Source organism: Schistocerca piceifrons, chromosome 7, assembly GCF_021461385.2.
Source record: "Schistocerca piceifrons isolate TAMUIC-IGC-003096 chromosome 7, iqSchPice1.1, whole genome shotgun sequence".
Taxonomy (NCBI): domain Eukaryota; kingdom Metazoa; phylum Arthropoda; class Insecta; order Orthoptera; family Acrididae; genus Schistocerca; species Schistocerca piceifrons.
Genome location: NC_060144.1, coordinates 465,272,293 through 465,416,471, shown reverse-complemented (window position 1 = coordinate 465,416,471; position 144,179 = coordinate 465,272,293). Strand labels below are relative to the sequence as shown.

At 39.7% G+C, this 144,179-nt stretch overlaps 1 protein-coding gene across 3 annotated transcripts; it reads right to left on the bottom strand.

Moving 5' to 3' along the window:
* Positions 1-54,978: 54,978 nt before the first annotated feature.
* Positions 54,979-132,630, bottom strand: LOC124805186 (TBC domain-containing protein kinase-like protein). Of its 3 annotated transcripts, none has more exons than XM_047265677.1 (15): positions 132,408-132,630; positions 132,110-132,313; positions 117,586-117,832; positions 111,715-111,940; positions 99,451-99,728; positions 97,446-97,595; positions 90,946-91,063; positions 90,694-90,855; positions 90,294-90,471; positions 89,798-90,004; positions 89,556-89,717; positions 89,243-89,364; positions 81,304-81,449; positions 60,304-60,463; positions 54,979-56,452 (listed from the first exon to the last, which is right to left on the bottom strand). In XM_047265677.1, exons 1-15 carry the CDS (start codon positions 132,412-132,414, stop codon positions 56,345-56,347), a joined length of 2,475 nt encoding a protein of 824 aa, XP_047121633.1. In that variant the 5' UTR covers positions 132,415-132,630; the 3' UTR covers positions 54,979-56,344. The 3 variants fall into 3 exon arrangements, with proteins under 3 accessions (XP_047121633.1, XP_047121635.1, XP_047121634.1); XM_047265678.1 differs by having other exon boundaries at positions 54,980-56,452; positions 132,110-132,310; XM_047265679.1 differs by lacking the exon at positions 89,798-90,004.
* Positions 132,631-144,179: the final 11,549 nt, after the last annotated feature.

Here is a 144,179-nt window from a genome sequence, read left to right as displayed (position 1 = left end):
GCCGGAATCGGCATTTAGCGGTGCAAACACCGCCAAGCATATCTCTCGTGCTACGGTGTCTCAGAATGTCGACATATTTGCCTGTTTACTTGTCGGCACTGCAAGCCACTCATTTCTGCTTCAAAATTCGTTGAGTGCAGACATGTACACCAATGAGGAGAAGTTGGATATACTAGTTTCATATGGTGGATGAGAAAAAAATGTAGTAAAAACAGAACAGCGGTATAGAGCTCTCTATCAGGATCGCCAATGTCCGACGCGCCAGACAACTGCACAAATTATCAAGACGCAGGTGCGGACAGGCTGCTTGAACATCAAAAATAGGACGAGATTGAAGACTGTAACTGACAGAGAAGCTGTTCTGGCTATGACGCTAATGAATCCGCTTGTCGGCCGCTGTGGCCGAGCGGTTCTAGGCCCTTCAGTCCGGAATCGCGCTGCTGCTACGGTCAAAGGGTTCGAATCCTGCCTAGGGCATGGATGTGTGTGATGTCCTTAGGTTAGTTAGGTTTAAGTAGCTCTAAGTCTAGGGTACTGATAACCTCAAATTTCAAGTCCCGTAGTGCTTGGAGCCAGTTTTTTGAATCCGCTCAATGGTATGACTCATAGCGAGCGCGTTCGAACGACCATTGTGTACAGTCCAATTATTTATTTCTTTTGTAGTGTATATGCCGCGCAGTATGCCGTTTCAAAGCAATGACCCAATGAAAGTCTATCACAAACACACCAAAATGCCGAAGCCTACAGTAACCGCCGAGGAAAGCGTGTGAGAATTTGGAATCGATGGTTTATATGCTCCCTATAAGTTAACAGCGTTTTGTAAATTCTGCAATATCAGAGTTTCATGAGATTCTATAGTGAAACATGTGCGGACCGAAAAACATAAGGGCAACCAGTTGAAGTAGACCAGTTTGTCAATAAAGCGGCAGTCTACAATTAGCAGCAGCTTTGAAGCTGCAAAAAAGAAGAGCGATTGTGAATATCTGGCCCAAAACACTGCAGAAACATTTTTGAAGGCCAACATTACACTCCACAAACAGGATACATCATTGATAAATAATTTTTTTCACATTGTTTAAAACATATGTGCCCGCATCTCGTGGTCGTGCGGTAGCGTTCTCGCTTCCCACGCCCGGGTTCCCGGGTTCGATTCCCGGCGGGGTCAGGGATTTTCTCTGCCTCGTGATGGCTGGGTGTTGTGTGCTGTCCTTAGGTTAGTTAGGTTTAAGTAGTTCTAAGTTCTAGGGGACTGATGACCGTAGATGTTAAGTCCCATAGTGCTCAGAGCCATTTGAACCATTTTTTTAAAACATATGTATCACTTCACACCATTCTGGCCAAGAGCAGCAACAGTACACAAATATTAAAAAATGAAATAATAGTATCTGTTGCACACACTTTATTGATGACGCGGTTCATGCTTCTAGCGCATCTTCAGATCATTCTTGAGCAGCGGAGACCGGCTTCTGTGGTCTCCACAGCTCAAGAACGATATGAAGAAGCGCGAAACATGCCATCAATGAAATATGTGCAACATGCTGTTATTTTCATTTTTACCTTTGGTATTTGTTTTTAAATAATTATTTGTGTCAAAATTTTTTGTTAAAATAATTTTTCTCTACACTTGTCTCATATTTGGCCCACCCTATCGTAATTTTTCCTCCTATCTATGTAATTATGTAGTTATGTAGTTCTCAATTCGTTCGAGCAATCAATCATTCATAATAGGAAACACAGTCAGAACTCAATCACTCAAAATGATTCAGAAATTTTACTTGTTAGAATGAAATCAGGCGATGATTCTTCTTCTCTGCAGGCTCATGCTTTGCGGCAGTCTGCTAATCTGCACAAATAAAATGCCTCGTATTTATGGGAGCGTTGCATAATCAGTCGGGAAACCTCAGATCAAGCGGATATTTGGCTTTGATGAAGTTTAACCTTCCGAAGAAGTAATGGAGCTCTTGGATTATTAAATGAAGGTTCGTATCCAGTCTTTCGGAAGTTCCCTTCTGATTAACAACTACGCAATATATCGATGAATATCACTAATTCTCAAATGTCAAATAATGTAAATTGTTACATACCTTTTGTATGAAGGAGCAATATATATATATATATATATATATATATATATATATATATATATACTTTGCAGAAGCTCTCCTGCAAGGTTCGTAGGATAGCTTCTGCAAAGTTTGGAAGGTAGGAGACGAGGTACTGGCAGAAGTAAAGCTGTGAGGACGGGGTGTGAGTCGTGCTTCGGTAGGTCAGTTGGTAGAGCTTCTGCAAAGTTTGGAAGGTAGGAGACGAGGTACTGGCAGAAGTAAAGCTGTGAGAACGGGGTGTGAGTCGTGCTTGGGTAGCGCAGGTGGTACAGCACTTGCCCGCGAAAGGCAAAGGTCCCGAGTTCGAGTCTCGGTCCGGCACACAGTTTTGATCTGCCAGGAAGTTTCGTATCAGCACACACTCCGCTGCAGAGTGAAAATCTCATTCTGTATCAGAATAATTCATCGAATATAAAGAGATATTACACTATCTTGGTAATAGTTCTATTTTCAACATAGCATTGAAAAATGGTTAAATATGACAAAAATAGATAACTGATAATAGAAAAAGCTTGCCAAAAAATAACACCGAAAACTGCAAAAAATAACACCGATTTTGGCCATAAAATAACATCGATTTTTTCCTGTCCCTAGGTATGAGTTATATTGCCAAGGAATGTGGAATCAGCCAGACGAGTATCATTCGCATTCTGCATCGACAAAATTTCCATCCCCATCACTACATCAGGCACTCGACGACCGTTATTTCGAACGCCGTACAGCATTTTGTCGGTTTGCCCTTCAGAAAATGAGAGATGACCCTACGTTTTTCCAACGTGTTTTCTTTATCGATTAAGCAACATTTACTAACCACGCTAATCTAATTTTGCATAACACGCACTACTAGGCAGCCGAAAATCCACACTAGCTCCGTCACGTGCAACACTCACAGCCGTAGGAGCGTAAACGTATGGTGAGGCATCATAGGAAATTACATTGTGGGACCTTACTTCGTCTCAGGCGTACACTTATACACACAGTTTCTGACGAACATCCTGCTGATTCTTCTAAAACAGGTACCATTGGATATTCGACGATGTATGTGGCTGCAACACAACGTTCCCGTCCCGTGTTGCAACACATACTGAATGAGAGCTTTCTTGGACACTGGATAGGAAAAAATTCTGTTGTCAAATGGCCTGTGAGGTCCCCCGATTTGACTCCTCTTGATTTCCTCGGGGAGATTTCAAAGATGCAGTCTATGACGAAGACCCAACTATGCCAGACGAAATGTGTCGTCAGTTCGCCAACGCATGCTCTACCATAAAATCCACTGTAATTACATTTGTTCATCGTTCTTACGAAAGGTGCTTTCAAATGTGCCTTTCAGTCCATGATCAACAACTTCGACACATGCTTAAGTAAGGTATAAGGCAATTTTTTTGGGAAAATATAATTTATATTACGTGATTTGGGTGGTTACCAAATCTTTGTTAGAAAACTGTTTATTTCATTTAAGTCTGTACGAAGTTGCATCGCTGTGTCAAATAGGTCTACAGCGTGTATTGCACGTAGTTGGCAACACTGTCAACACCCGCTTCACTTTCAGCATGAAACGACGTTTCTTTAAGAACAATATTTGTTTTGCGGTGTACGGGCGGTAACCAAAATATTTTAGTAACATTTTTAGTGCAACAAATTTACCCCATATGACGAAATTTAGAATTTTTTGGAAATTTGTCGTAAGTTCCTATGGCACGAAACTGCTAAGGTCATCGATTCCTTGCCTGACACAATACTTAATCTAACTTAAACTAACTTACGCTAAGGACAACACACACACATACACACACACACACACACACACACACACACACACACACACACACACACCCATGCCCGAGGAAGGTCTCGAACCTCCGACGGGGGCAGCCGCGCGAACCGTGGCAAGGCGCCTGAGACCACGAGGCTACCCCGCGCGGTCTGTAATTTAGAGCAGAGTAGGTACAGACAGTTGTCCGACTGCATGTGTTTTACCTCTAAGAAGCACAAAGCAACGTACAAGAAAAAATAAGTTAAATCTTCCTTCTAACATTTAGATGTTTAATACAGTAGTTGCTTTTTGTAGCTATAAGACCTCTTTATTTTTGAAGAATGAACAGTTGATTTCTCTGTTTCAGCTCATGTAAATCTGGGAGGATATACAAATGTGAAATAGTTTTCCAAAGCCCTTAGTGATACGCTAGATTCTAGCTTACATCTTAATTTCATATAAAACACCGCTGGCACCGGACAAGATACTTGAACTAAAATGTCTTGCCAGTACGGGAATCTACATAATGGATGTACGGGTATAGGTTGTACACATGGTTGACTACATATGAAAGTTTGAGTCTGGTCGTGAGTTGTGCTCGGATAGCCTAAAGTTATGGTAACCGCTCGTGATAAGTGGGAGATCCAGGTTCAAGTCCCAGTCCTGCACAAATTTTCATTGTCATCATTTCATCATACAGCTGACGGTTGTCCATATTCGCAGCCGTAAATTCATTTCATGTATTTAACGCATCATGATTATAAGTGTTCTGCACTTCAATTGTGTGACTTGTGACTCCGTTGACGCATATTTGTTACTTGTTCGCAATTTATGTCTTTCGTCAATTCATTTGTCATTAATAAAAAGGACATTGGCATCCCAGTTGACCCTGAATCTTTATTTAGTACCTCATCTATTTATTGCTTATTTAACCTGACCAGATTGTGGCGTTAAGGCCCTCTCTTACATCTGACCAGGAACACGACATATCAAAGATTTCATAAAAAAGGTCGCACTAGTAATAGTCGTAATAATATTAACAAATGATAATAGTAATAATACTACTAGTTGACAGTATCAATAATAGCAATGGTAATGGTAATAATAATAATAATAATAATAGGGAATGGCATAAGGAATTATATAAATTATTTTTGTACATTGTAGTCTATGATTAGAGTTATCAGGAGTGAAAAGAATATGGACGAAGGAGCAGATTGAAATGACAGCTAGGAAACAATAAGATACAAATAGAGAACTGTGCTGACAAGAGGGGGTGGGAGGGAGAGTGAGTGGTGGTTACAGGGAATCTGTGAGACTAAGCTGCAAATCTGAGTATGGGATAAATGGCTATTGTGATAGAAGGTGGGCCATTAGCTATCTTTTGAATCTTGGAAGGGATTTAGTTTCTCTGATATTTTGTGGAAAATCGTTCCAGATTCGGGTTCTTGATACGGAGAATGATTTAGAGAATATGGCAGTGTTACGTGCTGGTACAGGGAGGATTCTACTGTGTTGAAAACGGATGTCTCTGCTGCGCTGTACATACAGCAGTGTAAAAGTTGACGATAAATGAGAGGAAGAGCAGGGATTGAGAAGGCGATAGAGCAAGCATAGGTTATGATAGTCTCTACGCTTATTGGCACGTAGTCGTGATAATTGTGTGTAGGAAGGAGTAATATGGTCGAAAAAGCGAAGTTCACGAATGTATCGTGCATAAGCATTCATCGCCAGATCCAGACTGCGCGAGCTTTCGTACGAAAGTCCTTGGAGAAGAGCATTACCATAGTTGAGTACAGGGAGTATAAGTGACCATACAAGCTTCTATTTAAGCTCGAAAGGAGACACTTTTTTGTGTTTCTGTAGTGAGTGGCACCTTCTTACAGACTGCAATTATGTGTTCAGTCCAGTTTCGGTGATGGTCCAGAATTATTCCGAAGTTCTTTGCAGAAGAATGTAACCTCCCCCTCACTTATAGACCTTACAAGGGGAGGCCGCCAATTGTGAAATTCAGATTCGATTCATACTGTGCATAATAAAAGCTCATGGCCAGAGGTGTAATGTGGCAAAGCACCAAGATGCACTTCTCAGCCGTTGTCGAGAAAATCGACAGTTAAAAGAAACCGTTGTGATGAAATACTCTCTACGATTAATGATTTTCTATAGCGTCATAGCGCAGCGGTAAGCGCTGGGGTTCGTAATCCGAAGGTCGCCAGATCGAATCTCGCGCCATGCAATATTTTTTTATTATTAGTTTTTTGCAATTCAAGTATCGCTCTCCAATTGTACCGCCTCCATTTTTCCGTTTGTTTAACAGGGTGTACCAAAGCTGTCCCGTCCGCACTGATTTTCGACGATGTTATAAGTTGCGCTAGGGACCGCATCTACCTTCTTTCGAAGTTAGCAGGCAACTACGCTGTTATGGGGCGGCTCGTTTCGGCCCATTCAACATCTGTCCTTCAAGTGTAACGAGCGAGTAACGGAGTTTATATTTCATACCTGCCACAGCAAGTTTGTGTTCGTGGGGTCTCTATTCTAATTCGAACGTTTGACTTACGCTATACGTATTCGTTTCTATGTCTTCCATTAACTATACATGGTTAACATTATGAAGACAATTAATAACATTTGTGAAATACAACTTTGTTTGCGGAAAACATAATGATGTTCGAAGTCGCCAGTTTTTCCATGACAAACGACTTTCAACAACTTATTATATGCATAATTGTTGCATCTGATTGCTAGGAATTTTATATATATATATATATATATATATATATATATATGAATTACAAAAAACAAATACTAAAAAAAAAGTTGCATGGAGCGAGATTCGATCCGGCGACCTGCGGATTACGAACCCGAGCGCTTACCGCTGCACCACCACGTACTAGAAAATTATTAATCGTAGAGAGTATTTCACCGCAACGGTTTATTTTAACTGTCGATTTTCTCGAGAACGGCTGAGAAGTGCATCTTGGTGCTTTGCCACATTACACCTCTGGCCATGAGCTTTTATTATGCGCAGTATGAATCGGATCTGAATTTCACAATTGGCGGCCTCCCCTTGTTAGTGAAAAATTAAACTGCGTGTACCTAATGGAAATTTGGGAAAAGCAATCGTCACCGAAGTTAATCTGTCGGTAAAGAGGGAGGAAAGCGTTACATCTAAATGAAAGGAAAAATGCAAATGAAATTGGTGGAAATTAATTTTGAAAAAAAGGGTAAAATTAATAAAGAAAGTAAATGTGCAGTCGTTACATTAACAATTAATTGGCGTTAATTTGATATTTGAGATTTGGGGAAAATTACGGCCGCCAGTCCTATGGACAACTACTATAATAACTGAAAAAGAAAGGTTATTGCACATATAATTAGCACTAAAAGAGTGGCAACTGATGGTTGACACATGTTGTGTGAAAACTGAGTGTTTGTCAGAAGTAATAAATTTCGCTACACTCTAACTTAATTTAGCAAAAGAATTAATAAAACCGGAAAATTTAAAGTTAATTTAGTGACTGAAATTAATAGTGAACTTTGTTTCTGAAGCACTACGAAATTCAATAAAATAAGGTTAGTCTTGGGCTACCTCAACAATCATTTCAAAAGCTACTTGAATCTACGCAATTTAGAAACCAGAGATTTAACTTTGAACTTGAATTAAATGATTCTGAACAGTTAACAGTAGTGAAATTTAGTACGTACCAAGCTGAGCTGCAGTCACAGGTAAGCTAAAATATGGTAACAAAACTCGCACTCTTAATTTGTGCTTGTGTAATCTAAATATTGTAGCCAGCTATGAATACTTTAACTGAACTTTGAAATTAAAGCTGTGAAAAGGAATGATATTACTTTAATGCTGGCATATGAATTTCAACGACACTCGGGTTCATTCCAGAAAAGGAAGGGACTCTACTTGGTAATGCAATTGGGCAATGAGCAACAAAGGTCCATGCTACGCTGCTGTAATTTAGTGAGAAAAATTTAACAGTTTGAAAAGCTGAGGTCTGCCATACAGTTCTAAAACTTTACGTGCTTCCAGTCTTCCATGTTGGTTGATTGAAGGTTTGCAGTCGTCGATCGAGGAGGTGGCGACAGTCACTCATTGTCGGCCGTCGCTGTTGCAGAAGCTGGATGTTGGCGCGCCTTCTTCTCGACACGGTCACCGGGCGAAACGGGCTCTTGATGTGCACAAGCTAATGCTTCCCGTCCGCCACACCGTGTCAGAAACTACACTCCTGGAAATGGAAAAAAGAACACATTGACACCGGTGTGTCAGACCCACCATACTTGCTTCGGACACTGCGAGAGGGCTGTACAAGCAATGATCACACGCACGGCACAGCGGACACACCAGGAACCGCGGTGTTGGCCGTCGAATGGCGCTAGCTGCGCAGCATTTGTGCACCGCCGCCGTCAGTGTCAGCCAGTTTGCCGTGGCATACGGAGCTCCATCGCAGTCTGTAACACTGGTAGCGTGCCGCGACAGCGTGGACGTGAACCGTATGTGCAGTTGACGGACTTTGAGCGAGGGCGTATAGTGGGCATGCGCGAGGCCGGGTGGACGTACCGCCGAATTGCTCAACACGTGGGGCGTGAGGTCTCCACAGTACATCGATGTTGTCGCCAGTGGTCGGCGGAAGGTGCACGTGCCCGTCGACCTGGGACCGGACCGCAGCGACGCACGGATGCACGCCAAGACCGTAGGATCCTACGCAGTGCCGTAGGGGACTGCACCGCCACTTCCCAGCAAATTAGGGACACTGTTGCTCCTGGGGTATCGTCGAGGACCATTCGCAACCGTCTCCATGAAGCTGGGCTACGGTCCCGCACACTGTTAGGCCGTCTTCCGCTCACGCCCCAACATTGTGCAGCCCGCCTCCAGTGGTGTCGCGACAGGCGTGAATGGAGGGGCGAGTGGAGACGTGTCATCTTCAGCGATGAGAGTCGCTTCTGCCTTGGTGCCAATGATGGTCGTATGTGTGTTTGGCGCCATGCAGGTGAGCGCCACAATCAGGACTGCATACGACCGAGGCACACAGGGCCAACACCCGGCATCATGGTGTGGGGAGCGATCTCCTACACTGGCCGTACACCACTGGTGATCGTCGAGGGGACACTGAATAGTGCACGGTACATCAAAACCGTCATCGAACCCATCGTTCTACCATTCCTAGACCGGCAAAGGAACTTGCTTTTCCAACAGGACAATGCACGTCCGCATGTATCCCGTGCCACCCAACGTGCTCTAGAAGGTGTAAGTCAACTACCCTGGCCAGCAAGATCTCCGGATCTGTCCCCCACTGAGCATGTTTGGGACTGGATGAAGCGTCGTCTCACGCGGTCTGCACGTCCAGCACGAACGCTGGTCCAGCTGAGGCGCCAGGTGGAAATGGCATGGCAAGCCGTTCCACAGGACTACATCCAGCATCTCTACGATCGTCTCCATGGGAGAATAGCAGCCTGCATTGCTGCGAAAGGTGGATATACACTGTACTAGTGCCGACATTGTGCATGCTCTGTTGCCTGTGTCTATGTGCCTGTGGTTCTGTCAGTGTGATCATGTGATGTATTTGACCCCAGGAATGTGTCAATAAAGTTTCCCCTTCCTGGGACAATGAGTTCACGGTGTTCTTATTTCAATTTCCAGGAGTGTATCATAGCAAGTCGAGCGCAATTACAAGCTGCCACACCCCGAAAGCGCGGCAACTCACACACCTGCTCAACTGCACTACTCCAGCCAGACCCCGCTCTGCCCGCGCTCTACGCGGCCCAGTTCACACCACCAAAGATCCTAAACACTTTGGTCTCCACACGACCTATCGATGTATTCGTTCGATAGCATAGTTTTCCCTAGGCAAGATCCAGCGTAAAAATACAAATAATATTTACAAAACAAACCAATTATACATCGACATAAATGCATATATATATATATATATATATATATATATATATATATATATATATATATATATATATATATACAAGTAGTAAAACAATTACAATATATAAAGATACAGAAGTTTCATATCTTGAGGTAACAAAACAAGGGAAAAAAATTATAGTACAATAGATGGAAATAGGAGGACATGCATTTCTGGCGTTACACATGCCCCACATTGTCTGAGGATGTTCGTGTAACCTAAACAGACTCAGAAAATGTTCCAAAAAGGTAAAAAAGCAACGGAAATGCATATGCTCAAAATATCAAGAATATTTAGCATTGGACTAATTAACCATAAACCAATTTTTAGACCATAGTAATTGGGAGGAGACACTCCTAACCTTATTCCACTCTGTCATCTTACACAAAAGAAAACAGGTTGACAACATATTAAAATTCATAGAAAACATAGAAAATGGTTTAGCTATTCTAAAATCATCAAAATTCCTAACAATATCAAGAAATGGTATGCTATTTACAAAATTAATCAGAGTGCATGGTCATAAAAACAGGTAGATCAAAATACACAAATTTATAATTAATTACATAGAATAAACATTTTGATATAACCTTCTCATAATTAATATTCTCGCTATGAGAGTCCACTTAACGCTAAACAAGAAAATAATATACAGTAGATCGAAAAAAAAACATACATATTGACAACAGGATTCTTTCACATAAGCTGTCCGGGAAGAAAAACAACTCCACATTCCGTACCCGCAAGTATAAAGAATGCCGACAGCGGCACAAGAGACGACAGCGGCACAAGAGACGACAGCGGCTCCGCCTCGGCAGTATTGTTGCGCCCGCCTGTGCAGCACGCTTGATCTCACTCGCCCTTGTAACGGCATTTCCAGAACGTCTGTTTCACTGAATTCTTTCGGAAAAACTCACTCCCGAGTAATCTCAAGGAGTCCATTAACACTATCACAGTGGGTAACTCAACACTGTCCATAATCACACGCATGTACTAACCTGAAACTTAAAACAGCGTCTAAGTACTTCGGCAATGACTAGTAAATCACATATTTATGAAATCTTACAGCTAGTTACAAAATCATATTTACATTCCTTAATCTACTGTGACTCAGCTGAAAACTTAAACTAGCAGCTTGGATTTTTCAATTGATTAATAGTCAATTACTCTTAAATCATTTAGTCAAAATTAATTACATATTAATTACAACTTCTTTAATGTCCTCTTGGTCAGGCAAAAGCTTGGCAATCTAGCAAATTGTTAAATATTACACTCTATATTTACATACTATACAAATTACCCATTCTGTGGTATTAATCAATCCTAGGTTGGTACAATTTCAAGTCTACAATGTTCCGTATACGTAATAGTTTTCCAGAGCTTGGATACTCCAAGCAATAAGCATTTGTGTGAAGTATACCAATGACTTTATTTAGAGATTTCGTTGTCTATCTCGCTCGATTTCTCATGAGCTTTTACAAGTACTACGTCTCCGATTGCAAAATTAGCAAAACGCGCTTTAGCGTCATGACGACGTATGCGAGCATCGGCTTTTAGCTTCATTACTTCTCGCAAACGATCTTTTTTCACACCAATACTAATGTCAATCCGTGGAGGGAATTTGATTATCTCTTCCATTAGTCCCGGTTTGTCTGAAAACACACTCTTATTCCTCATTATTACTTCATACGGGCCTCGTCTTTGTTCGTGTGTTACGTTTGACACACCGTCAACAATACTTTCCAATTCACTTTCTACACTATTGTCAATGCCGAGATTCCTCACGTTACAGTAGTTCAAATTCATACCTACGTCAATGGCATCCGGCCAGTTAACAATGTGTATAGGCTGGTATTGCCTATGCACACCGTCTCCTGCCTCTTCAAAACTAACTACTATTGTTTTATCTTGCGACGTACATGTCAAAGTTTTGCTTTCGCAATTAATCACTGCACGGTATTTTAATAGCCAATCTAACCCGATAATTACTTCCGTAGTTAAGTCTGGCGCAACGACAAACTCTTGTTCAAATCGTGCCCCACGTATCTCGAAGTGGACAAAAATCTGTTTTGTGACCTGTTTACTGGCCTTCCCAGTAGCACCGATAATTTTCACTCCTGTTACTGGCATAACTACGATGCCAGGTCTGTCTTTCAGTAACTGAAATATTTTTCCAGATACAGCACTCAATTCTGCACCGGTGTCAATCAACACGTTTAGTTCTAGGCCGTGCATATTAACAGACACTACTATCTGTTTACACTTACCCTCGACTGTTTCTTTATTTTCCCACAATAAATCCTCGTCTATATCCAGGTCATTCCAAAAAAAACCTTCCGGCTTTGATCGTAAATCCGGCTTATCTGGCGGCTTTTTCAGCCTCTGTTCACATACAGTTTTAATTTCAACACGTTTGTCCTGAGGCTTAGTCTGTAGCTTCGCCTCCAATACCGAAACCTTTTCCTGTAGCTTGTCAACTAGTGAGTGTTACTTTGCTATCAATTCACTAATTGTCACCTTCGTTGATTCCTCTTTGGTCAGATTGATCTCATCTGCCAATCTACCTGGAGGAATGTGCCCAGTAGTATCTGCAATTACTACCTCTGGATCTGCGCAACCCACACTGCTATCGTCCGACCGTATAACGTCAGCTCTAACCTCATACACGCTGCAATCTACGAGCTTTTCTACCAATCGTGTCCGGCTATCACTAAAATTTTCGTAATCTTTCTCCTTAATACTCTTGCAATGTTTAAACTGGAGGTTTGCGTCGGATGGGTCGGCTACTTCTACCACTATAACTTTCGGTAAGGTCTGCCGGTTAGGGCCAGAACTTTCCGTTACTACTTCAACATCCAACTCCTGCGGGACGAAACACGACGAATCTTGCTCGTACACCCCATTAACATCAACTATTTCTGGTAAAGTCTGCCGGTTAGGGCCAGAACTTTCTATCGCTTCACAAATACTATCTTCCTGCGGGACGAGACGCGGCAAATCCTGCCCGCGCTCCCCATAAACACTTCTCCCGTACAGGCCCCTATAATCTCTTAGTTCGTCGTATAAGCGACCGAACTGCCTTAACCAGACCTCATCCCTCTCTGCATCCCTTTGCTCGATGACGGACGTGTTATCCGACATCTGATCTTCTCTCAACAATTGCGAATCATTCTTAAGCTCAATCTCCAGTTCCGCTGTGGGCGTTACAGCTGCCACTTTACGTTCGATTTCCGGAACTCTACTTAAATTGTTCTCACTGACAGTGAATGTATTTTCTACTGCCGTGTCTACAGCTAATCTACTACTTGTTGGCGCACTCCTTTCTCTTAACACTGGCACACTCTCCCGCCGTTGATTATTCCATACGGAATTTTCATAACGACGACACCTGGGTTTTCTCCTGTTATTGGGCCGCCAAAATTTCTCCACGCCCGGTCGGCCCCTCACCGGCGCGGCTAATGGTTCCCAGGTCTCGTCCCAGCAGATCTGTTCCCCAGATGCTGCTGAGGCGGTTTATCACACCCTCTGGCGTTATTACTAATCTGTGAAGCCCGTATCACGTTAGTATGATACTGGTTTCCGTCATTCCTGTTATTATTTGCATTGTACCGATTGTTATTACGGTACGAACCATTATTGGTATTGCTGCCATGGTTGCGGTATGTATTATTCCCATGGTTATCGTTTTTGTGGTTGTTGTGGTACCCGTTGTTGTTACCACGGCCTCTACAATTGTCGCGATTATTGCGCCAATTGTCCTCGTCCTCAACTCTTTCCAGGAAATCATTGATTGTCCTGTAATTGCTTCCTACATAGCGTTTTGTATCATCTGGAAGCTTCTTGTAGAGTTCCCAGACTATTTCGGGTTCCGTGCGGCGATCACGCAAATATCCCAACTTGCGGATCCAGCCCTCACAAAACTCCTTCATCGAGCCGCGCGAATTCGCATCGAAAGGCCTCGATACGACAAATTCACGCCAGACACTTTGTTGTTTTTGCTCTGACCAGTATTCAGCCAGAAACAAATTTTTAAACTCGTCAAAAGTCAGGTTCGTGATGTTGAGGTTTAAGCCCCAACGCTTGGCATCACCAGCCAACACGTCAATAACCGCATTAATTTCTCTCTCATTAATCCATGATCTGGGTAAAACTCTTTCACGATTTTTAATGAAATCCGTCGCGTGTATACCGCCTTTTTTCAAGTGGTCGAACCGCTCCTCTTTCGTCAACAATTCCGAACTATGTGCACAGATTGGCACATAGCTCTGTTTTTCGTCAAGTTTCTTTTCTAATTCCGAAACTCTCGTAATTACTTGGCAAGTGGTTGTGGCAAGCGTTTCCACTTCCCTCTTTTTCTCTTCGCAGGTATTAGTCTGCTTCCTCACTTTGGTATCCACTTCGGATACTAAAGCCTTTAAAGTTTCCACCTTCTGTTGATCCTCTTTTTTCACTAATTGAATTTGTTCCGTCACCTTATTCTCGATGATCGGAGCAACTGCTTCTCCTACACTTTTCTCGATTCTGCTAATTTCGGAATCAAAACGAGTATTTATGCTCGCAATTTCCGCCTGAACGCCTATCATTTCCTGTTGAAGATTACCGATTTCGGTATTAATTACAACAATATCTTCTTTGGTTTTATCAACTTTTGCGTTAACAACTCCAACATTGTTGTTAACAACATTAATAGCTTTGTTCCGATTGTCAAGCTTCCGTTCAATTTTTTCAGACTGAGCTTCTTGCTTGGCAGACTGAGCTTCTTGCTTGGCAGCCTGAGCTTTTAATTTCTGCCGATTGAGTTTCTATCTTGCTAGACTGAGCCTTGATTTCGTTAATCAAAACATTCAATAAATCAGCTAAATTCCCGGAAACCAGCGGTTTTACTTCCGTAGCGGGTTCCTCTTTAATTGTCCCTCCGTATTCGACATCAAGGGGTTCAGATTTGATTATCACTTCCGATTCGGAAACATTTTCTAAAGTTTTGAATTCCATTTCTGCTCTTTGTTGCGTTTCGGCGATCGCGTCTTTCATGCTAGCCCTACCCCTGAACAATGTGTACCGCGGTGCACGTTTCCCACTGTTCGAACGATTGTTCCGTATCCAAGTCTACCAAATTTAGGTAATTGTTGCCTTCACTCATTTTAATAATTTTCAATAAAAATGCCAAATCTCAAATATAATTAGGATTACTTCCACTACTTATTCTCGCTGACGTAACGGCCTGTTCATAACCAGTACTTTGTTACGAGATTTGCACAATACAAAATTCGTGTCCAGAACAACCTCAAATACGAAGATTGTCCTGTCACCAGATCGCTACGTGTAACCTCCCCCTCACTTATCGACCTTAATGACAGTGAAAAATTAAACCGCGTGTACCTAATGGAAATTTGGGAAAAGCAATCGTCACCGAAGTTAATCTGTCGGTAAAGAGGGAGGAAAGCGTTACATCTAAATGAAAGGAAAAATTCAAATGAAATTGGTGAAAATTAATTTGAAAAAAGGGTAAAATTAATAAAGAAAGTAAATATGCGGTCGTTTCGTTAACAATTAACTGGCGTTAATTTGATATTTGAGATTTGTGGAAAATTACGGTCGCCAGTCCTATGGACAACTACTATAATAACTGAAATAGAAAGGTTATTGCACATATAATTAGCACTAAAAGCGTGGCAACTGAAGGTTGTCACATGTTGTGTGAAAACTGAATGTTTATCAGAAGTAATAAATTTCGCTACACTCTAACTTAATTTAGCAAAAGAATTAATAAAACCGGAAAATTTAAAGTTAATTTAGTGACTGAAATTAATAGTGAACTTTGTTTCTGAAGCACTACGAAATTCAATAAAATAAGGTTAGTCTTGGGCTACCTCAACAATCATTTCAAAAGCTACTTGAATCTACGCAATTTAGAAACCAGAGATTTAACTTTGAACTTGAATTAAATGATTCTGAACAGTTAACAGTAGTAAAATTTAGTACGTACCAAGCTGAGCTGCAGTCACAGGTAAGCTAAAATATGGTAACAAAACTCGCACTCTTAATTTGTGCTTGTGTAATCTAAATATTGTAGCCAGCTATGAATACTTTAACTGAACTTTGAAATTAAAGCTGTGAAATGGAATGATATTACTTTAATGCTGGCATATGAATTTCAACGACACTCGGGTTCATTCCAGAAAAGGAAGGGACTCTACTTGGTAATGCAATTGGGACAATGAGCAACAAAGGTCCATGCTACGTTGCTGTAATTTAGTGAGAAAAATTTAACAGTTTGAAAAGCTGAGGTCTGCCATACAGTTCTAAAACTTTACGTGCTTCCAGTCTTCCGTGTTGGTTGATTGAAGGTTTGCAGTCGTCGATCGAGGAGGTGGCGACAGTCACTCATTGTCGGCCGTCGCTGTTGCAGAAGCTGGATGTTGGCGCGCCTTCTTCTCGACACGGTCACCAGGCGAAACGGGCTCTTGATGTGCACAAGCTAATGCTTCCCGTCCGCCACACCGTGTCAGAAACTATCATAGCAAGTCGAGCGCAATTACATGCTGCCAAACCCCGAAAGCGCGGCAGCTCGCGGGAGCGTCACACAACACACCTGCTCCACCGCACTACTCCAGCCAGACCCCGCTCTGCCCGCCCTCCACGCGGCCGAGCTCACACTACCAAAGATCCTAAACACTTTGGTTCTCCACACGACCTATCGATGTATTCGTTCGATAGCATAGTTTTCCCTAGGCAAGACCCAGCGTAAAAATACAAATAATATTTACAAAACAAACCAATTATACATCGACATAAATGCATATAAATAAATATATAAATATATATATATATATATATATATATATATATATAGTAAAACAATTACAATATATAAAGGCACAGAAATGTCATATCTTGAGGTAACAAAACAGGGAAAAAAATTATAGTACAATAGATGGAAATAGGAGGATATGCATTTCCGGCGTTACAAGAAGAAAAGATTATTTGTGTGCCGTTTAGTAATAATGAAAGAAGATAATCTCTATATTGACGGGTAATGAAACTTTTATGAGCGACTAAGATTGCTTGCGTTTTAGATGGCAAGTTTCAAACATAATTGCTGAGCCCAGTCTCACAAATCAAGTAAACCAGCATTTATATGCTGGATGGTCATGCACAAGTTTATTGGGTTTGCACTTAGATGTAGCCGGAGATAATCAGAGTGTAAGTAACATTTGCAGTGAGAGAGAACAGTTGAGACGTCATTAACACATAGCGAGAACAGTAGCGAGCCAAATACTGATACGTAATGGACGCCCGATACTACATTTATCCATTGTGACCCTTTTGTTCCAATCATTACACACTGATGACGCGATATAAGGTATAAGTGGAACCATTCTACAGCACTTGATGAAAAGTTTAGGCTTTTGAGTTTAGCTAGGAAAATATCAAAGTCCACAATGTCGAATACTTTGCTGATGTCTGAAAAGCACCTAATAGTCGCCTGCTGTTTCTTCAAGGCTTGTTTTAAATTGTCAGTCACATTTATAAGAGCAGCCGTCGTGCTGCGACTTTGCCAGAAACTAGACTGGTATTCATTTAAAAGGCTATGTGATGATAAATAATTAGTGAGCTGTCCATGAACTGTATATTCTATATCCTTGGATAGTGCTGGTAGGATGCAAATGGGTCTGTAGTCTGAGGGTTCTTTGGCAGATTCCCTCTTTGGTAAAGATTTTATGAGTCTCTGCTTCCAGTTTTATGGGAAGGTGCAGGAGGTTAAAGAATTGTTAAAGATGTCCGTTATTATGGACAGCAGTGGATCGACGAGCAAACTGATCATTTACACTTTAATATTATCGTGTCCTACAGCAGCAGAACGAATTCACGCAGTTGACTTCCTGACCATGTTAGGGCTTACAGTCTGCAGAGAAAATTTTCCGTACCCACTAACCACTGATACACTAAGGGAATCAATAGTTTGTGAGCGTTAGCCAGTTAGCTAGAGAATTTCTTACAGTCTCCCTTCAAGAATAACAGATCTGTGAGCTATGTGCCACTTCTATTCTGGGATAAGGACATCTTCAGAAGACGCCAGCTGGGTGGACAATTTCAGAATATCAGTGTTCTGCCTTGATGTGGCAGAGTACATGTTGGTCCCACATACGTTCCGCATTCCCATTACAAATGGGAACAACCAGGCGACATCTGCGGTAACTAGAAAGAGGGATTTCGCAGAGCACGTTTTACACTGGGCACAGATTCATGTTTCATTCAGTTACATGTTTCTACAAGCTTCGGTCGTATTTATCGTCGTAAAGGTTTGATAAAATAATAAACCAGTATCCACAGGTCTGGCACAGCGTCTTCCTATGTGACTAGAGCTGTGGTGCGTTCGAGAAGGAAAAATGAATGCGAGATAAGATATATTTGCCACAAAATGATCGTGTGCTTGTAAGGAAAGCAACTTACAAATAAAACACAGCCAAGTTTTAGAGTACAAACCTCAGTTCAGAACCTTCTTCAGCGTCCACAGGGTCAAAGTACAGATGTTTTGAACACATCATGAATGCAACATCGTATAGTGTCAGTGCCTGTACAATCATTCGGGATGGCGTGAGCTATTCGTTTCCTACCCAACGCAACAAGTCGTTCACTTTACAGTGTCTCAAAATTCCACAAATGAGAGGAAGAATGTTAAAAACATACCTTCAAAGTATGCTACACGGGAGTAGTTGGTTCAATTCCCAAGGTCCCTGATTTTCTTTTTCACAGAATAGTCACACAAAACGTTAGAAGCTCGTTCCATTTCCTTATGTAATCTCCTAGTAAGTGTACACATGGACGCCATGCCATGGCAGCTGCGAACTTGTCTTTAGGAGCCCTTTTTGACCGCCGGAAATCGCTGATGCAATAGCAGCACGAATCGAGAATGTTCGACAACGGATTGTGTCTTCCATCATTGAAAAGAGACAAACATGGCTAGAAGGCATGTCGGGTGATTAAGGAGCACGAGAACCCACTTTAGAGTTGTTATCACGAAGATACTCCTGCATCTCATTCTCCCGATGCGGACCTTAATTGCCTTGGTGAAAGAGAACACGTGCAACATTTTCCAGCAATGCGTTTTCTCGCAGAATGGGAAGGAGCATATTCTTCAAAACATCGCGGTGCTCGCACTTGTCACGGTAGTGCCCTCTGGCGATCTTCCAAAACAATTGTCTCCACTCGCGTGACCGTGTTGTCTGACCATCTGGTGCGAGCCCGACATTGTTTTGGTTCGTTGCCACTTGACGTTCGGTATTCTTCGAACTTTTACACATACGACCACAAATTCTTCACATTCATGACACAATCATCACACGCCTCACTCACCTGACGATGACTTTCAATGGCGGTAAAACCAGGCAGTTGAGAAAAAGAATTATTCACTGTTCTGGTGTTGAAAACATTTCTCACTCTGGCCACAGTTGCTAAAGTTCCGTGTGCTACGCAGTGCTGCTATCTGCGTCACTCACACGTGAAGAGAGCTCGCGAAATTTAATCCAAACAAAATTATCATGGAAAGGCCTCGTACGTATTTTACTATCTGATATCCTTCTTGGTGCTGCAGTTTCGAAGGGCACCAATGTAACTGTGTCTTTCTCAAGCCAATACCTTAAAACTTATTTAATGATTAATTGTAAAAGACAATCGTCACTGAACGTTATACGCAATGAACAATGGTCTCATGCTGTATACAGATGGCCGGAGATTACATTACGGAAGCTATGTACAACAAAAAGTTAGATCCAATCACTATGGAGGAGTTCTAAGAGGTTTTGAATCGTATGAAGAACTGGAAACCGATCGGAACAAATGTAATAGAAGCTTATCGCTAGGTAAAAGACTTTTACAGTTAATAGATGAATGATGGTGAACTGCAAGATCCAGGACCCTTGGTGTACAACCGAGCGAGGTGGCGCAGTGGTTAGCACACTGGACTCGCATTCGGGAGGACGACGGTTCAATCCCGCGTCCGGCCATCCTGATTTAGGTTTCCCGTGATTTCCCTAGATCACTCCAGGCAAATGCCAGGATGGTTCCTTTGAAAGGGCACAGCCGACTTCCTTTCCCATCCTTCCCTAATTCGAGCTTGTGCTCCGTCACTAATGACCTCGTTGTCGACGGGACGTAGAACACCAATATCCTCCTCCTCCTCCTCCTCCTCCTTGGTGTACAGCAGAGGTAATCTTTCTGTTCAACAACGGGAAAAGCAGTGATTGTAAAGTCTATCGCGGAATCAGCCTTCTAAACACTGACTACAAACTATGCTCAAAGACAGTCTACAACCATACGGAAAATATCGTAGAAGCTGTTATTTCTGAAGAACAAATTCGATTTAGATCAGGTCGCTCGTGCACTGTTAATGTGTTTGTAATTAAGAACATTATCGAAAGATACAAAGAATTTAATCTAGGAACCTACATGGCATTTATCGACCTTGTGAAGGATTTCGATTGTGTGATCCGTGACAGGCTTTGGAATATTATGTCTGAATGTGTATACCTTTACCACCTAATAGATGTAGTGAAAAAAAATGGAAATTTGTGGTAAGATCTTATGGGACCAAACTACTGAGGACGGGGGGGGGGAGAGCCGCGTGGCAAGACGTCGCAGGCCGCGCGCCGCGCAGCTACCCCGCGCGGTGAAGTATAAAAATACAAGCATTGTAATAAACATAGATAGGAAACAGAAGTTATAATTATTAACGAAGATGTAAAACAAGGTTGTGGACTGTCCCTTACTGTTTTTAGTTCAAATGGTTCAAATGGCTCTGAGCACTATGGGACTTAACATCTGAGATCATCAGTTCAAAAATGTGTGAAATCTTACGGAACTTAACTGCTAAGGTCATCAGTCCCTAAGCTTACACACTACTTAACCTAAATTATCCTAAGGACGAACAAACACACACACCCATGCCCGAGGGAGGACACGAACCTCCGCCGGGACAAGCCGCACAGTCCATGACAGCAGCGGCCCAGACCGCTCGGCTAATCCCGCGCGGCTGAGGTCATCAGTCCCCGCTGTTTTTAGTATTTACATTAACGTCATTCTTCGTAAATGGAAATGGAAAGTAAATAGAGGAATTAAAACGACCTCTAAATACCAATATACCAACTGGACGAAATATGCAGCAAAATTTCTAGTAAAAACAAGAAAATAATGGCGTTCCGAGGAAAATATCCAGTCGGATCAAAAACTAGTTTATATAATTCACTCTTAGAATAAATATGTCGAATCTCGCCGGCCGGGGTGGCCGAGCGGTTCTAGGCGCTACAGTCTGGAACCGCGCGACCGCTACGGTTGTAGGTTCGAATCCTACCTCGGGCATGGATGTGTGTGATGTCCTTAGGTTAGTTAGGTTTAAGTAGTTCTAAGCTCTAGGGGACTGGTGACCTCAGAAGTTAAGTCCTATAGTGCTCAGAGCCATTTGAACCATTTGTCGAATCTCTTGCTTAGGTTGTGAAAAACTATGGTTTTCACTCTGATACTGAAAATGAAATTCACAATTTTCAAGCTATCTGCAGTACCATCAGCAGAACAGAAAGAATCCACCATGAAATTCTAAAGAGCTATGGCGGCTCCTGTCCAATTGTACAGAAGCGAAAGCTGGGTTACCACAAAAAATAAATAAGTGAATAAATAAATTTAAAACCAAATTATACCACAGAAATGAGATTTCTGAGGAAGTTGAAGGGGTTCACAAGAAGAGACATGGTTAGTAATGAAAATATAAGAATAGAATATTCTTAACACGAATAAAAAGTATGACGTCTTTTTCATACTTTTGACAAAATTACTTGCAATTTGTTTGTTTTTGCTGATGACATAGGTTCACGACAAGCTTTTTTCGGCATTTGTGTTATTATCTATGTAGTAGTACTCCGAGATTTTCTCTGAATTGTTCAAATGTGTGTAAATTCCAATGGGACTAAACTGCTGAGGTCATCGGTCCCTAGACTTACACACTACTTCAGCTAACTTATGCTAAGAACAACGCACACACCCATGCCCGAGGGAGGAATCGAACCTCCGGCGGGGTGTGCCGCGCATTCAGTGACATGGCGCCTCTAACCGCGCGTTACTTTTTGACAGTTGTAAAATGATGAATTATGCCAATCATTTTTTATATTTACAAGTTAATTGTTCTTAGGTAGTCAGAGTTGTTTTCCGTGCGAGATATTGTATATTATGTAGGTTTGCGGTCTTTAATGTTGTCGATTGCTTTGTTTTGTTTTATTTATTTTTGTTTTGTTTATCTCATTTCTTTTTCTATTATATCAGTAACGATTTCTAAATAATTTTTGTGTTTGAGGTCTGTCTGTTCGCTTTGAATGTCATTCGGATATCAGTTTTTGTGTCCACTGATTTCCAGTTTTTCAAAAGTGTTATTGGTTTGGTGTTTTGGTATCCTAAGCAGAATTTTCATGGGTTTTCGATTATGTTCAGCCTATGATTTTTATTTTTTAAGTGTAGGTAAAAACTTGAGTTGTTGCCTTCACAACCTATCGTGTATTCTTTAAATCTGATACTAAAACTTCGTCGTATTTGTCCGCTGTAAAAACTGTTGCAGTCGCGGCGGAAATTTTACTTATACCTGAATTAGAAAAGATAGGAACGTCACTTTTTCCTGTTCATAACTTTGTTTGTAAATTATTGGTAGTGCGAAATGCTAGTTGCATTTTCGTATTCCTTAATAAGTTTATACCAGCTACATGTAATTAAGTTGTAAACACAAAGCACGAACGATCTGTCATTTTACAACTGTCAACGAATAACACGCAATTTCATTATTATTCTTGTATATAAAGTAAATGCATGACCTATGTTTAAAACTAGTACACAAAAGAACTTACGTACCAAGGTGGTTTATGAAAGCCACTCTGTGTAGGAGTAAGTATAATACAAGATAAAATCTCATAGTACTATTACACTGGCTCTGGAACTACCTATCATTCTGCAATGGTCAAAAAATAATACGAAATTTCGGTATTGTTCTTGTACAGAAAGTAAATACGTGACCTATGTTAACAACATACTACATAAAAGAACTTATCTTCCAAGATGATTTATGGGCATCACTCCATCTAGACACATGTTTAAATTCTCAAAAATGGTTCAAATGGCTCTGAGCACTATGGGACTTAACTTCTGAGGTCATCAGTCCCCTAGAAGTTAGAACTAGTTAAACCTAGCTAACCTAAGGACATCACACATATCCCTGCCCGAGGCAGGATCCGAAACTGCGACCGTAGCGGTCGCGCGGTTCCAGACTGTAGCGCCTAGAACCGATCGGCCACCTCGGATGGCTTTAAATTGTCATATTACTGTTACATAGACGTATATTAAAATGATGTGTAAAGGTAATGTCAACAAGAACGCTTGATATCAGGACACATACCGAAAGAAGCTTGTTGTGAACTTTACGTAATCAACAAGAAATAAACAATTTGCAGCTCTCTCTCTCTCTTTCCAAGCATTTATCCTGACTTGCGGGGTCTGCTGGCGTGTTAATTTTAACGGGTGGCTGGATGCCCTTCCTATCACCAACCTATACCCCCCCCCCAGGACGGAATGTGTGTACCCAACTGTCTGTATCTAGTGTAAACCATGGAATAGAGCGAACGTGTTCTGATGTCTGCGAGTTGTGTAAATGAGGCAGAACGAGGGTTCTAATAGTTCACATGGCTCTGAACGCTATGGGACTTACCACCTGAGGTCATCAGCCCTCTAGAACTTACAACTACTTAAAGCTAACTAACCTAAGAACATTACACACATCCATGCCCGGGGCAGGATTCGAACCCGCGACGTAGCATTCGCGCGGCTCCAGGCTGAAGCGCTTAGAACCGCTCGGCCACACCAGCCGGCTGAACGAGGGGCCAGCCCGGTATTCACCTAGTGGGATGTGGAAAACCACCTAGAAACCACATCCAGGCTGGCCGGCACACCGGCCCTCGCCGTTAGTCCGCCGGGCAAATTCGATCCGGGGCCGGCGCGCCTACCCGAGTCCAGGAAGCAGCGCGTTCGCGTCTCGGCTACCCTGGCGCGTAAACAATATGAAGATAATTTTGCCAAAATTATAGAGAAGATGTCATATTATGATCCTCCGCAAGCTGCGGGACCAGTAGAAAATGTGACTGAAAGAAAAGCATCAAATGTATCGTGAAGACTGGAGACAACACCCCATGAGAATTCAACATTGCCGGCCGGTGTGGCCGTGCGGTCTAGGCGCTTCAGTCTGGACCCGCGTGACCGCTCCGGTCGCAGGTTCGAATCCTGCCTCGGGCATGGATGTGTGTGATGTCCTTAGGTTAGTTAGCTTTAAGTAGTTCTAAGTTCTAGGGGACTGATGACCAAGGTTAAGTCCCATAGTGCTCAGAGCCATTTGAACCAATTCCACATTATAGAATTCACCAGAAGATGGTGAACTACAAGCCGAATGGGAGTTATTGGAGGAACTCGGAAAAGGAGGGAATGATATCGTTTGTGGGTTCAGAACAGGTACTAGCCTAATCCTCGAAGGAAAGACGGCGACGACCTTTCCTCTAGGGAGCCCGAAGTCCCGCGGCCGTGCGTCACAGTCTCGCGGCGTCTGCCGGCAGCCGCGACTGGGCGACTAATAATTCTGGAAGCGGAGTTGCGACACGGCCCGCGGCTGCGGCCCGCCTGTTGCCAACGGCACGCCGTGACAAAGCGGGCTACGGCCGTCAGTCGGCACAGCACAGCACGCACGCCTCCGTTGCATTGCTGCCGCCGAGCCGAGCCGAGCCGCGCCGCGCCGCTATTTTAGAAAACATAATTAGGACAAGCGGCCCTGTTGCTTCAGGCCGCATTGGAAAATATAGCCCGCTATTGGCTGCTAAATAAAGGAGCAATAGCTCACGCCGTTTGTCATGTCGCTAGCAGACGTGCGCATCTGCGTCACACGCTCACAGCTGTCCGGGGGAAAAAAAGAAGAGTGGGTACATTAATTTCTTTTTTGGCACTCGACTTTAGTGTAGTGGCCGACGTCGCATGTTTTACGCTCTGTTCTGGAACAGTGAATTAATACGTGACAAGATTCCAGTTCACAGTTTGGTACAAAAATCACATTTTACCGCCGTGAACACTGCTGTCTTTTTTGTGGTATCATCCTCACCTGTTATTTTTTCAGCAACTATGATATACACTTTTTCAAAATAAAATTCAGTCGTCAACTGCACACTTGGAATGATTCATTGGCTTAACCACTTGGGATGGATTATCTTCGAAAGTCTACAAAATTTAGAACACAGATTAATCTGTCGAAAGTGGTTAAGTTAATAAAATTTACGTCTATATCTACATCATAATCCGCAGGCCACCTAACGGTGTGTGGCGGAGGGTACTTTTAGTACCACTAACTGAGCCCCCAATCGAATGGGGCGTGGGAAATGATTGTCGGTAAGCCTCTGTATTAGCACAAACTTCTTGAATTTTTTCATCGTGGTCATTTCGCGAAATATATGTGATTAGATAAGATTAGATTAGATTTTCGTTCCATAGATCCGTGCTGAGGAGATTCTCGTGGATGTGGAGCATGTCATTTTTTTTCTTTTTTTTAAGCTGAGATAACAATACTACTAGTATGAATATATAAAATAAATCATTTGTTTCTATTCAAAAAATCGTCAATGGAGTAGAAGGAGTTGGCCACTAGTAAGTCTTTCAGGCTCCTTTTAAACTGATCTTTATTTGTAACTAAATTTTTTATGTTTGCTGGCAAATTATTGAAGATGGGTGTTCCTGAGTAGTGGACCCCGTTTTGAACTAAAGTAAGTGCTTTTAAGTCTTTGTGCAGATCATTTTTGTTCCTGGTATTGTATGTATGAACTGAGCTGTTTGTTGGAAAAAGAGATATGTTATTTAGAACAAATTTCATTAAGCAGTAAATATACTCAGAGGCAGTAGTTAATATACTCAGTTCTTTGAAGAGGTTTCTATAGGACGTACGTGAATTTTCTCCACAAATAATACGTATTACAAGCTTTTGGACTCTGAAAACTTTTGTTTGACTTGAAGAGTTACCCCAAAATATTATACCATATGACATTATGGAATGAAAGTAGGCAAAGTATGCAAGCTTTTTCATTTTTATGTCGCCTATGTCTGCTAACACTCGAATTGCAAATACAGATTTGTTAAGGCGCTTCTGCAGTTCTGTAGTGTGCTCCTCCCAATTGAATTTATTATCAAGTTGTAATCCCAGTAATTTAAGACTGTCATCCTCTTCTGTCTGCTCTTCTTCATACTTTATGCATATGCTGGGTGGAAACGTCTTACAGGTTCTGAATTGCATATAGTGAGTCTTTTCGAAGTGAGAGGAAGTAGTATGCTGTTTGACTCTTGTCGGAAAGTGCTCTCTCGAAATTTCAATAGTAAAGCTCTCCGTGTTGGACTACGCCTCTCGTGTAGCGTTTGCCACTGGTGTTTGTTCAGCAGCTCTATGACGCTCTCGCGCCGACTGAACGATCCCGTGACGAAACGCACCACTCTTCGTTGGATCTTCTCTATCTTTTTGTCAGTCGTACCTGGCAAGGATCCTAGTTAGGTGAACAATACTCAACAATCGGTCGAACCTTGTATGCCATTTCCTTTGTGGATGAGTTACGAGAGTCACTCCAAAAGAAATGCACACTATTTTTTTAAAAATCGATCTTTTATTCTAGATGTTTGAAAGTTTTACAGTGTGTAGATACATCCTTTAGGGATAATATTTTCATTTCTCCACATGATTTCCATCCCTCTCAACTGCCTTACGCCATCTTGGAACCAGCGCCCGTATACTCGCACGGTAAAATTCTGGACCAACCTGTTGGCGCCACTTTTTGGCAGCGTGCACAAGGGAGTCATCATCTTCCAACCTTGTTCCACTCCACTTATTGCCTCTTCGTTTCCCAAAGAGATGATAGCCACATGGAGCCAGGTCAGGACTGTAAGGCGGGTGTTTCAGTGTTGTCCATCCGAGTTTTGTGATCACTTCCATGGTTTTTTGACTGACATGTGGCCGTGCATTGTCCTGCAACAGCATAACATCCTGCTTTTGCCGATGTAGTCGAACACGACTCAGTTGAGTTTGAAGTTTCTTGAGTGTCGTCACATATGCATCAGAATTTGTGGTGGTTCCACTTGGCATGATGTCCACAAGCAAGAGTCCTTTGGAATCGAAAAACACCATAGCCATAACTTTTCCTGCAGAAGGTGTGGTTTTGAATTTTTTTTCTTGGGTGAATTTGCATGATGCCACTCCATTGATTGCCTCTTCATCTCCGGTGAAAAATGATGGAGCCATGTTTCATCACCTGTCACAATTCATCTCCACCATTCTCGTACTGTTCCAAAAGTTCGCTGCATACCATTTCTCTTGTTTCTTTGTGAGCCACTGTCAACATCCTTGGAACCACCTGGCACAAACCTTTTTTAACGCCAACACTTTCAGCGTTCTTCAAACCCTTCCTTCCCCTATCCCAACGTAGCGTGACAATTCGTTCACTGTGATGCGTCTGTCAGCTGTCACCAATTCGTTAACTCTCTGCACATTGTCTGCAGTGTGTGCAGCACGAGGCCTGCCGTTGCGAGGACAATTCTCAATATTGCCTTGCCCGCTTTAATCATGTAACCTGCTTGCCCACCGACTAACAGTACTGCGATCGACAGCAGCATCTCCATACACCTTTTTCAACCTCTTGTGGATGTTTCCCACTGTCTCGTTTTCACAGCGCAGGAATTCTGTGACAGCATGTTGCTTCTGACGAACGTCAAGTGTAGCAGCCATCTTGAAGACGTGCTGTGACGGCGCCACTCACGGGAACAGGTTGAACTAAGTTTGAAAACAAGAGGGAAGGATGGATCTACACACTGTAAAACTTCCACACATGTAGAATGAAAACTGTATTTTTACAAAAATAGTGTGCATATATTTTGGAGTGACACTGGTACGAGTACATTTCCTTAAGCTTCTTCCTGTGAATCTCAGCCTTGCCTCTGCTTCTGTGCTATTTGTTTTATGCAGTCATTCCACTAAAGGTCGTTCTATGTGTTTACTCCTAGGTATTCTACGGTAGATACTATTTTCAACATCTTTCATCAACAGTGTAAGTTGTGCAGTTGTGGGTTTCTTTTCATGTATGTGCCCAATATGTTACATTTATTTATGATCAGGCTCAGCTGCCGGACCCGCACCATTCACAATCCACTGCGGATCGTTCTGCAAATTGATACTGTCTCCTGTCTTTGCTACTTTCTTATAAACAACCGTATCATCTGTGAAGAGTCTTAAGAAGTTTCCGATTCAAATATTCCAGTTGCGCAACTGACGACTGAATTTTCCTTTGGGGAAAAAATATAGAAATATAGAAAAACATGTTTTACAATTTAATGTAGAGGGCGTGGATGTTCTGCCGTGGTGCGTCTCATTGGCATGATGCTTGGTCTCTTCTTACTTGACTCTTAGCCACGTAGGCTTTCGCTTCGTAAGCTGGTATTTTAGCTGTCAGCGAATTCAGCGTATGGCACAGTTCTTCATTGTGGTATTTTCAGTAAATAGCTGGGGTATGGAGCATGTCCCAACAGGTAATGTGTATCTCCGTTGGTTGGAAGGCAGTATGACAAGCTGTTTAATCCTTTAAGTTAGGGAGTAATTGGTAAGTTCTCCTTCTTGCCATTTTCCATCAGCACATGGCCTTATTTCGTATTCAGTGTGGCTCTTTGCGCCCAGTATCTCCTTTACCTTACCATATTCGCTCGTTTTGAGTCAATATTGTGCACCTCTCTTTCTTACGGTTAGTCCCAGAGATAGCAAGCCTATTATCACTTGCAGCTCCACAGTAGGTGTTGTTCTACTCGTGTCTACAGGTGCAGCAGTACATTTTTCTGTGCTCGCCAGCAGCAGTCATTGGCTGGCAAGAAGAAGACTTTCGGTAAGTATTTGATTTAATATGATTGCTAACAGCAAAACTCACCAATTGAACGTTATACTGGTGGATTGCGTGATTACTCATGTAATTCTCTTTTACAGATAAACTAATAATGTCGTGACAGCAAACTACCCTACTGGCCATTAAAATTTCTACACCAAGAAGAAATGCAGATGGTAAACAGGTGTTCATTGAAAAAATATATATTATACTAGAACTGACATGTGATTACATTTTCACGCAATTTGGGTGCATAGATAATGAGAAATCAGTACCCAGAACAACCACCTCTGGCCGTAATAACGGCCTTGACACGCCTGGGCATTGAGTCAAACAGAGCTTGGATGGCGTGTACAGGTACAGCTGCCCGTGCAGCTTCAACACGATACCACAGTTCATCAAGAGTAGTGACTGGCGTATTGTGACGAGCCAGTTGCTCGGCCACCATTGACCAGACGTTTTCAATTGGTGAGAGATCTGGAGAATGTGCTGGCCAGGGCAGCAGTCGAACATTTTCTGTATCCAGAAAGGCCCGTACTTTCCTCATGTCAGCACGTTGTAGGTGTCGCCCCTGGCGCCAACCTTTTGTGAATGCTCTGAAAAGTTAATCATTTGCATATCACAGTATCTTCTTCCTATCGGTTAAATTTCGCGTCTGTAGCACGTCATCTTCGTGGTGTAGCAATTTTAGTGGCCAGTAGTGTAATAATGTCATGAAATCCTGTGTTTATTCTTAGATCTTGTTATTGTTACAACATGCAATCTGGTGGTGGCCAGAGTGTTGGACTAGGACACCCAGATTTTCCCGCCTGGACCACAGCAGCAACCACTCTCCACAGCATGTCTTCCTGAACTAGTGTCGTTCAGCCGTGTAGCAGCACAGCCACAGCAGTAGCAACGAGCTCTTGACCCAATACTGGATGAGGACACTCAGGTGTTATGCAACATACCAGTGACTCAGCAGCAACAGCAATCACTCTCCACAGTATTTAGCAACGTTCTGTAGTTTGTCAACTGAGGTAATAAGTACACACGAAAATTGACCAGCATACAAGCAAGTCTTCTAGACACTCAAGACCAAGAAAAACATATAAACTATGTTCTGTCTGTATAAGCTTTTAATTATATACCTGTAAACTATGTGGAGATTCTTAACGCCAACTTGGCGTTGCATCAGAGTGAGAGATCCACCACTTTGCAGCTACATTACTGATAAATCCGAAATGATACCGCATTCAATCCATTAAGAATAACTCTCAGAAATAAATGAGAGAGATCCTGTAAGTCTGGTTGGCCCAGTGATCCGATCACAACTTATCCCAGCTGAAAAGTCCACGCCTAACCTGCATTTGTTACTGTAACTACCTGCGCCCGTGGATTTTCGTCCGTCCAAATATGAATGTCGTGTGAGTTTAAAATGCCATCTCGAGTGAACGTGTCGTCCTGAGTGAATAGTGTTACATGCGGGAATTGTGGCACGAGTAAACAACGCTGCATCAGCGACATTTGGCAAGCCGTACTCGAAGTGCGCAATCCTCTGCTATAATTACCGAGATTTTCTGCATATGTATGTAGCTATTGTTTGCAGACAACATTCCACACGTTTAGTGTGACATGTCTCCACAGCTTGCGTCACTTGACAAGTGCAGGGGGTGGGGAGTTCATCCTCGAAGCATTTCTAAACGACGTCCCCAAGTGCAGCTGTTAAAACCGAAAGGCTTTGTACACTGTTTTATATCACTGACTGCTAACAAAACTATGATTTCACGAAGTACGAGGTCTGTCCACAAAACTGCTGATCCTTGTCCACAATTTTTTTTCTTCGCTTATGTTCTACTTATTGCGCATAGTCTCCTTCGAAATACTCGCGTCCACAATCGATACACCGCTCCTGACGGCGTTTCCACTTCCGGAAGCAGTCTTGGTACATCTCTTGCTGGATCGCGAGAAGCGCCGTCTGCGAATTTTCTTTTATCTCGTCCATCGTTGCAAATCTTCGTTCTTTCAATGGATTTTCAACTCTGGAAATAAAATAAAAAGTCTGCATGGGCCAAGTCTGGATAGTACGCAGGATGTCGCAGCACAGTGGTTTCGATTTTTGTGTAACAGTCACGCACCAACATAGATGAATGTGCGGGTGCGTTATCGTCATGCAAGAGCCATGAATTGTCTCGCCACATTTCGGGCTGTTTCCTTCTCACATTTTCTCATGGCCCGGTAGTACCATCGCTCAACTGTCTGTCCCTGTGGCACGAACTCATGATGAACTAATCCTTCAAAGTAAAAGAAAACTATCAGCATAGCTTTGACATTTGACCTGACCTGACGAACTTGTTTTGGTCTTGGACAACCTTCCCCGACTCATTGAGAAGATTGAACCTTGTCATCTACATCATAACCGTTGATTCACGTCTCATCACCGTTTATGATTCTTTTAAGGAACATTTCACTCTCGATCGAGCGATCCAAAAGCTCTTCACAGTCTGCAGGCGAAGGTCTTCCTGGTCTTGAGCCGGCTGCTGTCACCGAGCGGCTGTAAGCGTTTCAGTCCGGAACCGCGCTGCTGCTACGGTCGCAGGTTCGAATCCTGCCTCAGGCATGGATGTGTGTGATGTCCTTAGAGATTAGATTAGATTAGATTAGTACTTGTTCCATAGATCACAAATACGACACTTCGTAATGATGTGGAACGTGTCAGATTAATAAAAGGTGTCCATACAAGATATTACATTACGCAAAATATTACATGACACTTTATATAATTTTTTTTTTTTGTGGGGCTGGGGGAATTGCCCACTTACTATATCCCAAAATTCATCTAATCAGTAGAAGGAGTTACCATTCAGAAATTCTTTTAATTCCCTTTTAAATGCTATAAGGCTGTCTGTCAGACTTTTGCTGCTATTAGGTAAGTGACTAAAGACTTTTGTGGCGGCATAATTTACACCCTTCTGAGCCAAAGTTAGATTTACCCTTGAGTAGTGAAGATCATCATTTCTCCTAGTGTTGTAGCCATGTACACTGCTATTACTTTTGAATTCGTTTGGATTGTTAATAACAAATTTCATAAATGAATACATATGTTGTGAGGCTACAGTGAAGATCTCTAGCTCTTTAAATAAGTGTCTGCAGGATGATCTTAGATGAGCTCCAGCAATTATTCTGATTACACGCCTTTGTGCAATGAACACTCTTTTACTCGATGATGAGTTACCCCAGAATATGATGCCATAGGAAAGTAGAGAATGAAAATAGGCGTGGTACGCTAATTTACTGAGATGTATATCGGCAAAATTTGCAATGTCCGTAATAGCATAACTAGCTGAACTCAGACGTTTCAGCAGATCCTAAGTTTGTTTTTTCCAGTTTGACCACCTAGAAATTTTGAATATTCTACCTTAGCTACCGATTTCTGATCAAAGTCTATATTTATTAATGGTGTCATTCCATTTACTGTGTGGAACTGTATATACTACGTTTTGTCAAAGTTTAATGAGAGCCCATTTGCAGAGTACCACTTAATGATTTTCTGAAAAACATCCTTTACAATTTCACCAGTTAATTCTTGTCTGTTGGGTGTGATAGCTATACTTGTATCATTGGCAAAAAGTACCAGCTTTGCATCTTCGTGAATGTAGAATGGCAAGTCATTAATATATATTAAGAACAGCAGAGGACCCAAGACCGAACCTTGTGGCACCCCATTCTTGATTGTTCCCCAGTTTGAGAAATCACCAGTTTTTTGCATATTATGTGAACTGTGTATTTCAACTTTCAGCACTCTTCCAGTTAGGTATGATTTAAACCATTTGAGCACTGTCCCATTCATACCACAGTACTTGAGCTTATCTAGAAGTATTCCATGATTTACACAATCAAAAGCCTTTGATAGATCACAAAAAATCCCAACGGGTGACTTCCGGTTACTCAGAGCATTTAATATTTCTTTAGTGAAAGTATACATAGCATTTTCTGTTGAAAATCCCTTCTAGAAACCAAAGTGACATTTTGTTATAACTTTATTTTTACAAAGGTGTGGAGCTAGTCTACAATACATTACTTTTTCAAGAATTTTGGATAAGGTAGTCAGAAGAGAGATTGGGCGGTAGTTGTTGACATCAGACGTATCCCCTTTTTTATGCAGTGGTTTAACAGTGGCATAGTTCAGTCTATCTGGGAAAATATCTGCTTCAGAGAGCTATTACATATGTCGCTAAGAGTCCCAATTATTTCTTGGGAACAAGCTTTTACACTACTGGCCATTAAAATTGCTACACCAAGAAGAAATGCAGATGATAAACGGGTATTCACTGGACAAATATATTATACTAGAACTGATAGTGATTACATTTTCGCGAAATTTGGGTGCATAGACCCTGAGAAATCAGTACCCAGAACAACCACCTCTGGCCATAATAACGGCCTTGATACGCCTGGGCATTGAGTCAAACAGAGCTTGGATGGCGTGTACAGGTACAGCTGCCCATGCAGCTACAACTTGATACCACCATTCATCAAGAGTAATGACTGGCGTATTGTGATGAACCAGTTGCTCGGCCACCACTGACTTGCCGTTTTCAGTTGGTGAGAGAATGTGCTGGCCAGGGCAGCAGTCGAACATTATCTGTATCCAGAAAGGCCCGTAAAGGACCTGCAACATGCAGTCGTGCATTGTCCTGCTGAAATGTAGGGTTTCGCAGGGATTGAATGAAGGGTAGATCCACGAGTCGTAACACATCTGAAATGTAACGTCCACTGTTCAAAGTTCCATCAATGCAAACAGGAGGTGACAGAGACATGTAGCTAATGGCACCCCATACCATACCGCCGGGTGATGCCAGTATCGTGATGACGGATACACGCTTCCAATGTGCGTTCACTACGATGTGCCAAACACGGATGCGACCATCATGATGCTGTAAACAGAACCTGGATTCATTCGAAAAAATGACGTTTTGCCATTCGTGCACACAGGTCCATCGTTGAGTACACCATCACAGGCGCTCCTGTCTGTGATGCAGCGTCAAGGGTAACCGCAGCCATGGTCTCCGAGCTGATAGTCCATGCTGCTGCAAGTGTTGTCGAACTGTTCGTGTAGATGTTTGTTGTCTTGCAAATGTCCCCATCTGTTGACTCAGGGATTGAGACGTGGCTGCATGATCTGATACAGCTGTGCGGACAAGATGCCTGTCATTTCAACTGCTAGTGATACGAGGCTGTTGGGATATAGCACGGCATTCCGTATTACCCTCCTGACCCCACCGATTCCATATTCTGCTAACAGTCATTGGATCTCGACCAACACAGGCAGCAATGTCGTGATACGATAAACCACAATCCCGATAAGCTACAATCCGACCTTTATCAAAGTCGGAAACATGATGGTACGCATTTCTCCTCCTTACACGAGGCATCATAACAACATTTCACCAGGCAACAATATTCCAAATTGTTTTGATTTTTTTATCAGATGTATTAATCTCAGACATGATGCACATGCTTCTGGACTTTTTAATAACATTTCTTAATGTAGCACAGTAGTTTTTATAATAGTCGGGTGTCTCTGGGTCATTACTCCTTCTTGTTGTTAGATACAGTTCCCTTATAAAGCCAAGGTTTTTTGCATGGTTTCTTATAATTAGATTTAATCACTTTCTTGGGGAAACAGTTTTCAAATTCTCTTACAAGTGTATCATGAAATAAATTATATTTTAAATTAGCATCAGGTTCCTTGTACACCTCATCCCAGTCTAACTGCTGAAGATTTTCTCTGAAATTTCTAATTGTTGAGTCATTAATTGAATGCACAACTTTGGAGGGTACTTTTGAATTACTGAATGGAGCTGCAACTAGCTGTGCATCATGATCAGAAAGGCCATTCTCAACAGGACAAGAATTTATATTTTTAAAACCTTTCTTGGTCTATAAAAGTGTGCTGCTGTCCTTTACTACCCAAATAGGAAAATTAATGACAGATGTCAAATTAAAAGATCCGAGCAAGACTTCCAGGTCATTCTTCCTATTACACTCTTTCAGTGAATCAACACCAAAGTCCCCACAAATAATAATTTGCTTTCCCCTATCTGACAGATGGCACAACAAGGCATCCAAGTTTTCCAGGAATAAATGAAAGTTTCCTGAAGGGGACCTATATACTGTTACAATTATAAAAGAGCACTCCCTCAGTTTAAATTGACAAGCACATGGTTCTATATGTTGCTCTAGACAAAACTTTTTTGCATCCAAGCGTTCTACACAGTGATAACTTTTGACATATATGGCAACTCCTCCTCTCCTCTTATTCTCTCTACTCGTATGTGCAGTTAGTTTATAATCACTTATATTTACCTTTTCCATATCAGACACAATGTGATGCTCAGACAGGCATAGTATATATCTATTACATTATAAGATTCAATGTCATCTAAACAAACCAGGAGCTCATCCACTTTATTCTTCAATGCCGGGATATTTTGGTGAAAAATGGTAACATTATTTTTTACTTTACTTTTGCGAGAATCTACTTTTTTCTTTAATCCACCAATATTTTGGTTAAATATGGTAACATTATAATTTGCTTTCCTGTTGTGAGAATTTTGTGAGTTTTGGACCTCTTTAGCACCTGCCTGCCTGAACTTCTCATTGAACACTGATATTAGTCTAAAAAAGAGGTACATCCATGAGTACTAATGGCCCCCCTTATGGATTTTGCTAACAACCCTGCCAGTTTACCCTTTCCTTTCCTATTGAGGTGTAGGCCATGTCTTGTGAAATCCCTCCTATCAACAGCGTCAACAGGAACCAATCCAATGTCTGACAGAGTGGCTGCCCTAGCGCAACTGATCCAACTCCATATTTACCCTCCTGACAGAACGGTTCAACTGGGGCTGATCATGCCACACAAAAGCAGGCACCAGCCCAACATTGGTATGGGTCATTGCTGAGGCTATTTTCATCAGGTCACACTCAATACTGTAGCCCTGATCCCTATCAATACTCTTTCCCACTCCACCCACTATCATCACATGATCCTGCTTTGTGAAACCCTTGCACAAGTAACCTATATCCTCTAACATCTGGCTAAGACATGCACTTAGCTTGAAAAAGTTTGTGAACTGGTACCTGTCACCTACTTTTTCCTACAAAATGTGGCCCACACCTCTTCCATGGCTGCTACCTAGTAACAGAACTTTCCTCTTACTTTCTACTTTTTTTGAAACAGTTGGTTTTCTAGTGAGATTCTGTTGCATCTTAACTACATCTGCTTCTACTAGAGCCTCTTCCTTACTTAACTGTGGTAGCAAGGCAAATCTATTGGTTGTGCCAATTGGGAAACTGTCGGACATGTCCTCTTTCTGTGGCCCCTGTTCCCAGCTACCACTTTCCACCGCTGTTTACCCTCCTCCCCCCTTAACGTCTTCAGTTCCTCCCTCGCTCTGTCCAAATCAGCCTGAAGGGCTCTAATTTTCTCCTCCTTTTCAGCTATAATCCTATCTCTTGAGCAAACCCTGCAAAAGGATGGAAGAGTCTCGTTTGCTTCCCCAATTCCCACACTGTCACAACAGCTGCACAAAACCCCTGAACTAACTTTCCTACTGCAGCTCACTACTAGGTTAGTTAGGTTTAAGTAGTTCTAAGTCTAGGGGACTGATGACCTCAAATGTTAAGTCCCATAGTGCTTAGAGCCATTTGAACCATTTTTCCTGATCTTGACTCATGACCCATGGTACGAACTTGGCGGCAACACGATGCATTCCAAGATGCTGTGTCAGGATTTTATAACATGACTCCACTCGGACAGTCAGTCTTCGATTGGCACGCACAGTTTCCTTGATATTCTTGACATGAGCATCGTCGGTTGACATCGGAGGGCGTCCTGAACGAGGGTCATCTTTAATTTCCGTCCGGCAATTTTTAAACTGGGTGAACCATTTGTAACACCGAGTATGGCTTAAGCACTCATCACCGTAGGCTTCTTGCATCGTTTGGTGTGTCTCTGTAACAGTTTTCTTGAGTTTCATGCAAAATTTAATGCAGACGCTCCCTTCTAGCTCTGCCGTCTTGAAATTTGAAAACTGTGCGACGCAACGTTCTACCCAATTTGAGATGCGACAATAAAGTAATGAGACTGATTTTCTGTGCAAGATGTGTCAACCCTGCAGGCTTGCGTAGGCACAATATCTTTGACCTTGGTCTATAAACTGCTTCTAGTCCAAGCAGTACATTGATGCAACTGCTCAGTCATTGAGTTGTGCTGTAATAAGTTAACACGTGTTTGTGTCTCTCATCAGGGAAATGGAACCACATAATATTGCACATTGGTATGCCATTTCTTTTTGTGTTAAATTGGGTGAAAACACAACGACAACTTACAGTAAGCTTCAGAAGGCTTTTGGAGAGGAGGTTATGTCAAGAGCTCAAGTTTTTTATTGGCATTAAATGTTTAGTGAAGGCAGAACGAATGTTGAAAATGAAGACCACAGTGGACGACCATCAACCTCATGGATGGATGTCAACTTGGCTAGGGTGCATGAACTCGTATGATCTGATCGAAGATTATCCATGAAAATGATTGCAGAAGAACTGAATAGCATTCGAGAAACGGTTCGTCTACTAATAACTGAAGATCTGGTATGAGAATGATTTGTGCAAAAATGGTCCCCAAAAATCTCACACCACAACAGTGAGGAACACGGAAAAATCTTCACAGATCTACATCTACATGGTTACTCTGCAATTCACATTTAAGTGGCAGAGGGTTCATTGAACGATTTTCAGACTACTTCTCTACCAGTCCACTCTCGAATGGCGCGTGGGAAAAAGGGAAACCTAAATCTTTCCGTTTGAGCTCTGATTTCTCACAGGAGGGTACAGGGCAGAAAAAAATATGGAAACAACAAAAACATGAACACATTGTCAAGTGTAAAATTAGGAAGTAAAAAATGATAACATTTATAACAGCTAACGGCTTCTACTATAAAAGTATAAATACAGTTTATGCATGATTTTCAAGCGAATCTTATTGCATTCTTTCTGCAAAATAATAACAAGTGCACGTAACGATGATGGACATGGATATGGATTACACACTGTTCTCTCCAAAGTGGCGCCAGAGGTCCAATAATATCGAGATCTGGTGACAATGGTGGCCAGGGAAGATGTGATAATCCACCATGGAGCTCACGGAATACCATGGTATGGCTGCTCAAATCATACCAAACTCCCCAACACGTTTCGCTCTTGGTACATTACCACAGCCAGAAGCCGGAAACATTGCAAAACAACACTCATCCGACCGAATCACATTCTTCCATTGCTCCATAGTCCACGTTTTGTGGCTTCAGCAGCACGTTTTCCTGTTACGGGTGTTTACATCAGTGACGAGTGGTTTTGGAATTACAGTTCGCCCCGCAATTTACCGCTTACGGAGCACCATTCTGATTTGGCACTGACTGTGTTCGCAAGTGCGATATTCAGTTGTGCAGTGACTTTTGCTGCTGTCATCTTATTGTTTTGGTCACAACCCTCTACAGTCACTGTCTGCCATGAACGCGCAACACTTTTTCGTCTGTGCTGTGACTTAGCAGATGATCATTTACTGCTTTCCTTGTATGCGGTGTTGATCTTCTATACGGTACCTCTTCCAACCCCACACACTTTGGCTACCTCAGTGACAGAGCACCCGAGCACAATTCGGGCATCAAGAATTTGGCAATGTACGAATTCACTTAGCTCCGACATAATGCTGTCACAAATATGCAGCACAGTGTTCTGACCACAAGTGACACTTGCAACATATCGAGGGCATTGTATGGGTGCCGTCCATGTGACAAATACAACAACACAACCTGCAGGCTTGGCTAGCATATGCATTTATATTCAAGCATGCATTTCTCATGGTGTTTTCATATTTTTGTCCATCCGCTGAGTACGGAATATGACTAGTTGGATGAATATCTAACCAACAGAGCCCAGTATGTTATATTGGACAACAGGTGTTCCACAGAAAAATGTGATCTGAGAGGAAGTGTAATAGAACTCTAATGTTGTCAATAGAGGTATTGTATTTTGAAATGTTCCCACACCAACACTTGTACAATACCTGTGGTAGCACAAACTAAAGAACAATGCAAGTGCATACACTAGTTATGTGGATTCTGACCAGTAATAAGACAACTGACTATCACAGGTTCAAAATGTCCACTGGCAACAGTCAAGCATGTTGCCAGACTGGTATGGAATGACTGCTGCACACATGCTAGCATTTCAGTGGAGATATCTGAGCAGGTTGCAGTAATGCGTTATTATATATGTTCAGGTGTAGTTGGTATGTCCTCATAGACAGCCTGTGTTCCTTATAGGAAAAAGTCTACAAGTGTCAGATCCATGGAATGGGTCAGCCGAGGTACAGGTCCTCTGCGTACAGTCCAACGATTCAGAAACAATTCGTAAAGATATGCTGCACAGCCATCACGCTGGTATCACATGTTCCACCTAGTCTGCAGGGGAACATCTAGCATCTGTGGAAGATGGTCAGTTAAGAGGCTACAATATTTGCGTACATCCAGATTTCGGTCTATGAAAAATGGGCCTATGAGCTGACAGTTCACAATCCCATACTTCGTGTTTACACTACACGGACGCTGGTGTTCCACATGCTGACACCAGTGAGGATTGTCACATACCAAAGGTGCATGTTTCGGCAGTTGACCTGACTATGATTGGTGAATGTAGCTTCATCACTGAATAATATATATAATACATCTGGAGTATCCTGTCTGAATTCCCATGTACAGAAGATAACGCAAGTCTCATAATCATTTCCATGTGGCTCTTGGTGGCAGAGATGTGTTAAGGATAGAACCTGTGTTGGTGGAGAATGCATAGGACACTCGTCTGACTCATGCCAGTTCCTTGTGCAATGGCATGGAAATTATCGTGCAGATCAACTGCGAGAGTAGCAAAACCATTAATTTCTTCCTCTTCTGTTGCCACTTGTTTCCTTCTGTCACATTTTCTAGGATTATACTCCCACTTCCATGTAACTGGTTGAAGAGGATGATATATAATTTCTGAGATAGTTATGTCTATTGGGCTATCTTGCTGCATACATTGTACAAGCACAAACTGCATTCTTCCTACACTCTCCATATGCCAGAGCATGTTGGCTTTTTCTGCACTGATATAGCCCATTGTCTTGTCATAACCTACTCCTTGGACTGTCACACACTAACTGACTAGCAAGTTGCAGTGCACTCAAGGAACACACAAGCACACTGTAAGCAGGCATAACAACAACATACCTAGCAACTATGGAGGTTGAATGGCAGAAACAAGTCTTGGTGTGTAAGTTTTTCCAAATGATATCTCGTAAACGGCTGAAACCAGAATCCTGCAACAAACACAACTGACATTCTAATTTACTATACTTTTAGCAATGTAGGAAAAGACAGATTGCTACTTACTGTAAAGAATACGCGTCAAGCTGCAGACAGGCACATTCACTTCAGTAGTATATGTTCAGTTAAATGTATCAGTACTAATTTGTTGCACTCTAGTGCTGCCACAGTTGTTCAGTGTAATTTTATACATCAAGTATAATAATCAAAGGGACAACCACAACGTAAAATCATGAATCTTCTAAATGTTATGAAACAGAAAGTATATGGTTGATCGTGCTCGGCATTCACTTACATTATTACTTTACTTTGTGCAGTTTTTTTGCTCTAGATGGGATAATGTGTTTTGTTTTTCACAAAGTTTTATGATCTCACTAACAGGAGGGGGGAGGGGTGGTGGGGGTGACACTGGCAGGAACACAGGAGAGGGGGGAAGGAAACATCGGGAATCAGATGAAAACATGTGTCTACTAGCACAAATTTTCAACTTGACCAATTACTCCAACTGAATAACAAGTCTCAAGTGTATCTTAAGTGTTAGTTGTCCACCACTGTAGCTGAATAGACAGCACACTGGCTTGTCATTCCGGGGGCCCAGGTTCAGTTCCCGGCTGAGTTGGAGATTTTCTTCACTCAGGGACGGGGTGTCTGTGTTGTCTTCATCATCATCATTTCATCCTCATTGATGCACAAGTCGCCTAAGTGGTGACACCTCAAAAGGCTTGCACTAGGCAGTTGGGTATACCCGCTTGGAGGCCCTTGCCACAGGACATTTCATTTCAGTGTTAGTTCACTTGCAGTCACTGTTTACAGCTTACGTTGAGGATCATAATCAAGAGCTGTATATCTGTGCCATTTTTTCTATATAGAACCTACTCTCTAGTCTCCTTCAGTAATCATCAACTATCGAAATCAATCAACAGACTGATACAATAGCTTGCACAGACTGGTGTAAAGTTTTTTATCTCTTTTTGTCAAATTAAATTGTAAATTTTTTATGTCTTACTGGAACTGAAAGGGGGAAAACTAAACAAGGAAAGATGGTACAGTTCTTGTACTAGATATGTGCAGTGTATGTTATGTATAGTTACAAGCCATCAATAGTAGCTCTGGAGCAGTTTAGAAGTTATTGAATGTCCAAGTCCCTTATATCCTCCAATTCTCTTACAATGGCACTGCGCCTACTTGCCATCATTGATTTCATCCAAATTTATGGTACATGCAGGATTTACCCAGAAGTGAAAGTGACAGAAGTAGGAGCTTCAGAGAGTCAAGCCTTCTGGAAAAATAGCATTTTGTCAGGGATCAATCTTTGGCAGGGGTCAGCCAAGATACGAGCCATTTATGTTAGTACAGTTTTCAGGCATCAATTGGTGCACTTAAAAGGCTGCAAAACTGTAATCCAGAGGTTGTCAGGTTGACTTCCTATGTGTAAACATTTTTATTTTCAATTTATATGTTACTTACCTGACCTGCAAAAAACTGAAATTAATGCTCAGTATGTTGCATTTATTAATATTTTCATAAAAGGCATGAAAAATAAAGGCAAAGGAAAGTTTGGAATTGTAAATGAATTTCTAAGGAGGAGTCATAAGGCAAACACAAGAACTTTGTATGTAAAATTTGATACTTTTATTATTGTACAGTTGATGATTTACACCAGTTGGGCTGACATTCATTGTAAGAACAGGGAAAGTAGTAATCTTCTTGCGATCTTACATTCATTATTAATGTCACATTTTTACAACTGTAAGATTACTTTAACGTTTCTATAGAAAAACAAACTTGGTTTCCATTCACAAAAGGTTCTCTCTCATTGCATGGTTTGGCAGCACACCACAAGTAATACATAATTTCACCAAATACTGGTGGGGATAGCTGGTGATGTATAATGGAATGTGTTTTGATTCAGTCTTCTCTCGATGGGATTCTATTTATCTCTCAATGAGGTATGAGCAGTTATGACTCCTTTCGATCAAATTCTTTACCCAATAATAAAAACAGACATCATAGGATTGCATCAGCTGGTGGGGGTTCTAGAAGCTCACATAGAAAACAACTGAATTAAAAGTTCTGTACACTTTAAATACAATCCTTTCTGGAACATTATTTGCACAGTCCTCGCGAATGCTGGAAGTATAGTACTTCCTTGGAAATTCATTTGCAATCCCAAATTTTCCTTTTCCACTGCTTTTCACTCTTTTATGAAATCATTCATAAGTACAATATACTGAACATTACTTCAGTGTATATGCTGTGTAAGTTAACATGATAAAAGAAGTTTCTGCATAGGGACTTGACAATATGACCTCAGATTACCATTCTGCCTCTTTCTGGCCTGGAACCTACACTAACCTAAAAATACAAAAATGCCTAGCCAACCTACTTCAGTCACTTTCATTTCTACACCCAAACCTACATACACACTTCATAAGGCATCGGTTGGTGCATGGCAGAGGGTAACCTGTAGCATTTCTAGTCATTTCCTTTCCTGTTCCACTTGCAAATAGAGCAAGGGGTAAATGACCATCTATACACATCTGTAGAAACCCTAATCTCCCTAGTCTTATCTTTGTAGTCTTTGTGCAAAATGTACATGAGTAACAGCAGAATCATTCTGCAATCAGCCTCAAATGCTGGTTCTCTAATTTTTTCTGAGTAGTTCTTGTAGAAGAGAACATTGCCTTCTTTCCAACGATTCCCATTTGAGTTATCAAAGTTTCTCCGTAATACTTCCACGATGTTCGAACCCACCAGCAACAAATCTAGTAATCTGCCTCTGAGTTGTTTTGATGTCTTCCTTTAACCCAAACTGATATGGATACCAAATACTTAAACAGTACTCAACAATGGGTTGCACTAGTGTCTTATATGTGGTCTCCTTTACATATGAACCATACTTTCTCAAAATTTTACCAATAAACCAAAAGTCAACCATTTGCCTTCCACACTACAATCCTTACATGCTCATTCTATTTAATATTGCTTTGCAATGTTACACCTAGATATTTAATCGGCATGGCTGTGTCAAGCAGCACATTATTAATGTTGTATTCTGACATTATGAATTTGTTTTTCCTACTCATCTGCATTGACTAACATTTTTCTACATTTAGTGCTACTGCCATTCATCTTATCAATTACAAATTCTGTCGAGATATCTTGTATTCTCCCTTAGTCACTCAACGACAACACCTTCCCGTACACTATGGCATCATCAGCAAACAGCCAAAGATTGCCACTTACCCTGTCCACCAAATCATTTATGTATATAGAAAATAACAGCTGTCCTTTTACACTTCCCTGAGGCATCCTGACAATAGCCTTCTTCTGATGAACACTTGCCGTCAAGGACAACATACTTTTTTCTATTACTTACTAATTTTTTAAGTCACTTACATATCCTATATGCTTGTACCTTTGTTAACAGTCAACAGTGTGGCACCATGTCATTTCTTGCCTAGTCCTGCATACACCATAAATTTGGATGAAATCATTGATGAATACTAGATGTGGTCCATTTGTTAATGACCTACAACCAACTCAGGAAATATAACTATCAGAAAGGACATTACAGAATATCCAAGATGCCTCCTAAAACTTCCATATTCAAGGAAAGAGGGTGTTAATTAGCTGAACGCTATGTCATGTTGGCATAGTGGGACATTATGCAGCAGTTATGGCAGCGAAGGAGACACATGTTAACCTTGGAGCAAATTGGCATTACACTAGATACTATTGCCTCACTGTTGGGCGGGAAGTTCATGTGTGTGTGGCGTAATAAGGTAATGAAAATGGAGCATCATCAGTTCCAGTTGATACAGTCACTGTGGAGAACCTTTTTTCAGTCACTGAGATGAAAGTATAAGTGATGTTAATCAGACTTCACAACTACATATACATACATTAAACATTCTGTGAGCTACTGAACTATGCACAATGCAGAGTACATTGCACTAATAAAAGCAATTCTTTATCCAATTCCATTTGTGTACTGAGTTAAGCCACATGTTAGATACACAATCTTGGCAGCAAGATAGCTCCATAATATTCCTTCACTAGAATGTTCCACAAGAACTACATTGTCTTTCTTCTTCTGAAGATGCAGTAAGTTCCCCGAACATTTGTGTTACACTTCACTACACTGTCGTGTTACAATGCTAGCAGCACATCAGAACTGTTCAGTATCTTTTCTTGTGTCTTTTTGGTAAGGTCTCCAAATGCTGGAACAACCTTCTAGAATTGGTCACACTTGTATCTTGTATGTGAGTTCATCATCATATACTCTGTGTTTTCTCAGTGCCCTTCCACCTAGTCTAACAGTCCCATTTGTCTTCCCTAACACTGATTTCACATAACCACCCTACACCTTATCATTTCATAGTATTAATCCTAAGTACTTATACAAGAAGACGGTGGACACATTAATCTTAATTGGGTATTGTTGCTTCTTTCTCTTTGTTTTAAGCAGTAGCTTGTATGTATCCATGTCTAAAGAGAGCTACCATTAATTAAAAAATGTGGTAACTTTGTAAAAGTCTTTTGGATTTCCTTATGTTTGCCTAACAATGACAAAAGCATCAACAACAAATAATATCACTGTGCTATCCATCCTATCTGATAAATCATTTACATGTACTGCGAACATTTGTCGGCCAATATAACATACTGGACTCTATTAGTCAAATATCTATCAAGGCAATCAGGTACCTGAATATATTCCATATGATCATTTCTTTAGTAGTTGATGATGTGCTATATATTTCGTAAATCTAGTAAGACATAATTCACCTTTTTCTATGCATCTGCTATTTGCAAAATGTGTTTGAATGAAGCAAGCTGTTTCACAGCCCAATGATACTTGCCCATCTTCTCCAGTGTGATAACACAGTCAAGTATGTTAGATGTAATGTGCTATTATAGGTGTAATACATTTTTGAAGGTAGTGGTTTATGTTCTGACAGGAGAATAATTCTACAACTTCCTAATAACTTATCTTGCCTCATGCTTAAGTGATTTATAAAAAGAGACTGTGGTCAGTTGATCAGTGTGTTGATTACATTTTAAATTTAACCTGTGTATACAGGGTGTCCCATTTATCTTGACCACCCTAAATAACTGTTTGTCCAGATGCAGATTACAAAATGTTTCAAGCAAATGTTCTTTAGCCAACAGGGGGACATCAATCAGCATGACTGCCATCATTGTAGCTTTGTTTTTTTACAAAGATATGAACAGCGGTATGACTTTTTTAAATGGCACCTTGCATTTTTTATTCAGTAATTAATTTCCTCTCCTAAAGATCTATTCAAAAATGAATAACAGTGTACCATTCACTGAAACACGATGTTATTAATTACATAACACAACATTGACGTTGACGTTCCCAGCGCTTAGTGCAGGTACTCGGGGTAACGGAACACATCCGCATGCTGACGTTGACAGAGGACAAATGTAAACATAAGTAGAATGCACACCCATCATTCCCTCAACCATTGTCAGATGAAGAGTTGTGTGAGTAGAGTGTACACCAATGAAGAGAAGGTAGAAATGCTACTTACCTGTGGGGAATGTAGTCAGCAGAACAGTAATTGCAATACTGTTTTCTTATGTATGGGTACATTTAGTAAAGTTGTTTAGTCCTTTTAAATACTGTTGTGTAGAGTAGACATACAGTGAAGGCTGTTCGTCCTACAAATTGCATCGACATAACGTTTCTTTTATTGTTGTTGTTGAAGGTAAGTGAAATGCTAAGCAGACGGCGGAACTGTACAGAGAGTGATATCCTGACAAGAACCCACCTTCCTGATGGATGTTTTCTCATCTTGTTGCGATGCTTTAGGAAACGGGAAGTTTCAACACACGACAATGCAACCATCATAGCACTCGCACATACAAAGCTGCCGAAGTAACTGATCTCACTTCCATTGCTATGAATCCACATGTGAGCACACGACAGCTTGAACACGAGATTGGCATTCCTAAAACCAGTGTACATCTTATTCCTACACTTCACCGGTTCCATCCTTACCATGTACACCTACATCAAGAATTGCATTGGAATGATTTCCAGAATCATGAACAGTTCTGTCAGTGGGCACAGCAGCAAATCCTCACCAACCCGAACTTCTTCTCCAATGTTCTATTTACCAATCGATGTTCCTTCTCAAACAGAGGACAGGTAAATACAAGGAACATGCATTATTGGTCCAGCGACAACCCACAATGGCTTAGACAGGTGGAACATCAGCCTCAGTGGAGAGTTAACGTCTGGTGTGGGATGCTTGGTACTACAATTATTGGCCCTTATTCCATCAATTGTAGTCTAAACAGCACAGCATATGCCAACTTCCTCAGACGAATTCTTCCTCCTCTTCTGGATGAAGTGCCGCTAACAACCAGGATGCTTATTTGGTACCAACATGATGGATGTCCAGCGCATAATGCCTTGCATGCATGTCGTTTTCTGAAACGAAGGTATCCTGCCAGATGGACTGGTCAAGGAGGAACAGTTACTTCGCCTGCTAGGTCTCCTGATTTAAATCCTCTGGAGTTTTTTCTTTGGGGATGCATTAAAGAGAGTGTCTCTCACAATATTCCAACAACTCCAGAGGACATACACGAACGTATCATACTTGGTTGTAATTCTCTTCAGAGGGCAACACTGGAAGCAGTAGATAATTCTTTCATTTAACAAGTGCACCAGTGTACTGATTGTGCAGGAGAGTCAAAACCAGTTTATTTATTTATTTTATTTTATTTTATTTTATTTTATTTTTTTTACTTGATTTTCTTTTTTTTTCTGACAACTCCAGCAAGTGGATGAGTTTGTGATCCCAGTCTCAATGTCAGTGCTGTGTTATGTAATTAAGAACATTGTTTTTCAGTGAATCGTACACTGTGATACATTTTTGAATAGGTCTTTATGAGATGAAGTGAATTACCTTATAAAAAATACAGAGTGCCATTTAAAAAGTCATACCGCTGTTCATTTCTTTGTAAAAAACAAAGCTTCAAGGAAAGAAATCTTGTTGACTGACGTCCCCCTGACGGCTAAAGAACATTTGCTTGAAACATTTTGTAATTTGCATCTGGACAAACAAGTTATTTAGGGTGGTCAAGATAAATGGGACACCCTGTATATTAAGAAACTACAAACAGGGTTTCATTTTTTGCTATTAACATCTGAAACTGACATCAGTTACAAATGACTTGACTTATTTGATTCACATTGAATTGTAATAGTTCTCCCTTGGCTGTGGTTGGTGAGAGGTAAAAAGTATATCTTTCAAATGTTACTGGCACAGCTTCTGTCATAAAGACTTACTTGAACTTCAGTGATGAAAGTAAGAAATGGATAAAAAAAAATGAGTTCCAGAAGTTTACATTTCCATAATTAACACATTTATTGCAGGTTGAGGCCTCACAGTGGCCAATTACAAAATCACAAAAATATCAAGAAAATAACGAAAAAGTAATTTTAAAAAAATCAGACCACAGACTCATCCTGACCACAGATACTGCTGGATGCGAATGTTATCATGTGACAGTGAAACAGAAAAAATAAAATTTGAGCTGGCCACTAAAATTGATAGCCACCATTGTAAAAACTACGATAAAGATCTAAAGCATTGCTCCTTTGTAGTTGTCATGACCATGTGAGATTATTTGTCTCAGTTTAGCCTGAGCCAATACATGACGCACAGTGATATATGAGGGGTCTAGTCTTGCGTCTTACAATGGGGTGATGTAGTGGAAGGAGGGACATTTAGGATTTGCTCTGATTTTTGTTTTATTCTTGTTAGGTTACATGGTTAAGTTGGAAGTGTCTAGAGAATTAGTGAATTTTAAGGTGTTGTGCTTCAACTCAACACCGTGGCAACAAGTGTATTAATTTTGAATAATAATATGAACAATGGATCAATTAAAGAAAAGTAACGTAAGCTCAAATGAGAAAGTTGTATTTGTAACCATTTATTTTCTGTATGGTCAAGTGACATCAGTAATTAAGATCAATAAGATGTGATTCAATTAAAAAGTTATATATACTTGGAAGTGAAATAATAAACATTGTTCCTACTTGTACAACACTTATGCTGTAGCATCTCCTAAGCAAAGATAATGCTCTGGAGCTACTGGCACATTAAAACTTATAATTTTCCAGAGTCAGATCAGGCATCATTCAAATTAAAACTATAATTTATACGCTGTTACTAAGAGAATTCAGTTGTTGTAATAAAGTTTTGATGATAGTGGTTAATATGAGAACACATAGCACTTGGCATAAATCAATAAAATAATTTAAAAAATCTGAGTGATGTATCCTAGTGGCATTGATTATCACTTGACAGTTACAGTATCAATAATTATGGAAGTTAAGTTTCAAACAAAACCACAATTTTAACCCACTGTGATCATATTGGTTCCTCATGGTTTATCAAGTACCACCTTTTAAAATTACCCCAAGTCTCTTGTTAAGACAAATTGAACATGCCTTATCCAGATATGAGTGTACCTTTTGAAGGAGATATCTCAGGGTCTTTTTGAACTTTTCTTCCTGTCTACATACCAATCATAGCTCATACCACCTTGTATTAGGTAGGGATACAATCACGAAAACAAGGTACTCTCTTTCGCAGGAATGGTTAAGTTTGGTTGCTTGAGAAGTATGTTTGAGCCATTAGTGTTCATTACACATTTGAACAGCCCTTTAATGTTTTTTGTGGTTATGTATGAAGGTCAAAAGTAAAAAGTAATCTAACTTGACTCATATAACTATTTAGGAGTCTTTTAATGTGTCACATCTGCTGCTTTTTCTGGAGGCAGAGCTCTGGGGGTTGTGAGGGCACTCTGTATAATCTGTTAGAACTATTAAACACAGACTATTGCTTGACAACTATTATCATTATAAAACTGAAACCATTACAATGCTATCTAACCAACCAACAGCCAATGTGAACATTCTGCATATTCAGGCACACAGGCAATTCAACGTTAAGTCAAATGTTATGGTATATTCAGAAATCATATTAGTGTTAGAGGCTTCTTGCAAAATGTATAAGGCTTCGCAGTAAACATCAAGGCTCACTAATGCTCTGAAATAATGAATGATATCTTGGCATCAAGAACACAGAGGTCTACTTCACAAATGAAGTTAAAAATATGCAAACTAGAATGTGTGTCCCCATGAAGGGTTCACTTAGCTAGCTGGCAACAGCTTCACTATATCAGTATTGGTACTTGTGGATCGTCAGCTGTTGTATGTCTGCTTTTTCAACAGCACAGGTTTTACTGAACACTAAGTACAAACAAAGCACAGAATATAATAGATCCCAATTCTACCTGAAGCAAAGAAAAACAAAGACCTATAGAGATGGATACCTCTTGGCAAGAAAATTACTGGGAGAGTTACCGAATAACTCAAATGTTAGTGCTGAAGAACATTTCAACTTCTTCTGGCTGGGTAGCACTCTAATATGAAACTCTCTCAATGCGCATGCACAAAAACGCGCGCGCGCACACACACACACTTCAGTGCACGCTACATGCAATCGAATGGAAAATGGAGACCATACATCATTAGAACAATAGCCACATCCATGTGCTAGGTAGATATCAATAGCCAGGGATAGCTAAATCCAAACCAATGTGCAGAAATAGTCAAGTATTGCAGGGCCATTTTACTTAAGTCCACCAGAGAACATGTAATACACATCATCAAGCTGAGACCAGTGAAGCCAAGATGCTTTGTGGTAGTTATTGAATCTGCCACTGTAACTTATCTATGTGAGCTGGCACAGGCAGATGTAAAACTCTGCTACACACCTAGCAACCTTACTAGATGTCCGCCTAATTATATCAAATGATCAATCAGTACATGTGGTACATTACAAGATCAGCCAATATAAATTTTCTAAATGACAACAATTTGCCGCAGCAGACTGATTTTATAAATTCCTTTATTTTTATACTGTGAGATTTCAAAATAGCAGCCAGATGACATCATCTTGCAATGATATTTCGACTGACAAGCAGGCCGCCATCTTCAGGCAAATTATTTTACATCACAATATTTATATCAAAAGTTGGTGTATATAACATTGTCATTCCATGAATCCTTTTCTCAACACACTTTTTAACAACAACGAATACTTTGAATGGATTGATGATGATGCCGGGGTAGTCCCTTCTCCCCTATAGTGGCAAAATTTCTGTGGAAGGCTTTGAGGAGAGGGAACTTAAACCACTGTAACTTCAACCATTAGTCTTGGGGCAATATGTAAAGGATACTTTTGTAGTGCAGCCCCAAAATAAAGAAGAGCTGTCATGATTTTTACATCCTCTAAATTCTATCCACAAGAATATCCAATTTATGAAGGAAATGGGTAAAGGTGGCTCTCTATTGTTCCTAGATCTCTTAGTCAGAAGATTGATGGACCATCATGGAATTCAGTCTACGATTAAGTCCACATATTCAAAACTATGTTCACAGTCATCTTCACTGCCACCATTGTTCTCAGTCCATGGGCATCCTTCAAATGCTGGTGCAGCAGGTATATGTCTGATAGAGACAGCCTTGCAAATAAGGTGGAATACCAACAACTTGTATTCAAAAACAATTGATATTCTTCAGGTAAGACTAGCACAGATTTCCTTAGGATTAAATGTGACCACTCAAGATAAAGAAGAAAAGTTGTTCAGGTTCAAGGTGTTCCTTCCAAGTGTGGCCAATATTTCACCTACATTTGGTGGAATCCTAGAGAAACATTATGTTAAATTAACCTTACACCTACCTACAAAGAACTGTTTTGTTCTCAGCTCAGCAAAGGACAATGTGCAACTGCAGATAGCTGAAGTCTACAGAACATTATGCGAAAGTGGAAACCTGTGAATTGGTCAGACCACACACACAGTACTTGAAAGGTGAATGGAACAAGATTGCCACTCTCATCTTTTGCAGCCCAGTAAGTCAGCTCGTAGCTACAATTTTATCTTCTTCAGATATTCTGTGGATTATTTTACCATGCAAATTAATCTGGGATTCAATTATTAGGGCATCAATTGAAACACATTTGATGGAAGATATTATAAACTGTGATGGCAGCTTTTAACTTGACAAAGTATGAGGACCTAGGGATTTCTTTAGCTATCAAAACAAAGACAATTTTATGCTTAATGCCATATCTACTAACTATTAACTTTATTACTTTGATGACTAAATTTTAAATCTCCCAATCCACCACATGACATGCTTGCAACATCACACTTATGTATGTGCCTGCACACCTCAGATTCTGGGATTTACTAGAAGGATAATATTATTTTCTCATTCAAAATACAATCACTAACATTATCACGGGACCTGAGGGTAGTGAAATGTACCGCCAGAATCAGTTGTAAATAAAATAAAAACTAACACATACAGCTGTCGGTATTATCATTTTCACATAACATAACAGCTGCTGTTCCAGTACCCATCCGAAGATGGATGTATATAAACTGAATAGAGGGTTGTCAGGCAGTCGTGGCCTATGCACATGTGGCACTGTGCAAATTTTGATGAGAGGGAATGATATACAGAATGTCCCAAAAGTAACAATTCATTTTCATTAAAGCATTAATGTAATAAATTCTTTTTTCACAGATTTTTGAGGTACTCTCTCTAGAAGAAATTTGGTGGTAAAATATTCAAGGAGGTGTGTGTGCTGTACATCAAACATATCAGAAAAGAGCCACCAATAAGGATCAATATCAGCCTTCTTGTCAACAAATACAGACACAGAGGAAATGTGCTTAACAAAGAAAGTCCTGGACACCAATCATCATCTGACAACACAGTCCAGAGCATTGAGGAGGCCACTGAAAGGAGCCCACACAATTCTACTTTTTAGATGAGCTATGAGTTGAAGAGTTCACAACCCACTGTCTGGCATACTGCATCCAGGTAATGCACCATCCTGAGGAGAAAGATTATGATACCAATATAGAAATGTGTGCTGACCTTTTGGAGGCCATGGAAAATGAAAACCTGTCACATAATCTCCAATCAGACAGACCACATTTTACACAAATGGTTTGTGAATTGTCACAAGTGCCAGATTGGGGCTGGAAAAACCTTCATGAGGTGCTAGAACTGGAGACAAACAACTCTAAACTGAGCACATGGCTAGGGATTACCAAGACTAAGATTTATCATCCAGTCTTTACTAGAGAATACAATAACATGTACCAGTTACCATGATATGCTTCAGCTTTCCCTGGAATGGCAAATGGGGTGGTGTATTCCGAATTCCATTGCGTACTGATTTTGCATTCACTGCTTCAGATTTCCTCAAGCTTGTGTTTCCAGGATGATGGATCAGTAGAATCATCATGTACATGGGCTCCAATGTCACCTGACCACAACCCTTAAGACTTCTTTGCATGTGCTTACATCAAGTCCCTTGCATAAAGGCACAGCCGGTTTGAGAACATTTCTCCACCCAAGCAACTTATCATTTTCTCCCCCATCTCCCTCCTCCCTCACACAATTTCACCTGTGACAGCTTTTACTACAATTGTGATACAACCTTCACACAAAACTTGCACTTGGGCACCTATGGCACTCCTCTCAGCTTGAAGCCCCAAGTGGCGGCTTGTGTCTTTTGGGCCTTATGTACAGCGTTAAAATCAGTGCCCTGCATTAGCTGTGTTACCGGACTGTGGAGGCAGTTTACAGCATCACTCCTGATCAAGTGCAGAATGTGTTCCACTGTGGAAAGGTGGTATGTGTGTTGACATGGACAGTGGCCACATTGATCTTTAATGATTTCTAATGCCTCACATGTGCCCCGACTGTATAGATATGTGTTCTCTATATCATGTGTTTCATGAAACTGAATTTTTAGTTTTGGGACACTATATGTATATTACCATTGGCTGTCATGATGATGGTCAGCCGTATAACAATTTTCATATGATTCACCTTGCAGACCAATAAACTCACATACAAGTGGAAATAACACTTTATCAACACATGATAATAGTTCCACAAAAATGACAATTTATGTAATTTGTTGATTACTTAGCATGATCTCATCAAAAAATTGCTGACTGACACAAAACATTACATGATAAATGTTGCATGCTACGGTCTTTTATACAATGGTATCTGTACCTGATGGCTGCTAGATGTTGAGTGACTGTGACTTTGTGCACAATTCTTATTTAAAGGAGTGCAGAGTTAAAATTCAAAGATGATATATTTTAGAGTAGCTCTTCCTGGCTGTGTGTTGCTCTGGCTTAGTGTGGTTAAATGGAAACGAGAGGGAAGGTACGTTCCTAATATGTATGGGGACTGTATACATGTTCTAATCTCCTTCTGCCCCCCTTTTCTGTCCTGTTCCTTCTCCCTCTTTCTCTTTGCCAATCACCTCCTCCCCCTCTCTCCATCTCCTCCTGTCCCATCTCTCTGTCCATCTCCTCCTTTCTGCTTTCTATGTCCATTTACTCCCACACCTCTACGTATCTCCTCCTCACCCTCTCTGACTATGAACCTTGTTTTGTTTATTGTTTATTATTGCACATTCAGATTTTCTAATAGTATTCTAATCACAAGCCATAAATTCACCTGTCCTGTTAGCTAATAACAAAGTAAATTTGTCATGTACTTTCTCATATTTTTGGTAACCCCTTTACATATTACACATTTATTTATACATCACATGTCTTTAAGAATAAACATGTCTATTCCAATGTAGCATTGTGCCAAAATTTTGGATCAATCAGTAAAAAACTTTCAGAGATTAATGACTTTGAACTAATGAACATTTACATTTTTATTTATATAGACGGATCATGAAAGACTGCTAAAGCATAGAATATAGACACACATTAGGCAAAGACATTATGATTCTATTTTATGAGGAGGATGGTTTTCCAAAAAACTGTCAAGAAAATTGAAATATTTCACAAACTAACATGTTTTTCTAGGAATGTTATACATTTTTGAGAACATAAAAATTAGGACTACAAGACAACAAGTGAACAATAAATTTTAAATATGTTTTCAAATAAAATATTTGTCAATAAACTATTTATACTGTTATTATCAGCAGCTTGTGAGTTATACACCACATAATGAGGTTTTGAAAAACATAGCTTGGTTCTGAATTTGGAGATTTCATTTCATATACTTCCAGTACAGGTATAACGTATGGTACAGAGCTGAGGTGAAAAATGTTACCATTTGTGTTAGGAGTGGGATTATAGTAAGTGGAGGTATTTAAACCTTCTGTTTTTGAACACTGAAATTAACCAACAGTGTTAAAAGGTCTCCACTTCCACCGTCAGCAATTACGAAATGGGTAGCTGAATTCAATTTTGGGTGTACTCGTCTTGACGGTCATTCATAAGAAGTATATCATGGACCAGCAACGACATGTACCATCAGGAAATTGTACAATACAGTACTGTATTAAAGACACATGAAATGGCTGTAGCAGTTGTTATAACACAATGGGTAGGGCACGTTTTGTGTGGAGACAGAACAGTGAGGAACCAGCTGCCTCAATTCTCATTCTGCTTTCCTGAACAAAAATTTTTGTATGCAAAGGTATTCACACTTTTTTATGCTGGAAGAGGCAGTGCCAGAGAGAGAGAGAGAGAGAGAGAGAGAGAGAGAGAGAAATGAAACATGCAAATGGGTTGAGGCCATACATAGGCTTGGGGAGTCTGGACCCTGCCAGACCGGTGAACTTTAGGTATAGGGGAGGATGAATTTTGAATCGAAATTTTAGGCTTATGGGAATAAGGGAAAGAAAGGCAAAAGAAGACAGTGTAAGCAAGAGAGGAGATAGGAGCAGTGAGATATACTGGAAATCAATGGCGGAAAAAGGGGAGAGAGACATAAAAAAGGGGAGAGAGAGGGTCCTGATTTTAAATTATCCTTAAAACTATAATCATAACAAGAATTTCCTTTTTTTAATGTTTTCTATCATTCCTTAGATGCTTCTATATTCTTGGGACCACCACCAACAAGATCACAGATCATAAGTAAAAATGAGTACTAGTTTAACTTCATGTAATTTTTGCTACAGTAAGTTGTTTCTAATGTAAAAGACAGAAAATTAAAAAAAAACTGTAATGTAATAACAAATTTGCAGTTATACACAGAAACAAATCATCATGTATTGCAGGCAACTCAAGACACTTTACAAATAAAAAGAGCAAAATGCATTTGGCACCATATGAACAGCCTTTCATTTAGTTACATAAAATGAACCAAATCCCAAGAATTTTTTATTGTTTACCATATTTTCAGCCTTCATCAAAACCACTATCACATTCCTCTTGAATCATAATACCTCATACATTTCTATACATATCATTTAAACATGGGGAAAACTGGTATGTTAGTACTGTAAGGAAAATGACATACAACAGAAAGAACTATTGTGATACACAAAGACAAATCTGTTTTCAAACCTATTTAATGATATATGTGTGTTAATAACAAGTAAATAATTTCAAGAGGAAATTAACAACTACTCTAATTTTTTCTTCAATATATCTGCCATAGTAAGCACAGCCATCAGTATATTTAAACCACTGACCCAGTTTTTAATCACTGAAGAATAATTAAACTATGTACAATAGATTTACGAGTATATCCCTGACTTGCATTTTTCAAACAGGGAATAAATAATTCATCAGCAGAAACATTTGCTGAAGCATATATGCAAATTTCCGCAGTTTATATAACATTTACACTTTGAATTTCCAAAAAAATATGACAGTTTTCTTTGCTTTCAAGACTCTTTACATACAAATCTTATTTCAACAACAACTGAAACTATTAATAAATATACAATTATAAACATATACTAGTTTTCACCTCAGTCATTAAGAATACTCTGCTTCTCTTAGAAGACTCTTTTATAGCTTACAAATGGAATGGAAAAATAAGGAATAACTGTGACCATCTCAAAAGACAAAGTATTTTGTTGTTCACAATAATCATGTATTAAATTGGTAATTTCAGTGAGAACCATATAATCCCTTGATTCACAACTGTTACACCATTGTGACCTTGAACATTACATTGCGTAGTTTTCTTCTGCACATATCAAGTATACCACGGGCCAGATTACTTTCTCCAATAATGTATCACATGAATTCAGCAACTATCGCACTTTGCAAGTGCCATGTTGTGGCGTCACATGGCTCCTGGAACCAGCAAAATGTTGGAAGAACGCAACACCTGTACTCCTCCGTGCAGGACGCAGACCCGTGGAAACCCACACTGAACCAACATGTGTCCAAACTGCAGAGAAAACCTTTATCAGTTACATTTGATGTAAATGGTACACAATGTAAAGAAACAATGAGTAAACTACAATTTAACTGCCTGATTTACAGTAGAAATATCTTTCAGGATTTCAAAGTAACAGCTACTGCCATTTAATTTTCAGCAGTGTTACTAGAAATGTCAATTAAAAAGGAATAAAATGATCAAGAACATAATTTTAAAATCACAAAAGGAAATGAAGTTCAGAGTTACACCATGAAAACTGAGTTACATCACCTTTATTATTCATTAATTATACACAACATTTAACACAGCAAATATCATACGCCATGTTTTTTATCACTAGTCAAAACTTCCCAAGTGCCTAGTACTGCATGATGTGTAAGCTGAAATGCGTGCAGATCACAACAACGAATCTTTTGGAACGGCACACGCAGTGTATAAAACCACTGGTACTTCAGTTACTTCTTTATGCTAGAGTTGCTGAAATCCATTTTAAATGTTTCATATTTTTTAAGCTTTCCAATCGATTTTCACTGATTTTATTGTCACCTGAAACAGCATTGTCAATGATACGCACTTTTCTTTTCTACATAATCATGATGACGTGCGCTGTGTTCATGTTTGATCAGTGTGAAGTCGCATAGTAGCTTGGCTTGTCCTTAACCAACCACTTTTTTCCAATTTATGATCCCACCAACCAGTTTTCACCATTGGCAGATGGTATTTCTGGCATAAGTTATAGTGTATAATTTGCACCACATCATGCCTTTGGTTTTAATTCATGTGTGTGATGTATTGCACAGCTAGTTTCACAAGCTTCCTTACAAAGTTTGCACTTGGGTCTACTACTGATTTCTCAATTCTGGCTTTTGTACCACTCATTTTGATGACTTGCTACTGACAGCCATATTTGGTTTTGTTTTGTATTCTTTTTATTGTCTGCTTTGTTTTGCCTGGATCTATAAAAATGGTACTGTCCACCAGCTGTCAATGTGAGTTTGCAGTACCAAATCTTCATTTATTACACTTGCAGAAACTCCAAGGTGTTGACTGCCATCAGATCAATTTCCTCACTTTCTGTCACATAGGCTACTAGTGCATGATTTTCTTCTCCCACTGTCTACCTAAAATGCAGAAGTCCTTTGCCACTTGATTTTTAGGGTAAATACAATCTGTACACATTACCCAGAGGATTTAATAAATAGGGCGAGACGACGGGCGAGGGGGGAGGGGGGGAGAGTTGGGGGGAGTGGGGGTGCGGGGAAGAGGGGGGTGCGAGGGGAGAGGGGGGGGGTGCGGGGGAGAGGGGGGGGGGGGGGTGCGGGGGAGAGGGGGGGGGGGTGCGGGGGAGAGGGGGGGGTGCGGGGGAGGGGGGGGTGAGGGAGAGGAGGGGGTGCGGGGGAGAGGGGGGGTGCGGGGGAGAGGGGGGGTGCGGGGGAGAGGGGGGGGGTGCGGGGGAGAGGGGGGGTGCGGGGGAGAGGGGGGGTGCGGGGGAGAGGGGGGGTGCAGGGGAGAGGGGGGGTGCAGGGGAGAGGGGGGTGCAGGGGAGAGGGGGGGTGCAGGGGAGAGGGGGGGTGCAGGGGAGAGGGGGGGTGCAGGGGAGAGGGGGGGTGCAGGGGAGAGGGTTCTTTTTTTTGTGGTTTTAGGGCGCACAACTTCGATGGTCATTAGCACCCAGACTACGTTAGGAATGCACCGCGAGGCACAAGTTTAAAACAGCAACTAAAAGGGAAAACACGATAAAAGACAGATTGACAGGCATAGGATTAAAAAAACGGCATAGTCAAATGTCCTTAGACAGGTTTGTCAAGTTGATAAAACGAAGAACGCGAGCAGCTGCGCCTGGGTCATCCGCTAAAATGGCATCTAGAGTACATGGCAGGCCAAGACCAAGACGCAGTGTATTAAAATCAGGACAGGATGTTAAAATGTGGCGGACCGTCAGCAATTGCCCACATGGGCAGAACGGCGCCGGCGCAGCCGTCGGCAGATGACGATGGCTGAACCGGCAGTGTCCAATTTGTAACTGGGCCAAAACGACCTCCTCCCGCCAAGAAGGGCGTGAGGAGGACGTCCAAGCCACAGGAAGAGGTTTCAAGGCCCGAAGCTCGTTGTCCGTAAGTGCAGCCCAATCGGCATGCCACAGCGATAAAATGCGCCGACAAATGACCCTGCTACAATCTGATGAAGGGACACAACAAGAAGCTGTCCGAGGCTGGAGGACTGCAGCCTTGGCCGCGGCATCTGCAGCTTCGTTCCCAGGGATACCGACATGGCCAGGAACCCATATAAAGCTAACCGGAGAACCGTCATCCACCAGCTGCTGAATAGAGCATTGGATCCGGTGCACGAAAGGGTGAACCAGATACGGATCACTGAGGCTCTGGATGGCGCTCAGGGAATCGGAGCAGATGACATAAGCAGAATGTTGGTGGCGGCAGATGTAAAGAACAGCCTGGTAGAGGGCAAAGAGCTCAGCTGTGAAGACTGAACAATGGCCATGGAGCCGGTATTTGAAACTTTGTGCCCCGACAATAAAACAACACTCGACCCCGTCATTGGTCTTAGAGCCATCTGTATAAATGAAGGTCATATTAATGAACTTCGAACGAAGTTTGACAAAACGGGAGGAGAGAGAGAGAGGGAGGGAGAGAGAGAGGGAGGGAGGGAGAGGGGGGGGTGCGGGGAGAGGGGGGGGTCGCGGGGAGAGGGGGGGTCGCGGGGAGAGGGGGGGGTCGAGGGAGAGGGGGGGTGTGGGGAGAGGGGGGGGTGTGGGGAGAGGGGGGGGGGTGCGGGGAGAGGGGGCGGGGTGCGGGGAGAGGGGGGAGGGTGCGGGGAGAGGGGGGGTGCGGGGAGAGGGGGGGTGCGGGGAGAGGGGGGTGCGGGGAGAGGGGGGGTGCGGGGAGAGGGGGGGGTGCGGGGAGAGGGGGGGTGCGGGGAGAGGCGGGTGTGCGGGGAGAGGGGGGGGTGCGGGGAGAGGGGGAGGTGTGGGGAGAGGGGGAGGTGTGGGGAGAGGGGGAGGTGTGGGGAGAGGGGGAGGTGTGGGGAGAGGGGGAGGTGTGGGGAGAGGGGGAGATGTGGGGAGAGGGGGAGGTGTGGGGAGAGTCACATTGCAAGATTTCTCACTCAGTGTTGATAAATTTACAATTCTCGTTCCCAACAGAAAGTTCTGCCTTTCAATACTGCACCACATTTTCTGTGAAATTCATTATTTGTCACTGATTATAATGGGTTCCAGGCATGTCATGATTGAAGTCGGGACCCTTTTCTGTAGTTGATCCTCATCAAACACTGATTAGCTTTCCATCTCTTTATGTTCTCCATACACAAACTTCAATCTGAAGCTGGTCTTACACAGAACAGTTACTTCATTAATTGACATTGTTGCCGCACTGATACGATATCATTTTCCTTTGAGTAATCATGAATTTTATAAGCATCTCTGGAACTTGAACATATTGTGTTATTGGCCTGTAAATCACTGTTCCTTTTTCCTTTTGCTCCATCGTCCTGTTCAGTATGCTTTCCCGTTGTTAGCCATTCACCAATTGTTCATGTCTACGGTATATCGTAGCGAAGTTCAGCCATTCCTGCATGCAGGCTGGTTACTGCTAAGGGATGCACAGTTCTTAACTATCTTTATTCTTTTTCTGATAATTTCAAGTGTGACTTTCAACCTGTCACATTTTATTTTTGAAAAATTTCATTTCAAAAATCTAATTTACTTTATTATTGGTATTATTATTATTATTATTTTATTATTATTATTATTATTATTAGTGGCAGTAGTAGTAGTAGTAGTAGTAGTAGTAGTAGTAGTAGTAATAGTTGCTCAGCAACTTATGTTCTATAGCAACTTATACCTGAGAAGCATTTGGTCCACGTGATCCAACCACTGTAATAACCTTGCCTTTGTGGCTATGAAGAATACTGTTCTCAGGCCCTGGAGGTAACTGATTTTCTGATAAATTTACAGTTGAAAATGGAATATTGATACTTGATGGAATTGCACCTCGGTTGTATCTAAATGCAAATTAAGGAGAGACAACAAAAATAACTGACTATAAGCCTAGAATTAAATTGTTACTGCGATGTAAAGCAAAGAAATTTTGTTTGCATTCTCGTTTCAGTTACTAAAAGTAAAACTGAATTACCTTCTAAGGTCTGGATTAAACAGTCCACAGGTGTACTGCCGATCCATAGTGTCCAACGGGCACAATACTACTGTGATCAGACGTGTCACCATCATGAGGTGCCATCATGCACTGAACTCCTGAGGGTGTTTGGCTGACTTACATCCCCTTCCACTGAAAGCCGTTCCCTCCATGGTCCACGCCCAAGTGTGTGCATCAGCAGTTGTGGAGATACTTGTGCCTCTGGTAGTGCTGATGTAGGTGTTCTGTCTGCCCTCATCATCAGGTTGTGTTTGCTGAGTGTCTTTTTAATTAGACACGCTGCTGGCTCCCAAGACTTGCTGAGATTATAGTTGCACTCCTGATCGATAAGATTATCCCTGGTACAAATTTTGACGGCTTCTTTAATGATACTGTCCCAATATTTGGAAGTCTGTAATAAAACCCTGGTACATTCTTAATCAATAGCATCATTCTCTGACACAGTGCTCCATGACCTCCAACTTGTTGGGGTGCTGCTGGTGTTCTTGGCATTGATCTTCTATGGTATGCATTGTTTGTCCAATATATGACTGTCATTGTTAGGGATGGCCACACTCTCAGTCTCCAATACAACCGCAACTTTTTGCTGTACACTTTGTTGAAAACATAAGGCACTGCCTGATAATGCAATAATACTCCACATTAATGCTACAGTCCACACTGCAGGCATCATCAGCAATTTTGTATAGCAGTGGGGTGGGAAATCCTCCCCCACCCACCCAATTCAGCAGACCTCAATTCATGTGGCTTTGACCTCATTACTCAACTGAAGAATCCAATGTATGGGAGATGCTTCGCAAACAGGGTGGATATCCTCATTGCATTTCAGTGACAAGTGGCACATATTGATGGCAGTGCCAACGGCATTCATCACCATCCTCTTCATTGGCAATGCTGATGGATGCACTGGAAGACTATTTTGAAGGACAGTAGTTGATGCTGCACTCATTTTGTTCCATTTGTACTCATGCACAACAAATTTAGAGAGTTCCAATGTGTGTGTTTCATTTCAAACTTTGCCATTACCTCCTGTAATGGAACCCTATTTTATGATGGCATTCAGATACACACAGCCTTACCGGTTCAATGCACATCCTGAAATTCCTGTGTTGTTGCATTATTGCAAGACATACCATAATTGTCATGACTCAAGGAATGACCCCCATATATGACCCACTGGCACAGAATCTGATATACCCTGGCCTTCCATGAACCAAGGTCAACTTTGACATTCCCAAATGATGCCAGTGTTTTATTTTTGGGAGGTGGGGGGGGGGAGGGGGGAAGACAGTTCTTATGTGGTGCTTTTTCAGTATGCACCTGATTTTTCGCAATAGTAAGCCAGTGTAAGGTATAAAAACTATGGTTACCTCCTCTTCTGTCATTTCCTCTGACTCCATAGGTTGTACTGTAGTGGTGGGGCAAAGACCATGTTTAATCTGGCATTCTGATGTTCAATAAAATTTTTCTGGGTTTGTGACTTCATTGTCAATATATATAAAACTACCGATATTTCAGTCCCTGTTGCAAGCGACCTTTTTCAGAATGAGAAAACTTTGCTTCTTATATATCTGCAGACATGGCTGTTATCTAATTCTGATAGGCTGTTTAGGATGAAGGGGAGGGATGTTAGAAGTCTTTTTTGGTGTTTTTATTTTTTATTTTTTTTTCATTGGTGGAAACCCGAGGTTTTGACTGGTGTTTGCATTACTGCTTGTAATTGCTGAAAACCGGCGAATGGAAAACCAGGCGGCATCTGTGACGCGGCGTTGTTTTCCTCGACATGGAAGTTTACAGAAAGCCTGATGGGCCGTAGTGTGTATGGGAAGCCAACCAGTACTGACAGGAACCTGCATGCCTCCTCACATCATCTCCCTATGCAGAAGAAATCCACCCTGCATACTTTAACCAAGAGGGCTCCTACGGTGGCAATGAATAAGGGCAATAGAGGAGAGCAAAAGAAACACAAAACATCACTGTTACCTTATGTTCTCAGTGTCACTGAACGGGTGGACAAAATTCTCTGCCGATCGGGCATCAACCGATTTTCTGAAGCAGCAACAGAATAAAAGATGTTCTTCACACAACAAAAGATAGAATTGACAAAATACATGCTGCTGGGGTTTACAAAATCAGATACGAATGTGCATTAGCATATGTAGGCGAGACAGGGTGACCAATCACCACATGGATATCTGAAAACAAAAGATATATCCTACTAAGACAGCACACCAAGTCAGCAGTGGCAGAACACCGGCATGAGTGCGGCAAACAGATTGATTTTGGTGAAGCTCGCATACTGGTGAAACAGCCTCTTACTTTCAGGAGAAAAATTAGAGAGGCGACAGAAATAGCCAAGCAACCGGCCCACATGAACAGAGAAGATGGCTACCAACTTCCGACATCTTGGCTGCAAGCAATAACAGCACTAAGGAACGATAGTTCATTTGAAGCAACACATACAGCCACACAGGAGACTGCAGTGGTCACAGATACGTAGATGCTAGAAAGCAGGAAAGCAACACCATGTCACAGCTGCCACTTGGTTTTCCATTCGCCGCTTTTCACCAATTACAAGCAGTAATGCAAACATCAATTCAAACGTCGGGTTTCCACCAATGAAATCAAATAATAAAAACACCAACAAAGACTTCTAACATCCCTCCGCTTCATCCTAAACAGCCTATCAGAATTAGATAACAGCCTTGTCTGCAGGTATAGCAGAAGCAAAGTTTTCTCATTCAGCAGTAAACAAAAACACCCTGAAGAAGGTCACTTGCAACATGGACCAAAACATTGATAGTTTTATATATATTGACAATGTGGTCACAAACTCGGAAAATTTTTTATTGAATGTGACAATGGCCGTGGAAGCCTACATTTACAGTTCTGATGTGTCACAGTTCCTGGGGCAGACATTCTACGTCTGAGATGGTCTGTGCCCCATGTACTAGTGTTTTTAGTACCCCATTCCTTTGTGCATGTTGGTGGCAACTATCTCTGTGCAAACACAGATCAGTGTGTGTTTTCTTCTGATACACACCTTAGCCCAGTGTGCCATCATCTCTTCTCTTGATCATAACTTCCAGGAATTGTAGTCTTCCTTCTCCTTCAGTCTCCATAGTGAATCTGAGGATGGGCTGCAGAGAGTTCAGATGTAAAAGGAAGTCAAGGAGTTTGTCCATTCTATTGGGCCAGCTGACAGCAGTGTCATCAACATAACACACAAAGCAGGTGGGTTTCCAGTTGGATAATGTCAGGGTCTCTTCCTCAAAGTGATCTACACACAGATTCGCAACCACTGCCAAGAGTCAACTGCCCATTGCAACTCCCTCCATTTTCTCCATTAAACAGAAAATACATGGATGTCAGGACATGCCTGAAAAGGTTGCAGGTCTTCTCATCAAATTTCTGATCGATAAATTCTAGTGATCCATGTTGAGACAACCTAGTAAATAACAAACCAACATCAAAACTTGCTCTGACATCGGAGTTCTTCAGCCTGAAGTTATTGAAGCATTTTACAAAACCCACAGAATTGTGGATATCATGTGGGAATTTACTCACATAGGGACTTAGTATCTCTATCTGCCAGCAAATATGTAGGACCTCTGACGTTGGCGACAATGGGATATAGTGACCTCCAATCTTTGTGAACCTTGGGGAGTCTGTGAAGCCTTGGCAATACTGGTCCTTGTGGTGCTAGTTTTTAATGACACCCTCTGGTAACTCTGATTTCTTGAGAAGCACCCGGGTCGTCTTCTCACCCTTCTTGGTGGGGTCACGTTGATCTTCCTGTAGGCATCATCATTTACAAGGCCCTACATCTTCTTGGTGTGGTCCTTATGGAAGAGAACAGCCTTTATGCTATTTACCGGCATGCTATCAGGCAAAATCAAGTGTACATTGAAAAAGCACCGCATAACAATGGCCTTTTGCCTCCCCAATAAAACACGTGAATTATTGGGATCTCAAAGATGACCTAGTTTGTGAAAGGCTAGGGTATATCAGATTCTGTGCATGTAGCAAAACATATACTGGGCAAACTGTGCACATCATTGAAAATCGATGCCAAGAACACCAGCAGCATGCTCGACCAATGTATTCCAACAAGCCGGCAGTCACAAAGCATTGTTTGTCCGAGAATCATGCTATGGATTATGAATGTACCACAATTTTAGTGTGGACTTTAAAATACTGAAACAGTATCAATACAGAAGCCACTGAAATTCTCACAATGGACAATCTTATAAATCAGGACTGTGGCTATAATCTCAGCAAGGCTTGGAAACCCACACTGAGTCTAATTAAGAAGATGCACAGCAAACACAATGATGGGGCGACCAGGGTAGACAGACCAGCTACATCAACACCAGCACACATGCCAACGTAAGCATCTTCACAACTGCCGACATGCATTCTCGAGCAATGACCACATAGGGAAAATCTTGTAATGGGAGAGGATATAAGTCAGCTGCATGCCCTCAGGAGTTCAGATCGCCAGCACACCTGATGATGCTGGCATTGCCAAAATACTGTGCCCATTGGACACTATGGACCAGCAGTACACCTGTACACTGTGCAACAATATGCCAGTTGAAATTCAAGAATCAATTCTTAAGACTTGTTCATAAATGAAATATTTGTTACAAAGAGCATAATATGCAATTTCATTATGCAATTCACATTTCTCATCAAAAATTAGAGATATGAGATCTTAAATGCTTATCTACATTAGTCCCTCAAATTATGTAGTATTTAGCTCTTTTAGTGTGATAATATTAAAGTTTATACTCTGAGTTTTGCACAACATACATAAAGAAAGAAAGGTAGACATAGATAAAAATGTGTGTTTGTGTGTGTGTGTGTGTGTGTGTGTGTGTGTGTGTGAGAGAGAGAGAGAGAGAGAGAGAGAGAGAGAGAGAGAGAGAGAGAGAGAAAATGAAGTGCTACACAATATGAGCCAATGATCATCGATAACTATGTGAACTAGTTGAGTAAAGAAGTTGAAACATATGAAGAGCCAGTGTTTGTTGTTTCATGGGATTCTTATTCTCACTCACTATTCCAGCTATGTTGCTCAGGTTGGCAAGTTCTTCGTCTCTTATTTTGTCTGATTATTACAATTCTGTCTGCAGAAGCATAGAATTTCATCTTTGCCCTGTTGTCCACCTTGTCCTCCATGTGTGTTTTATCCCTAATCTGGAACCAAAATAATCTGACGATGTTACCCTGAATCTCACCCTTGCCTTAGTATCAGCCAGTATACAAATTATAAGCTTTCTTGCAATGTCGTCTCAACCTGATTCATGCACTGTCTTTAAGTCTACAAAGCTTATTATGGTCTTCTTGCTTTTTGAAGATGGGTGTTGTACCAGTTGTCTTATCATTATGATCCATTCTATTTTCACCCTACTTTCCAGATGATGTTCCCCTCTTCAGCAGGAATTTTGACAACTTTGTAGCCCAAATCTAGAAGTGATATCCCTCTTCAGTTTTTTGCACCTCTCATCTATGTTTTTCCCGCATATTGATATTAAGACAGCATTCTTCCAATTTTGAGCAATTTCTTTATCCTTTATATCTGTTTAATAAGCTTTATTATTTTGTCCATCACCTTCCAATTTTATCATCTCAGCTGCTGTCCTGCCACCTTCGATCTCCTTGTTACTATAGCTTGTGGCAACTCATGGCTGCTTGCAAGGAATGATTCCATTTTATTAGTTTTTTTTATTTTCACACACTGTTATATTGATATTTTCTGATAAACAGTTTTGATCATGTCGAATGATCATAGTCAGATCAATGTATTGCACAGTAAGACCATGAACTGTCTCGAAGTTTTTAAAAGACTTCAGTCTTGTGTATTACTCTGCAGCATAGGAAACACTTGAACAGTTAAACATGGCACAAAATTTGTGTGTGATTTTTGACAGCACCAACTCTCCATGAAACTTCTGCCACAACTGGAGAAAGTATGTTCCTTGCAATAAGCAGGATATATATAAAAAAATAAAACCATGTAAACTGCTATCGTATGATGAATCTCTCAGTGTGAACTGGATAAATGCAATATTTTTCAATAATTCCCATTAACAATGGTTAGTTACTTGTTTTCATTTTCTATAATTAATAAACTTTTATCGTTACACAGTCATTATCTCACAATGGTTATTTTCAACAAAATATCAGTTATCGAGGTGCCCATACTTTAATATAGTATCCAAACTATGGTGAAACATGCCACTTTTCACATACGCAAATCATTCCCAGAGGTGAAAGAAGCAGAAAATGATAGGAAAATCCTAGCAGTGACTGAAGGTTGAATGTAGAAACCTTGGAGATGTAGTCTGATACCTAACCACTTAGCCACACTTGTCGCCACACCTGTCACAATAAAAGCCAAGAATTCAAAATTACATATGATGGAAACTAAACTCCCCCCCCACCCAAGACATTGTGGCTGGTAATGTCATCAGGCTGCCATCCAGTCCCTGCATGCCCCACTAGACAGCACTCTTAACCCCCCCCCCCCCCCCCCCCCCCGCCCTCCCCACTTATACCCTGCTATCCTTCTCTCTTCCCCAACCCACTCCAGATTGCTATTCACGTTTACATGAACTAATTTTTGAGCCTTTACAGTTTCCGTCTTATTTCTGGGCACTGGATCTGTGACAAGCAGACAGATAAAAAAAACTCTAATGTTTCACAGTAAGAGGGTGAGTTGTGTTGAAAAACAAATTCTTTTACTTACTGCAACACTAAGGGTAGCATTGTAATTTTATGGTCCTGGCAACTTCCATTTTGATTGCCTACACACCACATGCTAAATAATGGTACCATACTGACATTATAAGCAGAATAATTCATTTTTTGACACAACTCATGGTGATGCATTCAATTTTTCTTATGTATCATCTTCTCAGAGATCCAGACCTCAACATCACGCTACAGAAACAAAGATGTAATTTCCATGTGCCCCATCTGAAGCTGAACCTAGAAAGACTGGAAAACCAGTTCATGGGAATTAACAAATATTCAACACACATCCATGGGTTCTAGAACATCCATAACGGATAAGCTTCAGCCACGTTATATATAGGCTATATTAGGAATGAAATACATTGCATCAGAGGTGAAACAAATCAATTGCTATGAAATACAATGACTGCTCAAAATTAAATTAAACAAACAACATATCTAGTAAAATAAACCCTCACCTCCAGGTGAATGATGGGTATTGTTTACAGAAATTAAGCATAGAAAACTACACTAAATTTTGTATCTACAGTCACCCAAATTGAAACTACTGTGAACATAACCACTGTTGTAAAAGTGTCTTAAAACCATGGTAGAATAATGGTAAATAGGCTAATGATCACATTAAAAAAATCTACATCTATACCCTGCAAGCCAGTGTCTAGCAGAGGGTACTTTGCATATCACAGTCACGTCCTCCTTTTCTTGCTCCAGTCACATTTGGTTAGCGGGAAGAATGATGCTGATAAGGTTCCACGTGGGTTCAGATCTCTCTAATTCTATCTACTCGGTCTCTTCGCAAAGTATGTAGGAGGAAGCAATATACTGGTTGATCCATCTATGAATGTACATTCTTGGTGTTTTAACACTAGATTGGTTGGTTGGTTGGTTTGTGGGGAAGGAGACCAGACAGCGTGGTCATCGGTCTCATTGGATTAGGGACGGAAGTTGGCCGTGCCCTTTCAGAGGAACCATCCCGGCATTTGCCTGGAGTGATTTAGGGAAATCACGAAAAACCTAAAGCAGGATGGCCGGATGCGGGATTGAACCATCGTCCTCCCGAATGCATTTAACAGTGGAGCATACTGTGACGTAGAGTGCCTTTCTTGCAGCATCTGCCACTGGAGCTGACTGAGCATCTCTGTGATACTTTCACTCTCACTAAATGATCCTTTATCTAAACATACTACTCTTCTTTAGATATTCTCTATCAGTCTTATCTAACTCAGACTGAGGAACAATACTCAAGCATTGGCTGAAGGAGTGTTTTGCAGGCTACTTCCTTTGATAATGGACATTTCCTGAGGATTCTACATACAAAACTTTGTCTAGCATTTGCCTTAGCTGCGATTAATTTTATGTTGTTGTTACACTTTAAATTGCTCCTCGCACCTGCTCCTCCATATTTTATGGAAGTAACTACTTCCAGTGATTGTTCTGCAGTCATGTAATCATACAATGAAGGGGCTATCTATGTATTCGCAGTATGTTATATTTTCCTATATTGAGGGTTAACTGCCAGACTCTGCACCAAGCATCAATGCTCTGTAGTTCTTCCTGCTTTTCACTACTATTTTCTACAGTTGTGACTTCTCTGTATGCAACAGCACAATCCATGAAAAGCCTTATGGAATCTTCTCACGTGGTCCACTAGGTCATTTACATATAGTGTGTTTCTAAAAGAATGACCCAACTTTGGACAGTAATAATTACAAAACTTAGGGCATGTTGGTGAGGAAAAGTGTTGTTTGAATGGGTGTGGCCTGGAGTTTCAGAAAATCGCCATTGGATGTCAATCAATTTGTCTTCTCAGTTTACAGTCAGTCAGAAGAACGATGGCATCCACTCAACAAAAGGCATATTGTATGCTGCATTTTACGAAGAGTTAGTCAATGATTTTGATCCAGTGTGTTTGCCATCAGCATTCTGGCATTGATCTGCCTGCACACAAAAACATCCATCATTGGTATCACCAATTTGAAGAGAGAGGATGTTTGCACAAAGGTAAAAGTCAAGGACAACCTCACACTTCAGATGATATGCTGGAAAGAATTCGGCAAACATTTGAGCGAAGTCCACAGAAGTCTACTCATCACACAAGTAGAGTACTGGCAATGCCTCATACAACTGTCAGGCGAGTGTTAAGGCATCGTTTGATCTATAAACTATACAGGCTAAAATTAGTGTAAGCTCTTCGGGTTAGTGTTAATAAAAGGAAACAGGTTGACTTCAGCAATGCTCAGCTAGAGAACATTTAAGATGATACCATAGTTAATTTCCACTGATGAAGCAACATTTCATGTTAGTAGTAAAGTAAACTGACGTAATGTGGACTCTAGAACCCTCCTGACATAACTAAGAACGAAAGACACTCATCTAAAGATGGAAAAGCGTGCAATCCTTTTTTGAGGAAAACACAGCAACTAGAATGCAGGGGGAATTTAAAGCAGACTGAGGTGGCAGTGAGAATTTGGATCAAGGAGGGAGGCATGCCAGGGTAATCCATGCAGTTGAGTGAACTGCTATGCAAAGGTGGCTTAGGGATAATGCACCTGCCTAGTAAGCAGGAGACCGGGGGTTCAATCCCAGGACTTTGTACAAATTTTCACTTTCCACTTCAGACTACATATATAAAACTGTATCTTCAAATGCTGCAGAATTGGCTTTTATCCACAACTGCAGGAGAACTCCAATGACTTCATTTTCCAACAGGATGGAGCTCAACCACACTGGCACAACAACATACATCAGTTTTTCAATGACACACTGCCTCAATACTGGATAGGGCAGATGGGATCCTAAGACACTGCCCTGCATTCTTGGCCTCCAAGATCACCAGACATGATCTCCTGCAATTATTTATTTATTTATTTTGGTGCATATGTCAAGGAAGGAGTGTTTATCTCCCCTTTAGCCTCGTGACACAGAATAGGCGAAGAACAGAGTAACAGCTGCCATAACTTCTGTAAAAGCAGATACACTGCATAAAGTTTATGACAAATTTAGCTATAGTCTAGATGTTGTTCATGCTGCTGCTGGTGGACACACAAAGCATTTGTAATACCAAAGCTAAAACTTAAAGATTTTTTGAGTATTTAGCAATTTACCTCATGTTTGTAGTATGTTTTTATCAATAAATATTGAGTTTTGAAATCAAGTTACACTTTTCAAAACACCCTATCTATTGTGAAAAGTAGAAGTCCTATAACTGTTCCCTAGGGCACACCAGAAGTCATTTTTATGGCTAAAGACTTCAATCTGTTCAGAATAATACGCAGTATTCTGTTTTCCAGAAACTTTTCAACCCAATCCACAGTTCATCTGACATTTCATATGCTCATATTTTGTTCATTAAGTGGCAGTGCGGAATTGTATCAAACACCTTCTAGAGTCAAGGATCATGGCATCTACTTGCTTGCCTGTATTCTGGGTCTCATGGACAAACACAGAGAGCTGGGTTTCGCACGATTGTTGTTTCCAGAACGCATGGATATTCCTAGAGAGGAGATTTTTGGTCTCGAAAAATATCATAATGTGTGAACATAAAACATGTTCCAAAATCCTAAAAAAAACTTATATCAGAGATGTAGACCTACAGTTTTGTGCATCTGTTCAATGATCCTTCTTGAAAAGAGCGATGACCTGTGCTTTTTAAAATCATCAGGAATGTTTCATAACTTCAAAGACCTGTGGTACACTACTGTTAGCAGAAAGGCAGATTCTTTCCCATACTCTGTGAAGAATCGAAATGGTATCCCATCAGGTTCAGGGCATTCCTTCTGTTGAGCAATTCCAGCTGCTTTTCTATCCATTGGGCGCTTATTCTGAGACCTGTCATTTTGTTCTTTATGTGACAATTTAAAGGAGGAACTACAGTACAATTTTTCTCTGTGAAACATTTTTGGAAAAAGACGTTTAGCATTTTGGCCTTTCTGTATTATCCTCCGTTTCAATGCCATTACCGTCACAGAGTGTTTGGACAAATAGCTTCAATCTGTTTACCAATTTAATGTAAGACGACAATTTCTTTTTATTTTCTGCCAAGCCAGTAGATAGAATTTTACTTTTGAATTCATTGAACGCTTGATGTCTAGCCCTAATTACATTAACTTTGGGTTCATTTAGTTTTTGTTTGTCTGTGAGGCTTTGGCTACACTTAAATTTGCAATGGCACTCTCTTTGCTTTTGCAGCAGCTTTCCAACATGGTTGTCACACCACAGTGGGTCTTTTCCATCACTTGCAATTTTGCCAGACACATACCTCGATGAAGCATATTGTATGATATTCTTGAACTTTTGTCCATTGATGCTTAGCATTGCCAGTGCAAAAGACAAAATTTTTGTGTTGACCTATCAGGTAATCTGAAATTTGTCAACTGTTGATCTTCCTACCTTTCTTTGTACTCCTATTTACAGCTGTATTCAGTGATGCTATAATGGCCTTATGGTCACTAGAACAATATCACTCAACTCTTTGTCCCTACTACCTTTCCCCATCACTTGAGTCTCCCAGTCTATAGCTGACAATTTAAAATCTCCACCTAAATCTGCAACAACACAGGGAAATGTACACGAAATATTCTTCAAATTTCCACTCAGATGTTCCACCACTACTGCTGGTAAGGCAAGGGGGATCTATAAATGCACCAGATTATTTCACATTCTGTATTTTTGCTAATGTCACTTGATATTATCATACTTTTTATTGCGATAAACACACCTCCATCATTGGGATTTAACCTATCTTTGGGAGACACTCCTTTAGGAGTTTGGAATTTCATTGCTATTGAAATTTGGTTTCAAGCAGCTTTCTGGGAAGTGTTACCATTTATAAGTGAGACTAGTTCCTGGACCTCTCTATATATGTTTCTGCAGTGAAGTGCTACATATCAACATTTTTTCTCCAATCTCTTTTCGCGAATACTACCCCGTCTAGACTATGAACATGTCTTTTTGGGCCTTTGGAGGAATTTCTCTATCCTACAGAACCCCTACCCTGGTAGCTGCTTCCTGAGTGTAGTGCATGCCTGACCTATTAAGGGTAGTCCTACATTTCTTCACCCCATAGTGAAGGTCAGAAATCCACATTGTACATCATCACAGAACTGTCCAAGCCTCTAATTTAGGCCTTCCACTCGGGTCCACACCAGAGGACTACGATTGGTTCTGGGAATGATCTACAAAACAATAGCTCTGTTTCCACCCCGTAAGTGAGGATAGCTGTCTTCACTAGGTGTCATTCCTGCCAACATGAGCCGTGATTTGCAGCCAGGTGCACCAAGTAAGCTCAACAGCTGCCAGCAAAGCCTCCTCCATATCTCGGACAAGATGTCCTGCGAAGCAAACACAGTGGATACTGCTGTTCTTTTCCAACATGCACAGTATTTCTCTTAGAGTCTCCATCACATGCCTAACACTGGAACTCCTAATAACAGGCAATCCTACCCTCTGCACTTGCCTGCATTTCTCAGGAAGATTGACCACAGTCCCAACAGGCAAGGTATTCCATGCTGGCTTGTACATACTTTCAGCAGAGAGCAATACCTCATCCATGCAGCTGATATCAATTTTTGCCTTCTGCCTCGAGATTCGCAATTCCATCACCATCTGCAAATCATCAACAGACAAGTGTGACTATAGGCTCCAGAGGTGTTAATATCATTCACTTCAGATGCCCCAATGCCACTGCCACTCAGGGTAGTAGCATAAAGCTTGTCAACCACAGCCAACACAGCTTCCAGCTGTTTAAGGACTGTGGCCAATTCCCCCTTGCATTCACACACATCATTTGCAGTCCCTAACCATCTATGAGGGTGTGCTGAAAAGTAATGTGTCTGAATATTTTATGTGAAAACTATTAACATACTTTAAATAAAAACATCTTTACTCTTTACATCCACATATTTGCAGCCACCTGCCACTAAGGGCTCTGAATTGCAGTGTATGACATGGCACTGTGTAACCTAACTATGTTTGTGAGTGAGACGCCATTTCATATTCGAAGAGTTTATCCATACATGGAATACTATCTCCTTCAGCATGACAATGCCAGATTGCACACGAGTCCTGTGACATCTGCAGCAATCCAATGCCTTGGATTCACTGTTGTCGAGCATCCTCCATACAGTGCCAACTTTGCTCCATCTGATTTTCAACTGTTTCCAAAACATAAAGAATACCTTTGAGGACTTCAATTTGATGGTGGTGAAGTGGTGCAAGCAGAAGTGAGGTTGTGGCTCCATCAAAAAAGTCAAACATTCTTCAATGGCAATGTCAACGAACTTGTCTCTTACTGGAAGAAATGTTTTCATCACCTTGGTGACTGTGTTGGAGAAATAAATATGTAGACATGAAGAATAAAGATGTAGAAGCTTTAAAAGTTTTCACATACAAAATTCGGAAGCTTTGCTTTGCAGCACACCCTCTTATACCACGTATTTGTCCGTATCACAAGTAATATAACACTAACCCAAAAGTTGATGGTTGCATTCTATGTTCTGCTGCTCGCCTATCTAGTCAGTCAATGCTACCCAATGAAGAAGCCTCATACAGAGATATGCATCGAAAATTAGGAGGAAAAAAATAAAAAATAAATAAACTTAAAAGGGTAAACACTAGTCTACTAATTCACACAGTAAAATACACATGTGGAATTTACTTCTTCACAGAAGCATGTGAAAAACAAGAGACTAAATTAGATTACTATGTATTATACAAACTGCTACATCTACGGGCACATCCTCTCAGATCCACGACTGCTGTTACACTGACTGTTCAGGCACTGTATCCAATGGTCATATGATCCCAACTGACTTAGCCCCTGTGGATATCTGCTACCTATATTTTTAAAAAGGAAACAAGATTATTGTTTAAAATCCTATTGATGATGAGGGCAAAAGCAACTGAGTAAATCTTGAATTGGAGAATGATGGGGAAGTTAATCAACCACATACTTCCAAAGAAACCATTCCAGCAGCTGCCTTACATAATTTAGGGAAAAAAATAGAGAACATAAATCTCGATGGCCAGACAGTGATTCATCTCTAGTAAAGTACGAGTCCAGTGTTTTGTAGTGTGCCTTGCTCAATCTCTAGTATTTTAGAAAACAGGTCAATAGTTCACAGAATCATCTTATTTCTACCAAAGTTATCTCACTGATCTACATATACAGACTGAAGTGATAAGTGAAAATTTGCACCAAGGACAAGATTCACATTCAGGTCTCCCGCTCCCTATGCAGATGTGCTAACCACTACACCACCCTTGCACGTGGATCTGCGCATCTGGGTAGATGATCCTAGCACGCCTCCCTCCTCAATCCAAATTCCCCTTCACAGCTGAGCCCACTTGGTAATCCCACTAAACTCAAACAGCATTGCAGAAACTCCTCAATTGCATTGGAATAGCACCTCAGTATCAAATGAAACATGATTCAGTATAGTTGGAGAGCATCTGCAATGCTATTTGAACTTAGGAGGAATACTAAGTAGGCTGAAGCCTGAATAGGACTAAGAACTGAGGAAGGAGGCATGCTAGGGTAATCCGTGTTGTAGTGCAAAGCCACTGTGCTAGTGTGGTGTGGTGGTTAGCACATCTGCTTAGTGAACAGGAGACCCAGGTATCAATCCTGGTCTTGGTAAAAATTTTTTATTCGTTGCTTCAGTCTGCATATATGCATCATAGATGTTTGGGACTTGAAAAGGTCTATCAAACCATGTACTTTCATTTGATTTGTCTCACTGTCTGCTGAAATAGAGCAAGCTCAAGAACTCAAGCACCCTGGAGCGACATACAGAGATACTGAGAAAGTCATCACAGAAGAACTGCCCTAAGTGTTATTGTAGAGTCTCGAAGGACATGGAGACCCTAATCATGTTATTGACTCCAGGTCAAGGTGATATTTGCACAATAAAGGTGTTTGTCATAGGGACTTGACAAACTGATAACTCAACAGGACACACGGCTTGCAGATACTAGGAAAACTAAATGTCATTCAAGATAGTGCAGGATTGATTTTAGAGAAGAATTTTAATTGATGGGTATGCGCCACCTTTTTGCATAATAAAAGAGGTCATGTGAAGCATGCAGCAACTCCTGCTGTCACACCTTCACAAGAGATCTTATCGAGAAGCCGAAAAAATTCTGGTAATAACTAAACTCATGTAGCGGATCGAAAGCATCTAACTAGTCACTTATTGACCAATCAGGTGATGCAAAATCCACTTTTCTCACATAATATCTTATGAACCATGGAGATTCCATATACCCACATTTCTGAAAAGCATCTGACACGGTGCCCCTCTGCAGATTTCACGAGGGCCAAGGATACAAATTATGTCCCTAGCTATGCCAGGGATTTGATACGGCTGATCATATTCTCTGTACATGGAAATGGAACACTGTTTAAGGATAGTACACAGAAGGCAAATTGTCAATTTTAGTTAACTGAGAGAATTTTAGGAAAGTATAGCTTATCTCTTAAGGAGACTATATACAGAACACTAGCACAGCCCAGTCTTGAGTACTGCTTGCAGAAACTCATAGGTGTGCTGCTACATTTGTTACCAGTGTGTTATGGAGATGCTCCATAACCTCAAATAGGAATCTACGGAGAAAGATGGCCACCTTTTCGCGAAACACTATTGAGAAAATTTAGAGAACTGGCATTAGAAGCTGACTGCCGATGATTATACTGCCACCAATGTACATTTTGCATAAGTACCACCAAGATAAAAAAAATTATTTAGGCACATAGCCAGTCACTTTTGCCTCGCTTTATTTGTGAGTGGAACAGGAAAGGAGAGGAGTAGTAGTGATACAAGATACCCATTGCCATGCACCACATTGTGGCTTGTGGAGTATGTACATAGATGATGATGGAGAAGAATACATGCCAATTATTTTTGTGTCTTGCAGCGAATAAGTGGAGACAATGATTTTGTTGTAGATGTTGCAAAGGATGTTCAAGATGCTATTGAGGATGTTGAATGTGTTGTAAATTTTGGGGATAATGAAGATGTACAGATGCATTTATTTCTGAAGGACACATATTTGTCACCACGTGTGACAGTGCTGTTCCCTCAGAATGCCGTATGTATGACATCTGTACAATGTTTAGTTCTTGTGCAATAAATAATTAAAAGTGTTCCCGGACTTTATGTTAACCCTGTATTTGATCAGTGAAATATACATAGCATTTTCTGTTGAAAAGCCTTTCTGAAAGCCACATGCATATTATTAGTATTTCGTTTTTATAAATATGTGAAGCCACTCTTGAACACATTACTTTTTCAAGAATTTTTGGTAAAACTGTCAGAAGTGATACTGGGCAGTAGTTGTTAGCATCAGACCTACCTCCTGTTTATGCAATGGTATAAGAATAGCATATTTCAGTCCATCTGGGAAAATCCAGCTTATCTCTTGGGAACAAGCTTTTATTACCCTGCAGGAAATGCCACCAATTCCATGTGAGCTTATACTTTTGAGTGAATTTATTATTTTCCTAATTTCAGTTGGAGAGATGGGTTCAATTTCCATTTTATCAAATCATTTTCTAATGAAAAGCTGGATCCTATTTTATCTGTTACACTTAAAAAGTGATCATTTAAAAATATTTTCTACCTCTGACTTTCTGATAATAAACTTTACATTGAGTTTGATAGAAATACAGTCTTCCTGTGCTGTTGTTTGCTCTGTATCACTTTGAACATTATTGAAAACTGTTTTATCATCAGAGGTGCTAATCTCTGACATAATGCACCTACTTCTGGGCTTTTTAATAAGTTTTATTAATAGAGTGCAGTAGTTTTTATAATGATTGACTGTTTCTGGATCATTACTCCTCCAAGCAAAAAGATACATTTCCCTCTAGTAAGCTATGACTTTTTAGATGGTTTATTACAATTTTGTTTCACTGTTTTCTTAGGGAAACTATTTTCAAATACACTCACAAAGATATCATGCAACAGGTTAAATTTTACATTAACATCAGGTTCCCTGTACACCTCATCCCAGTCTAACTGTTGTGGGCGTTCCCTAAAATTTGCGGTTGTTAAGTCGTTACCTGAACGCACTATTTCGGAGGTCTATTTTGCATTACTGTATGTAGCTGTGCATTCTTAACAGGAAAAGTTTTTATTTGGTTAAATTTATCTTGGACTGTAACAACATTATCAATCAGCACATCGCTTCCCCACACTACCCAAGTACGATAAACAGTAAAGGACATCAAACTGAAAGAACCAAGTAATACTTCAAGGTCATTCCTTCTGTCAGACTCTTTCAAAAAATCTACATTGAAATCACCACAAACAATCTGCTTCCTGCTTTCTGACAGAGAGCACTACAAAGAATCCATTTTTTTCAAATAGTTGAAAATTTGCCAATGACGACCTATAGACAGCTTCATTATTTAGCTGAAGCTCACAGGAACATGCTTCTATATGTTGCTCTACACAAAACTTTTTAGTTTTTAAATTTTTCAAACTATGATAAATTTCAACATATATGGAAACTCCTCCTCTCTCTAAAGAGTGTCTATTTACATGTGGTGAAAACTTTTATCCTCCCATGTTTACGTTTTCTGTATCTGTGACTATATGATGTTGAAACAGGCATAGTACATCTTTCCACCCTCAATTTCTAAAGTTTCTAAATGAACAAGTAGTTCATCTACTCTGTTTTTTAAATCCTTTGATAGTCTTATGCAATATAACATTATTTTTCACTATATTTTTACAACAATCTTGTGATATTTAAGTATCTCTAGAACCTGCCTGCCTGAGGTTTTCATTAAGCTTAATTTCATATCGTTCACCTACCTATCGGAAGTTATGGTATGGCAGAAAAAGGTCAGTCCAATAATTCATGATGCTGTAATTGCAAACTATACTTCTGTTTTTCACACTGCAAAGCTGCTTGATGCAACTGATGAAGATTTTTGTAACACCAACATCAATTGTCCTTCAAGTTCATGTACCACAATGAAGGTGGAATTTCTCATTAAAAAGAAGGAATATTTTACTGTCGAGCACAGACTGCAACATCTATTTGTGACACTGATGTTATAATACCTGAATTGAGCTGCTGATGCACAACTATTACTTTGAATTTATGTACAACTCTATAAACAAGATACTGCTGACACAGCAGTCTTAGAGGCTAAATGGCACAATGATTTTCTGACTTATTTCCAAAGCTGTTCCAAAATAATCTAGTTTGTTCTAAGACAAAACAGAAATGCCACCAGCCAGTGTCCAGAAAAGGGGATGGAGCATATGAAACAAATGGAATGTACCTCACCAGTATGAGTTCCTATGCATTACTTGGCACACAGCACCTGAAACACCTACTCATTCTTTAGTTATTACTTGCAAATTCCCCACACTTAAGCAAGTATTTCATAACTGTTAAATGTAATCAATATCAATAAGCACTACATAAATGGTTCTAAGTTTGTGGCCTCAGAAGAATTGACGACAAAATTAATGGGATATGGATTAATTTGTTATTATCTGATAATGTTACGCAGATATGTAATTAAATGTCCATTCCTCAATGTATTATTGTGTGGCTACATATTGGTGCTTTGAAAATTAATTCATTTTTAATATTTTCATTAACTAAACTCTGTTTGAAATCCATTTATTCCTTGCAGACAGTAACTCAATTAACAGGAAAACAAGTTGGCATGGTGAGCAGTTAACATAAACATGCTACATACAGAATTCATTAGTGTATGTCTACCTAGCTATGCACATCATCTCAAGCATTGTTTCAGTTATGATTTTTCTGTGTTACTTGTTTTATTTCACCACTGCATACCAATGTTGTGTTGATGCTGTCATCTTATTTGAGAGACAAACATGAAATAATTTTTGTTCTTAATTTGGCAAGAAAGAGTTGCAGTGGTGAAGGTAGAGAGTACTTCATGATGCAGAAATCAACATGGCCCCATACAAGTTAACAGTCGAAATGAATTCAGCAATGGAAAGTCAGGATGCATTAAGCTGGACAGGAAGTTCATGGGAGTAAACAAACAAACACAGCAACATGTCACAGATGCATAAGTCAACCCAGAATTCCAACAGAAAACTGCACAATGGTGAAAAAGATTTTGCAAAGATTTGAAAAATATCCATGAAGAAACAAATGTTTGTGCAATAGAATCACCCAATGTAAGAAGCAATAAACAATGCATGTCAGGGTATCACATATTAGGTAACCGAAGTGTGGAAAGCCAGCAAAAGGAAAGTGACCATATCTCAGCAACAGAATGAAGATAAGCCCGAGCGAGATTCAGAGAAATATCACCACAAGTGTAGGTCAAGTTGACAAGGCTTCTGCACAGATTACTGGTGTGCAAGATCAGGTGATAAGGCACATACAACAGGAGATCGCTGTGATAAACAAGATAACAGGAAAGAAGTAACAGTAACACTGTAAACACACATATCCTTCTAGCTGCACTAACAATGGACAGTCTATTGCAGATATAGGGGTGCACATCTAATGTACAAAATATGAAATATTCGGCCAGTTTACTGACTGCACAACCTAGCACCATCACCTAATGTAGCATCCTGTCACTGGTCAGTCACAATATTATCATTATAATGTACCCCATTGATGTTCCTCTAGTTGGTGGATTTAATCCTTTCATGTTCTGTTAACTGCAAATGCTGCACTCAAGTATGTTTATTTTTGTAATTAATAAATGTAAAAAACATCAATCAAATTCACAATGAGGGGACTGATGACCACAGAAGTTAAGTCCCATAGTGCTCAGAGCCATTTGAACCATTTGAAATTCACAATGAGGAGCAAAACAAAATCAAACACTACAAATCTGTATTGCTCTCAGGTGTCCATCTGGGTCCAGCCATTGCTGTTACATCATATTTCAACAGTGTATCTTGCCTTTGTGTTCAGGTGGTAACTGCAGAATGAACATCTTTATTACATTGGGTTGGGTTGGGTTGGGTTGTTTGGGGGAAGAGACCAAACAGCGAGGTCATCGGTCTCATCGGATTAGGTAAGGACGGGGAAGGAAGTCGGCCGTGCCCTTTCAAAGGAACCATCCCCCGGCATTTGCCTGGAGTGATTTAGGGAAATCACGGAAAACCTAAATCAGGATGGCCGGACGTGGGATTGAACCGTCGTCCTCCCGAATGCGAGTCCAGTATGCTAACCACTGCGCCACCTCACTCGGTTTTTATTACATTGTGCCTCTTTTATAGTCTTATTGCTCCCCACCCCTTCTCTCACTACCTAGTTACATGCCTTGTCAGGTGGAGTAGTGGAGGACACGATCCTGAATGCTGGCTGTGAAATCCAGTTGCTTGGTGTTTCTTTATTGAAGAGTAAAGGCACTGTCTCTACTGATCAGGCTGTTGGCTAGTTGTATTTCAACCACCCCCTTTAAAACACAATTAAAAAATGACAAGGTTTGTATTAGCATTGGAATCTTTTTGATTAGGCACATGATTATCTGGTAGGACTTTTCAGCTAACAACACACAACTTAGTTTACCTGTTGATTTAATATTCAAGACATTTTTAAAATTCGATTGGTCACATCTAACTGGTAATGTAAAGTAATAAAAGGCTTCAACTGCAGATAGATAAAATCAGTATCATGAGACTACTGGAAGAAGAGGGTAGAAATAGCTTACAAAAACATTTCAGTAGTTACATTATTCTTGTAACTCATATTTTCCCTGTCATATTTTCCTAATTGCCATAAATCTGATGGCATGGTTCTTTCTCATCAGAAATTGTGATCTTTAAGGAAACATCTGAGAAATTTATAGTTCAAAGTTTAATATCTCTATGTCTTCTCTATCCATAACTTTTATTTTTAAATCATTTTAATGTAAGTATTACTGATGTGTAGGAATAAACCGACACTGTATATGATTCAAAAGGATACTCATCTGGAGGTCGCACATCCACAACAACAACTTTTGATTTTGAAAATTTGTTTTGCTTTATGTCCATTAGCTCTAATAAATTGGCTGCACTTATACGAGGACAGAACTCTTTCTGCAGCTCAGATAATGGAATTGGGCTCATCTCCTGCAACAAATTAAGCAGTTTAATTTAGTTAGTTATTTGTATGTTCCATGGATCACAAGTGTGATAGCTTGCAGTGATATGGAATGAGTCAGTTTTACACATATAGTAAATCTTCTCAGTGGAAAATGTGGATGACAACATGGGTGCTGACCATTTACATGATTTCTTAAGGCTTTTTCCCCAGTGTGGAACTGAGGGTAAGTTATCTCTTTAGTAGTTACATGGAATATCATTATACAACATGAAAGTTATAGTGGTTATGACTATATACTCTATTTTATTTATATTTGCATAGTGCATGGCTAATGTCATGGCTGCAAGCAATTGACACAAATTATTTACAGAAGAATAGAAATATTGGTATAAGCTGGCCTCAGGAAAGATCAGTCTGGGTTCTGGAGAAATGTAAGAACACACAAGTCTATGACTTATCTTAGAAGATACACTGAAGTAAGGTAAACCTGTATTTACAACATCTATAACTTTCAACAATGTTGATTGGAATACTCTCTTTGAAATTTTGAAGGTAACACAGGTAAAATACAGGGAGCAAAGGGTTACAAAGAACTTTTACAAAAAACTAACAGAAGTTGTAAGAATTGAAGGGCATCAAAGGAAAGCAGTGATTGAGAAGCAAGTGATTGGGGTTGTTTGGGGGATGAGACCAAACAGCGAGGTCATCGGTCTCATTGGATTAGGGACAGATGGGGAAGGAAGTCGGCCGTGCCCTTTCAAAGGATCCATCCCAGCATTTGCCCGGAGTGATTTAGGGAAATCACGGAAAACCTAAATCAGGATGGCCGGACGTGGGATTGAACCGCCGTCCTCCCGAATGCGAGTCTACTGTGCTAACCACTGCGCTACCTTGCTCAGTGAGAAGCAAGTGAGTGACAGTTTGTAGGCTATTGCCTACAATATTCAATCTGTTCATTGAGCATGCAGTGAAGGAAACATAAGAAAAATTTGGAGAATGAATTAAAGTTTGGGGAGAAGAAATAAAATCTTTATGGTTTGCTGATGGCATTGTACATCTGTCAGAAGGAGCAAAGGACTTTGAAGTGCACGTGAATGGAATGGACAGTGTCTTGAAGGATGGTTTAGTGTCTACAAAGGCATGACAACGCCACTTCACTACACGTACAATGTGGATACTTAATGGGTTGACAGTGGTTCGATAATATCCAAACACAATCCCTTAAGAGAGAAATGAACTCAGTGTGATCTATGTGATGCAGAGTGTCAAACCCATGTAGACACGAGCATAAGAAGAACCCAGAGTGAAGCTGGTGCAGAGGACCAATGGCTAAGCCTCAGCACAACACATGACACAATACACTAGGTGAGGACCGGGCCTGTCGAAATCCAAGTTAGCACTGGTCTGCCCAGCCTACTGTTGCCTGTGGGTAAACAGCTGTACCAGCAGGTCTGCCCATACTGTGTATTGTGTGTGCCCTCCATGGCAGATTTCTGCACTATCCCACTGTGCTGGGTAGCCAGCTCTTCTGTCTCCATCGTAATGTCCGCTGGTGGGGACACTAAAGAAGGATATAAGATGAACGTAAAAAAAGTGCAACAAGGTGAAACAATGCAGTTGAATTAAATTGAACTGAATGAGGTGATGCTGAGGGAATTAGATTAGGAAATGAGACACTGAAAGTAAAGTTTTGCTGTTTGGGATACAAAGTAGCTGATGATGGTCACAGTAGGGAGTATGTAAAATGTAAAGTGGCAATGGCAAGAAAAGTATTTCTGAAGGAGAGAAATTTCAAAATCAAATACGAATTTCAGTGTTAGGAAATCTTTCTGAAGGTATTTGTCTGGAATATGAAACTGAAAACAAACAACAAGCAATTCAGACAAAAAGAGAACAGAAGCTTTTGAAATGTGGAGCTACAAAAGAATGCTGAAGGTAAGATGGGTAGATCATGTAACTAATGATGAAGTACTCAATGGAGACGGGGAGAAAAGATATTTGCGGCATACTTGACTAACCGAAGAGATTTGTTAGGACATGTACTGAGACATCAAGGAACCATCAGTTAGTATTGGAATGAAGTGTGGGGGTTAAAATTATAGAGGGAGACCAAGTGACAAATGTGGTAGCTGGGTTCAAATAGATGTAGGTTGCATTCATTATTAGGAGATGAAGCAGTTTGCGCAGGATAAAATAGCACTGAAAGCTGAATCTAACCAGTCTTCCGATTGAAGATACAACAACAGCATATTCACATGTCTAACACACAATCAGATGTACCATGGTATTATCAGTTCAACTCCTTAACTAATAAAAATAAAACAAATGCTAAGTTTATGTGCAGAATTATTAGTATCTCTGAACTACAATGAGTATTCCTTACAGTATGTGCAGACCTGAAGTCATTTTATGAGCAACTAAGAAATTCACTCTAATTCAGATTTAATATGCTTGACAGGTTTGGTATTCCTATCTTCAGCTCAGCATGTGTAACAGTAAGAGACATTGATTTGGGCAATTCTATGAAGCAAGATGGGTGAATTTCCATTATGTGTAGTGTCACCAAACAGAACATTGTTATGGCATGATTATCAGATTTTGTCACTAGTTTTCTAGTATACTCAACATTACACGAGAATGAGTTCTCCCACCCAACACCAGTCCCTCTGAACTGCGGAGATGGGAACTTGCACTCCAACACATCCTTTCATCCCGCCATCCCCCTGGACTGAACCTACGTTAAAGAACCTCACTCCCATTCACTCTTCAGTCTTCTCCTCTTTCCCTTTCCTCTTTAGCCATTCACGCATCTTTTCATCCTACATAGTTGTGTTTATCTTTATACTTTACTTCTGTATGCATCCTCTTTGGTTTGAAGCTGGCACAGTACTTACAGTAGAATATCTTTGGCTTCCCTCTGACAACCATGCCTCCATCCTTGCTACCCTCCCTGTTTACCTTTCCCTGTTGCTTCATAACCTGGGTTGTGAGTAACTGAATCCACTTTCCCTTCTTCCCTTTTTTTCCCCTCTCTCCTCCCTGATGAAGGAACAAAGTTCCGAAAGCTAGGAATGTAAATTTTCAGTTCTGTTTTATGTGTATCTATCGGCTGTACTGAGCTGAGGTAAGTACTGGCCAGCCCCTCTATCTCTTTGTTAGTATTTGTTTCACATCTTATATGAGATTTTCCATTAATCATTTAGATCACCTATATGGTCCACATCCTTCATTGTTTTGTCCCTTTTGTTAGCTATCACTTACGTCTGTCATCTTAACACTTTCTCTTCTTCAGTGTTTTATATATACATAAATAAATATTTTCGTCACCAACTGTGCTAGTTTCATCTTCCTCCTATTATCTTGTTCCGTTTATAGTCCTCTTCTCTTTTTTATTTATTGATTTATTTATTCAACATTCCATAGTTTTAACGTTCGTTATTCGCTGTTTCCCAGCCAACAATCACTGCCAACAATCTCTTCCACACCTACCAGTATCATCCATTTCCGTCGATTTCTTGTTGCTGGCGATATTTTTGTGCCATTGGCTATCTTTCTCTGCCACAAGAAAAAATTTTTGGGACATTTCTGCCCCACCCGCGATCTTTTTTGCGGCACGCGCGATCTTTTTTGCGGCACGCGCGATCTTTTTTGCGGCACGCGCGATCGCTTTTGCGGCAGGCGCGATCGCTTTTGCGGCACGCGCGATCTTTTTTCGCCACTCGCTATCTCTGTTTTTGAGCTACGTGTGTTCTTTTTCCCCTGATCTGGACATACTTGCTTGGTCTGGTTAACTTTTTCCGTATTTTTCTTATTTACTGGTCTTCCTTTGGTATTGAACATTACCAACACAATTTCTTTCCTTCTCGTCCTTCCCTCCGTGTTTTACTCCTTCTTATGATTACTATCTCAACTTTAGTTATCTAATTTCCCTATCCACCAGTTACCCACTATGTACCCTAATCCTATACCACATTATTTACATTCATTCCGGAAACATGCATTCACTGTAGCCAAACTGCAATCCCACATACTTTTCCTCCAGTCCTGCTTAACCTTTGGAATTACCCCTAAAGGGCTTACCTTAAAAGTTCCCATCTCTGGGTGCAATTCCTCCTTCCACCAGTCTCTCCTGGACTTCCAGAACCTTCAATCCTTAGCCCTTACCCAACTTGTCCTGAATCTCTACACTACTTCATGTAACCACCACTCCCAACAGCTCCTATCTCTCTTCAAAGTCCTCCACCTCTCAAACCCTTGCTTGGAGAACACACTGAGGAACATCATCCTAGAAGCCAGCTGCAAACTTGAGTTCCATGCCACACAACACCTGAAAAAACTATCCACAGTGCTAGTGCAACACCTAAGAAGTGGGGTCCCTCTCCCTATCCCTCACAAACACCAACCACAACAGAACCTTCAACAAACCCCCCTCATAGCCAACAAACCTAGCCTAGCCACCCTACTCAATCTCCCCATCCCAGCACATACCCCACACAGACCAAATCTCAACTATAACCACAGTCAAATGCCACATATCACCAGTCCCAATTCAGTCCTAAACCTCTCATCCAGATCCCTCTCTCCTCCAGAGACATCTGTTCTATCAAAAGGCTTAACCTTTAGCCCCACACCTAAATTCAACCACACTGCCCTGGTTAAAGATCTCCTCTCATTCACCCGGAACCTCAACTGGAAATATCACTTCACTACCCAAACACAGCCCCCAAGCACTAGACCCAGTGTTGAACCCTGTCTAGAACAGTTTCGACTGCCTTCTCAAAGGGATCCTCCTCCCCTCCCCCAAAACCATCCCTTGCAGACATTTCAGGAATTCCTCACATCCAGTGTTGCCTCCCAGTCCTTCTTGAAGAACATCCCGACAACCCCCAACATCACCCCAGCTGAATCCCGTGCCATTAAAGAGCTGAAAATAGACCACTCTATTGTCATCCTCCCGGCGGATAAAGGCTCCACAACTGTCGTACTTGACCGTGTGGAGTATGTGGCAGAAGGACTGCGTCAACTCTCTGACACCTCAACCTACAAAGCTGTTACCCAGGATCCCATTCCCTCCATCCAGACTGAGCTGCAAAAAATCCTAAAAATCCAAGGTCCCTCACAAGGCCTCACAACGGCTTCCATAGACTTACTCACTCCACCTGAGCCACGTACCCCTACCTTCTACCTATTACCCAAAATCCACAAAGAGAACCATCCTGGCCGTCCCATTGTAGCAGGCTTCAAATCCCCAACCGAACGTATCTCAGCTCTGGTAGACCAGCACCTACAACCTATCACCCGCAGACTCCCATCCTACATCAAAGACACAAACCACTTCCTAGAACGCCTCAAATCCATTCCCACTCCTCTCCCACCTGAAACCTTTCTTGTCACCATAGATGCTACATCCCTTTACACAAACATCCCACATACCCATGGTCTCTCTGCCCTTGAGCACTACCTCTCCCAACGCCCACCCGAAGATCTTCCAAAAACCTCGTTCCTTATCACACTTACCAACTTCATCCTCACCCATAATTACTTCACTTTTGAAGGCCAGACCTACAAACAAATCAGGGGAACGGCCATGGGAACCAGGATGGCTCCCTCCTATGCCAACCTCTTCATGGGCCGCATGGAGGAGGCTTTCCTGAAGACCCAACAGCTGCTTCCCCTGGCCTGGTATAGGTTTATAGATGACATCTTTGTGGTCTGGACTCATGGTGAAGAAACACTCCTTAATTTCCTCCATAACCTCAACTCCTTTTCGAATCTGAATTTCACCTGGTCCTTCTCCAAAACCCAAGCCACCTTCCTGGATGTTGACCTTCATCTTGTTGAAGCTCACATCCACACCTCAGTCCATATCAAACCCACAAACAAACAACAGTACCTTCACTTTGATAGCTGCCATCCTTTCCACATCAAACGCTCCCTTCCCTACAGCCTAGGTATTCGTGGCAAACGTATCTGCTCCAGTGACGAATCCCTCAACAACTACACCAATAACCTGACCAGTGCTTTCCTCTCCCGCAACTATCCTGCAGACCTTGTCCACAAACAGATTTCCCGAGCAATACATTCCTCCCCGTCCAACAACAATGTTCCTACCTCCAGACCACACAGAAGCATCCCCCTTGTCACCCAGTATTATCCTGGCCTCGAAAACATCAACAAATTACTCCGCCAGGGATATGACTTTCTCAAGTCAACCCCTGAAATGAGATCATCCCTTGACAAAATTCTCCCCACACCACCCAGAGTTGCCTTTCGTCGCCCCCCTAACCTCCGTAACATCCTTGTTAAACCCTACAATATTCCCAGACTACCTTCTCTACCCAGCGGTTCCTACCCCTGTAACCGACCCCGCTGCAAAACCTGCCCCATGCATCCGCCCACAACCACCTACTCCAGCCCCGCTACTGGTAAAACATACACAATTCAAGGCAGGGCTACGTGTGAAACTACACATGTCATTTATCAACTGACGTGCCTGCACTGCACAGCCTTTTACATCGGCATGACAACAACCAAACTGGCTGAGCGAATGAACGGACACAGACGAACTGTCTGCCTAGGAGATGCCCAATATCCAGTAGTGGAGCATGCCCTCCAGCATAATTCTAGGGACCTAGGAACCTGCTACACCGTATGTGCCATTTGGCTTCTCCCACCCAACACCAGTCCCTCTGAACTGCGGAGATGGGAACTTGCACTCCAACACATCCTTTCATCCCGCCATCCCCCTGGACTGAACCTACGTTAAAGAACCTCACTCCCATTCACTCTTCAGTCTTCTCCTCTTTCCCTTTCCTCTTTAGCCATTCACGCATCTTTTCATCCTACATAGTTGTGTTTATCTTTATACTTTACTTCTGTATGCATCCTCTTTGGTTTGAAGCTGGCACAGTACTTACAGTAGAATATCTTTGGCTTCCCTCTGACAACCATGCCTCCATCCTTGCTACCCTCCCTGTTTACCTTTCCCTGTTGCTTCATAACCTGGGTTGTGAGTAACTGAATCCACTTTCCCTTCTTCCCTTTTTTTCCCCTCTCTCCTCCCTGATGAAGGAACAAAGTTCCGAAAGCTAGGAATGTAAATTTTCAGTTCTGTTTTATGTGTATCTATCGGCTGTACTGAGCTGAGGTAAGTACTGGCCAGCCCCTCTATCTCTTTGTTAGTATTTGAGTTCAAGACTTGGTAGTCAAAGGTAATAGAAAAACTTTCTGATACCAGACAATCCATGCATATGAGAATGTAACTATATTTTTGACAAGGAAAGTGTAAATTGGAAAGTCTGTGGATAGCAGTTTTAAAGAATCCAGAAAGTAAGAGGCTTCAGAAACACTAACATTTCTGGGTAATAAGATGGTGCTGTGAGACTGATTACGTTTTTAGTGAAAAGCTTAAATCTGGGCATTATGGAGTGGCTCATCACATAGAAATCCCTATGTAGGTTACCAGGAATGTGTGCTTCATAGCTAAGAAATATTTCCTACTATCCAATTGACTAGATATATTCATAGTTCTGTGTCATAATTTCGAAACACCTACCTACTGATCTGCTATCTAGTATTGCCAACTTCAATTATGCTCATTTTCTCACACCTCTTCCCTCCAGTATAACCTCTTATTTTCTGGTACTACACGAAAATGAATTTATTTTGATGCAGTTAATACAAACAATAAGAAACTATTAAGAGTATCAATTTCACTTATAGTGTGCATCATATGTGATGTTACAAAAGAATAGCTTTATGTGCCATCTGTAAAAGAAGTTATAAGAAAGATTGTAAAATTATTCTCAGTTTTTCTTACCAGATCAGGGTTCACATTTGTTTCAGTTTTTACTGGCAACTCGTGCTGTCTGTAGGTAACACTACGGGGCGTGTTGCAATACATCTCAATTGAATCATTAACACAACGTTCCATGTCTATTTCTGAAAATATGTAATCAGTGTCATTAGTCACTCAATTGGATGTTTTTAGAATTGACAAATATGGTGAGCAAGAATCAAAAATAACAAACCAAGAATGATGTATACTTCCTACCGAATTAAGATAAATTATGTTTCTGCATACAGAAGTCATGCGCAAAAAAATTACATGCTTTCTTATATTTACTGTGTACCTGGTAAGTCAGAGAACAACAGAATACATTCATTGAAGCCTGAAGTTAGTAACGTATCTCTCAGTTGCTTCAATATTGCTAAGCCCACAAAAAGTGGAAAAGAAGCATCTCCAAGCAGCAGTTTGTCCCAGAGGTGAAGGATTTTGTGCAATGGAAATACATCTGTAGGAAATCAAACAAAAACATTGTATCATTTTATAAACTATTTTTTCATTACTATCATAATGATTAAGGCCACTTACGTGAAAACATTGTGAGAAACCATGGTATTGCAAATAATTCAGGTATGAATGATATACCAGCAAGATGATTTGCAAGTTCAGGATCGTGGAATGCTATTAGATGGGAAAATTTTGCAAGATATTCCTGTATTACTGCTGAATTATCTTTCAGAAAGAAATTGTGCAGATATTTTGGTATAAATGCTGAGAGACAAGCATAAGCTTGAGCTGCAAAAGTTAAAAATATCTATGTTATATCAAACAATGGAAACTCCAGGCTAGAATATCAAGAACATAACAAAAGATAGATTGCTACTTACCGTAAAGACAACACATTAATGTGCAGAAAGGCACAATCAAAAGACACTTATATATAAGCTTACAGTCACAGCCACAACCTTATATCACACATTTTATGGTCTAAAACAGTCTAATTTTCTATAAATAAATTAATATTTGTTCATTAACTGAAACAAATCTATGACTCATAATGTATCTATCAAAAAGTTAAAATTACCTTCATTATTAAAATTGAGATACAAGAAAGGTGCACAAAGAGAATCCAATCCCTGCCAATAGACATACTGTGGGTGACTTACCACCCAAGCTTTCAATATACGCTTGAATTTCTTATGACCCTCCGTTGAGGACAGGAGTTCATCATACTGGTGGCAGCGTGGAATATCCACTTCGATCTGTGAAATTGAATGTACCAGCTAGATATTGCACTGTTATGAGGTGTACACATTCACAAAAAGACAGAGATTTGAGAAGTTGATACAAGACCTTGTTCATTAGCTAACTACCTATGTACATTAAACTTTAAGTTTAATCTGAGGAATGTATAGTAAGCAAAATGTGCTATATGAAAACAAAATCTAAAATGATTATCATCATATTTTTAATGATGAACGTACCTGTCTGTCTGTATGTGTAGGCGTTTCCTTATCAATTGCTGTGTAACGGCCCTGAATATCACCTACGACTTCCAACACAGCAGCCCACATATCACCACGGAACAGAGGTGGAATATCTTTGCGAGCTTCCTTAATAAGCGCAGCTTTCTTATATGGGTACCCCTGTCATGTGACACTTTATGTACTACAATATGTAAAAACACACAAATACTGCGGTAAATACATTATTAAATCACTAAAAATATCACTCACTTCAAGTAACCTATCACACAAAAGTATACGATGAAGCTGGTACTCTGTGTCTCGTTCTCGGATAACAAGTGGTAAATTGGCAGCATCTGGCTGTGGATCTTCACCAATAATGTCAGACCTACAAAACATGTAGAAGAGTATTTTTATTGTGCAATAAAGTGATAACCTGGTTGTCTAGAAAGTAACAGCTTCCTGACCCATGCATAAATTATTATTATTGTTATTATTATTTTGTGATAAACACAGAACAATTACACAGCAATCACTTAATTTGGTGTTCCGTATTAATGCTATAATCTGCAAAGTAAGTATCAGTATCCCATAACAAGCATCATTTGTTTACTACAAACTGGAGCTACACTTAGAATGCACCAAACTCCAACACACTTACTCTACAGAGAGATGTAAGTTCACAGTAACAGTAAGCTAACATTTGCAGTGACAGTAATAGTGCCATCAGTTGGAATATTGTGTTTCTGCAAAGTGTTGGATTAATGGAAGAGAGACGGAATATTCAAGGTGTTTGTTTGCATTGTCGTAAGTTTGCTTGGTCAGTGCAAAAGCACCACAGAAATGTTCAACAAATTTCAATGGGAGACACTACAGGACAGTCAACACATGTCATGTAAAACTTTACTCTCATTATTCCAAGAGCTCACACAAGATGAGAGAGATATTACTTCCTCCCACTTAAATCACGCTCAATAATTACAAAGGAAGTTAGAGAAATTCAGGCATATACAAAAGATATCAACAATGCTGCATCATTTGTGAATGGAACAGGAAGGAGAAAAAAATATTTTTATACACTTTGTACACTTCATGACATTATATGGCTACGTGTAGAGTAAGGATGTGGATGTGGATGTGGATGTGGATATGGATATGCCCATATAAAAAAAGTGTGGCAGGCCTAAGATCAAATACACACAATTTTCCTGACAGCTATTCAATAACTAACTCTTCACATAACATCAATTCCATGCAATCTAGTAAAAAAAGCTTCTGCAATGAACCATACAAATGTTCACTTGGTTCCTCCTTTCATGCTGTATGACCGGCCCCAACTAAACAGCCCTTTCAGGAAGATTAGCTGCTTTGGGCAGCTACACTGTTCAACACAGGTTTGTATCCTGTTGATACTATTGGCAAGTGGGACTTCACAAGGCATAGCCTACATCTCAGTAGGAAATGGAAGGGTAAATTGGCTGGGACGATGGCAAAATCTTTGAGTGGGTGAGAGGTGTGGGGAGGGGCACTGGAACTCATGAGTACCAATGTTTCAGGCTAATATCAGTGTCTAATGATTCAATGAATGAAATTAAGCATAATGAGAAGCTCAGACAGGCAGGTACTAGAGATGTACTAGAGATGTTCAAATATCCCAAGATTCTCAAAAAAGTATGTGAAAAACACAGTTTGTACATCAGAAGATTCTCCTAAAATTGGTATATTGCATAAGAATAACACGGGATTAAAAAGCAGAGTTTATGAGCTTCTTGTTTGTTTAAAAGTTTTAGAAACTGAGGGTGGAAATAATGTACTATGCCTGTCTGAACATCATATAGTTACAGATATGGAAAAGGTAAATGTGGGTGGATATACCGTAAGTTTTCAGCACATGGAAGTACATACTCTTTAGAGAGAGGAAGAGTTTCCATTTGTGTTAAAATCTATAATAGTTTGAAAAATTTAGAAACTAAAAAGTTTTGTATAGAGCAACATACAGAAGCATCCACCTGTGAGCTTCAGCTAAATAATGGTACTTTTATTATTGCAGCTATGTATAAGCCCCCATTGGCAATTTTTCAACTTTTTGAAAAAATTGGATTCTTCGTAGTGCTATCTGTCAGAAAGAAGGAAGCAGATTATTGTTTGTGGGGATTTTGGTGTAGATTTTTTGAAAGAGTCTGACAGAAACAATGACCTTGAAGTATTATTTGGTTCTTTCAATTTGAAGTCAGTTAGTGCTTATCCTATTTGGGTAGAGCAGAAAAGCAATGCATAGATAGATAATTTTATTATAGACCAACAAATGAAAACCTTCCCTGTTAAGAATGGTCTTTCTGATCACGATACACAGCTTCATAAAGTAATGCAGAATAGTCCTCCGGACTAGTGTGTTCAGTGAACAATTTAACAACCACAAATTTTAGGGAAAGTCCACATCAGTTAGACTGGTATGAGATGTACAGGGAACCTGACGGAAATTTAAAATTTAAACTGTTTCATGATACCTTTGTGAGTACATGAAAAAAATAAAATTATAAACAGCCGACCAGTTGCAATGGATCAAGAATTCTTTACCTAGGTTTCAACAAATATAAATTTGTCTTCTTCAGAAGGTGGCCTAAGGACAATGAACATCATAGCTTACATTAGAAAAGTATGAAACTTAAGCCAAGAATAAATTTTAACACAAATTAGAGAGCTCTTGCATTACAGAAATATGAGAACGACGACTGGTACTTACAATTTTACATTAGTAAGGACTAATGTACCATCGCCGTTTTTACAAATCTCGGCATAGATCCATTTGTCAAAAATGAAATATAGCCCTTGAATTAGGGTTTGTCACGTAAACATAAATTAGTACATGGATCTTGCAGAGCTCACAACCGACTGAGTGTAATCGGCGAGCGTAGTTACTCTGAGGCCAGGGCAGGTGGCGCTCATGGCGAGAACCATGTGCCACTTGGCATACAAAGGCAACGTGTAAATTATCAGTATTAATAACGTCCTTAGATAAAGAAACAATAAAAAAGAAGGAAAGCATTTAACACTCCCGTTATAACAGTATGGGAACTTTAGTACAAATAATGTAGTTATACATCAAAAAAGCAGGTGGCGCTTACGCCAAGAGAATTACGCCCAGTGGCGTATACAGCCAAAATATAAAAAATTACATTACTATATTAGTGAAGCCCACAACCAGTATGTATGTCAGAACTTTAAAATTGACAATAATGGCTCTTGTCAAGACAGAATTACGAACACTGGTACACGATCCAGTTAATACACATTCGCAGGGAACCCAAATTTTAGAGCCAGACAAAATCACATAAGGGCCGATGTGGTGGCAAACATACATTGTGAGAAAACCACATTACATAAGGGGTAGTGAGCTTAAAGCATTGAAGATGCATCATAGCTTCCTGAGGAAGTAGACCACTAAGGTTACCAGCATTAATGTTATACCATAAACAGTACAGGTTTAAAGCCTTTGAAAAATTGTCTACAAACAAGGTTCAACTGGTCATTCAGTATATTACCATCCTTGAGCTCTAGAGGTTTGAAAATTTGTAACTCTTCCCACAGATCTAATCTACGCCCTTTGACTTCTCTGTGTAGGATAACAGTGTCTTCTAAATGTTTAGGCGTATGACCGGCTATCAGGAGGTGTTCAGCAAAAGTAGAGCTGTGTATATTTGCTCCTTTTTTACCTAATAGGTGTTCTTTATATCTTGTTTTCACAGCTCTGTCTGTTTGACCAATATAATATGAAGGACAGTTATTACAGGTTCGCTTGTAAACCCCTGAATTGGAAAACCAATTGCCGGCAATCTCTACTGAATGTACAAGATTTCTTTTTAAACTGTTATCTGTAGAGAAGGAGATGTTACAGTTATATTTTTTCATTAGAAGACATTTTATCCTATGTGATATATTACCCAAGAAAGGAATAGATATAAATTTTTTAGCTTCTTTGCTGTCAGTGGGGAGGTTGTTGCTCAAAGTCGAACAGTTTTGGGAAGTTTTCTTACTGAACAAGTAACCAATCATATTCTGATTGTACCCATTATTAACCACAATCGCTTTGATGATATTCAATTCTTTTTGTTGATCGGCAGGTGATAAAGGAGTAGTTACCATGGGGTGAATGGCAGAATGAAAAAACGCCAGATTATAAGCTTTTGGATGAGTTGAGTCAGCAGGGATGACATTATCCGAATACGTTTCCTTACGGAAGATGTTGAAATTGAAGGAACTATTCTGTATAGAAATTGTTAAATCAAGGAAGTTAAGTTCACCTTTTTCATTCTGAAGTTCTTTTGTGAAGGAAATCTTTTCATGTAAACCATTGCTGAACACCTCCTGATAGCCGGTCATACGCCTAAACATTTAGAAGACACTGTTATCCTACACAGAGAAGTCAAAGGGCATAGATTAGATCTGTGGGAAGAGTTACAAATTTTCAAACATCTAGAGCTCAAGGATGGTAATATACTGAATGACCAGTTGAACCTTGCTTGTAGACAATTTTTCGAAGGCTTTAAACCTGTACTGTTTATGGTATAACATTAATGCTGGTAACCTTAGTGGTCTATTTCCTCAGGAAGCTATGATGCACCTTCAATGCTTTAAGCTCACTACCCCTTATGTAATGTGGTTTTCTCACGATGTATGTTTGCCACTACATCGGCCCTTATGTGATTTTGTCTGGCTCTAAAATTTGGGTTCCCTGCGAATGTGTATTAACTGGATTGTGTACCGGTGTTTGTAATTCTGTCTTGACAAGAGCCATTATTGTCAATTTTAAAGTTCTGACATATATACCATTTGTGGGCTTCACTAATATAGTAATGTAATTTTTATATTTTGGCTGTATATGCCACTGGGCGTAATTCTCTCGGCGTAAGCGCCACCTGCTTTTTTGATGTATAACTACATTATTTGTACCAAAGTTCCCATACTGTTATAACGGGCGTGTTAAATGCCTTCCTTCTTTTTTATTGTTTCTTTATCTAAGGACTTTATTAATACTGATAATTTACACGTTGCCTTTGTATGCCAATTGGCACATGGTTCTCGCCATGAGCGCCACCTGCCCTGGCCTCAGAGTAACTACGCTCGCCGATTACACTCAGTCGGTTGTGAGCTCTGCAAGATCCATGTACTAATTTATATTTACATGACAAACCCTAATTCAAGGGCTATATTTCATTTTTGACAAATGGATCTATGCCGAGATTTGTAAAAACGGCGATGGTACATTAGTCCTTACTAATGTAAAATTGTAAGTACCAGTCGTCGTTCTCATATTTCTGTAATGCAAGAGCTCTCTAATTTGTGTTAAAATTTATTCTTGGCTTATGTTTCATACTTTTCTAATGTAAGCTATGATGATCATTGTCCTTAGGCCACCTTCTGAAGAAGACAAATTTATATTTGTCAAAACCTAGGTAAAGAATTCTTGATCCATTGCAACTGGTCGGCTGTTTATAATTTTATTACGTGGAATCGTTGCTGTTGTGCAGCTATGTTTAAAATATGAAAAAAAGTTTCCCCAAGAAAACATTGAAACAAAACTGTAATAAACCATCTAAAAAGCTGTGGCTTACTAAAGGGAAATGTATCTTGTTGTTAGAAGGAGTAATGATCCACAAACAGTCAATCATTATAAAAACTACTGCATTGTATTAATAAAACTTATTAAAAAGTCCAGAAGTACATGCATTACATCTGAGATTAACACGCCTGATAATAAAATTAAAACAGTTTTAAATATTGTTCAAAGTGATACAGAGCAAACAACAGCACAGGAAGACTTAATTAATTATTCTAAACAGAAAATTTCACTTTCTAGAATGTTTCAGTGAACTTTGCAAATCCCTTTTTGCATTAAATTGCTCTTCTACAAAACAGTACCAATGATTCTGCTACTGCCCAATTACAGAACTGGTGGCTACATAAACTTACTTCACCGCCTATTGTATCTTTGTCCCTTTCAATTTTTCTGTCTTTTACATTAATATCTAAAATTGAAGAGCTCAGTATTCTAACAATTTGTATCATGTAATGTGACATCTATAAATAGGTGTCACACAAAATCCAGTCTGTCTGTCAGGAATTACCACTCATTATGCAAACAATCTGTGTTTCACCATGTGCTTTTCAGACAAGTCTGTGTCAGCTAGTCAAAACTGAACATATATGTGTGAATATCGGTCAGTCAGTCAGCAACTTTTAGTTATGTTGTGAAGTTGTTATGCTTGTTATCTGTGTTACCACTTGAAAAATACACATCTATAAGTGATGTAACAGTGAAGTGCTGATGTGTGACATATCAGCTATCCTAATGACCAACTACAAGTGCAATCAACGAAAGAAGTGAATTTGACTGTGTTGTGATATTAAATTATTACTTACATTAAATTACTATTGATTAGCTAATGAAGATTTCTGAAAGTGAACTTCCACGAGACTCACAAGACACTGTAACAAGTCAGTAACTTTTAGGTGGGAGGGGCATTGGGGAGGGAGGGAGGGAGTGAGGGAGTGAGTGAGTGAGTGAGTGAGGAGAGTGTGAGTGTGTGTGTGTGTGTGTGTGTGTGTGTGTGTGTGTGTGTGTGTGTGTGTGTGAGAGAGAGAGAGAGAGAGAGAGAGAGAGAGAGAGAGAGAGAGATGCCTTTTTCTTTCATAAACAATGTACAGCAGTTTTTTTTCTTTTACAATATCTATTAGTCAAATGACTCTGGCAAACATGGAAGCATACTCACTTTACTTCAATTAGAGGGTAGTATGAAGTTGGTGGTACATGTGCCAGTCTCTGAACAAGTGTGTCCAGAGGCAGTGGAACAACACGTAAATCCAGCATTGAAGTTCGGTCTCTGATCTGTCCAAACACCGTGCCTTCCAGTATCACCAGACTGCCAGAGAGATAAATATGCAATTACTTAAATGAATAAATAAATTAAACATTGCACTTTTACTTGTACATGGTACGAAATAGTGAACATTTCACTTCTATTTTAATATATTTTGTTTCTTCTCTCATGTTACAGTTCCTGTGCAATTGACAGTGACACAATTATAGTTGTAAAATTCAATGTGTTTTGACAAGCATGACAGATGGAATTTGCCGCATTAAAGAGACAATCTAGGAGCAAAGCTGAGGGACGTAAAATATTACAGACAATTTCACTCAGATTAACTGGCCTGAGATGTGTGTCCTGGTGTTCCTAATTGCAATCCAAAAAAAATTTTTTTTTCCCGTCTTAGTCAACCTGTTTCCTTCTCACTACTTCTGTACCAAAATATATTCAGGAGAAAATATTCAAAGAAAGTCTAAAACTAGCTAAATGTGTTATTGCATGTTTGACAATAACACACACACAATTTATTGTGCAGCCAGAGGTGAGCATTTGTCGAGCAAATACTACACAAAATACTTGGCATGTACAAACAATATGAGCCAAAATTAATTTCCATGCATACATTTCAACATACATTTACATCTTCATGACTACTTTGCAATTCACATTTAAGTGCCTGGCAAAGGGTTCATGGAACCACCTTCACACCATTTAAATATTGTTCCACTCTAACTGTGTGCAGGAAAAATGAACTACGATGTTCGTTCAGGCACCAATGGGAGCAAGAGCTTGAATTTTCTGGATCTGTATGCAAATTTTTACATTTTTGAAACACATTTGCTATCACCAGAAAAGGAATTATTGTCACTTTAGACTTGTTTTCTCTTCAGTGTATTTCAATTATTAAATTATGCCAAACAACCCAAATAAAGTAACTTTTAGTTCAACATGATAAAAAAAGAAAAGTAAATTGATGTATTTGTATATCATCAAACCTACCATGCACACATGCTTCAAATTTGTGTGTACAACTAAAAGTTGATGTGTTAGATGACACTGCGTGCTGCCAAACACACATTGTGGTAGTACAGAGACATACACACGTGTCTCTCATGTTCAGTTCATGAAGGGAATAATGAAGGAAGTGCCCAACTATGATAAAACGTAGTAGATGCTGTCCATTGTCCTATACCTGTCATACATGTAACAAGGTGGCCTGTAATTCTGCCACACTTCTATCAATGAGTGCTCAAGAGTTCAGTAAAATTCTGAAAGAAGACTACAGTGAGCAGTTATATGTGGGTGCTTGGAACCACAGGAGGACATCCACTTACTAACAGCTCAAACAGAAGCAAAGGAGAAGAGACGCAACACAAATTTATAAAAGAAAAGAAAAAGAAAAAAAAGCAGTTGATTAAGTCTTCTGGTTTATCAAAAATTCTTACATAAGAAGCAAGATGACAATCAGGGATAGGAAGAAGTGAAGGCAAAGTATATGGTACTTAAAGAATGGTACTGAAACTCTTTGGGAGAAACACAGAAAGTATCAAAGAATTCAAAAGTAACAGTTAAGAAAGTTACTTTCAAACTCCTGAATTACATCATATCTCACCAACTAAAATCTGGACTTATTATTCCTCCCCAATATAACATGTACATCTTAAACTTGCTTTTTCCTGACTTTTATGTTTCTTTTTCTCCTTGTGAAGAAATCCCAAAAGCAAGAGATGTTACAAATTTCAGCTACTTATTTTATTCTTGTGTAATTGCTCCAGTCATTCTTGCTTTAGTCATTACCATTTGGATGCAATTCCAATGTCATAAACCTAGTGAATTCTATCTGTTTTCACTTTTTAAAAAAGTTACCTAAGTTTACTTATCCAAAAAATGAAAATAGGATGTGAAATACCTTGGAAGTGATAGAATTGGAGGTTTTGTACGTATAAGACCCTGTTTTCGCAGTTCTGCCTGTACATCACCGCCTGCCAGTCTCCACAAATGGTACAGCTCTTTTAGGGGCCTTTCCAGCAGAGGGTGTGGTCTAGATTGTGGAACAGATTCCGTAACAGATTTCTGTTCAATATCTTTAAGGTACGGATGGCACATCAGTTGACGAGGCATTGGCCGTTGACTTGTGTATATATTCAGGCATTTGGACAGAAGGTCTAGGAAATCAGCGGGCACTGTCTGGAATAAAGAGCATACGTTTACACATATCCATCAGTACCTAATCTCAATATTTATGTTCACTTCTATACTACGAAAACATATCATTAGCAATGGGAACTATTTTACAGTATAAGTTTTGACTAAAGAAAAAAAAATATCAAAAACTAAACAAACTTGATGTAAATGATAAACAATAAATCTCACAAATCAGGAAACTACTTGTATTGGTCTGTGCAGAGTTTGCAGTATTAGGCACTGATGATGATGAGTTGGGTTGAGGGGGCTCTCAACGTCACAGTCATCAGCGCCCTGACGAAAAGTCAACATGTAATCTCATGGGTGGGGACAAAGGCTGTCACCACATGCAGAGCAGTTTATAACATGCTAAAGTCTGCCGCCCTTCCCCACCAGTTTAGGGATGAGGCCTGATAGTTCACAAAATTTCATCACTCTGTTAACACTGGTATCGGTATCTGCGAGGACAGTGGGGAGATCTCCAGCGAGACCAAGGGCTGCCCTATTAGGCACTGAGCAGTTGTGGTAAATACTGTGGTATCAGTGTCACCTTTGAAAATTTTATGAACAACAACTACACAGCATTACTGAGATGGGACATAAGTATTGTTTTAATATTTGCCATTTGTTATTGCTATAACAATAACAGTTGAGAAACTGACCACACATTTTGTTCACGGTGAGTGTTTAAATAAGCACAACTGTGAAAAAAATGGAAACTTGACAAAGTTTTTTGTTTAACAATTTTTCAAAATTTTTGTAATTTGTTATTTTGTCAATAACAATGACTCAAATCATTTCCTTCAACTTTTGGAAATCAATCAAATTAAAAAACTCTTTACAACTGGTTTGTAGAATTACACTGTGAGAAGCTCGATCAAAATTGGCTGCTGTTCCAAACAACATTCTGAAGGCATTTGTCACAGCCATCAGACAGTCACAGAGTATAGTGTGATTCATCACTACATATCACTGATTTCCTGTCATACACTGTTCAGGACCTTAAGTGTCACTTAGCAATGGCTACAAAAATCTGTGGTTTATCAGGAGCTGCTTCACCACTGCAAGCCATTCTTTTTAACTCATTACAAATGTCAGTCATTGTGCTACCTGGACTGCTGGTAAATGGAATTCACTTGAATCCCTTCACTTATTTCTGTAATACTCCACTTGTCAGTCAGTATATGAGGTCTGTCTGGTTTTGGTTTAGCTGTGGTTGTTCCTATGTGTTTCTACTTCACTATCACACTAGCAATGGACAGAGGTGAACAGCTTTGAGAGGGCCGAAATCTCCCTGATGGACTTGTTATTCAGGTGACATGCACTTTCTAAGTCACTGGGCTCTCCTAACTGACCCAGACTGCTGTTACTGTGTCTCTACTGACATCACAGTACTTCCTCCCTCCTCCCCCCACCTCCTTTATAATCATAGGTGCCCATCTTATGAGACCTAGTCATCAATGGAACTGAACAAATTCTGGCTCATTGAAGGAAATTAGACTGAGGAATTAAATGGGACAGTTACAATTTAATTTTGCAGCTTAACTGAAACAACCAAATCTGTAACCTGACCTTTCACAGGCATTGCTCATACTGACTTATCTATCCAGGCACGGCTTGCAGCCCACCCTCACAACTTCACTTCTGCCAATATCTCTCTCCTCTGTTTGGCACCCAGTTTTAAATTGGCACAAAGTTTCAAAGCAACACACACTCCACTGTAGAGCGAAATATTCATTCTGGAAACTATCCCCTATGCAATGACTGAGCTATTTATTTACAACATTCTTTTTCCCAGCAGTTTTAATCTACTGAGGTACGTGGAGAGCTACACAAAGTTTGGAAAGCAGAACAGTGGTACTGGCAGAAATAAAGCTGCCATAACTCCGTATGTACTGCTTGGATATGTGCCGCAGCACCAGGCTCCTGGCAGGGCAGCTGTGTGGGACAGCCACCAGAGGCCACCTGCTGTGGGCCATGACTTGTGCACATTGCACAGCATCTGCCACACCATCTACCAGAGCCCTCCTCTTTACAAGTGCAGTGCAGCAGGCACTTGCCCTCATATTGTGTTCATACTTGTTGTCAGCAACTACATGTATTAGTTGTTGTTGTGGTCTTCAGTCCTGAGACTGGTTTGATGCAGCTCTCCATGCTAATCTATCCTGTGCAAGCTCCTTCATCTCCCAGTACCTACTGCAACCTACATCCTTCTGAATCTGCTTGGCGTATTCATCTCTTGGTCTCCCTCTACGATTTTTACCCTCCACGCTCCCCTCCAATACTAAATTGGTGATCCCTTGATGCCTCAGAACATGTCCTACCAACCGATCCCTTCTCCTAGTCAAGTTGTGCCACAAACTTCTCTTCTCCCCAATCCTATTCAACACCTCCTCATTAGTTATGTGACCTACCCATCTAATCTTCAGCATTCTTCTGTAGCACCATATTTTGAAAGCTTCTATTCTCTTCTTGCCTAAACTATTTATCGTCCATGTTTCACTTCCATACATGGCTACACTCCATACAAATACTTTCAGAAACAACTTCCCGACACTTAAATCTATATTCGATGTTAACAAATTTCTCTTCTTCAGAAACGCTTTCCTTCCCATTGCCAGTCTACATTTTATATCCTCTCTACTTCGACCATCATCAGTATCAGTATTAGTACCTGGGTAGTTTCTACGTTTGTGCCTATTTTATCAACTGTTGTTCACTTGTATGTGGAAGAAGAATGAAGTTATTTCATCATGGCCATGCTGTTGTTCATGCCATACAGTATGTCAACTGACGATGAGTGTGGTGTCCACTTCTGCATGCGCAGTCTATTTCCTTGTTCCTTTGATTCTTCTGTCCATGGAGACGGCAGTGCTTCAATCTCTCTTCAAGCAGCTGTAGGCTTTTACAGTTGCTCTCATGAACTTATCTGCCATATTGATTATGCAGGCTTCCATGCCATTAGCATAACCACGGCCTTCTCCCCCTTATCACAACGCAGCTGAAGAGTGAGAGGCTTATAAGCAGCGACTACGACAACACTTCCTTCTTTTGGCGTCACTGATGCAAACATGTGTAATGCTTTGTTCCTTTCTTGGATTTCTCCTCGGATCTAACAGCTGTTGGGTCAATTAGCACTGGTCCAAGAACACGTGTCACTTTTGTTCAATGTGATGTGCAGGTTGTTGCTAAATCATCACCATAAATGTACATGTGTCATCACAGCATGAGTAGAGCTCTGTTATTGTCATGAACAGCTCTACCAGTACTACCATGCTTGGGTGGCTGAACTTCACAGCCTCAGTTCCATATGCCAGTTTGTTACAGATTTTCATCATGATTCCTTTGCTGAATCTGTGGCCTGTGATGCCACCATTCTGATGGCTCCTAACAAGGGTGTATCAATGTGCAATACAGTGCAAGAATCCATCTTTGGCAGAAGTGTTAAATACCGCTCAATCTCATGCTGCTGGTGATCAGATTGAGGTTTGGTGTGATACTGCTGCAGCTGCTTCTGTTCCTGGTCATCACACATCGGTCAATTCCTGGGGGTAGGATGATGTGGCAGCCATTTGCATGCCACACTGGACAGCAATGTGCCCAACAACTAGCACTGGGTGACTTGCAACAACTGTAGGAGAAAAGGACATATAGTATCCGTGTGTCATTCCCAGGCCCCTTCTACGGACATGGACATGGGTTTTAATTCTGTGCCTCCAGTGCTTACGAATCATAAACTGTTGACCAGAGTGCGAGTGACGGACAAAGTGTTCAGCTTATAAGTGAACATGGGTGCAGCAGTGACTGTACTGAACTCATAAACTTATGTGCATCTTACATCTGCAGCTTCGTCTCAGGTTACTTGGCATTTGGTGAGTTACAACAAGCAGCATATTCCAATTTTGGGCTAATTTATGGCTGCCAGTATGTATAAATCTGTGGTTCATTCCTCGACTTTTTTGGTAGTGGTTGATCTGGTACTGGACATTTGTTTGGTCTGGATGCTTTCAAGGCTTTTAGTTTTTCCATTTCATATACGATGCACCTCATTCTCAACCAGGTCATTATCAGCAGTTAGATTCTCTGAGTTCTCATCTCTTTTCTCAGATAGGTTAGGTTATGCTATTAATTTTGCAGCACATATTACCCTGCGACCTATGGTGTGGCAGTATCTTTTTCCTATGGTTTGTGTGATCAAGTGAAATCACAATGTGATAGACTGACATCCTTGGGGGGGGGGGGGGGGGGGGGGAGGGGGGGGGGGGTCTTACAGCCTACTACAATGAGTGATTTTCTACCCCCCCCCCCCCCTCGTGATTGTTAAAACAATGACTGGTCTCTGAAGCAACTTGAAAGTTTCAGTTAATGCTCAATCTATCATTGACAACTACCCTTTGCCCTGTCTAGGCGAGTAATTGGCTAAACTCACCAATGGTCACTTTTTCTCCAAAACTGATTTACCTGAAGCCTATTTACAGGTTCCACTGGATAAGGATTCTAAACAGCTCCACGCAATTATCATGCCCCTCAGTTTGTACCAGTATCAGTCCCTTTTGTTTGGTGTGGCTAGCACCCTGGTAATTTTTCAGTACTTTTTTGGAATAACTGATGATGTTGGTTCTGGGATGCATCAACTATCTTAATGACATCATCACAAAGGGTGCATCCATGGAATAGCGTTTAATTAACTTGCACACCTTTCCATGGTCTTACATACTGCTGGGTTAAAATGCAACTTGGTCAAGTCACTCTCTTCCTGCCATTACTGTGTATTTGGCATTTGACATTCCTCGGTATGGGGTGAAGCATTTACACCAAGTTACTGCGGACACAGCTTACTGTTGCTGCACAAATGTCAAAGAACTACAAACATTTTTCAGTAAAATTTTCTGTAACAATGTCAAACAACTCCAAGCATTTTTCAGTAAAATTATTACTCCCACTAATTTATTCTAGGTGCGGCCACATCGGCCCATCCTCTCCCCAAGTTGCTTCACCAGAAAGTTCCTTTTCAGAGGACTTATCAGCCCATCGGCCTATGTTATGGCCTGGAATTGTACATCTTGTCACGGCCTGCTCTCACTGTGCTACCCAACAGACAGTGCTGTTGGCAATGCTTTCTCTGTGTCCCAGGCCACAATGCTCATTGGAATGCATCCACGTTGATTTCATGGGACCCTTCCTAAATTCCTCCTGGCTGTTGGTTACCAATGCTTTCTCTAAATTTACATATGTTATCAATCCATTGTCCTCCATCATCAGCTGGGGCTATGATTCAGGGCCTCTCCAAAACTTTTTCTATTAAAGGATTGCCTTATACACTTGTGAGAGGTAATGGTCCACAGTTTTTGTCTCAAGCCTTCCGTGATTTTTTGCACCTACCAAAACATTCACCACACAACTTCTCCTCCATTGAACCTCCCCCCCTCCCAAATCTAACAATGAGACAGTAAGTTTTGTCCATACATTCCATCTTCAAATGAAGAAGTACATTTAACACGGCTCTACAGACAAAGCCTCGACATGCTCCTTGAATTCCTACAGGTTTACACTGGTGGATGTTTGGAGTCTGGCCAAGGTGCTCCAAGGTCCAGCCATGTGCCTTCTAGCATATGGTCATACCTACCCCGCAACACCCATCGGTGCCACCGTCATCATGGCTTGCTCCTGACTCTATGGTCCATATGGACAAAACTTAGGGGTTTGGCTGCTGAACAGAGTGGATTCTAGTCGTGGTCCACAACAACTGTAAAGGCTGCTGCTGCCTCATACAGTGCACACCACTGAAGGGCTGGTGGCACACCATCATGACCAGCAGCATCCTCGTGCCACAGTAAGGGCTGCAGGTCCACAGCTGCCCATGCCCTTAGCGTCTGTCCTGGGTCTGCAGGGCATCTCGGCTGTCCTCCTCGCTGATGTCAGCATTTCCTGCTCTCTTCTGGGGTCCTGGGATCCACAGCAACTACCCCCGACCCCCACTGCATCCTGTGCCTGATGCTGGGCCTCCCCACGATGGCTTCACCATTGGGTTGGCAGGCGTCTTCAGACACTTCAACACCGGTGTCTGCAGTGCCTCCAACAGAGTTGCGAACACCTTCAACAGCAGCACTATTCAACCACTTTGAGGAACCAGATGTTGAGATGTGACCACCTTCCTTGTCAATGGACCTCTCTTACGGTACCTCACGGGGAAGCGGCTGCTGCACATGTCTACACCCATGCTACTTCCACCCTACTCAATGGTTCCAGCCTGAAATTTCCTTCTGCTGCTGCCATCGCTGCAACATTTGCTGCAGAGACAGTGGATGTTTCAGGAATCACTGCAAACACTCACACTGGTGGTGAGCCCTTTTGCCAAGGGGGAGGGGTGCTATAAGCCTGTACATGACACATGGATACATGCCGAGACACTAGGCCACCAGCATGCCACCCTTCAAATATTCCACCAAAGGCATCTGCCTGGGCCAGCCACCAGAGGTTGCCTGCAGTGGGCCACGCAATTTGTGCACATGGCACAGCAGCCGACATGCCATCTACCAGAGCCCTCCTTTGGTAAGTGCTGTACAGCAGGCAGTTGTCCTCATATTGTATTCATACTTAATGCCAGCAACTGCTTGTATCAGTACCAGGATTGCTTCTATATGTGTGTCTATGCTCTCCACTGCTGTTTGCTTGTATGTGGAAGAGAAATAAGCTTTGGTTCGTTGTTTCCACGCTGTTGTTTACGTCTTACAGTGAGGGTGGGTCAAGATTCACAACTAAGGAATCTTAAGAGCATTGACCATGAAAGCTAAGTTCTGCATTCATTACTAATAAGACCATTTTTATTAAATTTCAGCAACTGCTCTTATTTGTTAATATGTAAATAACCAGCATGTAGGCAAAAACACAAAAATACTATGTTTACAGCCAGTTAACGGATTCATTCCACATCATTTCAACATAAATTGTCAATTATCTATGGGAAATAGTTAACTTATTGACTACTCACGTGTGTGTGTGTGTGTGTGTGTGTGTGTGTGTGTGTGTGTGTGTGTGTGTGTGTGTGTGTGTGTGTAGGGGGGGGGGGGGGGCCATGCGCGCGCGTATTTTCCTTTCTTTTCTGAAGAAGGTTTTGTCCAAAAGCTCAGTCTGTAACAGTTTTTTAGTTCCTGTGTGTTTAAACTGTGTGAATTCCTATGGGACCAAACTCATAAGGTCATCGGTCCCTAGACTTGCACACTACTTAAACTAACTTATGCCCAAGAGAGGACTCGAACCTCTGGCAGGAGGAGCCACACAATCTGTGACATAGCACCAAACACTGTGTGGCCAATCCGCACGGCTTTAGTTCCAGCCAATCTGCAGCTCAACATATCATCTTTATGGTGAGCAGCAATGTATCCATTTCATAACTGTAAACTTTTCTAAATTTACGAGATATTTAACCCTTTAATGCATACTGTAGCTGATAAGCTACAGACCTCATTTCTTCGATTTATTCCATATGGAGAAACATTTTCGATCAAATTCGTTATGTAGCTAAGTGTATACACTCCGCTGCAGTTTCTAGTAGTTCTTCATAGCGATCATAGATGGCAGGACGAGCTGAAGCAGTTCGACAGTGAGCTGTGTGGACATACTGCCAAGTGTGTGTTTTGGCGGAAAGTTGAGGTGTGTTTTTGGTGTTTGTGCACTGATTTCTGGGTTTGAAAATTACTTTTTCATTTTGAAAACGTAAGTAGATATGGTGTAAACAGTTAATTCGAGTGTCTTTGCGATAGATTTGAAATGAGGCCTGTTTTTGTGTATGTAGCTTATCAGCTACATTTTTCATTTACTGCATTTCAGGCGCTGACGTAAAAATGTCTCGAAAGAGTCAAGAAGAAATGCTTATGGAATGGTTAGAGATTCCACTAAGCAGTGATGACGATCTTGAGTGTTTCTCTGACGATTCCATTCAAGATGAGACATATGTTGCTCCAGAATCTGTTGATTGTGATAGTGACAGTTGTGACGAAGAAAGTCAAGTGCCAGTAATTAGGACTGAAGATGTTTCTGGAACAAGACAATCTGATGTTATAATGAAGGAATCGACGTCACAGTTGTCTGATAATGCTCTGAAACTGCCATGCAGCAGCAAAAATGTTACCAAAAACAGCAGGAGTGTGGTTTGGAAAGATAAACAGTTGATTATTCCCGAACTGCAGTCAAAATTTCATGGCAATACTTCGTTACCAGAAGAAGTAATAAACTTAAATACTCCATACCAATTCTTCAAACATATATTTCCATCTAAATTGTTTGATCTAATTGTCGAAGAGTCTCATAGATACAGTGTGCAGTGTAATCCTGATAGACCAATAGATTTATCCTGTGATGACATAAAAAAATTTATAGGCATCTGTCTCGTAATGTCAATAGTTCATGTACCTAATACGAGGGATTACTGGGGAGAAGTTACTGGTACTCATCTGATCAAGACAACAATGACAGTGAATCAGTATGAGCAAATACGTAAGTTTCTTCACTTCAATGACAACAGTGCAATGATACCCAGGGGTGAAAAAGGTCATGATAGACTCTTCAAGATAAGACCCATAATAGAATTGATGAGATCTCAGTTTCAAACAATACCTGTTGAGGAGTGTGTTTCTGTTGATGAACAGATATGTTCAACAAAGGCTAGAAGTTATTTGAAACAATACATGCCAAACAAGCCTCATAAATATGGATACAAATTATTTGTTATTAGTGGCATATCTGGTTATGCCTACGATTTTGAGATTTTCACTGGAGATGAAAATGAACCAGAAAAAAGAGTGACTGGGGAGGAAGACTTGGGAGCAAGTGCAAATGTTGTAGTTCGACTCAGTAGGATACTACCAAGAAATATGAACCACAAACTGTACTGTGACAATTATTACACAAGTCTGCCACTGCTTGTATGGTTACATAAACAAGGAATTTACTCACTTGGGACAGTCAGAAGAAACAGAGTGCCAGACTGCAAGCTCCCTTCAGAAGCTGAGCTGAAGAAAATGGCACGAGGTGCATCAGTAGAGCGCGTCGCAACAGTGGATGGTGTCGACATATCAAATGTAATGTGGAAAGATAACAAGAGTGTGATGTTGCTTTCTACACTTGCTGGACAGCAGCCTATTCATGAAGCAGGGAGGTATGACAAAAAAACAAAGTCAAGAATAACAATACCTTGTCCACAAATAATTAAGCTCTACAATAAACATATGGGAGGTGTTGACCTTCTTGACAGCATAATGGGTCGACATAAAATTCTTGTGAAAAGTCGAAAATGGTATATAAGATTGTTTTACCATCTCCTGGACATGGGAGTAGTCAATTCCTGGCTGTTGTATAGGAGAGTAGCAGAAACCAAAGGGATTAGGAGAACTATGAAACTCTCCGAATTTCGAATGGAAATTGCTCACTGTTTGTGTCGCTCAGGTCAAACTTCAGCAAAACGTGGAAGGCCAAGTAATGAACTCGAAAACCAAATACAAGCTAAGAAGACAAAGGGGCCCACAGCACATGTACCTCCACAAGATGTAAGGCTGGATCAAGTAGGTCACCTGCCTTCGTACTTGCAAGTGAGACAGAGGTGCAAAATGCCAGGATGCAAGGGATTTTCCTGGGTTCAGTGTAATAAATGTGCAGTTGCATTGTGTTTGCACAAACAAAAGAACTGTTTTCAAACTTTTCATGTAAAGTGATTATCACATGCTTGGGTACAAACCTGTTGGAACTAGATACCTTATTGTTCATATATAAAAGTGTATAAAATATACAATAAATGCTCAATATTTACAACATTAATGTCCTATTTATTATTTTAGGATTTTTCCCTTCCTATACAAAGTATTTAATCATAATCAACAATTAAATTACGAGAGATTTGGTCAAAATTGAGAGAGCAAAATAAGCACATTTATTGTGGCTCGTAAGGTGTTAACTCAAAATGTAGCTGATCAGCTACAAAGCGATTTTCAACAATAGTGCTTTGTTAATTTAATTTAAAAATTTTTTCAATATTTTTTTCGAAATGTAGGCACTATAAACTAAACATGGTAATTTTTACAGCTTGAAATAAAAAATCATGCATTTAAGGGTTAAGTTTACGAAGTCACACCAACTTGGTATCCTTGGTAGTAGTGCAAAACTTGCTAGGGTTTGATTTAATGATCAGCCTCTAATTTAAGATAGCTTGAGAGTGCATTTTCTACAAGCATTTTCTACACAGATACACATAATACTGTGTATCTGTTTTTCAGTATTCCTTATATTAAACAACTTATATGGGATTCTTCAACTCATAAAACAAAAGATTAAAATTATTGTTAAAAATATAATGCATTTGAAATATAAAATAGATTACACAAATCTGTGAGAATTTCATGGAATGTATACTCACTAGCAATCAGGCATGGGTAGGCACTAGATGAGGTGTTAACAGCAAGATGCTTCACCGTGAGCTGTCAGAACTGCAGTAACACATCAAGGCACAGAGTCTACGAGGATCTATACATCTTACAGTGCTAGCAACAGTTGTTTTTGTGTTTTTGGTTCAGGATTTAGTGATCATATAAAGGGTACTGACAGTTTCCAAAAAAAACACTTCATCAAGTTAACATGGTTGTGATCTAGGGGAGTCTCCATTGAGCTACCTGCATGCAACTGAAGAGGGGTGATGTGCAACAGTGTCATATTAAAACAGACCTTTTTATCAGGATACTCTCATGTCAGAAAAGGATGTAGACAGTCTGTAAAAAAGTCCACAAAGTGTTTACCTATCGAACGTCAGTACAGATGGCCGGTGAGGGCTAATTAGAACCATGTGAATGCAGCCCAAGCCGCTAGCCTGGATGCAACCTTGTTGACAAGCAGCTTCAGGGGACATATGCCATACTTACAAGCTCATCAGTACACTACAGTTGAAACTAGGATTCATCAAACAATGCTACATGCCCCCATCATTCCCTGGTCCACCGACAAAGTTAACTGGCCCATGCCGGTCGTTGAGCTCTTAAATGTGGTGTCAGTAAAGAGAGGATTTTGGTGTCAGTTGCTGAAGTCTGTGGATGCATTTTTCTCTGTACAGCCCTATAAATTTGGCCCCTGACACTCCACATTCAAATTGGCAGTGAGATGTAGACTGCTGATCACCCCTTGTGGCTCTATGGCGATGACATGACGGCCACTTGTCAAAATTTATACATGTACTGAGAAGCCAAGTTATGGGAGGGGTGTCCCATTTGAAGATGAGTTGTTTATGATGCCAAAATGTTGTGGTTTCTTACAGCATGTTGCCCAAGTATAGACATGATAACTGAAGGAGTCGGCTACTGCGAGGTATGTAGTGAACATGGCAGCATGTCATGAAATCTATAAATAAGAATTAAGTACTCCTGGAAATTTATGTTGTTACAAGGTATTGTCTGATGCATGCTGCTAACTGAATTCAAAGGACATTATATGCTAATGGATCTCTCTTTACCAATAGTCTTAAGTACTCATCCAAATTTAATTCATTAGTTTTTCTGTGAAATTTTCAGTTATAATGTAGATCAAACATTTAATTTTTGCCATCAAATTGAACATCATAGTGTTATCGTCTGACTCGGGGAAGTGTGTTGCTGAATTACTCAGACATGCTGAATTACTCAGACATTCGTATTTATCACTCTCTGGTTATTCTATACAAATTAAAGTTGGTAACTATATTAAAAGTTGGTAACTATTGTTGTAGTTCAGATTTTGCTAAAGTATACAATTATCTCTAGTTTCCTCATAACCTCTGCACTTGGTGTGGCCCTCATCCACAGACATGCACTTTGCTTGATTAATTTATGTTCAGCATTACTATACATGCATTTTTACCATTCATAAACATTTCTTAGTAACAAGGCTTCATGTGTTACATAAATGACTACTACAGTATTCAAACCAGTACATCTGCATGAATGGAAAAATACAATTAACATCATTTTCTAACCTGTTGTAACTGTTCCCAGCAGTTATGCTCTCTTGCTATCTTCTCCACAACACTAGGACAATGCAGCAAACTAAGAACCTTTCTTAGCCACTGAGCCAGGCGTAAACCAGCCCAAAGTGTTTTACCCATAGCTTGTTCAAGTAGTATCATACCTAATGACCAAACATCCACTTTTGGTCCTGACTGTGCACCAAGCAACACTTCTGGAGCCATGTATTTTGGATGGCTGGAATGGTAATTCAAATTATTTCCAGTGTTAGTGGCACAATGAAGCGAAAGATTCTACAATAGATACGTTATTCACCGACTGGCTCCAAAAAATTAAAAAAAAAATAAAAAAAAAAAAAAACACATTTCTTACAGAATCTCTATTCTGAATTTCTTATTTTAAATTCCAGTCACTTTTATGAGACTAATCTATTTTTACAATAAATTACTGTTGTATAATACCTTCTGAGTGTCCAACAATAAAAAAGGATGATTATAAATGAATTAAGCCAGAGATGTGGAAGTGAAACAAATGGCTTCACACTTCAAGCAAATTTTGAGAAGCTCATGAAGGTAATGCACCACTTCGAAGATCTTCCTGCATCTTCGAAAATGTATATTGTCTCCTCTTGCACCAATCATGGCATCCAACCTTTCACGTATGTTCCTGATTAGTGCTACAATATCCTCTAGATGAATCTCCTCATTATTCCAGGAGGGTCTCCCAAAGGTCCAGTAGGGCCTCTAAATATTGCTGATGTGCCCTTAAATCCACCTGTTTCCATACATGTTCAACAGGACATAGTACAAATCTCCACTTCACCCAACAACTCTTGCACAATTCGAGATTACAGAAGTGTCCAATTCCATCCGTATGCTTTGACCCACGACGTGATCAATATGGCGGAAACGGCTATTCTAAGCGTCTCCAATATGGTGTCCATGATGTCACTACATACACACAGCAAAATACACAAAAATACTTATATATAAAGCAATAACATCTCGCTCCAAAAATACAATCAAACTAATGGGACAACTGCGGGAAATTGGGGGTTTAGGGAGGGGACAAGCTAAATATAACAGTAAAAAAACATACCATGATCCCAAAACACACAACAAAATAATTACAAAATCTACAGGAATCTGACACTTCCCTTGATGTACACAGGGTATTACAAAAAGGTACGGCCAAACTTTCAGGAAACATTTCTCACACACAAATAAAGAAAAGATGTTATATGGACATGTGTCCAGAAACGCTTAATTTCCATGTTAGAGCTCATTTTAGTTTCGTCAGTATGTACTGTACTTCCTTGATTCGCCGCCAGTTGGCCCAATTGAAGGAAGGTAATGTTGACTTCGGTGCTTGTGTTGACATGCAACTCATTGCTCTACAGTACTAGCATCAAGCACATCAGTATGTAGCATCAACAGGTTAGTGTTTATCACGAACACTGTTTGCAGTCAGTGCAATGTTTACAAATGCGGAGTTTGCAGATGCCCATTTGATGTATGGATTAGCACGGGGCAATAGCCGTGGCGCGGTATGTTTGTATCGAGACAGATTTCCAGAACGAAGGTGTCCCGACAGGAAGACGTTCGAAACAATTGATCCGCATCTTAGGGAACATGGAACATTCCAGCCTATGACTCACGACTGGGGAAGACCTTGAACGACAAGGACACCTGCAATGGACGAGGCAATTCTTTGTGCAGTTGACGATAACCCTACTGTCAGCGTCAGAGAAGTTGCTGCTGTACAAGGTAACATTGACCACGTCACTGTATGGAGAGTGCTGCGGGAGAACCAGTTGTTTCCGTACCATGTACAGCGTGTGCAGGCACTATCAGCAGCTGATTGGCCTCCACGGGTACACTTCTGCGAATGGTTCATCCAACAATGTGTCAATCCTCATTTCAGTGCAAATGTTCTCTTTACGGATGAGGCTTCATTCCAACGTGATCAAATTGTAAATTTTCACAATCAACATGTGTGGGCTGACGAGAATCCGCACGCAATTGTGCAATCACGTCATCAACACAGATTTTCTGTGAACGTTTGGGCAGGCATTGTTGGTGATGTCTTGATTGGGCCCTATGTTCTTCCACCTATGCTCAATGGAGCACGTTATCATGATTTTATAGAGGATACTCTACCTGTGCTGCTAGAACATATGCCTTTACAAGTACGACACAACATGTGGTTCTTGCACGATGGAGCTCCTGCACATTTCAGTCGAAGTGCTCATACGCTTCTCAACAACAGATTCGGTGACCGATGGATTGGTAGAGGCGGACCAATTCCATGGCCTCCACACTCTCCTGACCTCAACCCTCTTGACTTTCATTTATAGGGGCATTTGAAAGCTCTTGTCTACACAACCCCAGTACAAATGTAGAGACTCTTTGTGCTCGTACTGTGGACGGCTGTGATACAATACGCCATTCTCCAGGGCTGCATCAGCGCATCAGGGATTCCATGTGACGGAGGGTGGATGGATGTATCCTCACTAACAGAGGACATTTTGAACATTTCCTGTAACAAAGTGTTTGAAGTCACGCTGGTAAGTTCTGTTGCTGTGTGTTTCCATTCCATGATTAATGTGATTTGAAGAGAATTAAAGAATGAGCTATAACATGGAAAGTAAGCATTTCCGGACACATGTCCACATAACACATTTTCTTTCGTTGTGTGTGAGGAATGTTTCCTGAAAGTTTGGCCGTACCTTTTTGTAACACTCGGTATAGGTCAACCACAGCTGACAATACCAAAACACCAATGCAAGCAGCAAAACCTACGGAAATTGGAATCAGACATTTCCCTTGACCACAGCTGACAATACCAAAACACCAATGCCTTCATATAAAACTACGAAAATTGTAATCGGTCATTTCCCTTGACCTGTATAGGTCAACCATAACTATCGATACAAAAACACCAACACCTAAAACTATGAAAAACCACACACACACACACACACACACACACACACACACACACACACACAGGGAGAGAGAGAGAGAGAGAGAGAGAGAGAGAGAGAGTGCCATCAAACACGACAAGACATCTACAAACACAGCCAACTCAAACTCCGTGCCTTAATGAGATCACACACCACAACACCCTTATGTCATAGGTCAAAGCAGACGGGTAGAATTGGATGCTTCCATTGACACCACAATTCTTGGAACACATGAGCATGTATTATTGTAAAACCATCAATAAATGGAGTGAAAGATTTCCTCCACATGCTGATGTGCTTTAAGGTGCCCGTCCTCCATGGAGACCAAATATGTCCCTGCAGTCATACTGATTCCTGCCCACACCATGAGAGAATCACCCTGAAAAGGTATCCTCAGTGAAAATATGAAAGGGGAAAACTTTTTCCCAGTCCTTCTCCAGACCATTTCTGTACTACCATCAAGTGATCATTGGCTAAATCACAATGCATTGGTGAACAACATTTGCTCCCACTGTTGTGCTTTCCAGCCACGATATTCCCTGGTGAAACACAGTCAAGCTGCATAACACTTTATGGTGGATTCTTGACATGTAGAATGTCATCTGGATTGAAGATGGCTTCTTCTTGTTGTCTATGGATAGTTCTCCCACAGGTGAATCCCTCAAACTTGATGGAGCAGATTTCATGTTTCAACAGAAGTGGTGTGATGGTTGCAGAGAAACTGAAGTTCTAAGAAGTGACCATCTCTTACCGATACTGCTTGTCTTAGTTCCGACAGTGATTTCCTAGCATAGCTTCCAGTTTCCCTGTTCTCTTACAGTTCTGGAAATTGTGGAAGGTGTAGCTCTCAACACATCTCCACCATAACACATGCTGCAACCAACTTTCCCTAAAGCAACAGCACATGTAGTTTATTCAGGGCTTAAGAGAATACTCACTCCAGAAATCTGATTCTAATACTCACAGAAGGATCCTAAAGACACACAACTGAAAGAGAAACAATACAAGGTGGAACAATAAATGCTGTAAGAGTCAGAAGCATTGCCTCATATTCAGTAAATCTGTTTTTAAGGTTTTGTGGGAAAAACAATTGAGGCTGGTGCAATAAACATAACATACCACACACAAAAATATGGAACAAAGTACTTCACTTTGACTGAATAGATAATTACACATTATTTATTATGTGGTGCATTTTTCATGCCAGTCTGTGTATTAGTAACCCAATTACAAAGTGAGTTTGGTTGCTTTCTGAATTAATATTTCAACCTTTTAGCTTACTGTCACACACAACATGGTTACCTAATTGTATCTGCAGTTAAATATACATAATGTTCAACAGAACAGAATTACTACTTGGTTTTACATATAAAGAGCAACATTCAGTAAAATACAGTATTTTATGAATGTCAGATCACACTTGCAGTCTCCATCAAGTATCTGAATATTCACATAACATACTGCACACACAGATAATGAGACATCCACCATAGTATTCATGGATATAGCTTCTTGACTGCTCATCTTCACGTATGATCAGTACGATGGTCTTGGCATAGTACATCTTCCATATAGCCCTCTTCCACTATCTGCATATAGCCCTCTTCACTATCTGAACTACCTTAATCCCTTCTCTGCTAAACACCACTCAAAATTTTCAAAATTTATTTTTGACTGCTGCTTTTTTCATTTTTGAGTCCCTGTTTGACTACAGTTTCTTTTCTGACAGGTACCACAATAGACCAATGTTAATTCTACTTAGCACACTAACAGTCATCTACTAATATGTGTCTGCTCAATTTGATCAAGCAAGGTGGCACAGTGGTTAGCGCAGTTGTCTTCCATGTCAGAGAACAACAGATCAAATCTCTGTTCGGTCATCCTGATTTAGGTTTTGTGTGAGTTCACTAAATTGCTCCAGTAAATGCCAGGATGATTTCTTTAAGAAAGGCATGGTCAATTTTCTATTTGTCATTTCATAACCCAAGTATATGTGCTGCTTAGCAAAACCACAGTCAGCGGGTGTTAAACTCTACCCTTCCTTTCTTGTTTTGCTCATTTTGCATTACAGCAATTCTGCAAGTGGGCAAAACTTGCTCTCGAGGAGTTATAACAACATTCTCAGCACCATCGTATCCCACTCTCACTTGAGCATACCATTAACCACCAAAGAATTCATTACCCCCACTTAACCTCTCATAGCTCAAAAAACTTGCATAGCTAATCCACTTCACCTCCTGAAATAGTTACAACCTAGTTCTCATCGCATTAATCACACTATTCCCAAGCATCATCCCCAGAATCCTAACCTGGTTGTAAACCTGTACTCTCATAATATTGTATATGATAGTCACAGTCCTTTTGTAAGGCCTCACTTTCAGTCCATATAGAGTCTTATCTTATTGGACATGTCGAACACCTGCTTTCTTTTAAGCAACCCTTCTTTGGAAACATTTCTTCACCAATAATTCAACTGACCACAGCTATGTAGAAGCAGACAGTGGATCTTCTTTCATTCTGCTCCAACTTCCCTCCAATCTACAGCTGCTTCAATGCCTATGCCATTTGGATCCTCCACATTAGAATTTGATCCTAAAAACTGCAGGTGGGAACTCAATTTTCACAGCACAGCCTCCATGCCCACAATCTATCTGGTCTAATCTGCCTGATGTTATATCTCAACACATGCTGCAATATGAAAATAATTTTAGCATGATAACAAAGAACTGTGATTGGTAGCAGCCTCTATAAAACACACACAAAACCTGCTGATAAAAAATAATCTCAGAGTTCTTTTACAAACTCATGGAATCTCTATATGACAGTTTCCCAAGAAAATACCACTGTTGGGCATAAAATAGCCACACAATTGTTGTTCTATACAACATATGACTCAAATTTTTATAACACTACTCACCCTATGGGAAATGAAACATCAGTTCCTTCTCCAGTCATGTAATAAAGTCCATAATTGAAGAGCTTCACATCTCCTTTATCATCAACTAATATGTTTTCTGGACAAAGACTTCGATGGACAATTCGCAAAGTATTCAGGTGATTTAAAGCATCAACTATTTGCATAGTAAATTTCTGTAATGCATTGAGTGGGAGAAACTGTCCACTTAAAGGTTTGGGATGATACTGACACACCACCATCGTCCTCTCTGTCAACAAGTATTGATTAATGCCAATGTTAGAAAAACATAATTGTAACTATACAAAGAATTTCTTAGAAACATAATTTAATGTTGCAGCAATTTTACTTTAATCATATATTAAACATTATTCTTTGACATATGAGATTAATTATAATCTGTTAATTTATGCATAGCCCACTTGCAAATAAAGTTAACAATACATTAAGTGAATAGCTCTCACTAACTGAAACATGAATAACTTTTAGTAACCAAAGTACCTAACCTTATAAACATCATCTTTCAGTAAACAAATGTATACACAAATAATCTTAACTAAAATATCAGTATCTTTTTCACTGTTGTGTTACAGTTTCAATGAGACATGATACAGCTCACTTTCGGCAATGCGGCAGTGTTTAGGCTACTATTACAACATAACTATTGTAAAAGAACAGGTAATGTAAAATATTCAGGGTGATTTGGAAGTTGCATTGAAATAATTAGAACATAAAAGTGTTCTAATTGCAACTACTGTGTTGGTGCAAGATCATGTATTAGCATTAACATCATATTTAAAGTATTGTGGTAAGGTTCACTGGGTGTCTGAAGACTGAATCTTCCACTCCCTATCAAAGTGAGCAACTGTTCTGAAACTTCCTGACAGTGTAAAGGACTGTGCTTGGTGAGACCCTTGCCTGAATAGGCAATCACTTTACCCGACGAGCAATCCCAATAGATCAGCTAAAAGTACAAAATGTGATTGCACCTTCATGTAATAACAGAGCTCCTAAGATTAGCCAACATCATGAATCCCTTAAGACAGAGATTCTACTCTGAAATCACATTAAGCTCCACTAAACTTACTTTAAATATCAATGACAGATTTTTACCAATAAAAAATTAGAAATGTATTAGACTACCTGATTGTCTTGTAATAAGCAGTGTCCCCATGCAAATATTAAGCAAGCATTAGCAGATGAATGGTATGAAAAACCATTAGACTCTTTCAAAGAGAGAGCTATTTAGCTAACTGTGACCTATATTAGTCCTAACTAATTCTATGACAAAATATATTAGCACAGGTTAGTGAAATTAGTGCTAATGAACATGAATGACAGTTAACCTGCACTAGCAATTGTTTCTGACAAGCACTTATCCTTGTTAACTTACACTTTAATTCAAAATTTTGGAAGGTCCTTCTTTGTAATGAAATCTAAAGAGCATTAAATATGAACTGCTAAATGAACCTGTTCACAGCATTTATCACGTTGAAAGTAATATGGAGTCTTTCATCCCAGACCCAATTAATGAACAGCAACAAGTCAATATAATTGTCTAATTCAATCTACTGTCCCTTGTTCTTTAAGGGTGGCTTGACATAGTTTTCTATGCTGATCAATCCTGCACAAGTCTCTCTAACTCTGCATAACTACTGCAACCTACATCTATTTGAGCCTCCTCACTGTATTCAAGTGTAAGTCTCCCTCAACAATTTTCACCCCCTCCCTCCCCATATTTCCTTCATTACCAAACTGAATTTCCTTGATACTTCAGTGTGTGCCTTCTTTTAAACGGGTTGCACCATACATTTCTTTTTTCCCCAATTTAATTCAGTACCTTCTCATTAGTTACTACCCATCTAATCTTCAGCACTCTTCTGTATTACTGTATTTCAAAAGCTTCTATTCTTTTCCTGTCTAGTGGTTACCCCCCTCAATTCACTTCCACATAAGACTACATTCCACCAATACCTTCATAAAGGACTTCTTCATGCTAAAATTAAATTTGAATTAAACAAAGTTCTTCAGAATACTTTTCTAATTAGTGACATTCTGTGTTTTACATCCTCCTCCTTCATGCATCACCAGTTATTTTGCTCCCCAAACAGAAAAATTCTCATCCTACTTTTGGTATCTCATTTTGTAATCCAAGTCCCTCACCACCACCTGATTTACATTGACTGCACTCCCTTGCCCATGATTTACTTTAGTTCATACTTATAAACTCTTTTCAAGACCCTACCCATTCCATTCAATTACACTTCCCAGTCCTTTCCCATCTCTCATTGAATTATGTTATCGATGAGCCTAAAAGATTTTATTTCTCCTCTCTGAACCATAATTCACTTTCTAAATTTCTCCTTGGTAAGCTTCACATGCGTGCGGAACGATTTGAAGAGGAATGATCATATAAAATTAATTGTTGGTAAGGCGGGTGCCAGGTTGAGATTTATTGGGAGAGTCCTTAGAAAATGTAGTCCATCAACAAAGGAGGTGGCTTACAAAACACTCGTTCGACCTATACTTGAGTATTGCTCATCAGTGTGGGATCCATACCAGATCGGGTTGACGGAGGAGATAGAGAAGATCCAAAGAAGAGCGGCGCGTTTCGTCACAGGGTTATTTGGTAACCGTGATAGCGTTACAGAGATGTTTAACAAACTCAAGTGGCAGACTCTGCAAGAGAGGCGCTCTGCATCGCGGTGTAGCTTGCTTGCCAAGTTTCGAGAGGGTGCGTTTCTGGATGAGGTATCGAATATATTGCTTCCCCCTACTCATACCTCCCGAGGAGATCACGAATGAAAAATTAGAGAGATTCGAGCGCGTATGGAGGCTTTCAGACAGTCGTTCTTCCCGCGAACCATATGCGACTGGAACAGAAAAGGGAGATAATGACTGTGGCACGTAAAGTGCCCTCCGCCACACACCGTTGGGTGGCTTGCGGAGTATAAATGTAGATGCAGATGTAGACACAGTTTGCTTAATCTTCAAACTGAATAACACTGACAACAGTCTATAACCCTGTCTTCTCTACCACTGTTTCCCTTTCATGTCCTTTGACTCTCATAATTGCAGTCTTGTTTCTGTTCAAGTTGCACATGATCTTTTGCTCCCTGTATTTTATACCTGTAAACTCCAAAATCTGAAAAAGTGTAGCCTATTCCAGACAATTTTTTCAAAAGCTTTTCTAATTCTACATATGACATAAATGTGTCTTTGCTCTCTCTCTATCTCTTTCTTTTAATGCATCTTTAAGGTCATTCATAAGGTGAGTATTCTCTTACATGTTCCTACATTTTCCCAGAACCCACACACATTCCCCCAGAGATCAATCTCTACCATTTTTTTCCATTCTTCAGTGAATAATTTGTTTCAGAATTTTGCAACCATGACTTATTAATCTGAACTCTCAATAATATTCATACCTGTCAGCACCTGCTTCCAACGCAGTTTCATTACAAACAACATATAGAAGAAAATACCTTTAGTTGTTTCATTTATCTGTGCTGATTTGAGAAAATGGCATTTTAACAAAAAATTAAAAATTTATGGTGCTGTTGCCCTTTGTGTTGACCACATTTATTTTAACAATATTATGAGAAGAACAGGTGCCATTCACCATATAGCAGAGATGTTGAGTCACAGACAGACACACGAAATGACTATCAAGCAAAGCTTTTGCCAAACATGCCTTCATCAGAATTATAAAAAACCACACACACACACACACACACACACACACACACACACACACAAAAACACAAACACACTGCGACTCAGCATCTCTGCTACATGGTGAATAGCAACCATTCTTTTCAAACAATGGAAAATCCAGGTTGGAATGTAACAATGTTGCAAAAGGAAAGTTGCTACTCACGATATAAGGGAGATGCTGGGTCGCAGATAGATTATTGTTGATGAAGGCCTTAATGGCCGAAAGCTTTAATTGTGTGAGTCTTTTTGTTTTGCCTGTTTGTGACTCAGCTACCCTTTTCATAATACTGTCACTATTCCACCCTGTATTTTCAACTGTTTGATTTTTCTACACTTATTTTAGGTATTTTTACTAATTACTGGTGACTTTCCCACAGTTACTCCATGTCTTTTGGACATATCGACCCTTAGTACCAACACATTTAGTACTCTGCTATTCACAAAAAAGAACTGTTCCTCATTCATAAAGACCACAAAGTTAGTTTCCTGCTCCATGGATCACTCTACATGATAAATTATAATGGTGTGAAACAAGTCACTTAACATTCACAATGCAAATTAATTTGTAATTTTTTAAAGAAACATACAGAGCTGAGTTGGTAATTTCTAGCAACCACTTTTTACACATTGCAATTGTAACTACACTTCTACAGAATAGAAGGTTTTGTCATGGAGGAACTTTTTCAGTTTCTTTTCAGATTATTTGACTTTGCTGTTTGTCATTTTATATCCTTAGGTAACTGATAAAAAATTTCTGTTGCAGTATTGTGGACCCCTTTCTGGGCTAAAGACAACTGTAATGTCGAATGGTGATTATCAATTTTCCTTCAGATATTTTAATTATGCACAGTATCATTCCTTTTGAACCACGGTGCATTATTTACAACAAAGTTCATGAGGGCATAAATATTATGTGAAGCAATAGCCAGAATGCCGAACTCAACAAGATTTCTACAAAATGCTCGTGGGTGAGCACCATGTGTTATTTTTACAGAAGGTTTATAAGCTATTTACTCACTTTCTTTCTTAAATATGAGTCAACCAGGGCATTATTTAATGTGACATTGTTGAAAAAATGCAAATATGTCTAATTACTGGACTGTCTCTCCCCATTCTCATCATTACATTACATTAATACTTGTTCCACAGACCATGAATACGACATTTCGTAATGTGGAACTTGTCTGTTTAACATAAGTTTCCGTAACTTTTTTAAGAATTACTACTTCATATCTAAAAATTCAGCTATTGTGTAGGAGTTGTCATGTAGAAATTCTTTTCATTTTTTTAAAAATAATGGTTGGTATCTGTGAGACTTTTAAGTTTTAATGCTCTTTGGCAAATGACAAAAGATTTTTGTGGCAGCATAATTCATCCCCTTCTGTGCCTGTGTGTGTATGTGTGTGTGTGTGTGTGTGTGTGTGTGTGTGTAACTGTTTCACCAGATCACATGTTTCTTGCAATTCAATTTCTTATCAATGCACACACCCAGAAATTTTGAATACTCTACCTTAGCAGCAACAGACTTGTGTTCATAGCTTATATTTATCAACGGTGTTTCACCATTTACTATACAAAATTGTAAATACTGCATTTTGTCAAAATTAAGACAACCCATTTGCAGAAAAGCAGATAATACTCATATTGTGAAAGATATTATTTACAATTTCCTCAGCTAATTCTTGTTTATTCAGTGTGATTACTAGACCTGTATCATCTGCATGAATAACTATCTCTGGACCTTCACGAATGTACAGAGGCAAGTCATTATTATGATTACAAGCTTTTGTGCAATGAATACTCTTTTTCTTAATGATGAATTACCCAAAAATATGATGCCATATGAAAACGGTGAATGAAAACAAACACTGAACCCTAGGGGCACTGTTCTTGATACCTCCTCAGAGGACACTGCTGATTTTTGCAGCCTATCTGTACTACTAATTTGAACCTTCTGCATTCTTCCAGTAATATAAATTAAACAATTTTTGCTGTTTCACTCACACCACAAAACTTATACTTATCTAGAAGAATTTCACAATTCAAACAGTCAAAAGTCTTGGAGGGATCACAAAAAAATCCCAATGGGTGGTGTTCGGTTATTCAGAGCATGTAATATTTGATCAATGAAAGGACAGAGAGCATTTTCTGCTGAAAAGCCTTCCTGAAAACCAAACAGAGATTTTTTCAGTACTTAATTTTTACGATATGCGAAGCTACTCTTGACACATTGCTTTTTAAGAATTTTGAATAAAACTGTCAGAAGTGAGACAGGGCAGCAGTTGTTAGCATCAGACCTATCCCCCCCCTCATTTATGCAATGGTTTAACAATAGCATATCTCAGTCCATCCTGAAAAATGTCCTGTTTCAGTGAGCTACAATATATGTGGCTGGGAAAAAGCTTTTAGTACTCTGTAGGAAATGCCATCAATTCCATGTAAGCTTTTACTTTTGAGTGAATTTATTATTTTCCTAATTTTAGTAGGAGAGGTCGCTTGAATTTGAATTTTTTCAAATTGCACAGGCATTACCTCTTCCATATACAGCCTTGCATTTTCTAATGAATAGTTGGATCCTATTTTCTCTACAACACTTAAAAAATGATTATTAAAAATATTTTCTACTTATGATTTTTTGTTAAGAAACTTCATTGCATTTGACAGAATATTAAAATGTTCCATGTTTCCACATTATTTAGTATTTCCTCACCCTCTGTTACATTTATCAATGGTGAAATACCCCTAGAAATGCTTATGTCTATGTCCATGTTCATCTCTTACTCCCCCATGCAATGACTCAGTATCAGAAGATTGGTTCAGTGCGTGTATTGCAATTGGGTAATATGTGCTTCTTTCAGATTTAATAACTTCCTGGTTTGTTTTACTTCTGATAGATTCAAGTGTAAATATTTATCAGTGTGACAACTGGAAGAGAAATTAGGTATATGTTGCAAATAAGCTTCAAAACTCACACAACATAACTGCTGGCATCTGGGCAGTCATAAACAGTTTTAGAACCTGCAATGACAAATCCTGTATGGACGACACTATGAAAGACACTGGCATGCACATAAAAGACCAACTGGAAATTGTAAATATTTTTAATGAATATTTTTCTTCTGTAGGGAAAGCTATAAATGAGAAACATAAAAACATGCACTACAGTTTTAAAGGTAACACATATGACCATAGTATATATCTAGCCCCCACAAACTGTGCAGAAATAATGGGCATCATTAGCTCTCTAAAACCGTCTAATTCAGCTGGGCATGATGGCCTAAATATTAATGTTTTAAAAGCCTGTACCTCTGTCTGTAGCAGTCAACAATATAATAGAATCAGGCACCTTTCCACACAGACTAAAAATAGCGCAGGTAACACCCATTTTTAAGAAAGGTGACAACAACAAAATAGAAAACTACAGACCAGTCTCAATCCTTCCTGTCTTTTCCAAAATAGTTGAGAAAGTTATATACAACAGGATTATAAACTTCCTTAAACACAACCTGATGTTTGAAAAACAAAATGGATTCCTCAAACGTAAATCAACCAGCACTGCAGCTGCTCAACTAATTGAAGAGGTGTTAAGGGGTATCGAAAGCAAGGAACTTGTGACAGGTGTATACCTAGTCCTGGAAAAAGCCTTTGATTGTGTGAATGTTGACATCCTATTAGACAAGCATGGGCATTAGAGGCACTGCTTATGACCTAATAAAGTATTATATGAGCAATAGAAAACAATTTGTTCTGCTTAAAACAGAAAGTGGTGTCTACAAATCAGAGATCACTTGCATAAATAAACGAAAGCCCAGAAAACTAGAAGTATTGTGAGGAAGTTTAATAATGAAAACATAGATTACTTTTGTTCTCTCTTGAGAAGAGAAATCTGGACTGATGTTAACAGTTCAAACAGCACAGATGACAAGTTTGATAAATTTGTGGCCACATACAAACATTTTTTTGAAATAGCCTTTCCTAAACAAATGTCACTTATGAATTCTGTGCACAAACCAAATAAATAGATCACAACAGGAATAAAAATATCATGCCAGAATAAAAGGAACTTATATGAATACTCAAAGCAAACCACAAATCCTGTATTTATCACTTACTTCAAACAATACAAACAAATACTTAGAGAAGTTATAACAAAAGCAAAGAAAATGGAAAATGACAAACAAACAAAAAATTCCAGGAATAAGACTAAAGCAACCTGGAGTATCATACAAAGAGAAACAGGTACTACATCATTAGCCCACAAAAATATAGAACTTCATGAAAACAACAATAAAATAATCAACCCCACAGTAGTGGCTAATAAATTTAACAACTACTTTTCTAATGTTGCACACCACCTGATTACCAAACATTACAACTCACAACCACAGAGCAATACACTCCAGTCAGATACAAAAATTCTTACAAGAACCCTATTCATGTCTCCAACAACACCTGAGGAATTATCTGTCATTATAAAAAGGTTACCCAATAAGTATTCAGCAGGTACTGATGAAATACCAGATATTATCATCAAAGCAAGTGTAACATCTATCATAGAACCACTAACGGATATTTTCAATTCATAATTCGTGAGTGGTATATTCCTGAAAAATCTGAAAATGGCAAAAGTGACACCACTGTACAAGAAATGGGGACAAACATGAAGCTGCATACTATAGACCTGTATCAGTATTGTCAGGCTTCGGTAAAAATTCTTGAAAAACTACTTCTTAGAAGGCTGACAGCCTTTCTAAATAAAGAAAACGCGCAACACGGATTAAGAACTGGCAGATCAACACAGTCAGCTCTTTATACCTCCTTAAATGAAATTCTAACTGCAGTGGATAATAAGCAACATGTGTCTGGCATATTTCTTGACCTTAGTAAAGCCTTCGATGTAATTGATCATAATAATCTGTTGCAGAGGCTAGGTAATTATGGAATACGAGGCCTGCCAAACAAGTGGATACATTCCTACCTTCATGACCATCAACAGATCACTCAAATGAAATACAAAGACATAAAAACACAAAAAATTTGTAATTTTTACAGTAATGCACAAAACATTACATATGGAGTTCCTCAAGGGTCAGTCCTTGGGTCAATTCTTTTCATTCTTTATGTTAATGATTTGTCAGAAAAAATAACTAAAGGGACAACAGTACTTTTTGCAGATGACACAAATATCCTAATCAAATCACGTGATGAGGAAAGCCTACAAAAAAACAGCTACAGGTATAATACAAAATTTGACACAATGGTTCAGGACAAACAAGCTAATAATAAATAATGAAAAAACAGTGATAGTCAATTTCCACAATTCACAGAAACTACATCCTGCAAGACCAATTTTAAAATTGATGGAAAAACTGTCTCATCTGTGAGCGACACAAAATTTTTAGGTATACATATACAGCAAAACCGAAAATGGGAGACACATCTTAACCATGTACATAAAAAGCTAAATACACTTACGTATGCAGTAAGAATCCTCGCACAAAATACAAGCCATGCGTCTGTGATCACAATGTACCATGGCAGTAGTCAGTCACTGCTGATGTACGGCATTATCTTTTGGGGGAACTCCGTAGGTACAAACAAAACATTTAGGCTACAGAAAAAGATTGTTAGAATAATAAACCATGCTAAGTACAGAGACTCCTGTAGACCAATATTTAAAAATCTCAGTATACTGCCTCTTCCTTGCTTAAATATGTATGAAATATTAAATTAAAAAAAGGAAGTATTTTAAAAGGTGGAAATATCTTCAAGTATAACTGTGATTACTACCCTCATGATACTAGGCAGAAACATTACTTGCCTGTCAATACAGTAAGTACAAACATCTGTAAGAGAGGAGTGTATCATACTGGCATAATGCTGTACAATCACATGCCATACTACTTGAAACATATGCAAAATTTACAAAAGTTTAAAGTGAAACTGAAAGAGTACTTGCTTGACCACTGTTTCTATTCTGTTTCCGAGTTTTTAGAGTACCAGAAAAGTATAGTGTAATTGCTCAAATATTCTTAATAAGTCTATCATTTTATTTTATTATATTAAATTTGTCATCAATATTCAACATGTATTGAATAATTTTTAATTATTTAACCTTTCAAAATAACAATGTGTATGATGATGTATATACTGTACCAACCTGACTTGTCCTACATCGTTTGTGCAAAAAATGTACCTAAACACGATTTACAGGACCAATAAAGAAATACAAATACAAATATAAAATATGGCGTGCCCCAGGGCCCGATGTTGGGACCCCTTCTGTTCTTGATCTTTGTAAATGATATTAAATACTGTATTATAAATTCCAAAATTGTTCTGTATGCCAATGACGCGTCCATTGTGTGTAAAAAGGAATCATGCAATGAACTAGAGGCCGAGTGTAATAATGTGACAAAAGAAATTGTTCAGTTTTTTAATGAAAGCCACTTAAATGTAAGCACCAGTAAAACATGTTTTATGGAGTTTAACAAAAGAAGTTTGAATAATGAAATTAAATTATACATTGGCAACGAATTGGTAAAGAAAGAGTATAGTGTAAAATTCCTTGGCGTAACAATCCAAAACAACCTGAAATGGGACACACATATTGACTCCCTAGTAACTAAGTTGTCAAAAAATATATTTGGAATCAGTACAATTAGCAAGTTCTGTAAAGACACTGTAGTCCTAAAGACTGCATACCATGCTCTTTTCTCCTCTCACTTGAACTACAGTATTGAAATTTGGGGGGCAACAACCAAAGCTAATCTAGATAAGCTACTCATTCTGAAAAAAAAAGGGGGGTGTGAGAATAATCTGTAGAGTAAAATATAGGGAATCCTGCGCAACTTGTTTCCAAAAACAGATGTGTTAACTGTTATAAACACATACATTCTGAAAGCCATATTGCTTGTGAAAAGATTGCACCCAAACACTTATTCAGATTTCCACCAGTACAATACAGAAATAAAGAAAGATTTTAAATTGGCAGGCACAGAACAGCACTTTACGAAAAGGGGCCTCAGAACACAGGTATAAAATTAGCTAATGCACTGCCTAGTGCAGTCATGGCTCTTCTTACAATTAAAGTGAAACATCAGCTTAAGAAATTTTTAGTAAAACACCCTTTCTACACATTAAAACAGCACCATACTTATATGAAGAACAACAAATGCTTTGTGAAATTAGTAAACATGCTATTTTGTTGTAAATTAATGACATATTCAGAAGAATGTGTCTTGTGCATCGTACAAATAACTTTAATCATTACTGTTTCTTTGTACATGTGCAGTGTACCATTCGATGTTGAATAAAGCTATTATTATTATTATCTTCTTTCCTTTCTCAGATCTTAGGTGTGGTAAAATATGGAAAGTGACGTGGACCTTGACCAAGCATGACTTCCTTTTAACTGTACGGTATATGTTACATTGCATTTAGGAACTTTTGCTTAATTGAACATGTACCAATAATTACAGATTTCTGTAGTTTTATATATACGTTTGGATGTAGCTGTATTGCATTGATGTACTGGTGGATATTGTGTGGTATGACTCCTGTAGTTGATAGTATAATTGGTATAATGTCAACTTTATCCTGATGCCACATGTCCTTGACTTCCTCAGCCAGTTGGATGTATTTTTCAATTTTTTCTCCTGTTTTCTTCTGTATATTTGTTGTATTGGGTATGCATATTTCGATTAGTTGTGTTAATTTCTTCTTTTTATTGGTGAGTATGATGTCAGGTTTGTTATGTGGTGTTGTTTTATCTGTTATAATGGTTCTGTTCCAGTATAATTTGTATTCATCATTCTCCAGTACATTTTGTGGTGCACACTTGTATGTGGGAACGTGTTGTTTCATTAGTTTATGTTGTATGGAAAGTTGTTGATGTATTATTTTTGCTACATTGTCATGTCTTCTGGGTATTCTGTGTTTGTTAGTATTGCACATCCGCTTGTGATGTGATCTACTGTTTCTATTTGTTGTTTACAAAGCCTGCATTTATCTGTTGGGGTATTGGGATCTTTAATAATATGCTTGCTGTAATATCTGGTGTTTATTGTTTTATCCTGTATTGCAATCATGAATCCTTCCGTCTCACTGTATACATTGTCTTTCCTTAGCCATGTGTTGGATGCGTCTTGATCGATGTGTGGCTGTGTTAGATGATACAAGTGCTTGCCATGTAGTGTTTTCTTTTTCCAATTTACTTTCTTCGTATCTGTTGATGTTATGTGATCTAAAGGGTTGTAGAAGTGGTTATGAAATTGCAATGGTGTAGCCGATGTATTTATATGAGTGATTGCTTTGTGTATTTTGCTAGTTTCTGCTCGTTCTATAAAGAATTTTCTTAAATTGTCTACCTGTCCATAATGTAGGTTTTTTATGTCAATTAATCCCCTTCCTCCTTCCTTTCTGCTTAATGTGAATCTTTCTGTTGCTGAATGTATGTGATGTATTCTATATTTGTGGCACTGTGATCGTGTAAGTGTATTGAGTGCTTCTAGGTTTGTGTTACTCCATTTCACTACTCCAAATGAGTAGGTCAATACTGGTATAGTATAAGTATTTATAGCTTTTGTCTTGTTTCTTGCTGTCAATTCTGTTTTCAGTATTTTTGTTAGTCTTTGTCTATATTTTTCTTTTAGTTCTTCTTTAATATTTGTATTATCTATTCCTATTTTTTGTCTGTATCCTAGATATTTATAGGCATCTGTTTTTTCCATCGCTTCTATGGAGTCGCTGTGGTTATCCAATATGTAATCTTCTTGTTTAGTGTGTTTTCCCTTGACTATGCTATTTTTCTTACATTTGTCTGTTCCAAAAGCCATATTTATATCATTGCTGAATACTTCTGTTATCTTTAGTAATTGGTTGAGTTGTTGTTTTGTTGCTGCCAGTAGGTTTAGATCATCCAAATATAGCAAATGTGTGATTTTGTGTGGGTATGTTCCAGTAATATTATATCCATAATTTGTATTATTTAGCATGTTGGATAGTGGGTTCAGAGCAAGACAGAACAAGAAAGGACTTAATGAGTCTCCTTGGCATATTCCACGCTTGATCTGTATGGCTGTGATGTGATATTATTTGAATTTGTTTGGACATTAAGTGTGGTTTTCCAATTTTTCATTACTATGTTTAGGAACTGTATCAATTTAGGATCTACTTTGTATATTTCTAATATGTGTAGCAACCATGAGTGGGGTACACTATCAAAAGCTTTTTGGTCATCAATGTATGCGTAGTGCAGCGACCTTTGTTTAGTTTTAGCGTGATATGTCACCTCCGTATCTATTATCAGCTGCTCTTTACATCCTCGTGCTCCTTTGCAGCAGCATTTTTGTTCTTCATTTATAATTTTGTTCTGTGTTGTGTCATTAATTTCTGTGTAATGACTGAAGTTAATATTTTGTATATTGTTGGTAGGCATGTTATGGGGCGATATTTTGCTGGGTTTGCTGTGTCAGCTTGATCTTTAGGTTTCAGATAAGTTATTCCATGCGTAAGTGTATCAGAGAATGTGTATGTGTCTGCAATGTAATTGTTATATAATTTAGTTAGATGTGAATGTGTTGAGGTGAACTTATTTAGCCAGAAATTTGCTATTTTATCATTTCCAGGGGCTTTCCAATTGTGCGTAGAATTAATTGCTCGGGTGACTTCATGCTGCAAAATTATCACTTCAGGCATTTGTGGTATCATCTTGTATGTGTCTGTTTCTGCTTGCATCCACCGTGCATGTCTATTATGTTGTACCGGGTTTGACCATATGTTGCTCCAAAAGTGTTCCATGTCTGTTATGTTTGGCAGATTCTCTATTTTAATGTGTGTGTTATCTAGTGTCTGGTAAAATTTCTTTTGGTTTGTGTTGAATGATATTATTATTATTATTATTATTATTACTATTATTATATCACATCCTGTAAAATACGTTCTGTCTTACAACAAACACACAGAAGCATCTGGCAGCATGTCAACTCCTACCCACACTCGTCTTTAAAGTACTAACTAACAATATGAAAGGCAAGGATCTATCTACAAATTCATAAAATTCCTAGAACCGGAAAACAATATGCCAGAAACATGGTTACACGCGATTTCATTGAGACCCGTTGAGAATGGCTAATTATAATTCACAGATTACGGTATATTAATAATTTTTACTTATGGACCGTCTGACAGCAACTGAATAAAACACAATTTTAGTGCCATACGCGTTTCGCCTTTATTTTCTGCGAGGCATCATCAGTGGCAGGTTGCGTGGGCAATTTCCTACATATTACGCTGCTGTTGCATTTTTGGTGTTGTTGTTGTTCTTCTTCTTCTTATGAACGCCAATTTGCGGTTTTCTTCCCCATTCCACAACACTATGCACTGAACGCTTGTTTTAAAGCCAAAAAACCGCAAATTGGCGTTCATAAGAAGAAGAAGAAGAACACCAAAAATGCAACAGGAGCGTAATATGTAGGAAATTGCTCACGCAACCTGCCACTGATGATGCCTCGCAGAAAATAAAGGCGAAACGCGTATGGCACTAAAATTGTGTTTTATTCAGTTGCTGTCAGACGGTCCATAAGTAAAAATTATTAATATACCGTAACATTACACGCAACTGAGGAAGACAGGACTATAAAAGTTGAAGATAATTCACAGAACTTGTGGCCTGCTAGAAACGTTAAAAAGGAGACACACACAACTGATGTTACACACATATTGCTCTCCAATTCCACGAGATGCAGGCATCGAACCGGTATTGTGAGTAATAAGAGTTAATGGAACCAAAACCACTCATTAAACTAACCATGTTTTCCTCTTATTATGTCCACGTATGTACACAAATGCGGATGTTTGATGGTTTTGAGAAACTGTGCTCTTCCATAAATAGTTATAGAATTCGGCGTCAATGGCAGGCCATTACTGCCACACATTTCGCCTGGATGGCTCCTGGCGAAGAAAGTGATGCCTCCAAAGAGGCTTCCAATGTCATCTTGATGCTTCTTATCTGCTATGGAAATTGTGAAAAATTAGTTCACCTTATAAAACTGGAATCAAGCATTCCCTATAACGAAACTAAACTTCTGAGAGATGAAATAAGTCACCTGTCATCGCGTATATGAAATGTCACCGATGACAGTAAACGTCTTCAACCACAGAGAAAGACGTTCATAAAAGATTATAAAATTACTGAACATGCGAGTGGCTATTGTTTAAAACACATCACCCACTGCCAAGGAAGCCAATCTAAACAGATGACTAAAAACTGTAAAAGTATACACTACACATAACCTAGAAATCGGCAACATGATGAAATCAAAACATAGCGCCACTATACATCAAAGACCAAACAAACTTCCCGCTGCACGCCCACTTTGACAACATATCGACAGTGGTCAGAGATATTCACCTTCGGGTATATATAAACCTAATAACCAATGCAGTGATTGTTGACATGGTAGTATGTAAGTAAGCCTCACATTACCTAAATAATTCATTTACAAGCGGTTGATATCAGGGCCATATTTATAGAAGTTTAATTTTAACGCATCTGCCAGTACTACAGTTACATTCGTACTTCGAAACTATAGACTTGAGAAAATACGTCCAATCAAAGTAGTTCAAAAGTGAATACGTATTAGTGGACAGAAATATTTATGCGATTACTATTCTTTTGTCACTCAGAACTACGATACTGGTACCGGTACGTGTATCTTCATCATCTGCCATAGATTCTAAAGGTCGAGTCCTCCAAATTCTTTAGTCTGCATATAGACAGCAAACCCAAGAGACATTACTACATTCAAGATCTGTGTAAAAGGTTAAGCTCAGCAACATTTGCCTTGAGAATCATATCAGACAATAGGGAGATGATCACAATAAAAAAGCATACTTTGGCTATTTCCGTCAGCTTATGGCCTATGCGGTAATTTTCTGAGGAAATCAACTGATAACAAGAAAAGTGTTCCATCCGAGGCACTCATGCAGAAATTTGTTTTGAGATCTTCAAATCTTTTTCCCTGATGTGCTTTGTTTAAAAAAAGTATCACCGTATTTAATAGTTTGTACAATAATTATAACACCAGAAGAAAAATTGATAGTCATTATGATCTAAAAACAAATATAATGGCGCAGATGGGGTTTTATACAGTGTCACCCAGATTTTTAATGCCCTCCCACCAATAATAAAAGAACTGGTTGGAGACATACCGAAGTTTAAAGCAAAGCTGATGCAGTTCCTTCTAGATGAATGTTATAGTACAGAAAAATTTCTAAGCCAAAATCCATAATAGCTCCTGAGTATGCTTAAATCTATTTTTGTGTTCTTTATGGCCTAATCATCATCCTTTGTCTATCTACAGTGTAATTTAAAACAGAAATGTATGTATATATCTGTATGTATAGCTGTGTATTCATTCAAAAGTCAAGTATGATAACTTACATGTAACGTTATATGGTAGCTTATCTGTTCCTGTTATTTATATGATAAGAACATTGTACTTGTGCACTAAACAATAATTTATAAAAATTTGACACGTTCTATATCCAGAGATACATTCTCATATGGATTTACAGAACTCGAAATAAATAAATAAATAATGGTTAGAAAATAAACTAACCCCCATTACTGCGCCAGCAAACATTTTTCATGTTCCTTGTAATCTTCTTTAATAAAGTCTTTAGATCAACTAAACTGCTCTTGCAGATCGTGTGAGCATTTTATTTCACAAATAATTTCAGTTATCTCATAAATAAATTTCATTTCTCGGAGAAATAATTTAATGCCATTCTCGCTGGAAAACTCTCATTTATGGACTATTTTACTTGAAGTAAGTAACAATATACTTGCTTGATAGCCAAAATAATTTTATTTATCACCTCACGAATTTTTGATCTTTTATTATTTTTACTGTCATGTACTCCTGTTATTTTAAATTTTGAACATTTTGATTGTCATGTACTATTGTCTTTAAATAGTTTGCTTCAAATTTGTGTATTGAATATCCCAATGTGTGCCATATTCCACTGTTCAATTACAGCACCTTAAAGCGCTAAATCTATGGACTCTTTGGTAGATATTTGTAACTGCAATGAATGATAATTTTATGTAGTTAACTATAATGGCCAACCCTGATGCTATGAGTACAACCTGCTGTTAGTGTATAAATGACAGTGGGTCCGTGTAACCCTTAACTCATGGGGTGTGGCCTCTCAGACTGCGTGAAAATGTTCGAACTTGTTGTCGAAGGCCAGCTCTAGCAGAATGATTCTGTACTCCCCCTACTTCCTGCATATTGCCAACTCCATAATGTTTTGTTGTCAGTTGCGTTATACACTTCTTTGTTCGTTGTTCATATGCCTTATTGACTCATGCTGTGGTCTCCTAGAACACGCCCCTTGAATTATGTACCTGTTTCTTCATTATAGAACAAAATGAGTGTACAGGAACATGACATAGTCCATTAAATTTCGGGCTTGCAGCAAATAAAAATTGAAGATACACACGCTTATTACAGCCATACAAGTCAGCTGTGGCCGAACATTGTATTGGTTCAGGGTATTCCATGAATTACAGTGATGTGAAGATTTTAACATCCATCTCTTCTTTTTGGGAATCTGTCTTCAAGGAAGCTATAGAGATTAGGTTAGCTAATAATTTAATAAATAGCGATAATAGTTTTAATATGGACAAAGCATGGAATCTGGCTCTTGGGGTAATTAAACTGCAGAGAAGTCGTCATGGTGTCACCGCCGCAGATCATACATCGATAAGCGAATCGAATATCTATATGCCTTCGCCACAGCCAGCACATGTGTAAATGTATTTCTCTGCCACTGACAAGCATATGTGACTCGCATGCGCAGTACCGCCACAGTGGAGCATATAAGGCAGCACTTGGCATTTTGTCGTCAGTCTTGTGACTCACTCTATGGATGGCTGGACGATATGCGGCCGAAATATCAGTGTATGAAATATGATTTTCGCTGCTGCATGCACAGGAACATGCCAGTTTTAACTGTCCTAAGTTTGATGAAATTGTTAATTGGTGGATAGTGAAGATGTCAATAATACATATCCAGAAACAGACTAAAATGGACGATTTTACAATAGCCAGTGATCACAGTCCTGCTAGCAAACATGTCGGTGATTCAGAAGAATTTCAGGACATCTGTAGTGGGGACATCGTTGTTTCTTCAATAAATTACTTAATATGTAAGTTAATATCAAATGTACTCTGAGTAGTGACACAGAAAAATGTAAATGCCAGGGCTGAATCTCAATTTCGAAGACTTTCTTTTAGTACCTGTCGAGTGTAATATTTATTTGCAAGTTTAAATCTTGGAATTTAGTCTTATGTAAACATTTACTTGCTACAGAGATACTAAATGTTTCTGAATGCCAGATTCTGTTCTCTTACAGCTTGTTTATGTGTACTACTTAAAAATGCACAAAAATATTTGATTTTGTATGATAAAGGCCAATTCACACTATCCTCATGGTACCATCACGTTGTGGCGCCTTCACATCAAGGTATGTTCACACTGTTCGTCACAGCACTGCTCGTCAAGCCAATACGAGTCATGTGACCTCAACTCACATTGCTGTCCTCAACTGTTCTTTTTGTGGGAACTGCGATCTTTGCAGGATGTTTTCAACTGTTTTTATGCATACAGTGTACATACACAACACGGTAGCTTATATGTATGGTTGCTGGAGTCCACATTTGCACAAAAATGACATTTATTGGAGTCAAATGGCTTGCAGCTTGCAGCGATAGCTTGTATATTATAGGAGGGAAACATAAATGCAAGACACCACAAAGAAAATGCATAGGTCCGAAAAAATCTTTTTACATGGTATAGAAGGGGAATTTCACACGTTATACTGGGAGCTTGAGGAAGAGGAATCTGAATTTTATACTTTTCAAAGTGAAGGCATCAGTTTCTCATTTGTTATGTCATATTGCACCTGCAATTACTAAAAGGAATACTGTTTTTAGAGCTCCCATCATGTTCCATGAAAATTTGGTTTAAGGCTAACTTTAGTTGCTAGTCCAGTGCACATTTTTGTGTATTAGTCATATCTCCCTCTATACCTTTCTCTTCAAGACTGCTGTGAAATCGTTTATATTGTACAATTTTATACTATCTATGGCCACTGAGCACAGATGGTATTAGGAATGGAGCAGGAAGTGAAAATTATTTCGTATTATTGTTTATGTTTTTTCAGCATCACTGCATTGTTACATTGTTTCCTTTTTAATAACTTATGTTATATTGTCTGTTTTATGCCACAGATCTGATGGAGTTCTTCTGAGACCTATCATGAAATAAGAAATAAAATGATTTTGATGATCATGTCAAGTATATTATCATTTAGTGCAAATATGGTGACATTTCTTAGTGGCTTTTTATTTAAAATGTCATTACTGTATATAAAATAAATAACAATAAACGATGTAGAAAACAATCTTTTATTAAACTATATGTTTAACCAAACACTTCACTCAGAACTTTACAATGAAAACAGACAAGTTAGCAAACTGTTGAAGAATCGTCAGTAATGAGACCTGTGCAAGAAATGTCAGAGTATTTTTATGTCTCATGTCCTACAACCTACACAAGGGAGATCGTTGGTGGTCATTTCTGTGTATATAGTAACTGTCACTATATGGAAAAAGAGCAGCTAATCTTGAAACTTGGAGATAAGTTGCCAGTGGCACAAGAAGAGTTAGCACAATGGCGAGCTGTGGTTTGTAATAGTAATATTATGGCTAGATTAGAAGACTGAATTACAGTTAAATCTTTGAAATCAGTGTAAAGATGCAGCAAGTCTGATAACTGCAGCATGGTCTCTTCCAATAGCTGCAGCGCTTTGTAGACTGGACACAAAAGCATGTAAGCAACTCAAGTAAGTTCAAAAGATGTCTAACAGTACAGGGCATACAGTCCTAGGCAAGCTAGAAAGGAAACGATTAAGACAATCAAGAAGTTTGTTTCAGTAGACAATAGTCTTGAAAGAAGAATGTCAGAACAGCTACAGACTCTTTGGGTGATAATTAACTTGTAGATGGTATTTTTAAGCCACATGTGGGGCTCAAATGACAAAAAAGATCGTGTAGTAATAGTAAGGCGTACGTGTAACAGTTTCGATGGCAGCTTCTGTGGTGTCACCGCCAGACACCACACTTGCTAGGTGGTAGCTTAAATCGGCCGCGGTCCATTTAGTACATGTCGGACCCGCGTGTCGCCACTGTGTGATCGCAGACCGAGCGCCACCACAAGGCAGGTCTCGAGATACGGAAGAGCACTCACCCCAGTTGTATGACGACTTTGCTAGCGACTACACTTACGAAGCCTTTCTCTCATTTGCCGAGAGACTGTTAGAATAGCCTTCAGCTAAGTCCATGGCTAAGACCTAGCAAGGCGCCATTAGCCTTACATAGTTTGATAGCTATCGTATGAAATGTCTCATCAAGAATGCTGTATTCACATCAAAGAATAAAAGATAAGTATTCGAGGAGCTGCATACTTTTCTTATTAGAATTCACTACTTATCCTGTTCCAGAATTCACGCCCGTCTGCGTTAGATAGCGTGCCTTTCGGCCTCCTTTATCTACAAGGTGTTGGCACATTTGCCAACACATCAGCTTCAATTATACCATTCAGGATAATATCAGGCATACTGTGAAGAATGTTCTGTGTTATGAGGGCTATTCGGAAAATAACGTCTGATTGGGCATGAAAATAAAACCACGCCAAAATCTGATGAAACTTTGTGTAGATGTGTTGGGCAGTGTCTCTAGTATGTCTGCCAATTGCATCATGTCACTCTTTCAGTTCTGAGTGCGAAGTGAGCTCAAAAAGATGCCTAGATAAATGGTGTCTCCCTCTATATGTGAGGGCTTGGTGAGAGATTCAATCTGATGTCATGCAGCCCACATAACATACTGTCAAGTGGTCCTTCCTCATGACAAATCTTGGCTTCAGTCTGCATGGCAATTAAGATACTCTAACAGCATTTTCGATGAGAAGCATTTGATCATCCACAATACAACCCATAACCGGCACCCCCTGAGTTTCATCTCAGCCCACATGAACTGCTGTTTATGAAGACCACATTTTGGCACAGATAAAGAAATGTAGACCAGCACAGACAATTGGTGAAAAGTACAGGTGGCTGCCTTATGTAATCAGGCTATTGGGAAGTTGGTACAACACTATGACAGATACCTAAGAAGAAGTGACAACTATGTTGAGAAGTAGGTGGAAGTTGTTTCTAACTATTACAAATAAGATATTTTTTTATTTTCACAGCAGTTTCCATTTTGCATCCAATTGGTCCTTATTTTCTAAATAGCTCTCGTATTTTAAAGCAGTCGATGGTTACTGTTTGGAATTCTCTGTTTTGTTTCAGATTAATTTCGGTATTTTTCGTAATTTTTCTAATAGCTTCTTTTTACTTAGATGAGAATGAGGCAATGAGTGGTTTTCATTCACTTCTTGTCTATTTAAAAAAGTTATTTATATTAGGCCTAAATGAACATCTGCATAATGTTTACATTCTTGTCTTTATCTAAGGATCCACAGAGAATTGTCTTTTTGCAAAAATTTTTATTTGAATTGTAGTTGGACAGGAGAGAAAGGAAAGGAACAGAAGGAACGAGTGTCAACTATATCAGCACTTTGTGTGGAATCAGCAGAGGTGAATGAAAACTTGTATTGGACTGGGACTTGAACCTGGGATGTCCTGCTTCTTTGGCAGTTGCGTTAACCACTTCATCATTCAAACACCATGTTTACTGAAAATGCATGGACTATCTCCACTCTATCCCCATCTAGTGCCACCTGTCTGCAGTCCTCATCCATAACCTCCATGCTTGATTCCCATATGGAGGTCGAACAATATTGTGCATCCACACTGACGATTGTGGATTAATTGCCCATCAAGAGGAATCAACTGTATGATTGTGTGATGTTTGTTCTTTCAGACATGTCCAAAAGGAGAGACATCAAGCATTCATGTAATCTTCACAAAAAACTCAAATGTGTCTATTTTAACTTAAGTGCAATTCAATGAAATGATTGAACACTGTGAAAGAATGTTCTATTACAGTGCTAATTTTTATTATACCACTACCTCAAAGACTAAATTTTATAGCTTCCATGAAATACTTTCCAATGGATAAGAAGAAGTTTCCCAACAGAAAGTTTTTAAATTCAACCTTGAACTATACATCATTATTTACATGAAATTCTGTATCCTGTAGCAGATTCTTGAATGGGCATGTACTCATTTAACTGACTCCTTGAAGTTTTTTATACACTGTCTTCGATCCTAGTTTTATATTCAAGGTTTTAATTATTTTCGAGAAAAACTATTGGTAGTGACAAAGGACATAACTGCATATACATATTGTGAATTAATTTTCAAAATATGAAGCTTTTTGAAGAGGTCTCTGTAGAATATTCTGGAATTAATACCATCTACAGTTCTTATAACACACTTCTCTATTCTCATACTTTCCCTGTACATTTCCCAAAAACTTATTCTATAACTCATTAGTGAATGGAGATATGCGGAATAAACGAGATCATTCATTTTTACATCACTTATACCGGTAATCAAATATACCACAAACGAAGCTGAAGTAAGGTGCTTCATTAATTTTAGACAAGCCTTTCTCAATTGACTGTTATCTATCTGCAGTGTCAAAAACTAAACACTTTCTACTTTGTGTACTTCACTGCTGCATAAACCTATTTTTATAGCTCACTGAGTTCTATCAGAATTACTAAACTATATATACAGAGTTTTGTCAAACTTCAATGATAGTTCATTCGCCTTGAAGCATATCTTTATGTTCTTGAACAATTCGTTACATACCTTTTCCTTAAAGGAACTGGTTTTTCTTCTTATTCTTATACTTACATCTTCTACAAAGAAAAGAAAATTGTATCTTCTGAAACTGCAGGTGAAATACATTTATGTATTTTAGAAATAATAGATGAGCCAGATTAGGACATTGTGGTACACCATGCATGACTGCTCCAAATTATGAGTGGTTTTTGTTATGTAATTCATAAGGAACTGATAAACTTCGTTTTCCATCATTCAGATAAGATCAAAATCATGAACTGGACTGGGTATAGTATTCCACAGTATTTTAGCTTTTGCATGAGGTTATCATAACCATTCAATCAGAAGCTTTAATAAAGTCACAAAATATTCCCAATAGTTGTAAATTGAAATTTACTGGCCTTTCTCAATTGACTGTTATCTATCTGCAGTGTCAAAAACTAAACACTTTCTACTTTGTGTACTTCACTGCTGCATAAACCTATTTTTATAGCTCGCTGAGTTCTATCAGAATTACTAAACTATATATACAGAGTTTTGTCAAACTTCAATGATAGTTCATTCACCTTGAAGCATATCTTTATGTTCTGGTTTTAGCATGCCATTTGGCGATGTAAATATATCTTGTCAATTGACAACAGTTTTTGAAATTCAACCTGCTTGCAAATGAGTATGTTTTTATATACTACATGTTTACAAGTCTGTTGTACATGATTTGGAAAATTTCTGGTAGTAATGATATGGAACAGAATTTTTAAAATATTTGTCTCCTTTTTATTAACTGGATTGACAGAAACACATGTAAGCCTCTCAATCGAAGTACAAATGTGAAAAAATTTATTACTTAAGTAACTCAATAAGACACTATGTTCAACTGAAATATTTCATAATTTTAATACAAAGATTTTATCATGACCAATCAAACACTTTTTTCTCGATAAGTTAGTTAGACTGAAACCTTCCTTGTAGGATGAAGTTGAATTTTTCAAACTTGGGCTGGATTGCGTTTCTTAAAACTATAAACTGTCATATAAGAAAGTGTTCAAACCTAAATTATCTGTTACTGATACAAGGAAGATCTTAAGAGTGTCCACAGTTTTTGGGCTATTTTTATCAGTTATTATCTACCTTTAAAACAATTTCTTCAAGTTTCTGATTCATTTTTTGTGTCTAACCTTTTCCTATGTTCCAAATAATTCTTATATTGTTACTTTTTTCTTAAAAGTACACATATTTTGATGCTCTAATGACTTTTCTTATAATTATACTTACAGTTTCTGAAACAGTTTCACCCAGAACCTTGATGTTAAGTAGCTTCTCTTAGTTTTAGTTGACATCCTGATTCCATTTGTAAGCTAGGACTTAGGTGTATTTAAAATGATACCACTGTTCTATTTCCTAGGAAAGCAGTTAACAGAGTATCCATTACTATTATATCATAATTTTTTTTTAAATGAGGTATGTTACATACAGTGTTCCAGTCGTAGTAAGCCTCCAATCCTTGCAAAGGCTTTTCACTTCCTCTCACCAAAGCAAGTGTCATCCATGAATTGCCTGGAACAACTTCATTTGTGGTACAGGAGAACGTAATTTTACAGCCAACAAATGTTATTGGACCAGACAGTATCTCCTGTTGCGAGACAGGGCTTGGTGTCTCATCAAAACTGAAAACAGTTTTATAAACTGGCATTCTGCTCCTCCTAGTGTATCTCCTACGACGGTACGGCATGGCTGTGTGCTGCGTGCTGCTGCCTGCAGTCGACTGATGCAGAAACAGGAAGCGCGCCGAGCGCTCCATTCACGAGCGTCTTATCACTACGTCACTTCCGCTGATAAACTTTGATTTTTGCCCGACGCGGCCCTAGTAATACTAGGGGCCGCGTCTCGCTGCCTGCCTCGGTAAACGGCTAAGTCCCGCTCAAGGTCACCCGCCTATAAGCCCCTGACATTAGATAACAGGAGCTGATCAGCATGGTTTAAGTGTTTAATAACTATGAGAATTACTGACTCTACAATCTTGATACATCTATAAAAATGTTGCTGGTTCCCATAAGTCTTGCTGCCAATTATGCAGGTGGAGCTCCAGTGTATGAAAACTCAAATTTTACTTCTCTGTGCAGCTCATTGCTTCTGCAGTTTCAGTGTACATTATTGTATTTCATTTACTATAAGAATTAACATCATTTTTGGCTACTGTGGATGTCATTGTGTTAGTTACAGTGAGAAGGCTAAGTAATTACCTGCCAAGGCTGTCCTACAAAAGAGGTGATGCTACATTTATAAAAGTTGAATACAAGACCAAAAATGTCATAATAAGTTAATTTTATTAGATGAGAACAAAGAAGCAAGGACTTGTGAGTCATCACTGTAAAATACTTCTCTTACAGTTGTAACTCTACAGTCTATCAGTGCACCTCTACGGACCATGGTTTTTAGTACAATCTGCTGTGGCAAACTGTCGCGAAATGTGTCTAAGGGGATAATAAGCTATCTGTAGATTTTATCTTGGAGTTACCTTTTGATGTTATTTAGTAGTTGATAATGAAACGGAAAGAAGATATAGTGTGTAAACATTTGGCTACAGTGTCATATTGTCCCTCACCCTCCCCCTCCTGAAATCTTGGTTGTGGTGACAGGTTGAGCTATCACGATAAATTTTGGTATCGCATGAAGAAGAATAAAATATACTACCTAGAAGCTCAGCGGTGTGCAATGCTGGCTGAATTGCTTTGAAATTTACATGAAATACTTTTGGCTAATAAATGAGAACATTTAAGAAAAATTCAATGTCTTTGAAAAACATATGACCTTGACAGGTACTGATTTGAGTGAATTACTAACACTGACCGGTATTCAAAGTCTGACTTTGCAAAACATCTGACAATTTAGACTACATTACTCAGAAAAATTACATCCTTTTGTACTAATTGAGTCACAAACAATGAGATTTATACAGCAAGTATTATGTAACCTCACTAAAAAAGCATAAAGACAAATCATGAAATTACATACATCTGTGTTAACAAATCTTAGGAACATTACAAAAGGGGAAAATCTAACTAGCTATTACATCAAATCTGTTTACATATTCTGGGATTACTCAACAACTGCTAATTATCAGCCAATTCTCCTACACTAATGCGCTGGCAAAACGAGAATCACAAATAGTTAACATCTTTACCTTGCTTGCAAGAAGTCTTCTGCTTCCACATTTGTATTTCCAATAACACACAGTAAATAACACGTAATTCCCCTATTACGATCCAACAGTTGATGGCTTTACAGAGCACATCACAAACACTGCCTACTCCATCCTCTTTCGCTCACAGACAGATACCCATCATGTGCTCCAAGCACTCTCGTACTTCAATCATGGAGGTAAAAATAAGAGGAGTTGTCATGACGTCACAAACTTGAAGCCGACCCAAGTGAGGATCCGCCATGTTAGCTACCACAAAACATTCGCTTCTGGTGGTTTGATTCCGTGTAGTCGTGAAGGGTTTTGATAAAAAATGTCGGCTTGCGTCGCTTACGGGTGTACTAATCGTTCTGATTGTAGTCTGAAGTTTAAACAAATCACATTTCATTCGTAAGTGGAATTATTTAAGAGCTATTTTCTTATATATACTTGAAATTCTGATGCACTGTGAAGTTTTACAGTATGGTTCTGTTTCTGTAATTTGACTTCAGATTTCCTATCATTCCGACACGAAGAGCTCCCTGGAGGTGAGCAATACACTTGGTTTTCATTGTTTGGTTATTCCCAAGCAACTGAAAAGTCCTGGTAAGAAATATCCTGGAAATGGAGACTAATGTTTTAAAATGCAATAATTTAATATAAAGGTAATATAACTACATGAAGTTAATTAAATCTTCAGTAAAATGTTTGGAACACCTGTTACAGTGGCTAAATTATACGTGCTTAAAGGGTTGCATATTTGTTAAAGCAAAGTTCCCTATCTAAGTCCAGACTATTTAGATCCTTACAGTAATCACTGTGTTGTCGTGTTACCCC

Bases quoted from the DNA above. Each gene is read 5' to 3' on its own strand.
- LOC124805186 (XM_047265677.1), bottom strand. The intron at 97,596-99,450 runs GTATTTCACATC...TCTCTCTGGCAG, and splicing joins CCAATTCTATCACTTCCAAG to TCTGGTGATACTGGAAGGCA. The intron at 60,464-81,303 runs GTATCCTTTTGA...ATTTGCATTTAG, and splicing joins GATGTGCGACCTCCAGATGA to ATACAACCGAGGTGCAATTC.